General features: G+C 46.0%; 1 protein-coding gene across 1 annotated transcript; it reads right to left on the bottom strand.

The window, feature by feature from the left end:
* Window positions 1–37,612: 37,612 nt before the first annotated feature.
* On the bottom strand, window positions 37,613–87,404 carry LOC141182757 (uncharacterized). Its single transcript, XM_073660861.1, has 7 exons — window positions 87,344–87,404; window positions 51,699–51,848; window positions 51,390–51,569; window positions 51,183–51,306; window positions 51,002–51,099; window positions 50,378–50,468; window positions 37,613–42,683 (listed from the first exon to the last, which is right to left on the bottom strand). Exons 2-7 carry the CDS (start codon window positions 51,768–51,770, stop codon window positions 41,155–41,157), a joined length of 2,094 nt encoding a protein of 697 aa, XP_073516962.1. The 5' UTR covers window positions 51,771–51,848; window positions 87,344–87,404; the 3' UTR covers window positions 37,613–41,154.
* Between the last annotated feature and the right edge of the window lie 56,775 nt (window positions 87,405–144,179).

Genomic DNA, 144,179 nt, shown 5'->3' with positions numbered 1-144,179 from the left:
GGATGGCTATATATGAGGCTACGACCCCACTATCAGTATTTGGTGAGTATTTTTTCTCAGGAATGCGTGATAAATGCAGAATTGGTGACTTGTTTCTATTCTACCTTTTCTCTGATTGTTCCTCATCTGGTTTTGGCTCCCACTCCTGAGTTAAAATACTAGTAGTAGAGAATTCATATAATCCATCAAACTCAATCTGACAGGTGCCCCGTCCCGTCCCCATCAAAGTGTATCAAACTGTCTAACCCCTCCCCTTTTTGCAGAGCTTGACCCCTCCCCTTTGACACTATGAAATTGATAGTGTTATTAGTGTATCAATTAAAATTGATAGGGTCATTATCAAATTATTTAATTTTGATTAAATTAATTGATTTGATAATGTTACTATCAATTTCCGGGGTTTATTATTATTTTTGGGTCTGTGCTGCACAATGAAATTGATAGTGACACTATTAAAATAGATTCGATAGTGTTACTATCAATTAAATGTCCGGGGGCTATTATTATTATTATTATTATTATTATGTTGTTTGAATTTGGTTGAATTTGATTGTGGCATATTATGTATGTCACTATCAAATTCACTATTATTATTACACTGTGTGCAGAATTATTAGGCAAATGAGTATTTTGATCACATGATACTTTTTATACATGTTGTTCTACTCCAAGCTGCATAGGCTTGAGAGCCAACTACCAATTAAGTAAATCTGGTGATGTGCATCTCTGTAATGAGGAGGGGTGTTGACTAATGACATCAACACCCTATATAAGGTGTGCTTAATTATTAGGCAACTTCCTTTCCTTTGGCAAAATGGGTCAGAAGAGAGTTTTGACAGGCTCTGAAAAGTCCAAAATTGTGAGATGTCTTGCAGAGGGATGCAACAGTCTTGAAATTTCCAAACTTTTGAAGCGTGATCACCGAACAATCAAGCGTTTCATGGCAAATAGCCAACAAGGTCGCAAGAAGCGTGTTGGCCAAAAATGGCGCAAAATAACTGCCCATGAATTGAGGAAAATCAAGCGTGAAGCTGCCAAGATGACATTTGCCACCAGTTTTGCCATATTTCAGAGCTGCAACATTACTGGAGTATCAAAAAGCACAAGGTGTGCGATACTCAGGGACATGGCCAAGGTAAGGAAGGCTGAAAAACGACCACCTTTGAACAAAAAACATAAGATAAAACATCAAGAATGGGCCAAGAAATATGTTAAGACTGATTTTTCAAAGGTTTTATGGACTGATGAAATGAGAGTGACTCTTGATGGGCCAGATGGATGGGCCAGAGGCTGGATCAGTAAAGGGCAGAGAGCTCCACTCCGACTCAGACGCCAGCAAGTTGGAGGTGGGGTACTGGTATGGGCTGGTATCATCAAAGATGAACTTGTGGGACCTTTTCTGGTTGAGGATGGAGTGAAGCTCAACTCCCAGACCTACTTTAAGTTTATGGAAGACAACTTCTTCAAGCAGTGGTACAGGAAGAAGTCGGTATCGTTCAAGAAAAACATGATTTTCATGCAGGACAATGCTCCATCACATGCATCCAACTACTCCACAGGGTGGCTGGCCAGTAAAGGTCTAAAAGAAGAAAAAATAATGACATGGCCCCCTTGTTCACCTGATCTGAACCCCATAGAGAACCTGTGGTCCATCATAAAATGTGAGATCTACAGGGAGGGAAAACAGTACACCTCTGGGAACAGTGTCTGGGAGGCTGTGGTGGCTGCTGCACGAAATGTTGATGGAAATCAGATCAAGCAACTGACAGAATCTATGGATGGAAGGCTGTTGAGTGTCCTCATAAAGAAAGGTGGCTATATTGATCACTAATTTTTTTGGTTTTTGTTTTTGCATGTCAGAAATGTTTATTTCTAAATTTGTGCACTGATATTGGTTTACTTGGTGAAAAGAAACAAGTGAGAAGAGATTATATTTGGTTTTTATTCAGTTGCCTAATAATTCTGCACAGTAATAGTTACCTGCACAAACAGATATCCTCCTAAGATAGCCAAATCTAAAAAAAAAACACTCCAACTTCCAAAAATATTAAGCTTGGATATTTATGAGTCTTTTGGGTTGATTGAGAACATAGTTGTTGATCAATAATAAAAATAATCCTCTAAAATACAACTTGCCTAATAATTCTGCACACAGTGTATGTTGTTGTACTGCACAGTGAATATGAAAGGCACTTTATAAGTTTTAATGATTTTATTAAAAAATAGAATGTATCAGACACATCACATTTCAGCCAAATTGCAGAGTGATGTAAAGCATTACAATAACATAAGGTGTTGAATTTAAAAAAATATGTTTTACAAGTGTTCAGAATAATATAAAAAGTATTTCATAATATGTAGTAGCACAGGCATTTTACAAGCGCGACTCAGACCGCTGACCCCTACACATGGAGGATGTCGCAGGGCCAGCATCATTTTCAGCATGGTCAGAGACTGTTTTTAGAGCGATTACCAGCTAGGTGCCCTGGCTACCAGATAAAATGACCACTAACCCAGCAACGCCTCGTCCTGACCAGATAGTGTCCAGTGTTATCATCTGATAGCGTGATGCCGCAGTGTGGTCAGCTCAAAGCAATTCCACATCACATTGTCAGCTAAACACCGCCATACTAGGGTAACACAGAAAAAGTGTATTTTTACTCACTAGAAAATAAACCTAATTTATGTCTGCAATCAAAGAATTCATTATCGCATTAGCAACTATAACGATAATTTTAGCTTTTATCACAAAGGGCCAAACAACGCTGCTTATAAAGGTAGCTTGTTCTATAGGATGAATGTGCAGGACATAGATTATTCTTCAGAAACGGGGTCACTATTTGCCCAATTTGATTTAAATTTGTATTGAAGAAGCTCAATATCTTCTTATAGGTCAGCCCCCGGGCAAAATGATTCAGAAAAGATACACAGAAATGTCCGCACACACTACTAAATGTATCATGCAACTGCCGATTTTGATAGGCATATGTTGCATAGTTCCTATTCAAGAATGTCGCAAAATCACGGGGAAATAAAATATTATTTGGCTCACATCCGTAACTGTCGAAAAATATGGTCTTTTTATCATTGCAAAGCACGATCAATATTCAGTGCCGACTGGGACGACCTAAGGGATCCGTGTTGATAATGAAGGCGGCGGGTCTATTGTTCACTCTCTCAGACAGCAGCAAGTCACACGGCGGCACACCTGCAAATATGCGCTCTGTATAGCGGTCGGCCTTCAGCAGGGCTGTGAGTTCTAGAGTATCCATTATCAGTTAAAATCGTACAAGACCTCTCTTTGATGATTTAATTCCAAGATGGCCGTACTGGTCAAATCTACAGTCATGGCCAAAAGTATTGAAAATGAGACAAATAGTAATTTTTCCAAAGTTTACTGCTTCATTTTTTGTAATGGCAATTTGCATATACTCCTGAATGTCAGAGTGATCAGCTTAACAGCAATTACTGTACTTGCAAAGTCAATATTTGCCAAGAAAATGAACTTTAACCCCCAAAACACATTTCAACATCATTGCAGTCCTGCCTTAAAAGGAGCAGTTAACATTGTTTTAGTGATTGATCCATTAAGACAGGTGTGGGTGTTGATGAGGACAGGGCTGGCGATCAATCAGTCATGATTAAGTAAGAATAACATCACTGGACACTTTAAAAGGAGGCTGGTTCTTGGTATCATTGTTTCTCTTCAGTTAACCATGGTTATCTCTAAAGAAACACGTGCAGCCATCATTGCACTGCACAAAAATGGCCTAACAGGTTAGAGTATCGCAGCTACAAAGATTGCACCTCAGTCAACAATCTATCGCATCATCAAGAACTTCAAGGAGAGAGCTTCCATTGTTGTCAAAAAGGCTCCAGGGCGCCCAAGAAAGACCAGCAAGCGCCAGGACCGTATCTTAAAACTGTTTCAGCTGCGGGATCGGACTACCAGCAGTGCCGAGCTTGCTCAGGAATGGCAGCAGGCTGGTGTGAGTGCTTCTGCACGCACTGTGAGGCGGAGACTCTTTGAGCAAGGGCTGGTTTCAAGGAGGGCAGCAAAGAAGCCACTTCTCTCCAGAAAAAACATCAGGGACCGACTGATATTCTGCAAAAGGTACAGTGAGTGGACTGCTGAGGACTGGGGCAAAGTCATTTTCTCTGATGAAACCCCTTTTCGATTGTTTGGGACATCTGGAAAATAGCTTATTCGGAGAAGAAGAGGTGAGCGCTACCACCAGTCTTGTCTCATGCCAACTGTCAAGCATCCTGAAACCATTCATGTGTGGGGTTGCTTCTCAGCCAAGGGAATCGGCTCACTCACAGTCTTGCCTAAAAACACAGCCATGAATAAAGAATGGTACCAGAATGTCCTCCAAGAGCTACTTCTCCCAACCGTCCAAGAGCAGTTTGGCGCCCAAAAATGCCTTTTCCAGCATGATGGAGCACCTTGCCATAAAGCAAAGGTGATAACTAAATGGCTCATGGAACAAAACATAGAGATTTTGGGTCCATGGCCTGGAAACTCCCCAGATCTTAATCCCATTGAGAACTTGTGGTCAATCATCAAGAGGCGGGTGGACAAACAAAAACCAACAAATTCTGGCAAAATGCAAGCATTGATTATGCAAGAATGGACTGCTATCAGTCAGGATTTGGTCCAAAAGTTGATTGAGAGCATGCCAGGGAGAATTACAGAGGTCTTGAAGAAGAAGGGGCAACACTGCAAATATTGACTTGCTGCATTAACTCATTCTAACTGTCAATATAACCTATTGGTACTCATAATATGATTGCAATTATATTTCTGTATGTGATATAAACATCAGACAAACACTAATAAAAACCAGAGGCCAGCAGATCATGTGAAAATATAATTTTGGTGTCATTCTCAAAACTTTTGGCCATGACTGTACAATCATGCTAACCGTGTGGGGTGTCGGTAGGGCAAAACATACTTCAGCACGCAGGTTACCTGTTTTAATGAAGGAGAAATGACCTCCCAGTTCTTGATCGGGTGATAAATCAAACGCAAACAAGGTGAACCAGTCCATAAATTCTTCACAGTCTATTGACAGTCCGCTATTAGACTTGTACTTACCAGATATGTGCGCAAGTGCCATATACTCCCTGACTGCTAAATTGACATTAAAATAAGGCTGAAAGGGCCTTGCATGGATATGTTGTCCGTCCAGGTATAGCGCGGCGTGGTTCACATTATGATGATGGAACAGCAATGAATTTTTATTACTTGTGCCGCTAAATGCTTCATTATTGACAAAACCTAATATAACGGTTTTAGGTAGCTGCCTGAGGAAGATATTTTCGTGATTTCTTACGCTCGTACCAGCTGGAATACTGTAAACTTTTAAACAAGCCCGATCAAGTGCATATTTGGCAGTGGCCGCTAGTAGTGCCTGGCTGTGGCCTATATGGACAGCCGGTGAGACTTGCACCCTCTTTACATAGAGAGCGGCCTGTAAGATTTGCACCTTGAACGAGTCGGTTTCTGCGGACATGAGACAGAAAGCATCCTTACTTCTCGATAACTTCACCTTAAGGTCAAGCCCGTCCAATATAAGCTTCGGTTTGTTAGAAAAATTAACACTTCCTTTCTCTAGGTAAGGACACGGTGAAGATAGAAGAAAAGCAATCTTGAGTTGTGTGGATAAAACAAAAGCTTATTTAATGTTCATTTAAAAGTGATTACAAAAATGGAAAAAATAGTTCAGAACACACAAAAAGAAGTATCAAGTTCAAAAGAGAAAAGAAATAATTATAAGTTCTTACGTATCCAGTCTTAGAAGCATGAGATGATCCATGGTGGAGATTCTCAAGGTATGAGATATCTCCTCTCCATACAACTGTCTCTGCTTATATACCATCTTGCCCCATAGGCAAACTGTTAGGAGGGCGGTTGCAGACAACTTTATTTAATGGAACACAACCGACCCCGGGGTCCGCGATGCTGCCTAGAGGACTGCTGCCGAACACTTTCCAGGTGGAAAGGCAAACGACAACTTAAATGTAAAACCCTTCCGTGTTACTTCACACAGGAACGGGTAAAGCGGTATGCTCTATCTCCGTTAGCTGCACGGAGGGAGAGCGACTGGCGACACACCTAACAACAATCTTAGCCCTTCGTGTTAAAGCACACGGAAGAGTAAGACGGTTCGCACAATCTCCAAGAACCGCAGGGAGACGTGCGACCGTGGGAAAAGCAGTAGCCCTTTCTTTGATACAGGCGCTACGCTATGGGGATTGGCGCTAAAGCGGTTCACACAATCTCCAAGAACCGCAGGGAGATGTGTGACCAGACTAGGAGCAGTAGCCCTGTCTTCGATACAGGCGCTACGCTATAGGAGACGGCGCTAGCGTGCGGGTGTGATTCCCACCGGGTATTCGAGCACTCAGCTGGCGTGCTACCGGACTGAGCAAACCCCCTCTATATAGCTCACAGGCGGCTCGGGGTGTAAGGCGAACCCCCTGGTTAGAGCCAGTCTGCAAGGAGAAGCTACCTGCCTACTTTTTCTAATCTGCCTATCTAAAGCTATGGCTCTTCGAGGAGCCCAAGAGTAAGCGTGCACACCACATACAGCCAGCTCAAATGATCTGAGCACGTCGCCATCTTTGTGGGCGGGCCTTTTAAAGATTAAGCCCTGCCCACCGACGCGCTATTGGTGACGTTACCCGTGAACCAATCAGGCGGTGCCAGGTCACCGGGTCAGGTGGGTGCCAACCCACCAATCATGATCCGCCAGGTCACGGACATGCTCAGTGCGGCAAATCCTGGACTTAGATTCCACAAGCCCTGTCTCACTCTTCAACCCAGGCTTAACATTGCTAGGCACAACTACCTGGGAGACAAACAGGGCTTGCGGACCAGCTTGGCGTTGGGGCTGATGGTGATGCTGAGCAGCATCAGCCCTGGCTGGACTGAAATGGGAGACCACAGAAAGTCCTGGACCCATTTCGAATCCAGCACCAGACCAACGCCTAACACATACATTGAAGATTATTTTTACAGTTTCATAACCCAATATGGCGACTTGCTAATATATTCGTAGCTTCTCCATATTAAGGCAGACCTAGTAATGGAATATGTATTTTGACTACGTGCACAATTACCTCATGTTGGCATATGTCTAATGACCTTTAAAAGGATCATTAGTTATCTCCAAATAACCCATATTGACAAAGGCCCTATAGGCTTGACGTACAGAACAGGGGTCCCTGCCAAGATCTTCAAAATAACCCCTCAGTCTTTCTCTAAAAATATTTAAAACTAAATATGGTTCGAACCAAAGCTTCAAAGTTTCTTATTATGTATTATTTTTATCATAAGAGATTAATATTTTACAGTCCCCCCTGATTATGATTTAAGAAATATCATAATCAATCCTAAACTCATTCTCTCACCATTCGTATCACATTCATTCTTTATTCTGAAAACCTTGTAACAACTCCTGTATTGAATGTCATCTGAGTTCCCAAAAACTTCTAAATTAAAAAATAAAAATAAAAATTCACTCAAAAAGTACATTTTTTTCTTTTTAGCATTTCTCTTAAAATATCATCCTCCTTTTTCATTTCTGTCATTATCTTTTTTTATATTTTCTTAATTTTACACATTATTAAAATCCGATAAATGATATACAGCAAGATCAAAATAAATATGATTATAATTGGATTTGTTAATACATTTCTTGCTGCCATTTTCACTGAAGACTGTGACCAACTAGTTACTGATCATCCTAGATTCCTCCAACAAGATGAGGCTGACATACTTGTCCATTCATGTTCAATATCATTTAAATGACCTTGTTCATGTCTAAATACAATCTCAGCTTCTTTTAGTTGTTTTGTTAACAAACCTATCATAGAATCATAATCATAGAATGGTAGAGTTGGAGGGGACCTCCTGGGTCATCTGGTCCAACCCCCTGCTCAAAGCAGGATTCACTAAATCATCTCATTCAGATGTCTGTCCAGCCTCACCACCTCTCGTGGCAGCCTGTTCCACTCATTGATCACCCTAACTGTGAAAAAGTTTTTTCTAATATCTAATCTGTGTCTCCTCCCATTCAGTTTCATCCCATTGCTTCTAGTCTTTCCTTGTGCAAATGAAAATAAAGATGATCCTTCTACAATGTGACAGCCCTTGAAATATTTGTAGACAGCTATTAAGTCTCCTCTCAGTCTTCTTTTTTGCAAGCTAAGCATTCCCAAATCCTGCAACCGTCCCTCATAGGACATGGTTTGCAGACCGGTCACCATTCTGGTCGCTCTTCTCTGAACTTGCTCTAGTTTGTCGATGTCTTTTTTAAAATGTGGTTCCCAAAACTGCACACAGTATTCCAAATGAGGTCTGACCAAAGAGGAGTAAAGTCTGATAATGACTTCACGTGATCTAGACTGTATGCTTCTGTTAATACATCCCAGAATTGTATTTGCCTTTTTTGCAGCTGCATCACACTGTTGACTCCTGTTCAGTCTATGATCTATTAGTATACTTAAGTCTTTTTCACATGTACTGTTGCTTAGCTCTATTCCTCCCATTTTGTATATGCTTTTTTCATTTTTATTGCCCAGATGTAGTACTTTGCATTTTTCCCTGTTAAAAACCATTCTGTTAGTTGCTTCCCACTGCTCCAGTTTATTTAGGTCTTTTGACTCCTCTCTCTCTCTTCTCTAGTATTAGCTATCCCTACTAGCTTTGTGTCATCAGCAAATTTAATCAGATTACCCTCAGTTCCTTCATCTAAATCATTGATAAAGATGTTGAGCAATACAGGTCCCAGGACAGAGCCCTGTGGTACCCCACTTGAGACATTTACGACCACTCTTTGAATCCGATCACTAAACCAGTTATGAATCCACCTAACAGTTGCCTTGTCCATTCCATACTTGGTCATTTTTTCAATAAGGATGGCGTGAGATACTTTGTCAAATGCTTTGCTGAAGTCAAGATATACTATTTCTACAGCATTTCCCTGATCCACCCAGTTAGTGATTCTGTCATAGAAGGAAATTAAGTTAGTCTGACATGACTTGTTAGTTACAAACCCATGCTGACTCTGGTTAATCACTTCATTCTTATCCAGGTATTTACATACCTGTTGTTTAATAATTTGTTCAAAGATCTTTCCTGGTATTATAGTTCCCTGGGTCCACATCTTTCCCCTTTTTGAAGATAGGAACAACATTTGCTCTTCTCCAGTCGTCTGGGACTTCTCCTGTTCTCCAAGAATTTTCAAAGATTATGGAGAGTGGTTCTAAAATTTCTTCTACGATCTCCTTCAGTACTCTGGGGTGTAATTCATCTGGACCTGGAGACTTGAACTCATTTATGTTAGCTAAATATTCCCTCACAATCTTTCTGTTTACAGATAACCTGGATTCTTCTATTCCTTTAATAGGACAGTGAAGATCAGTTGATGTTACATTTTCTTTCTGAGAGAAAACAGATGCAAAATATGAATTAAAAAGTTTGACCTTCTCAACATCCTTTCTTACTATTTCACCATTTTCATCCTGTAAAAATCCTATAGCATCTTTGACTTTTCTTTTACTTTTGACATACCCCCAAAATCCCTTTTTATTGCTTTTGACATCTCTTGCAAGCCTTAATTCATTGTCAGCTTTAGCTAACCTGATACGTGCCCTACAGGTTCTGCAGACTGCATTATAATCTTCTTTAGATATGCCTCCCTCTTTCCATTTGATAAACTTTGATAAACATTTCTTTCTTTCTTTTTAGCATGTGTTTAAGTTCTGTGTTCATCCATCCTGGTTTCCTTAAATGCTTCCCATTCTTCCTACTTTTCGGGATTGTTAACGATTGTGCTTTGAGAATCTCATTTTTAAAAATTTCCCATCCTTCCTGGACATTTTTGTCCTTAAGGACATCCAGCCATTGGATCCCTCATATTCTCTTTCTGAGTCGCTTAAAATCTGCCTTTCTGAAATCTAACCTTGAAGTTTGAGTCTTCACATGTCTTCCTCCTCTAGTTATCCAAAATTCTATAATAGCATGATCGCTGCCTCCTAGGGTTCCAGCCACTTTTACCTCCTCAACCATTTCCTCCCTGTTTATAAGGATTAGATCCAAAGTAGCAGGTACCCTTGTTTTCTCCCCTACCTTTTGGAAGATAAATTTGTCAGCAAGAGAGGATAAGAATTTGCTTGACCTGTTAGCTTTACTTGAGAGAGATTCCCAACAAATGTCTGGATAGTTGAAATCTCCCATGACCACTATGTCTTATTTTTTGGAGAACTTGGTCATTTGATACATAAAGAGTTCATCCATATCTTCAGCTTTCCCAGGTGGCCTGTAGTAAATGCCTACAATGGTGTCCTTTCCGTTGTTCTCTCCTTGTATTCTTACCCAAACAGTTTCCACAGAACTCCCAGTCTCTGAAGCTTCAATCTCTGTGCAGATATATGCTTTTCTAACATACAATGCGACACCTCCTCCTCGTTTATCAAGTCTGTTTCTTGCAAATAAGTTGTATCCTTTGAGCCTTGTATTCCAATCATGTGTATCGTCCCATCAAGTTTCAGTGACTCCAATGACATCATATTCCTTTTCCTGCATTAGTAGTTCCAGTTCTCCTTGTTTGTTGCCCATGCTTTGTGCATTTGTATAAAAACATTTGTTTGTGATTGGTTTCTCTTCCTCCCATATTTTTATTATTTAGATTTTTTTGTCTGTGTTCTTTCTTTCCACTTCCAGTAGCAGAGATCTCAATAGTATTTGTCAGCTGTATAGCTTTTTCTGGCCTTTTCTTCCCTACCTACATTGTTCTAGTTTAAAGCTCTCCTGATGAGTGTAGCAAGGCGACTTCCAAATACATGTTTTCCAGTCTTCGTAAGGTGCACCCCATCTCTAGCAAGTAGTCCATCATATAGGTAATTCATTCCGTGATCCAGAAATCCAAATCCTTGTTGATGGCACCATCGACGTAGCCAGTTGTTCACCTGTAGAATCGTATTCCACCTCATTGTTCCATGGCCATCCACTGGGAGGATGGATGAGAAGACCACCTGCGCTCCCAATTCTTTCACTTTCTTGCCTAAATCTTCAAAGTCACTGCAGATGGTTTCCAGGTCCTTTCTTGCGGTGTCATTTGTCCCCACATGTATTAGCAGGAATGGGTAGTGATCTGTAGGTCTGAAAAGTCTTGATATCATGTCAGACACATCTTTAATTTTTGCTCCTGGAAGACAGCACATTTCTCTTCAGGTCATATCTGGTCTGCAGATAGCGGCCTCTGTTCCTTTCATCAGGTAATCCCCCATGGCCACCACTCTCCGTTTTTTCTTCACAACATTTTTCTCTCTCCATCCAGGAGGATTCTGAGGGCTTACAAGGTTATTCATTGTGGGCAAAGTGTTATCTTGCTGTATTTCTTCATGGTTCTCCTGCGTGAGAGCCTGGTACTGGTTCCTGAGCAGTATAGGTGCTGACTGCCTCTTTATCCTCCTGCTTCTCTGGGTCACAGGCTTCCATTCCTCTGTTTCGTCAGGTGCAGTTCGAATTTCTTCTCTTTCTGTATCATGAAGAGATAATTCTGCTCTGTCTAAGAACTCTTCACCTTCCTTAAGGCCCCGTCACACTAAGCGAGATCGCTAGCGTGATCGCTGCTGAGTCACAAGTTTTGTGACGCAACAGTGACTTCAGTAGCGATCTCGCTACGTTTGACACTTAGCAGCGATCAGGCCCCTGCTGTGAGATCGCTGGTCGTGTCGGAATGGTCTGGACCTTTTTTTGATCGTTGAGGTCCCGCTGGGTAGCATGCATCGGTGTGTTTGACACCTTACCAACGACCTTGTTGACGACTCAGACACAGAAACACATAGGCATGCATCGTTATACAGGTCGCTACGGGTCGCCGCATCGTTGCTGCGTCGTTGGGAAGATCTGACTGTTTGACATCTCACCAGAGACCACATAGCGACACAGCAACGATCCCTGACAGGTCGTATCGTTGTCGGGATCGCTGTAGCGTCGCTTAGTGTGACGGGGCCTTTAATGATTTTCAAGGTAGTTAGCCTCTCTTCTAGATTTCGCAACTTTTCCTCCAACAGGGACACAAGCTTGCATTTCTGGCATGTGAAGTTTGGCTTTTCCACTGGCAAATCTATGTCTTTCTTTATCTCATTTGTCCACATATCCCAAGGGAAATTATTTATTTCGGACAAATTGAACTATATTGGAAGGATTTTCAGATTTCTTGTCCCTATTGACGTAATATTAATACTTCCTTCCTTCTTGGAGATATTTTTCACATTTCCCTCAATATAATATAAACCTATTGTCAGATTTTCAGCATGTACACAAGATGAGAAGAATGCAGAAAAAAAATATTTTTCTGACATAACTTGGAAACAAATTTTGTTCGAGCTTATTGGAGTCACCAAGTCATGTATCGTGTGCACATTCTCAACTCTGGCATGATATGAGGTATGATTATGGAAACACGAGTTATAAATGATTTTATCCTGTCCAGGTAGACACATTACCTTAGAAACTAAATGTAAGCATGAAGAAATGTCTAATTGTTCAGTGTTTGTACCATCAAATGCAAAATCTGTGTACTGTAATAGATAATATAGTAATTGTGTATTACTAACAGGAATGCCCAGAACAGTAATTGGAACCATGGTTTCTTCTCTTCCCGATATTGGGATTAGTGTTCCTACACAAATGTTCTGTTCACATCCTAACCACTTATTTACCCACAAATCTGTGTGATTTAACGCAAAATTATATTCTGTAGGCAAATTTCACATTATTCCTAAAGGTGTAATTCTACTTTGCAATGCCTGTGCAATCATTTTCAGATTGGTGGAGTATTCAATCTGAATTTCTAGACATGCTCCGGCCATTGGGATTCCTGCTCACTTTCCATTAGAGCTAAAGTAGCATCTTGTAGATGTGACACTGAAGATCCCAACACAGCAGCAGTGTTCAAAACCATCTTCTCAAGGAGTTGATGAAAACTTTTCAAAACTTTTCAAAACTTTGCCTCCAATATACCCAATATTTTCTAAATCTGATTTAAGTGTATGTATGTCCATAGTGTTAATTAAACTTCCCACTGTTCCTAATCCCCCCAAAATACCTTCTAATATCCCCCTCTTACTTCTAACCTGTGTTGATGTTCTTCTCCCAAACCATTGTTCTATTCCCATTTCCATGTTAATGAGATGTGATTGACATTGGGGATATCTGGACGAGATTTTCCAACTAGACATGTTAAAAGTCCAGACCATAGTCATCAACACTCCATCCCTTAATAGAGGTTTAGATTGGAATTGATTGATTTGGAAAGGAGTAGATGGTTGAAACCTTGTCTGTGTACATACATTATCTACTGCTGACCAAACATTTACATCTTTACATTGTTTGTAATTATTTTTAGTTAAAACACAACACTGGTAAAGTTCAGAATCCTTAGGAGATGGATTATCTAGAGAAATATCAAAATTCTTATCCAACCATCTCACATTCCCGTATTGACTTCTATATATAACATTTGTTGGACCATTTGAAAAACTTCCCAAAAATATTTTGTTTCTGGTCCATGTTAACAAAGACTCGGGAGGTAACGCTAACCTTGTGTTGCATTTCAATTAAAGAGGAGACATATTTTCTTGACTATGTACTGCTTGTGGTGCAACCCTTACTTCTGGAACGATAGTACTTGTTACTGTAAAAACTACAGATACTTGTACTGATTCTCTGGTTATCGGGAAATTCCATGTTTTTACCCAATCTTCATCTCCTTCTGTAATAGAAAGTAATGAAGGATAAAAAATTTTCCCCAAAAGTTGTGTCTTTAACACAATCTCTGTTTCGGATGTTCTAACTGTCCCTTTTGTGATCATATCATTAGTAATATCACCCAACCACACAGTTTTCTCTTCACCTCTTATCTCTATATTCCAGTATAACACATCTGTAGGATTACATTTCCATATGCCTGTCATGCCATGTGATACATAATGTATCTAATAATGTATCTGATCTCCTTGTAATTGTGTAAATTTAGACTTAGGTCCTATGGCAGCATGTAATATTAAGTGTAGTGTATGAAGTGTAGCTCAATTCAGCATTTTACACCATAACACATGCAAATGTTTCCAGTAATATCTACTGAATCGTCCGGTATGTCTTCATCTATTAGATTTTGTATACTTGATCCTCTTGGTTTCCGTGATTGTAAAGTTCCTTTGATATGTCCATTCACTTCACTAGTATTTGTTCCATGATATAAAATATCTTCTGTGTAGATCACAACGGAAATAGTACAAAGTAGCAGAAATGTAGTTCCATCAGATAGTAGCTTTTCCTGGGAAACTTTTTCTTTTCTTGAAGGATTGGTGTTGAATTCCTTCCATTAGTGTTGAGCGAGCACTAAAATGCTCGGGTGCTCGAAGCTCGGGCCGAGCTCACCGTGATACTCGGGTGCTCTAGCCCAATGTTAGTCTATGGGAGACCAGAGCATTTTTGCGGCGACACCCCCGGAAGTCTGTAGAAAGCCTAACAAGTGCCCAAAACGATAGTGACAGTGCTCAAATGACATGGGGACAGCATGGGGATCGCCCCAGGAAGCATTTCTGACCCCCAGGTCACTGCTGTCAACAACGTGGTCAGAGGTATTAAGCCACTTTTACGGGCTCACAATAAAACGTTCAAAAACGAAACTGAAACTGCTTTCCTGTGAAATATTTTAAGGAATTTCCTTTCCAGGGTAAAGACTTGTGTATTAGGTAAAATAAATAAGCAAAAACAAAAATACTCCTCCACACCTTGGGCTATGTTCACAAGTAGCATTTTTCATGCGTTTTTGCACTTTTGTATTGCTTTCAACCGTGACAAATGCATTCACCGGGAAATGTCATTTTAACATTTTACAACCTTATCTGGCCATGTGCTGTGTGACACATGCATACAGTGCTGAAAAGACATGGGAACAGCATGGGGAAGACCCCTGGAAGCATCTCTGACTCCCAGGTCACTGCCTAAAAGTGTGCCCATCAGAAGTCATCCTTGCCGCATCAGAAGATGCCGACTTGCAACTATCCCCGTGCAAGTCTTTGTCTCAGGGCAGTGTTCAATTGTACCTCCCCCATTCCTTGCAATGCAAGCGCAAATATGCAGCCAACCACCCACCCACCCGCAGGCTGCAATACCATAATGCTAGCTTTCACTTAAAATGGGGCCTTTTAGTTTGGAGGAGGCCGAAGCTGGCCACTACCTCATGGCTGCTTCGGCAGCGAGGTATCCATACTCAGTCCCCAGCCGCTCGGCGGCCGGGTGGTATCCACGCTCGGTCCCCAGCCACCAGGGGGCGGCCAGGTGTCCATACTCGGTCCCCAGCCGCCCCGCGGCCGAGTGTCCACACACGGTCCCCAGCCGCCTGGGGGCGGCCGGGTGTCCATAAACGGTCCCCAGCCGCCCCTATTTCTCCTGTCACCTTCCGCCACACTTTTCTTAGCCTGGCCTGCTTTAGGGCAGCATTGGACGAGCCCATCAGAGAACCAGACTCCTCCGGTGGGCCCTGGATTCTCCATCAGGGGAGTTGAGAGTGCCAAGGTGAGGAGCATGATGATGATGATAGAAGTTAGCATCTGCTTTGTTTTCTTGGAATGCGAGCGTAAGTGTGCAGCCTGCCACCCACCCACCCCCAGGCTGCAATGCCATACTGCTAGCTTGCACTTGAAATGGGGCCTTTTAGTTTGGAGGAGGCCGAAGCTGGCTACTACCTCATGGAAACTTCGGCAGCGAGGTATCCATACTCAGTCCCCAGTCGCATGGCGGCCGGGTGTCCACGCTCGGTCCCCAGCCGCCAGAGGGCGGCCGGGTGTCCATACTCGGTCCCCAGCCGCCCCATGGCCGGGTGTCCACACACGGTCCCCAGCTGCCTGGGGGCGGCCGGGTGTCCATAAACGGTCCCCAGCCGCCCCTATTTCTCCTGTCACCTTCCCCTACACTTTTCTTAGCCTGGCCTGCTTTAGGGCAGCATTGGACGAGCCCACCAGAGAACCAGACTCCTCCGGTGGGCCCTGGCTTCTCCATCAGGGGAGTTGAGAGTGCCAAGGTGAGGAGCATGATGATGATGATAGAAGTTAGCATCTGCTTTGTTTTCTTGGAATGCAAGCGCATGTATGTAGTAGCGGCTAGGCCTGAGGTGGTCAGCGTTTTGGCGCATATCCTACCTCCTCCGAGGATTGATGGATGTTTTCCTGCTACTATCCCAGTTCTATGACTCCCGTTAAAACAAAGCTTCAGGTGATAAATGATGGATGAGGTGGTGGCAAAGGAGAAAGAACAGGAGGAACAGGGACCATTCACATCAATATCAGGCCAGTCAACCACGCGTCTTGTAGGATATGTTTCTGTAACAAAAGGTGCGGTTCGGCTACACAGTTATAGGGCATACAGTGAGTGCAATGCCTACCAAAAATTTCGAGGCACTCCAATGCCCCTTGGAAATGACATGGAGGTCAGAGGGCCTTAACTAAACCGTTTTTTCCATTTATAGCAACTGGGTCTCCAGTACACTGTTGGCCTAAGCAGTGAATGGAAGGCTTTCCAAAAATTATGAGGAACTGCAATGCCCCTTGAAACAGACGTGGATTACAGCATACTAAAAACCTTCTACCCATTATTGGGGAGTGGGTCTCCCTTTGTTTTCACCTTTGCATTGAAAAGCAAAAGCTGACTAAAATTAGGAGGAAATGCAATGCCCGTTGGAAGAGTCGTGGAGGTTAGAGATAATTAAAAACAACATTTCAATGCCCCTTGGAAGAGCTGTGGAGTTCAGAGTGGTTTAAGAAGACACTTTTAATGCCCCTTTGAAGAGACATGGAGGTCACAGTAGCTTAACAAGATGGTTTTAATGCCCCTTGGAAAAGTGGTGGAGGTCACAGTAGCTTAACAAGATAGTTTTAATGCCACTTACAAGAGCCATACAGTACAGCATCTTAAAAATATTATTCCCATTATTGGGGAGTGGGTCTCCCACAGTCTTTGCTTATGCCTTCCAAGCAAAAGATGACAAAAATAAGGATGGAGGAACTTTCAATAATGGCAACATGGACCACGGTCACCCTGGTGGTATAGTGGTGGTGGAGGCTGAGGATAAGGAGAAGAACATAAAACAGCCGAAATGAGGAAGCGTATACCCATGTGTGGGTGTGAAGCGGTGCATGTGAATACACCTCCCGAAATAACACAGTGGATTTGACTTTATGATACTCTGCTGTCATTTGGTGGTGATGAGAAGTCTGGCCCAATCTAGCCCTTGTTCATTTTGATAAGGGTCAGCTTGTCAGCATTGTCAGTTGACAGGCGAGTGCGCTTATCAGTTATAATTCGCCCAGCGGCACTTACAACTTTGCTCCGATAACACGGTAGCGGCAGGGCAGGCCACGACCTCCAAGGTGTACAGAGCGAGTTCATTCCAAGTGTCCAGCTTGGTGCCCCAATAATTAAAAGGCACAGAGGAATCACGGAGGACGCTGGTACAGTCGGAAAGGTACTCCCTCACCATCTTTTGAAACTTTCCACTCCTTGTGAGAGTACCCCGCGCCTCAGGGTCTGTACGAAGGGAGGGTCTGAGAAAACTGTCCCAGAACATTGACAGTGTTCCCCTGCCTCTGCTGGATTGGAGTTGCGTCTCTCTCGCATGTTGGGCAACGAACTGTGACCTCTTCCGCTAGCGTGTTCAGATGGGAATTTTTTTAACAGTTCTGCAGCAAGGGCCTTCAGGTACTGCCCCATTTTTGTAGACCTCTCCACCTCAGGAATAAGAGAGTGAAAGTTCTCCTTGTAGCGGGGGTCTAAAAGTGTCACCAACCAGTAATGACTGTCACCCAACATTTTGACAACGCGAGGGTCACGGTTAAGGCAGCGTAACATAAAGTCAGCCATGCGTGCCAAACTGGTAATGGGCAAGACTTCCGTGTCCTCACCAAGATGACGACTGACCATGCTCTCCTCCTCCTCCTCCTCCCCCCTGTCCTCAGGCCACCCACGCTGAACCGACAGTATGACAGTTGTACAGGTACTACCGTCTACAGCACATGATACCAGCTCCTGTTCTTCCTCCTCCTCCTCATTGTCCCCCAATGCACGTTGGGATGAGATGAGGCTGGGCTGTGTGTAATCGACTGCTACGGCTTCTTGATCCATCTCATCATACTCTGACTGCAATGCCTCCTCTTTAATTCTCTGCAGGGAGCGTTGCAAAAGATAGACAAGTGGAATGCTGACGCTAATGATGGCATCATCGCCACTCACCATCTTGGTGGACTCCTCAAAGTTTGTCAAGATGGTACATATGTGAGACATCCAGGTCCACTCCTGAGGTCTTATGTGTGGAGTATGACCTGAATATCGACGGCCTTGTTGCAGCTGGTACTCCACAACTGCTCTCTTCTGCTCACAAATCCTTTGCAACATGTGGAGGGTAGAGTTCCAACGTGTGGGGACATCACACACCAGTCGGTGTGACGGAAGCTGCAAACGCTGCTGCAACACAGCAAGGGCGGCGGAAGCTGTAGCCGACTTGCGAAAATGAGCTGACAGGCGGCGTACTTTCACGAGCAGATCTGGCAACTCGGGGTATGATTTAAGAAACCGCTGAACCACGAGGTTAAGCACATGAGCCAGGCATGGTACGTGTGTGATCTCGCCTCGCCTCAGAACCGCCACCAGCCATGCCTGGCTGTAGGTTCAGCGGTCTCAGCCACAGATCTGCCTGCTCTTTCACAGCTGTCCACAACTCACAAGCAGTGTGAGGTTTCTCACCTAAGCTTATGAGTTTCAGCACAGCCTGTTGCTGCTTGGCAAGTACTGCTGTGGCACCCCAGGGGTCTGGTTACCACAGTAATAGAAATATTACATCTGAGAGCAAGTGGGAGGTTTCCTGGTCAGGAGCCCTTAAGCATGCAACACCTCCTGCCTAGACCTGGGAGGGGAGGAATCTGCCCTATATAAACTGGGTCTGGGGCAGGGTTAGACAGTCAGAGCCTGGAGTGAAGTTCCAGACGCAGGACAAGAGACAGCTAGGAGCTCTGTAGGAGCAGGAACTGAGTGCCAGGGACTGGAAGCAGATATATTGCTCATCCTGGCTGAAGAGACTAATACCGGACAACGGAGTCCGAGGCTGTGGGAACCTCTAAGTCCAGCAGCAGAACCCAGCCGGCAGGGGATTCCAGGTCCTCTGGCCATAGAAGCCCGGAGGCTCAGTCTCAAGGAAGGGACCAGCACCGCCATCGAGGAGCAGAGGCTATCAGAAGGCCCCAAGTCACCAGCCATACGGGTGAGCACCACACGGTATACTCAGGGACGTGGGCTACTTCCACTCGCTTACAGCAAGGTAGCCAGGAAGAGTGCAGATAGACAGGGAGGCCTACAACTCCACCTGGCCAGGGGAACTCCTGCTTGCTCGCAGGCTGACCAAGCCCCTTATGCTAGCCAGTACTCCCGGGAGGGTCTGCCTTAATATCATCAGTAAAGACCCTGAACTGCACTGCAAAGACTCTGAGTCGTTCCTGCTTTCTCACCGCATACAGCACTACTAGTACTGGGACGCCGGCGCACCATCACTCCCATCATCCACATTCCCTGCCCTGAGGCCATACTCTTCCCGTGGGGAGTTATCCCATCTTTAGCTGCGCACACCACACCCGCCTCAGCAGACTGCCTCGCAGCGGCGGTACACCCTGACCGCAATCCACGGGTGGCGTAGTCGGACATTAAACCACAAAAACCCTATAAAGACTGCCACTGCTTTGACCACCCTGAGCCACGGGACCGGGTCGCCGCCACGGAGACTACAACCCCCAGAGACCCGGCTCCGGGTAACCCACACGCGTGCACACACGGCCCAGGGGGTGCGTCACTGCAGTGCTTCCAGCTTGTAACTGATGGGGTGATATCTGAAATGGAGGCTGAACATGAGGAGGAGGAGGAGGAAGATGATGCGCAGGAGCTGTACACTGTGGGGGCAACTCTGACTGACATAGGGCCCACAATCCTCGGTGTGGGGAGGATGTGTTCCGTCCCAAGGTTCGACTGGGTCCCGGCTTCCACTATGTTTATGTAGAACCCGTGGGTTCGGTCGCTACAGAGGTATTGCACCTCAACCAGAGGTGTGATATCCCACTCACGGGTAAGGATGATGTGTGGACCGGGACTCAGTTAGCTGCATGCATCACACACACCCCATTTCCGGTGGACAGCTCAACGGTGCTCCCATTAGTACAGTAATGCAGGCACGACAGATCATGTCCCTGGCTGGAGTGGGGAGGGGGGAGGAAAACCCAGTGATGTAGGAGCAGGAGTGGACGGTTTCTGGGCATAGGTAGGAGCCCATTGGTTGCAAGTCACCTGGGCTCATACACAGAGAGGGAGGTATATAAGGTGGGCACCATCTTGGTTCAAAGTGAAGAAGGTCAGTTCAGTCGGTGGAGTGAGAGAAGAAGTTCAGCCAGAGAGGGCTGACAGGGAGCTGTGGCTCAGTCTGGGCCCAGCTCCACGAGGCAGGCCTAGGGTGAAGGCCGAAGCCAGAAGGAAGGAACAGAAACAGAAAGGAACAGAAAGGAACAGCAAAGAAAGAGAAGTACCCAAAGTGTAGAAGAGCCCAGAGACACGAAGGCAGAAGGAACCCTAAGGACCCAGGAGATTGCGGGTGACGGGTTGGCAGAACAGGGTACCGGATCCCAAGTTGGTGGAGGCGACTAATCCTTAACCAAGGACCGGCGGTCGTGATCATTTACTGGTGCGACCCCTCACTACACCTACTAGGAAGGCACACCACATAGGGTCAGGGAAGTGGACACCCAGTCCTCCCAGGAGAAGACCCGAGGCAGCTGGACAGAAGTAGTGTCACTGGTGGGGCACGGCTGACAAAAGGATAGAAGGGAGTCCTGTGCCACACTCCGGAATTGCCTGGGGGTTGATCGAGCCCCCTGCCTGGTGGACGCAGCACGGCTCAGGCGGTCCTATCTGTGCACAAGTGACCTGGATGAGAACTGTGAGTAAAGAACCTGAACTGCAACACCTTGTCTTTGTGCTTTCTCACCGCATACAGCACTACTAGTACTGGGACTCCCCACGCCACTACCACCATCATCACTCTACATTGCCCTGAGGCTATACTCCTCCCGTGGGGAGTTGTACTACACTCTGCTGCACCCACAACACCAGCCTCAGAGGTCTGCCCTGCAGCGGCGGTTCATCCTGAAAGCAATCCACTGGTGGCGTAGTCGGACATTAAACCATAAAAACCCCATAAATAGACTGCCACTGGTTTGACCACCCTGAGCCACGGGACCGGGTCGCCGCCACGGTGACTACAACCCACAGCATCCCACAAAAGGCCCGGTTCCGGGTTCCCCACGCGGCCCAGGGGGCGCGTCATTTACCCAGTGTGCCGTCAGGGAGATGTACCGTCCCTGGCCACAAGCACTTGTCCCCGTGTCCGTTGTCAGGTGGACTCTCCCAGTAACTGCGTTGTTGAGGGCACGGCAGATGTTTTGGGACACGTGCTTGTGTAGTGCGGGGATGGCACACCGGGCAAAATAGTGTCGACTGGGGACCGAGTACCAAGGGACGGCCACCGCCATACGGTTGCGGAAGGATTCCGTCTCCACCAGCCTAAAAGGCAGCATTTCCAACGCAAGCAGTCACGAAATGTGCGAATTTAGGACTGTGGCCTATGGGGCGTTGGCTGCGAATTTCTGCTTTCGTTCAAAGGTCTGGGATATGGACAATTGAACGCTGTAGTGGGACGTGGACGTTGATGCCGTTTCTTGAGAAACTGCCATAACAAGTGAAGACTGAGAGGAGGGGGCATCTTTGCATGCAGTATGGACAGGGGATTGCCTTGCACACACAACAGGGGATTCTATTGCACGGACCACAGCGGATGAAGCAGTGGTGACACGCGCTGACACTGGTCGTGGACCCTGGGGTTCACCCCACAAAGTCGGGTGCTTTGCTGCCATGTGCCTGATCATGCTGGTGGTGGTCAGGCTGGTAGTTTTGTCACCCCTGCTGATGCTGGCATGGCAGGTGGTACAAATGGCCTTTTTGGGGTTATCAGCAGTCTTTAAAAAAATTCCAGACTCTGGAAGACCTACAGGTTGTACTGCCAACGTCCCTCGTGTTGGTGTTACGGGGAACTGTTGCCTGCCTTCTGTATGCGGCCACCACACTGCTTCTTCCTGCCTGTTGGGGTACTCTGCCTCCCTCACCCTGTGTGCTGCTGGCCTCGCTCTGCATGTCCTCCTGACACATTGGGTCAGTTACTAGATAATCCACCACCTCCTCCTCTTCCACTTGCGCACCACGATCCTCCTCCTCACTTCCTGGCAATTGTGTCTCGTCATCGTCCACCTCTTGTGACAAATTGCCATCGTCGACTTACTGTGGCTGTGGCTGTTCAAATATTTGGGCATCGCTACATGGGATCTCCTCTTCCACCACTTCAAGCGGAGCAGGCGAGGGGCACAAATCTGGAAATGGACCAGTGAACAGCTCTTCATAGTGTCCAAGTGTGGGATCAGTTCCTGTCTGACGACACTCGGCATGGTGGGAGGAAGGAGCATCAGGGTGAGGAGGAGTATGCGGTCGAGACTCACGGCTACTAAGATTTGACCGTGTGGAAGACAGACCGGAGGTGGTGTTGCCCAGGTAACTGGAAGTATTATCTGCTATCCAATTATTAACCTGTTCACACTGATCAGGTCGCAATACTGGTGTTGTTCTGTGCTACCCTAGTAATTCGGTCAAGAACTGGGAGTGAGAAGATGTGGCTGTTGGTTGTGGCACATTTTCACCTTGGCCACAGCCCCGTCCTCTGCACGCACCATCACCAGAACGTCCAGTTCCACGTCCCTTGCCACGTGCCTTGCCCATTGTAAATCAAGTAAAATAGCTTACACTCGCACTATCAATGGAAAAAGGGTAATAAAAAGGAGATTAGAACCGTGGAAGAGGAAAACCACAGTTCTATTTCTCTGGCCTACACCCGACTCTTTTAAACAATCTGAACAATCAGGGAGAAACTATTACTGTTTTTCTTTACGGAAAAAATACCAAAAGCTGGATAATAGAGATTTTTGAACGTGAAACGGCAAAACCACAGTTATAATTTACTTGGGTATACCTGACTCTTTGAAACAGATATATTTGTGTCTGAACAATCAGGGAGACACTATTACAGTTTTTTTTACGGCAAAAAATGCCAAAAGCAGGATAATAGAGATTTTTTACCGTGGAACGGCAAAACCACAGTTATAATTTACTTGGGTATACCAGACTTTTTTAAATAGATATATTTGCGGCTGAACAGTGAGCGACACACTCAAACTGTTTTTTTTTTAGGTAAATATGGCCCAAAAGTGGATAATACAGAGATCTGACCCGTGGAACTGCAAAACCACACTTCTATTTCTCTGGCCTACACCAGACTCTTTTAAACAGATATATTTGAGTCTAAACTGTCACACACTTTTTTTTTTTTTGGGGGGGGGGTCACCAAAAGGTTAATAAGACGGGTATTTGTGCAGTGTGAAGGAGGAAAAAAAAAAAAGAGGATTTAGATGAAAAAAAAAAGGATTTTTCCTGGCCCCCCAGGACCTGGAGCTAAGTCCAGAAATTTCAGAAACAGGAGCGCACAGGACTGTAATGTAGCTTTTGCTGGTATAACCACAGCATCTCCTATACAGCCTGCCTGCCTGATATCTGGGATGGATATTAGTCCTGAGAAGGTCTGTTTGTTTGATTTGGCAGCCTTTACAGACCCTACACTAACTATTTCGCAGTATATATCTCTCCCTAAATCAGCAGCCCTGTCCCTACACTGTCTGATCCCGGCCGTCTGTGTCCAAGATGGCGGCGCCCGGTTTTAAATACTCGAGGTGACGCTGTGCGGCCAGCCAATCAATGTAATGCCCACAACCAACATGGCTCCGGCATTACAGTGACTGGCTGGCAATCCCTGCATGTTCATTGGCTCTGTAAAGAGCTCCAAACATGCAGGGCGGAGACCTGAGCTCCCGCCCGAGTAACCCGGAAATGCTCGGTGCTCGCCGAAAATCCCGAGTAGCGTGTTGCTCGGGCGAGTACCAAGCAGTGTCGAGTATGCTCGCTTAACACTAACTTCCATCAAGGACATGGTATTCCGTATTCCAGCTCTTATTGGAATCCATTTCTTCCTAAAAGAAATGCAGTATCATTATTTTGCAATATACAATTTGCACTGATCAACGTGTACCCACAATTTTTGTTGTCTGCGGATATTTTTAACCATGTTGGATGCTGGTTGCACTAGGATCATAACTTGTCCCATGGTATCGATTATTTCAAAGGGACCCTCCCAGTTACTTTCCCAAAGTCCACTCTTCCTGAAAGATTTAATCATGACTAGAGCCCCTTTTTTGAATTTGGATTCATATGGTGGCTCCATCCTCTGCATTCATGTGGAAGAATGGTTTTCAAGTTTTCCTGCAACAATTGCAACCATTTGGACCTTGCAACAGCATCTTTTTGAGGTGTGGACAAAAATGGTTCATGTGGGAAAATCAATGGCATTTTCCTTCCTGTCATTAGTTCAAAAGGAGTAAACTGAGTTGTGGAGGAAGTTGTTCCTCTAACACTCAACAGTACAAAAGGTACTGCATCCACCCAAGTATTACCTTTGTCCAATAACATTTTGGCAAATCTGGATTTTTTGTCCTATTCATCCTTTCTACAATACCAGCAGACTGTAGATGGTAAGGTACATGAAACTGTTGTTGTACCCCTAGAATAGTACAAACTGCTCGCATGATCTTTCCTGTGAAGTGACTTCCTCGATCAGAGGTAATCATTCTTGGGATCCCCCAAGTACAAAAGACACGATTAACTAATGCTCTAGCTGTAGACAAAGCATCATCTTTCCTGACAGGTAAAATTTCAACCCATTTAGAAAAAACATCTACTACAACCAATGCATACCTGAGACCATTTTTACCTGATGGTAATGGACCAATGTAGTCGATTTGTAATGTAGACCATGGACCATCTGCTGGTGCGGTTCGCAGTAGTGGCGGCTTCTGTCCTTTTGGTCTTGGATTAATTTGGGCACAAATGAGACATGATTGAACAATACTTTGTACAGTCTCTTCCATCTTTTCCCAGTAAAATTTCTCTTTGAGAATGCCTAACAATTTCGGTTGGCCTAAATGACCCAAGCTTTCATGATTATATCTCGTGAACTCATCGTGTAGATGTTTTGGTACAACAGGACGCAAGTCCCTGTTTAAGTCATGACACAAAACCCAATTTTCATGAACAAAGGGAGGTTTTGGAAGCAACAAGAGTTGTATCTTTTTCTTGTTCTTCCGCAAAAGAAGGGATATGCGTGTCTGTTCTTTGAACTGCTGAAACCTCGAGAGGATCAGGTTCAAACATTTATTCTCCTGTCAGGGCTGCCTCTTTGGCTAACATATCTGCGGTTGCATTTCCAACAGATAATTCATCATCAGACTTTTTATGGGCAGGAACTTTGACAATAGCAAAACCATTAGGGGTTTTTGAAGCTATCTCAAAAATTGTTTTCAGTGTGTCACTAGGTACAAGAGTCTTGTTAGAAGAATCTACATAGCCTCGTTTTTACCAAACTGGCAGGTAATCTGTCAATGATCTCACAACATAGGAGCTATCACTGAAGATTACAATGGGACACTGATTGTCAGCCTCATTCAGCTGTAGCACCATTTTTACTGCTTCTAGTTCTGCCCTCTGAGCTGAAAAATTATTCTGTAACTTGTGTTTTACCACCTGTCCTCTTGTGGGATAAAAAATGGCATATCCTGTATAATAGTGCCCATCTGAATAGAATCTGGAACCATCTACAAAGACTGCTTAATCTGTTACCTCTGCCTACCGTCTGAAAAGTGATGGAGTCGGATCCTGAAAGGACTGGAGACAATCATGAGTTTGCCCTTCATATTGCATCAACTGAGGAAGAACATATTTGGCTTTATAATCTACCTCAATTTGATTGGGAGACAATGACAGTAACCAATGGGCAAATCTCTGATGTGACACACCTGGGATATTTTTCTCAATGACAAGTTTTAATGGAGAATGAGGAGTTTGCAGAATGATTTTGTTGAAACCAACAATGTGTTCAGTTGCTCTGACTGCAATGTTGATGCCTACCAAGTGTCTTGCACAAGTTTCAAAACCTCTTTCAACTGGTGAGAGAAGCTTAGAAAAATAGCCAAAAATTCTCCACTCTTCTCCCTGCAATTGTAACAGAACAGCAGACACCGCTGTCTCTGATGTGTGAACTTGCAAAGCAAATGGAGCTGAAGGATCTACTGTGGACAAAGCAGGTGCATTATGTAAATTCATTTTCAATTGTTCAAATGAGGTTTGTTGTTCACCATCCCAAGGACCAAAATAATCATTATTTTCACCTTTCAAAAGATCGTACAAAGGCCTGGCCTTATCAGCAAAATCCTCAATGAAATCCCTAGAATAGTTTACAAGACCCAAAAAATGTCACAATGCCTTGTGTGTGGTTGGGATTGGGAGAGAAGCGATTGCCTCTATTCTTTCCTGCAATGGCGGTCTTTTTTCTGGACTCAACAATACTCCCAGAAACCTGACCTCAGTCTGCATCAATTTGACCTTTTTAGTGTTCAATTTCAACCCTGCGTCATGCAACAGTTCAAACAATTCTGTCAAAAGAGAAGCATGTGACTCCTTATCCTCAGTAGACAACAGAATATCATCCACATACTGCAGTATGCAATCAGGCCTAGAAAATCTGGATAATACCTTTACCAACACCTGATGAAAAACACTAGGTGACAAATGTGCTCCTTGATGTAACCTGCAAAACAGATATTGTTCATCCAAGAAAGTAAATGCAAACTTGTACTGACAGCTCCTTTCAAGAGGTATACTGAAAAAAACATTACTGATGTCTAGTACAGAGAAATATTTTACCTTTGCATTTAGCCTTGCCATCATGTCATGAGTATCGGCAACAATGGGAGCAACATTGGGAGTATGTTTATTAAGCATCCACAAATCCAATATCATTCGATATGTACCATCAGATTTCAATACACACCATAAAGGATTGTTACTTACAGAGTTAGCCTTACGTATGACACCTTGAGCTAACAATTCCTGTATGATCTTAGACATAGAACCAATTGAATCTGGAGGCAATTTATACTGACGCTGTGGAGGAGGATCACGTCCTTCTACATTCACAATTACATCCTTCATTGTACCCACCTCATTCCTGAACTGAGCCCAAAGAGAAGGAAAACATTGTACAATATCAGTCAGTACTTCATCACCACCAGTTTCAGGCCATAAATTATCTGATGACACAACATCATTCATGCAAATGCTTCCAACATGGCTATATTTACTAGGGTCTATGACTATGGGTTTACGTCCATTAGAATCTTTCCAGATCACTTGATTCCCTAGATCAATTACCCATCCTAATCTCTGCATAAAATCTGTGCCAAGTATATTCTCAGAATCACGACAATACCAAATGTCAATTTCTGTTTTGAAAGAACCAGGTATTTCCAACATAACATTGGGAACGAGCTTTGCTTTTGCTTTTCCTTTTCCGCTGAATCCAATAATATTACAACTTGGAGATTCTGGTTTTACCATCAAATCAAGGTTATTAACACTTAATTGCGCCCCTGTATCAATAAGAAACACAGCACTTTGTTCTGCCAAAATCACATTGAGAAATGGTCTTCCACAGTCATCCAATGAGTCACAAATTCCAATGGATGGGGTGTGGGAGCATTCTTTGCTAGTCAGAGAGATGGAGATGAGAGCAGATCAGTGTCTTCTAAAAGCACTGTCCCTGCAATTTGACTCCTTCACTGTCATTTCTCTGATCTGTCTGATTAATGGAGCATACTGTGACTGTGTTTGTGTATTGTCAGTGTGAGGGTATGTGAGAGAATTGAATGGAGGAGCGGAAGGTTTGTTGGATGATTTTGGAATAAGTCAGTTTCCCTTCCAAGCTTACCTGTTCCTGGTGTACCTGCCTCTGATTCTGCTCTCAAAAATGTCCTGCCTTGCCACTTTAAGTGTTCAGGTATACCACAAAAATAACAATGGATATTGTTCCTTTGTGTGATATTTTTACCTCTATGTTCAGTGTAATCTCTGTTCCTAGATGTTAATGTGGGTTTAGGGTTTGGTTGATTTTCTCTGATGTCAGTTGTCTATCTTTTTCCTCATGAACTACAGCTATTTTTGCCTTGACCTGGTTCCGCTTCATGGATTTCCTAATTTTGTCGATAAAAGGTGTTGCCTCCTGCAATGATGTCTGAACACTAGTCAATGTCGCTGAAACAGGATCTAGGTACTTGAATTTTGTTACATACAATTTGATCATCGCTGTTGGTTCCTCATTAGGCCCAACAGGCATCACCATTCTATAGGCCTGTTCAAATTTGACCAAAAAAGCAAACAGGTCATCATGGACACTCGCACTCAATTGTTGCAAAATGTCAAGAGAGGGCATGTCTCCTGTGGTACATAATAGCAATTGTCTAAGTCTGTCTTCTTTTGTACTATGTGTCAGTTCAGTATCATCATTTAATCTGGGTGTAGTCTGTAATGTTTTTGCCATATGTGAGGGTAACCATACTCTGAATGTCTTGTTTTTTTTGTTCATCATTAAGATTGAATTTATTTATTTGTATTAGATTCAAAAATGTCTGCATTATCAAAAGCATCCATCTTCTCATTGTACTTTGGAATGTCTTTTACAATTTTCATTAATTGATCGTGTATTTTAAGATTGATTCGTGCTGCTCTGTCATGTAATTTTTTCCTTTGTAATTCATTTCCCTGTAAACCTTCTACTGAAATATCTGGATCTTGTGTGTCTGGTACAAATGATGTAGAGGTATTATCTTCACTTTTACTATTTAATCTTGTACTTACAGAAACCTTTTTTATGTCTTGGTGTAATTTGGACAATAACTCTGTCCGAGTATCAATTTGATCCAATTGTTCAATATGTTCTGCCAAAATCAAACAATTTGGACAATCAAAGTAATCCCCGTCAGCGTCTTGTGTCTCACTCAGTATGACTGGTCTCTTGTGTGTCCACCTGTTTGTCAGTATGAGTGATGTCCTGTGTGATAATCCATGCTTTCTGTGTGTCAGTTTTTTCAAAAAGCAAATTATTGTACTCACGGACCATATGCATCACATTTTGAAGTTTTCTCTGTAACTTTTTTACAGAAAAAAAACTTTTATCAATACTAAGATTCTCTGCTTCACATTGGCTATACAAACTAGACCATAATTGTGCATCTGTATGACTATGAACAAACTTAAATTGTATGTTACTTTTTTAAGAATAGTCATGAATAAAATCCATTTCTCACCTATGGAATGGCTTTTCCTCTCCTGGATTGATCCAACCGTCAATGGATGGTCCTTTGTGGCTTTTCTGTGTTCCGCAGACCTCCACGTGGTTGTATGCTTTGGAGACACTCCTCAACGTCCTGTAGATTCCGTCTGATCCTTGTGAATGTATGAAATTCCTAAGACTTGTACAAGTAGATTTTTAGCACAAACTCTCTCCACCCCCATTTGTACAAGGAGAAGGATTCCACACAAAAATAGCACAAAAAAAATCAGAACTGGCTGTGGCTCGCCATTAAGGTTAGAAAAATTAAGACTTCCTTATTTTAGGTAAGGACACGGTGAAGATAGAAGAAAAGCAATATTGAGTTGTGCGGATAAAACAAAAGCTATTTAATGTTCATTCAAAAGTGATTACAAAAATGGAAAAATAGTTCATAGCACACAAAAGAAGTATCAGGTTAAAAAGAGAAAGGAAGCAATTATAAGTTCTTACGTATCCAGTCTTAGAATCATGAGATGATCCGTGGTGGAGATTCTCAAGGTGTGAGATATCTACTCTCCATACAACTGTCTCTGCTTATATACCATCTTGCCCCATAGACATACATTGGAGACTATTTTTACAGTTTTATAACCCAATATGGCGACTTGCTGATATATTAGTAGCTTCTCCATATTAAGAAAAACTAGTAATGGAATATGCATTTTGACTACGTGCACAATTACCTCATGTTGACATATTTTAAACATATGGCTAATGATCATTAGTTATCTCCAAATAACCCATATTGACAAGAGCCCTATAGGTTTGACATATAGAACAGGTGTCTCTGCCAAGATCTTCAAAATATCCCCTCAGTCTTTTTCTGAAAATATTTAAACCTAAGCATGATTCGGACCAAAGCTTATGTTTTTTTTTTATCATAAGAGATTAATCGGCTTTCTGTGGCAACTTTGCTTCCATGTGCCCCATGCAGCCTGATTAATTGCAGAGATCATATGGGACGAAACATTTTGTACAGTTTTATTGTAAAGTGACATAAGTTTCTTTTGGCTGAGGGTCTGACTGGTGGTACCCCCACTGTTCCATAGGACAGGCTCTGGAAGAGGTCATGCTACATATTTTACAGAGGGGTAAAAATACTCCTCTTAGCAATTTTGATGAGTATGTTTAGCCAACATGATTTGCAGTAACCCAAATCTATAGTACATGGATAGGTATACATAATACTAAGATCTCACTATTAAGGGAAACTGTATCGTATAAACGAAGCTTACAAATGGTCCTCATTAAATATTTCAAACTGCAACCCATCCTTTTCATGTGTCAGGATGGGTTGCAGACTTAAGAAACAGCTCAAGAAATGCAACAATTGTCAGAGGAGCAGCGCGGGGTAATTGTTGAACAACCATACGTCACTCAGCCACTGGGCAGGGCTGTGACATGAGAACAAATATAACCTCCCCGCTGACTGAGCACAACAGGGTTTTTTTCTCTCCAGACTCAGTTCTACATGCTCAGTCCGTCACCATTCCCTGTTGTAACGCCGTCAGGCAGACAGAGCAGAACGGGTATACAGTTAAGCATAGAGGAGGATGAAGCAGAAGAAAAACCCCTGTTGTGCTCAGTCAGCGGGAGGATTTATTTTTTATCATGTCACAGCCCTGCTCTTTGGCTACCTGAGGTTTGTTTGTTCATGACGCCGCTTCTCAGAAAGTTGAGACACTTCTCAAGCTGTGTTTCTTCATTCTGCAACCCATCCTGACACGTGACTAGGACAAACTGCACTCTGAAATATGTGACAAAGGCCATCTTTATGACATTGCTGGAGAACCCCTGGAGAACAGTTTTATTGTTTTGGCATATTTGAATGCTGTATCACCCCATGCATTAAAAGGAGAACAAAGAACTAGTTTGAAGGCTGCGATTAGTTATCACCTAATCCTTAACCCCGTCATGACATTTGACGTACCTATACATCATGGTCGGATGGGGTTTCCGACTGATGTTGTATAGGTACGACATGGCTATCATGCGTGGCACAGAAGCTGTGACAGCGTGATCGCTGCCAGGGTCTTGGCTACATGATAGCCAAGCCACAATTCTCATAGCCAGGTGCAGTGCCTGCACCTAGTGGTTTAACCCACTAAATGCTGCGATCGATATCAATCGCAATATTTAGTAGGCTAGGAGAGGTAAGGGATTCCCTCTCCTGTCCAATCATTGCCCCCAGAATGTCATCGAGAGGGCCCTATGGTTATCAAATCAACCCGAGGTCGTCATGATGACATCCAGTCTGCCAGCAACAGTGGTCTGCTTAGATGATGCCAGTAGCATGGGTAACTATCCTCCTAAACATGCCTCTCTTGGGCTATAAGCCTACAATTTTAAGTGGGCAGGTAGAAACCAACACTAAATAAAAGCACCCTTGGGCTGATGGGTGGAGTGCAGAGTCAGAAAAGGAGGCAGTCAAAACTCCATGGTAAACTGCAAGAAAACAAAAAACCTGACCAGCACCTCCATATAGTGTGAACAGGTGCACGCTGCAATGACGGCATAACATATAATAAGAAAGCACAGCAGCACACTGTAAGGGCCAAGACACATGCAAACACTGAGAACATAAGAGCTAAACTGCATTATTGCTAAATAAAATGTACTTACAAAAAATTAAGGTTCTTAGGCTTGTAGCCTAAAAGAAGCATGTTTAGGAGGATAGTTACCCATCATGCGGAGGTCACCTTGCAGTGGTTGATGGGCATACATAAATTTGCCAATTTATGTGCTAAGAACCTTCATTTTTTTGTAAGATGCCAGTAGCATGGTGTAAGAGGCTTATGTCAGTGTAACACTGGTGTGATGCATTGCAGTGATGGTGCATACAATTCTGTGACACACCTCTGGTGTCAATATGAGCACTGCACCCATAGATGTCTTCATTGAGAGTGGTTATTTATAAATGGGATCATTTAAGGGGGGTCTATGAAAGAGTTAAGCTAGCACCAGGACTCGTTCATCCAGAGCAGACGTCCTCAGGAGAGATTTGCTGCAGGATCAGCCTAGGGTCAGCGGTGCTAATACCCAGAGTCCATGTATATGCAGTAAGTGAATAGAAGAATGGTAGCACTCACCATAGGTATGTGGGATCTGCAATCTTTATTTGGATAGACATAAAGGAGAACTGGTGCAGGAGGAGTGCGGGGAAGAACGTTACTGGACTACGGCCATTTCACGTTTAATTGCGCTTCTACAGGTCCACTGTACATTATACGGATGTAGACCCGTAGAAGCAAAATCAAGCGTGAAACGTCCGTAGTCCAGTAACGTTCTCCCCCGCACTCCTCCTGCACCACTGTTCCTTTATGTCTTTATCCAAATAAATATTGCAGATCCCGCATACTTATGGTGAGTGCTACCATTCTTCTATTCACTTAAGGGGGATTCTGCTGTTCTGGAACCTCAGGGGCTCTGCCAATGTGACATGGCACCCACAAACCATAACAGAAAAATCTGCACTGTAAAATGGTGTTCCTTCCCTTCTGAGCTACGCACTGTGCCTCAAAAGTAGTTTTTGACCACGTATGGGGTATTGACGTATTCAGGAGAAATTGCATAATAAATTGTATTGTTTGTTTTCTCCAATTACAAACTTAGGGCCAAAGTAACGTTTTGGTGGAAAAAATGATATTTCTTTTGCTCAGCTCAATGTTATACAATTCTGTGAGTCGCCTGAGGGTTAAAAATGCTCACTACTCCCTTAGTTGAATTCCTCTAGAGGTGTAGTTTCCAAAATGGGGTCACCTGAGGGGGTTTCTGCTGTTTTGGCATGTCAGCGGCTCTTCAAATGAGACATGGTGTCCGCTACCTATTCCAGCCAAAATGGCATCCCTTCCCTTCAGAGCCGCGCAATGTGTTAGTTTTCCACCACATAAGGGTTAACAGCTTACTCAGGAGAAATTGCACAACCAATTTTGGAGTCGATTTTCTCCTGTAACTTTTGTGAAAATAAAAAAATTGGGGCTAAAACAACATTTTTGTGGGGAAAATTAGTTTTTTTTATTTTCACGGCTCATGAAGCACCTTGGGGTTCAAGGTGCTCACCACACATTGGAAAAATGAGAAATTGATGATAAACTTTTAACCCTTCTAGCTTCCTAACATAAAAAATTATGTTTCAATAATGGTGCTGATGTAAAGTAGACATGTGCGAAATGTTATTTATTAACTATTTTGTGTCGCAGAACTCTTAAGTTCAATGGCATAAAAATTAAAAATTTGAAAATTGTGAAACTTTCGCCAAATTTGTTATATTTTCACAAATAAAAGCAAAAAATATCGTCCTAAATTGACCACTAACATGAAGAACAATTTGTCAAGAAAACTCAATCTCAGAATCAATGGGATCCGCTGAAGCTCCAGAGTTATTACCTCATAAAGTGCTACTGCTCAGGAAGGTGAAAAAACAGGCTCTGGGGAGAAAGGGTTAATAGGACTTACAGGAGGAACCGGTCCAGAAAGCAGAAGATCCATTGAGTACCTGCCACATACAGTATTCTGTGATAGAACTAGGAGAGGAATAATGGCGGTGAGGACTTCTCTGGGCTTCTGTCCTTCATCCTGCAGTCGTCTGAATGGATCTAATGTGGACGGGAACCAGCTAAGCCGCATTCTGTACACAGCTGTTACCTCACTGTTCACACCACACAGAGACCCCAAAAGAGTCTCAGTGCTGAAGGGGTTAATGCCCCCCCAGCGCCCAGTAAAGGGGGATCTCCAGATACCTCCACCTGCAGAGCCGGTGGAGAAACTTCTCCGCAGTCAGTGACATTTCCGGCATTATTTGCCCCTCACTACTGGCACAATTACCCCGCGCCGCCTTTTCTACAGTTTTGTGTGTGGAATGTAACGTGGGATTTTCTCTGCTTGGAGACAAATAGACGACACATGAGGTGATTATTACCAGTTACCGGACGTCTACTATATGGCGGCATATGATTGTGCTATCCACTTCATACCAGGAGCTAAAATGCAGAAATCTCGTATGTTTAACCCCTTCCAGGGAGGGCGGCCTTGAAAAACTATATTCAGAAGAGTCCAGCTAAGGGCTCATACCCATACGTGAAAAAAAAATTCCGTATTCTGGACCGAAAAACGGAAGAGTTCCATGCGATTTTGATGAGAGGAAAATGCGATTTTTCGCACCTAACATCCGTATGGGTTTTTTTTCTCTGCAACTATTATTCTGCCATCATTTACAGGACCATTTACAGTGTTCTGTGCTACAGAATGATAATGTATCCATAAAAATCGGATGGCATACGGCTGGTCCCATTAACTTGCATTGGCGAGTCTCGTCCGATATACGCAGTATGCTGCGATTTTTTTCTCAGTCCAATTTCAGCTGAGAAAAAAAATCACAGATGAGATGTACCTCATAGATTAACATTGATCAGAGTGCAATCCGATTTATTATCGGATTGCTCTAGTCTGTTTTTCTTGCATAGGGCTCATACTCATCTGCGTGAAAAAACGGATGAGTGCAATCCGATAAAAAATCAAAGCATGCTGCAATTTGCCACATATATCGGACAAGACTCGCCAATGCAAGTCAATGGGCGCGAGAAAAAAAAAACGGATGGCACACGGACCATCCATATGGCATCCAATTTTTACGGCTACATTACCATTCTGTAGCATATAACACTGTAAATGATTATCGAATAATAGTTGCAGAGAAAGCAAAATGCATTGCATACGGATGTCATATGGATGCTAGGTGTGAAAAATCGCATAGTCCTCATGAAAATCGCATGACACTCATCTGATTTTCCGGTCCATATATCAAAACGTTTTTTTCACACATATGGGTATGAGCCCTAAGGGTCATATACGGCCATCCACCTCTCCAGTCACAGAGGGGTGGGTGAAGATCTTAGGCAGCACATTCAGGATGCTCAGGACAGTGCGCAGGAAGGTTTACCTATGAACAAGCTTTATGTACTGCCCTCTTTACGTGTAGATCTTTTTGATGAAGAACATGATTCCGTTTTAACTGGGCACGCGGGTTCGTCTGCCACTAGGAGATCTCTTTCTAGGTCCTTTTGGTGGCAGAATGCTCTTAAGGATATTGGAGAGTATGTTTGGAAATGCAAAGTCTGTTCCAAGGCTAAAGCCTCTCATCAAGCTCAGTGGGTTATTTCTTCCCTAACGATGTTTCGTTGCAGCCCTGGACCCACTTGTCCATGGACTTTGTCAATGATTTGCTTAACTCTGGTGGTATTACTGTCGTGTGGGTGGTGGTGGAACGTTTGAGCAAAAAGGTTCTTTTGGTCCTGCTTCAAAAGTTGCCAACTGCTAGGATCTTAGCAACTTTGTTAATTTCTCATAGATTAAATTTCATGGTGTTCCCAAAAATCTAATTTTTGATTCAGCGGTTCAATTTCTGGCTAGTTTTTGCTCCAGATTGGGTAATAAGCTGCTTTTTTCTCTCAGTCTATCATACCGAGACTAATGGTCAACCAGAAGGATGAACCAGGAAATAGAGCAGTATTAGTGATGTTTTGTCTCCTCTAATCAGGAAGACTGGGTGGAATTTCTGCCCCTTATCGAGTGTGCTCTAAATAACTGTTCCTCAAAGGCTACCGGGACCTTGCCTTTTTTTAGCTGCTGTAGTTTTAATCCAGTGTTTGGGAATATTTCAGGATTACAATCTTCCCTGCCAGAGGAGGAGAGATTTTGTCCCCAACTAATTAAGGTCTTGAGGGAGGACAAAAGGGATTTTTGGTAGCTAGTGACCAGGCCAAAAGTGGTGCTAACTGCAGACGTAGGAATGCTTCTATCTTTAGGGTGGGGGATTTTGTGTGGTTGTCCTCAAAATATCTGCACTTAAAGATCACATCTAAAAAGTTTGCACCTAAATTTGTAGGTACTTATAAAATTATTACAAATTTAAATCCTGTGACAGTTAATTTGCAACTTCTTATTACCTGGAAAATCATAATTCTTTCCATTCTTCTCTTTTCAAAAAATTTGAGGGGACCTCAAGACATAAATGAGGTGGATTTGGAAGGGTGTCGGGAGTATGAGGTAGAGCGAGTTCTTAGTTCCAGGTGGGTCAGGCGCTGTCTGCACTATCTCGTTAAGTGGAAATATTATGGTCCTTAAGGTAGCTCCCAAGTTAATATGGGGGATCTTCCTGCGATCAGATAAACAGATTATTGGGTGGGGCTGGGGAAAACCCAGCAGTCATGGTACACATTGGTACCAATGACAAAGTTAGAGGAAGGTGGAAGGTCACAGGGAATTAGGAGAGAAGTTGAAGTACAGGACCTCTAAGGTAGTGTTTGCAGAAATACAGCCGATTCCACTAGCGTCACTAGAAAGTTAGCGGGAACTTAAGGAGATAAATAAGTGGCAGGATAAAGGGTTTGGGTTCATGGAGAACTGGGCCTACTTCTGTTGGCTACAGGCTCTACGATAGGGACAGGCTGAACCTCAACTGGGGGGGGGTGCAGATGTGCTGCAGTGAAAAATGGTCAGATGGATGGAAGAGCTTTTAAACTGGGATCTGGGGGGAGGGAGGTTTTTTGTGAAAATAAGGGGATAGAGTAGACAGAGAGAGAGACAGTAGGGGTCAATGAGGATTTAGGGGGCTGGGACATTCAAGGAAAGTAAGGAGGCAAGAAGGAGTAATAAATAGTTAATAGTATTAAATGTCTGCTGGCAAATGCAAGAGGTCTTGCAAACAAAATTAATGAATTAGAGACTCTTAATGTCAGCCACAGATTACAATGTGGTGGGCATTACGGAAACCTGGCTGGCAAGTCACGACTGAGTGATAAACAGAGGATTACACTACATTCAAAAGGTTAGGAAAGATAAAAAGGTAGAGGGGTGGGTATTTTCATTAAATCCAACTTAAGACCTGCGCTAAATGACGACATTGGAGGGGAGCTTCGACAATGTAGAGTCAGTATGGGTAAATGTACAAGGAAATGCCAATAATGTAACGCTGTTAATTGGAATTTGCTACAAGCCTTCTAATATAGCTGAACATGTAGAGGATGAAATGCTGCAACAAAAACAAGTCATGGTCAAAGTGTTGGCTCCCTTGAAATTGTTCCAGAAAATGACGTAATTCTCCCAGAAAATTATTGCAATTACACATATTTTGTTATACATGTTTATTTCCTTTATGTGTATGTGAACAACACAAAAAAAAAACAGATAAAAAAAGGCAAAGTGAACATAATTTCACACAAAACCACAAAAAATGGACCGGTCAAAATTGTTGGCACCTTTTCTCAAAATTGTGGGGTGTGGGTAAACAACTTCGTTTCAAGCATGTGAAACTCGTTCATACTCAATTGTGGCAAGTAACAGGTGTGGGCAACATGAAAATCACACCTGAAACCAGATAAAAAGGGAGAAGTTGATTCAATCTTTGCATTGTGTGCAAGCGTGTGCCACACTAAGCATGGAGGACAGAAAGAGAAGAAGAGAACTGTTTGAGGACTTGAGAACCAAAATTGTTCTAATCTTGAAATTCTTGATATTTTTCAAGTCCATCTCCAGAGATCCGGATGTTCCTTTGTCCATGGTGCACAACATAATCAATACATTTACAACCCATGTCACTGTAGCTAATCTCCCTGGATGTGGACAGAAGAAAAACTGACGAAAGGGTAGTCCAGATGGTGAATAAGTAGCCCCACCAAAGTTGCAAAGAAATTCAAGCTGTCTTGCATGCTCAGGGTGCTTCAGTGCCAACGTGAACCAGCCGTCAACATTTGAATTAAATGAAACGCTATGGCAGGAGAATAAGGCGGACCCCACAGCTGACACAGAGGCATACAAAAGCTACACTGCAGTTTGCCAAAATGTACATGAGTAAGCTAAAACCCTTTCTGGGGAAGCGTCTTGTGGACAGAAGAGACCAATATAGAGCTTTTCGGTAAAAGCACATCGTTCTACTGTTTAAACAGAATGAAGCATGCAAAGAAAAGATCACAGTAACTACAGTGGAATATGGTGGAGGTTCAAAGATGTTTTGGAGTGGTTTTACTGCCTCTGGCATTGGGTGCCTTCACTGTGTGCAAGTCATCATGAAATCTGAAGATTACCAAAGGATTTTGTGTGGCAATGTAGTGCCTAGTCTCAGAAAGCTGGGTTTGCGTTCTAGGTCATGGGTTGCCAGCATGGCAATGACCCCAAACATACATCAAGAAGCACCCAGAAATGGATGGAAACAAAGTGCTGGAGAGTTGTGAAGTGACCGCCAATGAGCTTGGATCTAAATCCCATTGAACACCTGTGGAGAAATCTTAAAATTGCTGTTTGGAGAAAAATATTAAAATTTGAGAGTCTTCAGTAGTTGATACCTTTGGCTAACTGAAAAATTTCAAGACTACTCAGGTCTCTTTTCAGACACAGTATAACACAAAATCTGAAGTGTCATATATTTATACACAACAGGGCACAGGAATAATGCAATAGATAAGACAAGTGGCGTGAAGCAGAACTATTAGCATGGGAGAGGGAGAAGCAGTTGTGGCCATGAATATTGGAACAGTTCATTGATAAGGAGTGTGAAAGTTTTATTGTCCTGTGATTGAGGTCTGGTCCATGATTGTGACGCCCAAAACGGTCTGAGGAGCACGTTCCTTAGTTGACATAAATCCATATGACACATTAACTTCTGATCTGTGAGTGTGTCAAAGATTGTCATAAGTTTGTAATTCCACATTTTTCTGTCTCTCTGAGATTTGAAGTTCCCTTTTAATACAAGTAATTTCATGTCCATGATGCTGTGATCAGGGATAAAAAATGTTTGGCCACAGGTAGATCTATTCTTTTTTCTTTTATTGTGTGGCGATGAGAATTCATCCTTGTTCTAAGTTTTTGCCCTGTCTCCCCTATGTACAGACCGCCAGCTGGACATTTGGTACATATAATTAAGTACACTACATTAGAAGTGATGAAGCTGAAAGTACCTGGGATCGTGTGGTTGTCTCCTGATTTGAGTTGGGAATCCTTATCTTGTCAGTGGTCATTATAAATAGACAGGTTTTACATTTTTTTCTGGCTGCAGGGAAAAGTTCCTGTAGCTGTTGGAGAGGACAGGGAGTTTCTGATAATGATGCTTCTTAGATTTGGGGGCTGCCTAAATCACAGAAGTGCTGGGTCTGGAAATATAGATTGTAATCAGCATCTTTTTGTAATAATGGTTGTAATTTCCATGCAGATCCCATTGGCATCTCCAGATTTGGATTGTAGGTGACTACTAGAGACACCAGATTGCTTTCTTGTTTAGTTTTGAAATGTAGGAGATGATTCCTTGATATTCTGGTGGCTCTTGCAATCTGGTTTACAATTGTTCTTGTATGGTAGCTCTCGTTCAAAAAGGCCTTTCTGAGGCCACCAAGGTGTTAATTTCAGTACAGGAGTAGTTGAGTGTTAAGTTGATGGTGAGATGAAATTGATTAAAGTGTTCATGGAACGTCTTAAGCTGTTGCTGAGATTCCGTCCAGATGATTAAATTATCGTCAATGTAACGGTAGTAGGCAAGAGGCCTGATGGGACATGAGGACAAGAAGTCACTATAAAGCTTGGCCACAAAAAGATTTGCGTACTGTGGAGCCATTTTACTTCCCATTGCTGTACCAGTCTCCTGTAGATAAATGTTATCAAATTCAAATAATTGTGGGTGAGGATGAATTTTGTAAGTTTCACCACAAAGGTGAAACAATCCTCCTTGTCTGTTTTCTTTCTACCACTGTTAGGTTTCTGGGAAGTTATACTTATTCCTTTTATTTTTGGTCCTCATTAGCTTGCCTTCTTTGCCCTATATGAATGTGTCTTAGTTTCTCACTCTGGGTTTTCATATCTTCACACTTTTCTTTCCTCTTGTTGACAGTGTGTTGCGGCCTCCCCTCTGATTCCTCAGGAGGTAAGAGAAACTCTTCAACTGCCTATTAGGGAGTTAGGTCTGAGGTGTTATTTTTAGTTAGCTAGGGCCTGTCTGCACAGAGACCAATTGGGTGTAGTTGCTGCATTCTTCCCTGTGTGGGTTCTCTGGTGGCAATCAAGATGCGCTTTCTGGTTAAAAGATTTCCCAAATTTTGAACATGAAAAAGGCTTCTCTGCCCAACTCTCCTGAATCTCTTTTGCTCTTTATGATCCAAACTAGTCTCACAAAATACAAAAGTTCTTTAATAAGCTACCTTATACAGGCTGCTAAGAATATCATTCCTCGTCACTGGAAAAGTACTTCTCCACCTACTCTGGAGGAGTGGTTCTGTGACATAGCTCTTCTAAATAGGATGGAACATTTGATTGCCCGATCCCCCACTGGTTGTGATAGATACTGTGAGTCTTGGAGAGACTGGATTGAATTCCAGGAATCCGATGCCTACCGTCTTACATCAGACTGATGTGACCCACCCTTTTCTCTGGTGCGTTTCTTCTCTGTCCAGATTGTGCTCCGCATTGGTTCACGTCTGGCTGCACTATGTATGGTTTCCATTGGATTTTACAATTGTAATACTGATGGCCTAAAATGTTCCATTCCTTCCTTTTCCTTCCTATAACTTGATGTTTTATTGGACGTTATACTTATATTCTATGATATACTGATGCTGATATTGTCCTGGTTATTGTTTTTTTTTTGTTTTGTTTTTTGTATTTTTGTAATTGAAAATTATTTAACCTTTCAATAAAAATTGAATTTTGAAAAAGGCTTCTCCCCTGTGTGACTTCTCTGATGTTTATTAAGAGTTGCTTTCCGCGTAAAATATTTCCCACATTCTGAACATGAAAAAGGCTTCTCCTCTGTATGAGTTCTCTGGTGAATAACAAGACCATATTTCTGTTTAAAATATTTCCCACATTCTGAACATGAAAAAGGCTTCTCCTCTGTATGAGTTCTCTGGTGTATAACAAGACCGTATTTCTGTTTAAAATGTTTACCACATTCTGAACATGAAAAAGGCTTCTCCCCTGTGTGACTTCTCTGATGTTTATTAAGAGCTGCTTTTCGTGTAAAATATTTCCCACATTCTGAGCATGAAAAAGGCTTCTCCTCTGTATGAGTTATCTGGTGTATAACAAGACCGTATTTCTGTTTAAAATGTTTACCACATTCTGAACATGAAAAAGGCTTCTCCCCTGTGTGACTTCTCTGATGTTTATTAAGAGCTGCTTTTCGTGTAAAATATTTCCCACATTTTGAACATGAAAAAGGCTTCTCCTCTGTATGAGTTATCTGGTGTATAACAAGACTGTATTTCTGTTTAAAATGTTTACCACATTCTGAACATGAAAAAGGCTTCTCCCCTGTATGAGTTCTGTGGTGTTTAACAAGATTGCATTTCTGTTCAAAATGTTTACCACATTCTGAACATGAAAAAGGCTTCACCCCTGTGTGAGTTCTGTGGTGTTTAACAAGACTTGATTTCTGGTTAAAACATTTCCCACATTCTGAACATGAAAAAGGCTTCTCCCCTGTGTGAGTTCTCTGGTGCCTAGAAAAATTTGATTTGTGGTTAAAACATTTCTCACATTCTGAACATGAAAAAGGCTTCTTCCCAGTGTGAATTCTCTGGTGAATAACTAAATCTGATTTCTGGTAAAAACATTTCTCACATTCTGAACAGGAAAAAGGCTTCTCCCCTGTGTGAATTCTCTGGTGACTAACTAAATATGATTTCTGGTAAAAACATTTCTCACATTCTGAACATGAAAATGGCTTCTCCCCTGTGTGAGTTTTCTGGTGCTTAACAACATTGGATTTTTTTGTAAAACATTTCCCACATTCTGAACATGAAAAAGGCTTCTCCCCTGTGTGAGTTCCCTGGTGTTTAACAAGATCTGATTTCTTGTTAAAATATTTCCCACACTTGGAACAATAAAATCTATTCTCGGCTGTGTGAATTTTTTGATGTTTAGGAAAAGATTTTTCGAGAGGAAAACTATTTCCATATTCTAAAAATGTCTTCTTTGCTTTAGGAGCAGTTTGTTTTTTAATGCTTAATTTGTGACTATGATTTTCCTTAGTAGTCAGTAATGAATCAGAAGACAGGACCTGTTTCAAAGGATCAGATGACAAATCTTTGCTGTGAAGGGATGATGGTATATCTGGAGTAATAGCATTCACTTCAATTGTATATTGTGGGATCTCAAGATCTTCTGATTTAAAAATTGAAGATGTCAGCTGTCCCTCTGATCTCCAGGTACAGTTATCTGCTAAGATAAAAATCTATTATTTTTCAATAAAATATCCTTGGGTTTTATTTTTTTAAATTTCTACTTAAACAGTCTATAATAATGGCAAGTTATGTACCGTATTTTTCGGACTATAAGACGCACCGGACCATAAGATGCACCTAGGTTTTAGAGGAGGAAAATAAAAAAATAAAAATTTAAGCAAAAAATGTGGTCATGATGCACTTTTAAGGGGGAGGAGGGTCTTCTGCTGACACTGGTATAGGGGTTATGTCCCCCAATTCTGACAATATCCCCCATCCTGGTATATATGCCGCCCCATTCCTTTTATACGTGGTCCCAATCCCCATCCTGGTATGCCTGGCATCCCTCCATCCTGGTATGCATGGCACCCCTCATCCTTATCCTGGTATGCATGGCACCCCTCATACCTATCCTGATATGCATGGCACCCCTCATCCCTGTCCTAGTATGCATGGTACCCCTCATCCCTGTCCTAGTATGCATGGCACCCCTAATCCCTATCCTGGTATGCATGGCACCCATCATCCCTGTCCTGGTATGCATGGCACCCCTCATCCCTGTCCTGGTATGCATGGCACCCCTCATCCCTGTCCTGGTATGCATGGCACCCATCATCCCTATCCTGGTATGCATGGCACCCCTCATCCCTGTCCTGGTATGCATGGCACCCCTCATCCCTGTCCTGGTATGCATGGCACCCCTAATCCCTGTCCTGGTATGCATGGCACCCCTAATCCCTGTCCTAATATGCATGGCACCCCTAATCCCCATCATGCTGCACATTAAAAAAAAATAAACACTCCTACTCACCTTTCTTCTCTCTCCTCAAGCGCTGCATCCTGTCTGTCTGCACTGATCTCTCCATGTGAGCCGTGCATGATGTCACTGCCATGCGCGGCTCACAAGGAGAGATCAGCTGCCGGAAGTCACTGCTTCCCACGCCGGGACTGTGTGCGCGGGGAGCAGTGACTTCAGTCTCCTTCATAGCCGGCACATAGCGGAGCCGCGCTGCGGCTGCTGGCTATCTCCTGTGCCCGCTCATTAAAGGGCATGAATATTCACCCCCTCCCCATGCCCATGGGCGTGGAGAGAGGTTGAATATTCATGCCCTTTAACAGCGGGCATAGGAGAAAAAAAAAGGAGGAAAAAAGTGCGTCTTATAGTCCGAAAAATACGGTAAATACATTGAATTAATTATTCACCAAGACACTGACATTTCAAAATCGAATAGAAAACCTCATAGGATGAACCAGTAGAGCGTTGTTTTCAACTGTTTGTTCATTCTGCCTCCCAAATATGGAATAAAAAGCCACCAAGTTATGTAGGCAACAATAATACCAATAAAAACTTCTACTCATCTCACAAACAACAAGCCCCACTCAGGTCCATCGTCTGTAAATGAAAAAAATCATAGTTACCGGTAACAGGATTTTACAGAGCCCATGATAGCACCACCTGAGAGATGGTATCCGCCCACCCAGGACAGGAAACCTGCTGAATAAAAAAGGCGGTACCTCTCCTCCACATCAGTTTTGTTTTTGAGCATGAGAGGACCTCCAGACAGTATGTTAGTACACAACTACCACCAATAAAACATTTCATACTATACACCCATATATAGAGAACACCATAAGTGATCAAAAAAGGGGATTTGGGGGGCATATGAGGGTGCTGTCATGGGCTCTGGAAAATCCCATTACCGGTAGGTAACTATGATTTTTTTCCCTTTCTCCTATGATGGCACCACCTGAGAGATTTATATAGAACAGACACCTTAGGGATGGATCACCGCTTGCAACACCTTTCTCCCAAAGGATAGATCAGCAGATGAAGAAAGATCAAGCCGGTAATGGTTATAGAAGGTAGAAGGAGATTACCATGTTGCTGCCTTACATATGTTATCAATGGACACTTCCACCTTCTCAGTCCAGGAGGCTGCACTAGCTCTGTGGAATGGCCCTTCAGTTTCTCTGAAACCGGCACATTACTAGGGAAATATGCTAAGCTAACGGTGTCCCTGATCCATCTAACTATAGTTCCCCTTGTAACTTTAAGTCCCTTTCTTGCTCCCTGGAAGGAGACAAATAAGGCATCACTTCTCCTCCAAGGCCTTGTTACCTCCAAATACTGAACCAAAACCAGTCTAACATCTAGAGTTTGAAGCCTCTGTTCCTCTAAATCTTTTGGGTTAGGATACAATGAGGGGAGAATGATCTCCTGTGTTCTGTGGAATTTGGAGGCCACCTTCGGAAAATAGGCCGGGTCTGGTCTTAACGTAACTCCATCTACAGTGACCTGTGTAAAAGGATGATTTACTGACAGAGCTTGTAAGTCACTAACTCTACGGGCTGATGTTAGCGCTATCAGTATCGCTGTCTTCAGAGTGAGAGTTCTTTCTGTCACACTTCCTTAAGTCTCAAAAAGGAGACTTAGTCAGGGCTTCCAGGAACAGGTTTAGATCCCAGGGAGGCATTCTCGGGGTAGCAATAGGTCTGGATCTATCGCACACCTTTTTAAACCTGATAACCCATCTATCTGCTGCCAAATTATAGTTATATAAAGCTCCAAGCGCTGATACTTGCGCCTAAAGGGTACTGGTAGCCAACCCCATAACTAAGACCCTTTGAAGAAATTCCAGAATAGCTTTAATAGGAATTTTAACCTTAGCTGACTGCGCCGAAATAGATAGGAATTTTGCCGATGTCCTACCATAGATCTTAGTCGTCACAGGCTTCTTGCTTTTGAGCAGAGTAGTGACTAGACCTGGGGAAAACCCTTACTGGATTACTAACAACCTTTCAAACTCCAGGCCATCAAAAGCCCGACCTCTGAGCATGGAAGACTGGGCCTTGCTTGAGGAGATCTGGAGCATCTGGAAGGACCCATGGATCTGACTGGGACATCCTCTTTATCCAGGTGAACCAGGGTCTCTTGGGCCAGAATGGGGCGATTAGTATGACCCTTGCCTGTTCCTCTCGGATCTTCCTCAAAATCGTTGGCATTAACATTAGCGGGGGGAAAGCATAGGCTAGGCCAAAGCTCCAGGGTATTTGTAATGCATCTACTTTCTTTTGGATTTAAGGAGCAGAAGATCCTTATTTTTCTGTTTTGTTTGTTTGCGAAAAGATCTATTTCTGGTTGACCCCAGCGATCCACAATTTGCTGGAATACTGTTGGATTCAGCTCCCATTCGCCCTGCTTCAGTATATTCTGACTCAGAAAATCTGATCTTTAGTTTTCTTTGCCTCTTATATGCAGAGCCGAGAGCATAAATTGATGTTCTGCAAACTGTAGAATCTGCTCTTTCACTAACAGGAGAGGTCGGGATCTCGTGCCCCCGATGATTGACATAGGCGACTGTTGTCCTGTTGTCTGACATGATTCGGATGTGTTGTCCCTGTAGTTGGGAACTGAACTTCATCACTGCACTCTTTACCGCCGACAAATCCTTCATGTTTTGAGGAGAAGCCTTTCTCGCTGTCCGACCAGACTCCTTGTATTACACGATCTCCCAGATGTGCTCCCAGCCATCTGAGCTTGAGTCCGCTGTAATTATGTCCCACACCTGATACGACCAAAGAACTCTCTGTGACAGGTTCTCCCGATCCAGCCACCATGCGATTGAGATGATGGCTGTATTGGAAAGTGTCATCTTCCTGTCCAAGTGTCCCCTGAGTCTAGAGACATAATTCTGTTTTTCTTGTCTTCCGGTAGCAGACAAGTCTATCCCTCTGAGTCCAAGATAAGCCCTAAAAAAGACGGAACCTTCCGAGGCTCCAGGTTTGACTTCTCTAGATTCAGTATCCATTCAAGATTGATCAGGCTGGCTCTGACTCTTGTCAATGCGAGTTTTCAATGCTCTCTTGATCTGCATACTACCAGGAAGTCGTCAAGGTAAGGGACAACTAGAGTATCTTGTTCTCTCAAATGCGCCATTACTTCCAGAATGATCTTCATAAAGATTCTTGGAGCCATGGAGAGGCCGAAGGGCAGAGCTGTGAACTGAAATTGCCTCACACGATTGATGATATACACAGCTACTCTCAGATACTGCTGGTATCCTGTATGGATTGGGACGTGGTAATAGGCGTCCTTCAAGTCGAGGACACTCATATAACAACCCGGGAATAACACCTTTATGGCTGATATTATACAGTACAGACCAAAAGTTTGGACACACCTTCTCATTTAAAGATTTTTGTGTATTTTCATGACTATGAAAATTGTACATTAACACTGAAAACTATGAATTAACACATGTGGAATTATATACTTAACAAAAAAGTGTGAAACAACTGAAAATATGTCTTATATTCTAGGTTCTTCAAAGTAGCCACCTTTTGATTTGATGACTGTTTTGCACACTCTTGGCATTCTCTTGATGAGCTTCAAGAGGTAGTCACCGGAAATGGTCTTCCAACAATCTTGAATTAACACATGTGTTAATTCATAGTTTTGATGCCTTCAGTGTGAATATACAATTTTCATAGTCATGAAAATACAGAAAAATCTTTAAATGAGAAGGTGTGTCCAAACTTTTGGTCTGTACTGTAGATTCCATCTTGAAGGGTCTGTAGATTAGAAAGTTGTTTAGGCCCTTCTAGTTGATTTAGGCCCTTCAAGCCGTCCGGCTTCTTTATCAGAAACAGGGGCGAATAGAATCCTTTGCCCTGCTCGCTTATTAGTCTCTCTCAGAACCTTCTTTTCCACTACGTTTACTATCTCTTGCTCCAGGGCTGTTAGCTCTCTCGGCCTCCTGGGAGACGAAATCCTGAAGGTCTGCAGGAGAATGGATCTGAATTCCAGTCTCAGTCCTGTCTTTATAATCCCTAATATCCAGGCACTGGATGTAATTTTTTCCCAGGTAGGCAGGAAGTGGGACAGTCTTCCTCCTACCTGGGGAGGCCCATCACTTAGGGTTTTTTCTGTTCTCAGAGGAAGGGCCTCCGAACATGAAGCCTCCACTCCTTGTCCTTCTATCTGCCCTGGTCTCTGGAAAATTTACCTATTCTATACTTCCTTTTACGAAAGGAAGTCTTGTACTGAGGCATCAACACACTGGAAAACCCGTGTTTCTTATCTGCGGCTTTATCCAGTAGGTCATCTAGAGCTTTGCCAAAAAGAAACTCCCCTTCACACGGGATTGAACACAGTTTCATCTTAGACTGTACATCACCTGACCAGCTCTTGAGCCACAGAGCTCTGCGAGCTGCGTTGGATAAATTCGCTGATCTGGCGGCCAGCCTTACTGAATCTGCCGACGCGTCCGCGAGGAAGGCAGCCGCCCCCTGCATTAGCGGAAGACTGGCCAGGATTTTTTCCCTTGGAATGTCCCCTTTAATCTTGTCTTCTAGCTGCTGCAACCAGACCATCATTGACCTGGCTGTGCAAGTGGCTGCGACTGCCCGTTTCAATGCTCCCGCTGGTCACTCCCAGGTTTGTTTTAATAAGGTTTCCGCTTTTTTTATCAAGAGGATCCTTGAAAGCTCCTAAATCCTCAAACGGCAGGGCGGATTTTTTTTTTAGAGAATTTTGATACTGTCACGTCAATTTTTAGGGTTTTATCTCACCTGGTTGATTCTTCTTCCTCAAACGGGTATCTTCTCTTTGAAGGTGATGGTAACTGCCCTCTCCTATCAGGTCTTTTCCATTCCCTGTCGATGAACGATCCTCTCTTTGACGGGGAATGTGCGCCTCTTCTTCTGATCCAGACCCCCAAACATAATGTCCTGAACAGTCCTAGAGGTCTTGGTATCGGCTATGCCCATAGTTGTTCTGATGGCTTTAATCAGCTTATCTGTGTTTTGCGCTGGAAAACATGGCCTACCTCCTGTATCGCTATCTGAGGAAGATGATGATGAGGATAACGAGTAGGTAGGAGAGGAAATAGACTTCCCCTTGCCCTGGAATACTACAGATTCCTCTGAGTCTGATGTATGACGTTTCAGCTTCCTACTCTTTTTACGTGTAGCCAACGTCTTTAGGGAGTCCCTAACCTCCGTCTGGATTAAAGATTTTAAATCCATAGCAAAATTAGGTGTTTCCTCTGATATGGTTTCTTGGATACAACTCGAGCAAAGCTTTTTAGTATAAGTGCTGGGAAAATTAACACCGCACAGCTCACACTACTTGTTATTCCTCTTGGCACTACACTTTTGGGGTTTTTCCTAGTACAAAAAATATGGTGAACTTTCATGTAGATCACTCACTACTCTGCCGTTCAGGGTACCGGAGATTGAGGCTGGATAAATTCATATGATTGCTCCTGGCTGGAGGTTGTGGACTCGCGACCTGCCCTGCTCCTCTGGCTGGTCTTGCTGCCGCTTGTCCGACTGCCACTGCTGCGGCCTTGATGATGGAGCTGCTGTTGCTGCTGAGGCTGCTTTGGTGGCTTCTGCTGCTGCTGCTCTGGAGATCGCACCCTACTAAAGCTGGAAGCATATTGCCGGAAGCTGCCAGATACAGCCTTGTTCTCCTCTGGTTCAGTCCTCTGTGCTCAGCTCCCGGCTTGTGTATTTGTTTCTGTTGGGACCCCGACCCGTTTACTGACTACTCTTGTGTCTTCTGATTTTGTATTTTCTCTGCTCTCCTGGTTCTGACCCGGCTACCTGACTATTCTTCTTCCCATCTCACACCATAGAACAGCAGGTAACACCGTGGCCCAAGCCTAGGGGTCTCTGTATAACGCCAGATCCATGTAGAAGGGTTAAAGAATAATGAGCAAAGCAATCCCTGGGATCTGGAAAACAGGGTAGATAGCGCCAAACCTGTTTGTGGTGGCCATCTTTTGAGCTGCCAAGTGACCACGATACATTGTGTCTGCAAACTAATCCACCAAGATCAGCATTCAAACAGCTAAATGCCGCTCCTTCCCTTCTTAACCTGCCTTGTGCCCAGACAATAGTGTACAACCGTATATAGGGTACTGTCAGATTAAAGAGAAGTTGGAAAATAATTTGTATAGTCCATTCATTTCCTATTATCCTTTGAGAAGAATTCCAAAATTATTCCCGCATAAAGTGACACACATCAGATTTGAAAAAATGGGGCCTGATTAGGAACACAAAAGTGGCTGTGGGAAGGGGTTAAATCAGAGTATGTTGAGCACCAATTACTGTAGTCAAAAACTGAATATAGACAAGAACACATCTACTGAAATGATCAAACTCAACAGTCTTCATCAAAAAATGACTAATGGAGTTTGGCCAGAAAGACTGGACCTGGTCTTGTAGGGACCATATGAGCACATTCAGCAGCACAGAAGGGAGAGAAGGTAGATTCATCCAATAAGATATCAAGGTTCTAGGAAGCCAACAGCATCATTACCCTCCGCTTTCTCTTACAGGCCCATCATAATATTTTTCTTTAAGTGATTTTCTAACTTGTCAGCACATTCTACGTACGCTGTCATTTGGCTTTGTAGTTTACAGATCTGGGCAAGTAACGGTCAGCGTCTCCTAATCCCAGGGGGTAGGTGAATTCTCCAGGTTGTAAATTCTATAGAAAAGGTCTTTCACAATTACACAAAGTAATTTGAACATTTTCGCACGGAGGAGAATGTTGTGGTCTAGCAGCAAAATGGTGATCACCCGATTGTGATACGGCCGGACTACACCACCGATAAAGCAGCCACAGCCGGTGACTGAGAAGAATCTGTGACTTCTCTGCCTTTAGTGGTTACTACTCACCTGGGTAGTCATATGTAGGAATCTCCTCTTTACACCACTCATCAACCCTCACATATGTCTCTGTAGTATTAATATGGGTCAGATCTTCACCCTGAAACAAATATTGTAAAAGTCACAGACAGATGGAGAGGTCACATCTATGATCAGCTCTAATCCTGCCATCTCCACCGTTCTCATTACACAAGTATAAAACATATAATACTGGTGGATAAAACAAGACTGAGCACCAGGGCTGTGGAGTCGGTAAGCCAAAACTCCGACTCCTCAATTTCCATGACACCGACTCCAAGACTCCCTCATACATGGTCCATTATTAAAGTGATAAATTTACTGTAGCACAGATTCATCTCAGCTAAAAGTCTAGACCCTTAGATCAGGAATACGACAGACATTTATAGGACATTTCATAACTTTCCCAAATTCTTATGAAAAAATATTCCCCACAAACTGCATTGAACTACTGTACCCAATTTATTATATATTTTAGGAGTCGGTCCATTTGATACCACTCCAAATCCACCAAAATGGGCTCCGACTCCGACACCACAGCCCTGCTGAGCACAAGACCTTCACAGCCGTCTACACATCATAGAGAAGATCTCATGATATCTTCTCTCTATCTACCTGATGATCCTGAGGAACATTGGGATCTTCTTGGTTACAGTCCTGTGGAAGAAGAGGACGGTGACATCTCTCTGGCGTTGTCCTCTTACTGGATAGAACTGGAGAAAACACATACAGGGACTGAATTCATTCTTTACATACAGATAATTATAGGCCGTGTGTATTTAGTCCTGTTTATTACCTGGTGATGTGAGAGGCTGAGGAACCTCCATCATGACATCTTTGTACAGATCTTTGTGTCCCTCTAAATACTCCCACTCCTCCATGGAGAAATAGATAGCGACATCCTGACACCTTATAGGAACCTGACACATACAATGATAATGTCATCCCCCCGATCCCTTCATAGCTTTACTGTATAATGTCCCAGCATTCCCAGCAGTGTCACCTCTCCAGTCAGCAGCTCAATCATCTTGTAGATGAGTTCTAGGATCTTCTGGTCATTGATGTCCTCATGTAGCAAGGGTTGAGGTGGAGGTCCTGTGATTGGGCTCAGGGGTCTTTCCCATCCCTCAGACACAGGGGCCTGACAGCGCCCACTAGAGGTCCTCTTCACTACTGTGTAATCCTGGTTATGGAGAGATACATTAATAAATCTCACTACAGACATTTCCAGAGTCCTCACCTCTCCAGTTCTGTCCATCTGTTATTCCTATAGATAAGAATGATGTAATGTGACGTCATTAGAATCTCTCACCTCTCCAGTAAGCCGGAAGAGGATCTCTAGGGTGAGGTGTAATATTTTCTCTGCCATCTTGACCTTGTCCATATCCAGTTTTGATGGGTAAATCAGGAAAACTCTCTTATATAGAAGATTGTCACTGAGCGGATCGAATATTGTAGAGACCTGAATGAGAAGAAGATAAGTAGATATAACATCATAAAAATCCCTTGTAATAATACAATTACTGGAGATAATTAGAGAAAAATATGAGGAGATTTATAATTTTATACTATTTAGTTTTTTTCTTTATATCTGCTAATAAAACCTATATATTTTAGGCCACAGACAACAAGCAGTTTCTTCCTCGGAGTCTGCAGCTGAATACGTTTCTCATAGACTCATCTTCAATAACGCTAGTTGTCGTCTCATTTACGGACACTACAATCGGCATTAGCAATACTGCAGGAGATATTCATTACACGTGACATGAGAAATAACTACTTCATGATGTGGACGACATTTTCATCTTCTTATACAGCTCCAGAAACATATTTGGCCAGAGTCCATCACTGACTACATCTCCACCTGTCTATATGAATGTTTCCCGTCTTCCCCGGACTGTAATCTTCTATCTCGTTAGATCTTATGTCTGATTCACACACAGAAGTTTGATGCTTTTATGAAACCTTTTTTGTTTACACAAATATTGTGGGCAGAAATTATTAGATATCAAAGTTTCCAGGTAAAGTGATTTATGGGGTTTATTTCTGGCCTTAGGCGTTCCTATATTACAAGAAAAACACCAGAAAAAAAGCAGAAATTAAAATGTTTCAAAAGAAAATTGGCACCAACAATTCTTATAAAAAGAAAAAAACATGCAAAAATCATAAGACACATTTTGTTATTTTCTAACACATTAAACATTTGTTTTAATATAATTAATTCCTTTGAGCACCAGAACATAGATGTACACCGCAGGGATGGCACAGGTGCGGCTGCAACATAAACCCTGGCAGTTTACCAAATTGCTGCTGTCAAAAGCAAACATGGCATCTCAGAAGGTGTGACAGAGTTTGGCTGAATGCCCCTCCTCCCCCAAGTACTCAATAGTATGGGGCTGCCTAGTTACTATGATACTTAAATACCTAATAATGGTGTCTGGGCCTGCAATGTACGAAAGTCTATTAGGCTGGGCCAGAGGCAGCGTCAAATGAGTTACATTTTAAAGCCCCCATACACATTAGACTAAAGTTGCATGGAAGTAATGAATTCGGGGTTGGCTAACTATATAATGACAGATGATGTCAGGGCAGAGAAGGATCTGGCATCCTGAATTTTAGAGGCTAATTGTTTGCTTTTCCTGTAGATACTCCCCTGCTAGAGGAGTCTGGAGGTGACCCTCATACAGACCACAAGAAAGCTGGAATATTTGTGTGTATGGTGGAGTCGGGAGAGATAGTCATCTGCCAAATGACTGTTCAGCCAACACTTATCTCGTGTATGGGGCTGTTACGTACACTACTCAAAAATATAAAGGGAACACTTAAACAACACAATGTAACTCTAAGTCAATCACACTTCTGTGAAATCTATCTGTCCAGTTATGAAGCCACACTGATTGTGAAGCAATTTCTCCTGCTGTTGTGTAAATGGTACAGACAACTGGTAGAAATGAGATTCAATTAGCAAGACACCCCCTATAAAGGAGTGGTTCTGCAGAACATTTCTCTGTTCTCATCCTTTTTGGCTGTTTTGGTCACTTTTGCATTTTATCATTGCTCTCACCCCTAGACGTACATTAGCATGAGGCAGTGTCTACAACCCAAGGAAGTAGCTCATGTAGTGCAGCTCATCCAGGATGGCACATCAATGAGAGCTGTGGCAAGAAGGGTAACTGTGTGTCAGCACAGTGTCCAAAGCATGGAGCATATACTGTACCAGGAGACAGGTCAGTACACCAGGAGATGTGGAGGGGGCCTTAGGAGGGCAACAACCCAGCATCAGGACCGCTACCTCCTCCTTTGTGCAAGGAGGAACAGGAGGAGCATGCCAGAGCCCTGCAAAATGACGTCCAACAGGCCACTAACATTTATTTGTCAGCTCAAACTGTCAGAAACAGATTCCATGAGGGTGGTATGAAGGCTTGAAGTCCACAAGTGGGTGTTGTGCTTATAGTACAACATGGTAAAGGGTCATTGGCATTTGGCAGAGAACACCAAGATTGGCAGATTACACATTGACGGCCTGTGTTCTTCACGGATGAGAGCAGGTTCACACTGCACACATGTGACAGACGTGACAGAGTCTGGAGATGCTGTGGAGAACGTTCTCCAGAATGACCGGTTGGCAGTGGGTCAATAATGGTGTGGGGAGGCATTTCCTTGTAGGGCCGCACAGCTTTCCATGTGCTCGCCAGAGGTAGCCTGACTGCCATTAGTTACCGAGATGAGATCCTCAGACCCCTTGTGAGACCATATGCTGGTGCAGTTGGCCCTGGATTCCTCCTAATGCAGGACAATGCCAGACCTCATGTGGCTGGAGTGTGTCAGCAGTTCCTGCATGATGAAGGCATTGATGCTTTGGAATGGCCTGTCCATTCCCCAGACCTGAATCCAATCGAGCACATCTGAGACATCATGTCTTGTTCCATCCACCAATGCCACATTGCATCACAGACTTTAATTTGGTGGAGTCATATTTCCCGACTCTGAAGACCGTATGCTGCCACTGCACTTGGCAGGCCCAGTCCAGATGGTATGGAGATAAATGAAGGAGACCAAAGTCCAAAAATAAACTTTACTTTACTTAACAAGAACTTGATGACAAGTATATATATCAGATAACAGGCACAACACTTTATGAATGTTTCTCCTGCATTATGCAGAGTCAAGAACTTTTGTTAAAAGCTACAACAGTATAGCAAGCCATTATGGGAAGGTCCATCATCCCTGTAAGGACCATACAGGTTGAGATGTGTCGTTACAGCCCTTGTTCGTCTAAGATAAGGAATCCTTCCTTAATTCCCTTTACTCACAGTGGCATGTAAAGGTTGAAACATCCATGGTCAAAATTACAAAACGGAAAATGGGCCGATGCAAAAGTTTGGACACCCTGATTGGTTAGTACCTAGTAGCACCATCTTTTGCAAGTATCACAGCTTGTAAACGTTTTTTGTAGCCAGACAAGAGTTTTTAAATTCTTGTTTGAGGGATTTTCATCCATTCTTCCTTGGAAAATTCTTCCAGTTCTGTGAGATTCCTGGGTCGTCTTGCATGCACTGCTATTTTGACGTCTAGCCACAGATTTTCAATGATGTTCAGATCAGAGGACTGTGAGGGCCATTGTAAAACCTTCATCTTGTGCCTTTGTGGTTGTCTATTGTGGATTTTGAAGTGTGTTTAGAATCCATTATCCATTTGAAGAAGCCATCCTCTTTTCAACATCAGCTTTTTTTACAGATGGTGTTATTGCATTAAGAATTTGTTGAAACTTCATTGAATCCATTCTTCTCTCTACCCATGAAATAATCCCATGCCATTGGCTGCAACACAACCCTAAAGCATGATTGATCAACCTCCAGGCTTAATGGTTGGCAAGGCATTCTTTTCTTGAAATTCTGTGCTCTTTTTTCTCCACACATACCTTTGATCATTGTGGCCAAAGAGTTTTATTTTAACCTCATCAGTACACAGAACATGTTTCCAAAATGCATCAGGCTTATTTAGATGTTCTTTTGCATACGTCTGACACAGAATTTTATAGTGAGGACTCAGGAGAGGTTTTCTTCTGATGACTCTTTCATGAAGGCCATATTTGAGCAGGTGTCTCTGAACAGTTGAAAAATGTGCAACAACTAAAGAATCTTCTATATCTTTCTGAAGGTCTTTTGCAGGGGGGGTTTCTGATTTGCCTCTCCAGCAATCCTACGAGCAGCTCTCACTGAAATTTAGCTTGGTCTTCCTTGCTGTTGCTGTTAACTGCCATTTCTTAACCACATTTCGAACTGAAGAAAGAGTGTAAAGATAAGTGTCCTAAAATATGTATGCACATATACATACATTATATATATATATATATATATATATATATATATATATATATATATATATATATATATATATATATATATAAAGTACAGACCAAAAGTCTGGACACACCTTCTCATTTAAAGATTTTTCTGTATTTTCATGACTATGAAAATTGTACATTCACACTGAAGGCATCAAAACTATGAATTAACACATGTGGAATTATATACTTAACAAAAAAGTGTGAAACAACTGAAAATATGTCTTATATTCTAGGTTCTTCAAAGTAGCCACCCTTTGCTTTGATGACTGCTTTGCACACTCTTGGCATTCTCTTGATGAGCTTCAAGAGGTAGTCACCGGAAATGGTCTTCCAACAATCTTGAAGGAGTTCCCAGAGATGCTTAGCATTTGTTGGCCCTTTTACCTTCACTCGGCGGTCCAGCTCACCCCAAACCATCTCGATTGGGTTCAGGTCTGGTGACTGTGGAGGCCAGGTCATCTGGCGTAGCACCCCATCACTCCGCCTCTTGGTCAAATAGCCCTTACACAGCCTGGAGGTGTGTTTGGGGTCATTGTCCTGTTGAAAAATAAATGATGGTCCAACTAAACGCAAACCGGATGGAAGAGCAAGCCACTGCAAGATGCTGTGGTAGCCATGCTGGTTCAGTATGCCTTCAATTTTGAATAAATCTCCAACAGTGTCACCAGCAAAGCACCCCCACACCATCACACCCCCTCCTCCATGCCTCACGGTGGGAACCAGGCATGTAGAGTCCATCCATTCACCTTTTCTGCATCGCACAAAGACACGGTGGTTGGAACCAAAGATCTCAAATTTGAACTCATCAGACCAAAGCACAGATTTCCACTGGTCTAATGTCCATTCCTTGTGTTCTTTAGCCCAAACAAGTCTCTTCTGCTTGTTGCCTGTCCTTAGCAGTAGTTTCTTAGCAGCTATTTTACCATGAAGGCCTGCTGCACAAAGTCTCCTCTTAACAGTTGTTGAAGAGGTGTGTCTGCTGCTAGAACTCTGTGTGGCATTGACCTGGTCTCTAATCTGAGCTGCTGTTAACCTGCGATTTCTGAGGCTGGTGACTCGGATAAACTTATCCTCAGAAGCAGAGGTGACTCTTGGTCTTCCTTTCCTGGGGCGGTCCTCATGTGAGCCAGTTTCTTTGTAGCGCTTGATGGTTTTTGCAACTGCACTTGGGGACACTTTCAAAGTTGGCCCAATTTTTCGCACTGACTGACCTTCATTTCTTAAAGTAATGATAGCCACTCGTTTTTTTTTACTTAGCTGCTTTTTTCTTGCCATAATACAAATTCTAACTGTCTATTCAGTAGGACTATCAGCTGTGTATCCACCAGACTTCTGCACAACACAACTGATGGTCCCAACCCCATTTATAAGGCAAGAAATCCCACTTATTAAACCTGACAGTGGACACCTGTGAAGTGAAAACCATTTCCGGTGACTACCTCTTGAAGCTCATCAAGAGAATGCCAAGAATGTGCAAAGCAGTCATGAAAGCAAAAGGTGGCTACTTTGAAGAACCTAGAATATAAGACATATTTTCAGTTGTTTCACACTATTTTGTTAAGTATATAATTCCACATGTGTTAATTCATAGTTTTGATGCCTTCAGTGTGAATGTACAATTTTCATAGTGATGAAAATACAGAAAAATATTTAAATGAGGTGTGTCCAACTTTTGGTCTGTACTGTATGTTTTTTCATACTACCATGTATGCGAATTCATATATATACACAGGTGCATCTCACTAGAATATCATCAAAAAGCCATTTATTTCAGTTCTTCAATAAAAAAAGGAAACTCATATTATATAGAGTCATTACAAACAGGGTGATCTATTTCAATTGTTTAGTTCTGTTAATGTTGATGATTATGGCTTAAAGCCAATGAAAACACAAAAAAGTCATTATCTCAGAAAATTAGAATAATTAACAAAAAAACATCTGCAAAGGCTTCCTAAGCATTTAAAAAGGTCCCTTAGTCTGTTTCAGTAGGCTCCACAATCATGGGGAAAACTTCTGACTTGACAGATGTCCAGAAGGCAGTCATTGACACACCCCACAAGGAGGGTAAGCCACAAAAGGCCATTGCTAAAGAAGCTGGCTGTTCACAGAGTGCTGTATCCAAGCATATTAATAGAAAGTTGAGTGGAAGGAAAAAGTGTGGTAGAAAAAGGTGCACAAGCAACCGGGATAACCGCAACCTTGAAAGGATTGTTGAGAAAAGGCCATTCAAAAATGTGGGGGAGATTCCCAAGGAGTGGATTGCTGCTGGAGTCATTGCTTCAAGAGCCACCACACACAAACATATCCAGGACATGGGCTACAAGTGTCGCATTCCTTGTGTCAAGCCACTCATAACCAATAGACAACGCCAGAAGCGTCTTACCTGGGCCAAGGAGAAAAAGACCTGGACTTTTGCTCAGTGGTCCAAGGTGTTGGAATCAAGGTCCCAGAGTCTGGAGGAAGAATGGAGAGGTCACAATCCAAGCTGCTTGAGGTCTAGTGTGAAGTTTCCACAATCAGTGATGGTTTGGGGAGCCATGTCATCTGCTGGCGAAGGTCCACTGTGTTTTATCAAGACCAAAGTCAGCGCAGCCGTCTACCAGGAAATTTTAGAGCAGTTCAAGCTTCCCTCTACTGACAAGCTTTTTGGAGATCGAAATTTCATTCTCCAGCAGGATTTGGCAACTGTCCACACTGCCAAAAGTACCAATACCTGGTTAACAAACAACAGTATCACTGTGCTTGATTGGCCAGCAAACTCTTCTGACCTTAACCCTATAGAGAATCTGTGGGGTATTGTCAAGAAGAAGACGAGAGACCCCAGACGCAACAATGCAGATGAGCTGAAGGCTGCTATCAAAGCCACCTGGGCTTCCATAACACCTCAGCAATGTCACAGTTGATCGCCTCCATGCCACGAAGCATTGATGCAGTATTGATGCAAAAGGAGCCCCGACCAAGTATTGAGTGCATTTACTGAACATACATTTCAGTAGGCCAACATTTCAGATTTTAAAATAATTTTCAAGCTGGTGTTATAAAGTATTCTAATTTACTGAGATAATGACTTGTGTGTTTTCATTGGCTGTAAGCCATAATCATCAACCTTAACTGAAATAAACTCTTAAAATAGATCACTCTGTTTGTAATGACTCTATATAATATATGAGTTTCACTTTTTTGTATTGAAGAACTGAAATAAATTAACTTTTTGATGATATTCTAATTTAGTGAGAAGTACCTGTATATGCATGTGTATATACACTGCGTGCCGAATTATTAGGCAAGTTGTATTTTAGAGGATTATTTTTATTATTGATCAACAACTATGTTCTCAATCAACCCAAAAGACTCATAAATATCCAAGCTTAATATTTTTGGAAGTTGGAGTGTTTTTTTTTTAGATTTGGCTATCTTAGGAGGATATCTGTTTGTGCAAGTAACTATTACGGTGCAGAATTATTAGGAAACAATAAAAACCAAATATAATCACACCTCACTTGTTTATTTTCACCAGGAAAACCAATATCGGTGCACAAAATTTAGAAATAAACATTTCTGACATGCAAAAACAAAAAAATTAGTGATCAATATAGCCACCTTTCTTTATGATGACACTCAACAGCCTTCCATCCATAGATTCTGTCAGTTGCTTGATCTGTTTTCGATCAACATTGCGTGCAGCAGCCACCACAGCCTCCCAGACACTGTTCCGAGAGGTGTACTGTTTTCCCTCCCTGTAGATCTCACATTTTATGATGGACCACAGGTTCTCTAAGGGGTTCAGATCAGGTGAACAAGGGGGCCATGTCATTATTTTTTCTTCTTTTAGACCTTTACTGGCCAGCCACGCCGTGGAGTGGTTGGATGCATGTGATGGAGCATTGTCCTGCATGAAAATCATGTTTTTCTTGAACGATACCGACTTCTTCCTGTACCACTGCTTGAAGAAGTTGTCTTCCAGAAAATGGCAGTAGGTCTGGGAGTTGAGCTTCACTCCATCCTCAACCCGAAAAGGTCCCACAAGTTAATCTTTGATGATACCAGCCCATACCAGTACCCCACCTCCACCTTGCTGGCATCTGAGTCGGAGTGGAGCTCTTTGCCCTTTACTGATCCAGCCAATGGCCCATCCATCTGGCCCATCAAGAGTCACTCTCATTTCATCAGTCCATAAAACCTTTGAAAGATCAGTCAAGATATTTCTTTGCCCATTCTTGACATTTTATTTTATGTTTCTTGTTCAAAAGTGGTCATTTTTCAGCCTTCCTTACCGTGGCCATGTCCCTGAGTATCGTACACCTTGTGCTTTTTGATACTCCAGTAACGCTGCAGCTCTGAAATATGGCAAAACTGGTGGCAAATGGCATCTTGGCAGCTTCACGCTTGATTTTCCTCAATTCATGGGCAGTTATTTTGCGCCTTTTTTGGCCAACACGCTTCTTGCGACCCTGTTGGCTATTTGCCATGAAACGCTTGATTGTTCGGTGATCACGCTTCAAAAGTTTGGAAATTTCAAGACTGCTGCATCCCTCTGCAAGACATCTCACAATTTTGGACTTTTCAGAGCTTGTCAAATCTCTCTTCTGACCCATTTTGCCAAAGGAAAGGAAGTTGCCTAATAATTAAGCACACCTTATATAGGGTGTTGATGTCATTAGTCAACACCCCTCCTCATTGCAGAGATGCACATCACCAGATTTACTTAATTGGTAGTTGGCTCTCAAGCCTATGCAGCTTGGAGTAGGACAACATGTATAAAAAATATCATGTGATCAAAATACTCATTTGCCTAATAATTCGGCACACAGTGTATTGCCTTATGTGCCTATGTCCCCATGTGTCCCCACACTTATATATGCCCACATGCACATAAATATAATTGTGCCTCCACACATATATAGTTGGCCCCCTTATAATAATTCCCCCACTTTTCAGATATGCCCAGGACAAGAAAAGTCTGGGCATGTCAAAAGAAGATGGACAGATGTCCATCTATTGCCTGTGACTATAGGCTGACATGGTTAATTACCATGTCAGTAGAGAGTCACACTGCTAGGATAAAAGGATCAAAGAGATCCTTGTCCTGGCAATAGCCGCTGCCTGCAGGCGTCCAGACGCCAGCACTGATATAATCATATCAGTGTGGGCGTCCCGCACTTCAAAGCGCCCTGCCGCCGGGTGCGCAAAGGTGCATACAGGGATGCCTGTGCATGCAGTGTCATCATAACGCCATGCTGGCACTCGCGTCCTGCATGCTTGGCAGGAGGACGGCGGAGGTCGTGGCAAAACGGCAGTGCTTGCACGCTCTACTCTTCTACTTCCCTGCCTGCCTCCACCTGACCTGCCGCTGTTCCCCTCCTCTCTAGCTCCACGTGTCATCCTTTGCCCGCAGTCCCTTCATCTCCTCTGCTCTCCAGCCTCAGCCCTGCTCCCGTCCTGCACTGTACTCCGCAGCAGCCCCTTCATCCATGGCCCCCTCCTCCTCTATGACGTAGTGGTCATGGGAGATTTCAACTATCCAGACATTTGTTGGGAATCTCTCTCAAGTAAAACTAACAGGTCAAGCAAATTCTTATCCTCTCTTGCTGACAACTTTATCTTCCAAAAGGTAGGGGAGAAAACAAGGGGATCTGCTACTTTGGATCTAATCCTTATAAACAGGGAGGAAATGGTTGAGGAGGTAAAGGTGGCTGGGACCCTAGGAGGCAGCGATCATGCTATTATAGAATTTTGGATAACTAGAGGAGGAAGACATGTGAAGACTCAAACTTCAAGGTTAGATTTTAGAAAGGCAGATTTTAAGAGACTCAGAAAGAGAATAGGAGGGATCCAATGGCTGGATGTCCTTAAGGACAAAAATGTCCAGGAAGGATGGGAAATTTTTAAAAATGAGATTCTCAAAGCACAATCGTTAACAATCCCGAAAAGTAGGAAGAATGGGAAGCATTTAAGGAAACCAGGATGGATTAACACAGAACTTAAACACATGCTAAAAAGAAAGAAAGAAATGTTCATTAAATGGAAAGAGGGAGGCATATCTAAAGAAGATTATAATGCAGTCTGCAGATCCTGTAGGGCACGTATCAGGTTAGCTAAAGCTGACAATGAATTAAGGCTTGCAAGAGATGTCAAAATCAATAAAAAAGGATTTTGGGGGTATGTCAAAAGTAAAAGAAAAGTCAAAGATGCTATAGGATTTTTACAGGATGAAAATGGAGAAATGGTAAGAGAGAATGTTGAGAAGGCCGAACTTTTTAACTCCTATTTTGCATCTGTTTTCTCTCAGAAAGAAAATGTAACATCAACTGATCTTCACTGTCCTTTTAAAGGAATAGAGGAATCCAAGTTATCTGTAAACAGAAAGATTGTGAGGGAATATTTAGCTAACATAAATGAGTTCAAGTCTCCAGGTCCAGATGAATTACACCCCAGAGTACTGAAGGAGATCGTAGAAGAAATTTTAGAACCACTCTCCATAATCTTTGAAAATTCTTGGAGAACAGGAGAAGTCCCAGAAGACTGGAGAAGAGCAAATGTTGTTCCTATCTTCAAAAAGGGGAAGAATGTGGACCCAGGGAACTATAGGCCGGTGAGTCTGACTTCTATACCAGGAAAGATCTTTGAACAAATTATTAAACAACATGTATGTAAGTACATGGATAAGAATGAAGTGATTAACCAGAGTCAGCATGGGTTTGTAACTAACAAGTCATGTCAGACTAACTTAATTTCCTTCTATGACAGAATCACTGACTGGGTGGATCAGGGAAATGCTGTAGATATACCGTGTTTCCCCGAAAGTAAGACCCCCCCGAAAGTAAGGCAGGGTGGGGGGTTTCGGGGGGTCCGCCAATGTAGGGCACCCCCCGATTGTAAGGCAGGGTAGCGGGGGGGGGCCGGGGAATGTAAGGCTGATTCGTCACAGGCTCCCTAGCCGGCTCGCAGCTGATTGGCCGATCAGCCTGTTCGTCACAGGCTCCCTAGCCGGCTCGCAGCTGATTGGCCGATCAGCCTGTTCGTCACAGGCTCCCTAGCCGGCTCGCAGCTGATTGGCCGATCAGCCTGTTCGTCACAGGCTCCCTAGCCGGCTCGCAGCTGATTGGCCGATCAGCCTGTTTGTCACAGGCTCCCTAGCCGGCTCGCAGCTGATTGACCGATCAGCCTGTTCGTCACAGGCTCCCTAGTCCCTGCTGGCCATCAGCTCGAGTGTGATTGGCCAGTCAGCCGGCTCGCAGCTGATTGGCCGAATCAGCTGCGACGTCACCGCCTGCAGGCTCGCTCCGATTGGTCCAGCTTCCCCGGCATCCGAATCGTCAGCCCGGCACCGCAGAGGAGATCGAAACAGAAGGAAAGTAACGGTAAGTTCCGAAACTCTCTCTGTGTGTGTGTGTGTGTGTGTGTGTATACGATATGTGTACGGTATGTGTATGGGTGCCGTATGGGGCTGTGTGTGTGTGTGTATACGATATGTGTACGGTATGTGTATGGGTGCCGTATGGGGCTGTGTGTGTGTGTGTATACGATATGTGTACGGTATGTGTATGGGTGCCGTATGGGGCTGTGTGTGTGTGTGTGTGTGTGTGGTGGCAGAGTGGGGGGCAGAACCACTGTATGGGGAGGCTGCATACTGTTCAGCCTGTTTTTTTTCCCAATGTAAGGCCTCCCCCGAAAGTAAGGCAGGGTGGGACTTTTGGGGGTAAAATTAATGTAAGACAGGGCCTTACTTTCGGGGAAACACGGTAGTATATCTTGACTTCAGCAAAGCATTTGACAAAGTATCTCACACCATCCTTATTGAAAAAATGACCAAGTATGCAATGGACCAGGCAACTGTTAGGTGGATTCATAACTGGCTTAGTGATCGGACTCAAAGGGTGGTTGTAAATGGCTTCACATCCAGCTGGATGAATGTCTCAAGTGGGGTACCACAGGGCTCCGTCCTGGGAGCTGTATTGTTCAACATCTTTATCAATGATTTAGATGAAGGAATTGAGGGTAAACTGATTAAATTTGCTGATGACACAAAGCTAGGAGGGATAGCTAATACTAGAGAAGAGAGAGAGAGGATTCAAAAAGACCTAAATAAACTGGAGCAGTGGGCAGCAACCAACAGAATGGTTTTTAACAGGGAAAAATGCAAAGTACTACATCTGGGCAATAAAAATGAAAAAAGCATATACAGAATGGGAGGAATAGAGCTAAGCAACAGTACATGTGAAAAAGACTTAGGTATACTAATAGATCATAGACTGAACATGAGTCAACAGTGTGATGCAGCAGCAAAAAAGGCAAATACAATTCTGGGATGTATTAACAGAAGCATACAGTCTAGATCACGTGAAGTCATTATCGGTCTCTACTCCTCTTTGGTCAGACCGCATCTGGAATACTGTGTACAGTTCTGGGCACCACATTTTAAAAAAGACATAGACAAACTGGAGCAAGTTCAGAGAAGAGCGACCAGAATGGTGACTGGTCTGCAAACCATGTCCTATGAGGAACGGTTGCAGGATTTGGGAATGTTAAGCTTGCAAAAAAGAAGACTGAGAGGAGACTTAATAACTGTCTACAAATATGTCAAGGGCTGTCACATTGTAGAAGGATCATCTTTATTCTCATTTGCACAAGGAAAGACTAGAAGCAATGGGATGAAACTAAATGGGAGGAGACACAGATTAGATATTAGAAAAAACTTTTTGACAGTTAGGGTGATTAATGAGTGGAACAGGCTGCCACGAGAGGTGGTGAGTTCCCCTTCAATGGACGTCTTCAAACAGAGGCTGGACAGACATCTGTCTGAGATGATTTAGTGAATCCTGCTTTGAGCAGGGGGTTGGACCAGATGACCCAGGAGGTCCCTTCCAACTCTACCATTCTATGATTCTATGATTCTATGTACTCCGCAGCAGCCCCTTCATCCATGGCCCCCTCCTCCTCTCTGTGTCATCCTCTGCCCGCAGTCCCTTCATCTCCTCTGCTCTCCAGTCTCAGCCCTGCTCCCATCCTGCACTGTACTCCGCAGCAGCCCCTTCATCCATGGCCTCCTCCTCCTCTCTGTGTCATCCTTTGCCTGCAGTCCCTTTATCTCCTCTGCTCTCCAGCCTCAGCCCTGCTCCCGTCCTGCACTGTACTCCGCAGCAGACCCTTCATCCATGGCCCCCTCCTCCTCTCTGTGTCATCCTTTGCCCGCAGTCCCTTCATCTCCTCTGCTCTCCACCCTCAGCCCTGCTCCCGTCATGCACTGTACTCCGCAGCAGACCCTTCATCCATGGCCCCCTCCTCCTCTCTGTGTCATCCTCTGCCTGCAGTCCCTTCATCTCCTCTGCTCTCCAGTCTCAGCCCTGCTCCCATCCTGCACTGTACTCCGCAGCAGCCCCTTCATCCATGTCCCCCTCCTCCTCTCTGTGTCATCCTTTGCCCGCAGTCCCTTCATCTCCTCTGCTCTCCAGCCTCAGCCCTGCTCCCGTCCTGCACTGTACTCCGCAGCAGACCCTTCATCCATGGCCTCCTCCTCCTCTCTGTGTCATCCTTTGCCCGCAGTCCCTTCATCTCCTCTGCTCTCCAGCCTCAGCCCTGCTCCCGTCCTGCACTGTACTCCGCAGCAGCCTCTTCATCCATGGCCCCCTCCTCCTCTCTGTGTCATCTTCTGCCCGCAGTCTCTTCATCTCCTCTGCTCTCCAGCCTCAGCCCTGCTCCCGTCCTGCACTGTACTCCGCAGCAGCCCCTTCATCCATGGCCGCCTCCTCCTCTCTGTGTCATCCTCTGCCTGCAGTCCCTTCATCTCCTCTGCTCTCCAGCCTCAGCCCTGCTCCCGTCCTGCACTGTACTCCGCAGCAGCCCCTTCATCCATGGCCCACTCCTCCTCTCTGTGTCATCCTCTGCCCGCAGTCCCTTCATCTCCTCTGCTCTCCAGCCTCAGCCCTGCTCCCGTCCTGCACTGTACTCCGCAGCAGCCCCTTCATCCATGTCCCCCTCCTCCTCTCTGTGTCATCCTCTGCCCGCAGTCCCTTCATCTCCTCTGCTCTCCAGCCTCAGCCCTGCTCCCGTCCTGCACTGTACTCCGCAGCAGACCCTTCATCCATGGACCCCTCCTCCTCTCTGTGTCATCCTCTGCCCGCAGTCCCTTCATCTCCTCTGCTCTCCAGTCTCAGCCCTGCTCCCGTCCTGCACTGTACTCCGCAGCAGCCCCTTCATCCATGGCCCCCTCCTCCTCTCTGTGTCATCCTCTGCCCGCAGTCCCTTCATCTCCTCTGCTCTCCAGCCTCAGCCCTGCTCCCGTCCTGCACTGTACTCCGCAGCAGACCCTTCATCCATGGCCCCCTCCTCCTCTGTGTCATCCTTTGCCCGCAGTCCCTTCATCTCCTCTGCTCTCCAGTCTCAGCCCTGCTCCTGTCCTGCACTGTACTCCACAGCAGACCCTTCATCCATGGCCCCCTCCTCCTCTGTGTCATCCTTTGCCCGCAGTCCCTTCATCTCCTCTGCTCTCCAGTCTCAGCCCTGCTCCTGTCCTGCACTGTATTCCGCAGCAGACCCTTCATCCATGGCCCCCTCCTCCTCTCTGTGTCATCCTCTGCCCGCAGTCCCTTCATCTCCTCTGCTCTCCAGCCTCAGCTCTGCTCCCGTCCTGCACTGTACTCTGCAGCAGACCCTTCATCCATGGCCCCCTCCTCCTCTCTGTGTCATCCTCTGCCTGCAGTCCCTTCATCTCCTCTGCTCTCCAGTCTCAGCCCTGCTCCCATCCTGCACTGTACTCCGCAGCAGCCCCTTCATCCATGGCCCCCTCCTCCTCTCTGTGTCATCCTCTGCCCGCAGTCCCTTCATCTCCTCTGCTCTCCAGTCTCAGCCCTGCTCCCCTCCTGCACTGTACTCCGCAGCAGCCCCTTCATCCATGGCCCCCTCCTCCTCTCTGTGTCATCCTTTGCCCGCAGTCCCTTCATCTCCTCTGCTCTCCAGTCTCAGCCCTGCTCCCATCCTGCACTGTACTCCGCAGCAGCCCCTTCATCCATGGCCCCCTCCTCCTCTCTGTGTCATCCTCTGCCCGCAGTCCCTTCATCTCCTCTGCTCTCCAGTCTCAGCCCTGCTCCCATCCTGCACTGTACTCCGCAGCAGCCCCTTCATCCATGGCCTCCTCCTCCTCTCTGTGTCATCCTTTGCCTGCAGTCCCTTTATCTCCTCTGCTCTCCAGCCTCAGCCCTGCTCCCGTCCTGCACTGTACTCCGCAGCAGACCCTTCATCCATGGCCCCCTCCTCCTCTCTGTGTCATCCTTTGCCCGCAGTCCCTTCATCTCCTCTGCTCTCCAGCCTCAGCCCTGCTCCCGTCCTGCACTGTACTCTGCAGCAGTCCCTTCATTCATGGCCTCCTCCTCCTCTCTGTGTCATCCTTTGCCCGCAGTCCCTTCATCTCCTCTGCTCTCCAGTCTCAGCCCTGCTCCCATCCTGCACTGTACTCCGCAGCAGCCCCTTCATCCATGGCCCCCTCCTCCTCTCTGTGTCATCCTCTGCCCGCAGTCCCTTCATCTCCTCTGCTCTCCAGCCTCAGCCCTGCTCCCGTCCTGCACTGTACTCCGCAGCAGCCCCTTCATCCATGGCCCCCTCCTCCTCTCTGTGTCATCCTCTGCCCGCAGTCCCTTCATCTCCTCTGCTCTCCAGCCTCAGCCCTGCTCCCGTCCTGCACTGTACTCCGCAGCAGACCCTTCATCCATGGCCCCCTCCTCCTCTCTGTGTCATCCTTTGCCCGCAGTCCCTTCATCTCCTCTGCTCTCCAGCCTCAGCCCTGCTCCTGTCCTGCACTGTACTCCGCAGCAGACCCTTCATCCATGGCCCCCTCCTCCTCTCTGTGTCATCCTCTGCCTGCAGTCCCTTCATCTCCTCTGCTCTCCAGTCTCAGCCCTGCTCCCATCCTGCACTGTACTCCGCAGCAGCCCCTTCATCCATGTCCCCCTCCTCCTCTCTGTGTCATCCTTTGCCCGCAGTCCCTTCATCTCCTCTGCTCTCCAGCCTCAGCCCTGCTCCCGTCCTGCACTGTACTCCGCAGCAGCCCCTTCATCCATGGCCTCCTCCTGCTCTGTGTCATCCTTTGCCCGCAGTCCCTTCATCTCCTCTGCTCTCCAGCCTCAGCCCTGCTCCCATCCTGCACTGTACTCCACAGCAGCCCCTTCATCCATGTCCCCCTCCTCCTCTCTGTGTCATCCTCTGCCCGCAGTCCCTTCATCTCCTCTGCTCTCCAGCCTCAGCCCTGCTCCCGTCCTGCACTGCACTCCACAGCAGACCCTTCATCCATGGCCCCCTCCTCCTCTCTGTGTCATCCTTTGCCCGCAGTCCCTTCATCTCCTCTACTCTCCAGCCTCAGCCCTGCTCCCGTCCTGCACTGTACTCCGCAGCAGCCCCTTCATCCATGGCCCCCTCCTCCTCTCTGTGTCATCTTCTGCCCGCAGTCCCTTCATCTCCTCTGCTCTCCAGCCTCAGCCCTGCTCCCGTCCTGCACTGTACTCCGCAGCAGCCTCTTCATCCATGGCCCCCTCCTCCTCTCTGTGTCATCTTCTGCCCGCAGTCTCTTCATCTCCTCTGCTCTCCAGCCTCAGCCCTGCTCCCGTCCTGCACTGTACTCTGCAGCAGCCCCTTCATCCATGGCCCCCTCCTCCTCTCTGTGTCATCCTTTGCCCGCAGTCCCTTCATCTCCTCTGCTCTCCAGCCTCAGCCCTGCTCCCGCCCTGCACTGTACTCCACAGCAGCCCCTTCATCCATGGCCTCCTCCTCCTCTCTGTGTCATCCTCTGCCCGCAGTCTCTTCATCTCCTCTGCTCTCCAGCCTCAGCCCTGCTCCCGTTCTGCACTGTACTCCGCAGCAGACCCTTCATCCATGGCCTCCTCCTCCTCTCTGTGTCATCCTCTGCCCGCAGTCCCTTCATCTCCTCTGCTCTCCAGCCTCAGCCCTGCTCCCGTCCTGCACTGTACTCCACAGCAGCCCCTTCATTCATGGCCTCCTCCTCCTCTCTGTGTCATCCTTTGCCCGCAGTCCCTTCATCTCCTCTGCTCTCCAGCCTCAGCCCTGCTCCCGTCCTGCACTGTACTCCACAGCAGCCCCTTCATTCATGGCCTCCTCCTCCTCTCTGTGTCATCCTTTGCCCGCAGTCCCTTCATCTCCTCTGCTCTCCAGCCTCAGCCCTGCTCCCGCCCTGCACTGTACTCCGCAGCAGCCCCTTCATCCATGGCCCCCTCCTCCTCTCTGTGTCATCCTCTGCTTGCAGTCCCTTCATCTCCTCTGCTCAGCAGCCTCAGCTCTTCTCCCGTCCTGCACTGTACTCCGCAGCAGCCCCTTCATCCATGGCCCCCTCCTCCTCTCTGTGTCATCCTCTGCCCGCAGTCCCTTCATCTCCTCTGCTCTCCAGCCTCAGCCCTGCTCCCGTCCTGCACTGTACTCCGCAGCAGCCCCTTCATCCATGGCCCCCTCCTCCTCTCTGTGTCATCCTCTGCCCGCAGTCCCTTCATCTCCTCTGCTCTCCAGCGTCAGCCCTGCTCCTGTCCTGCACTGTACTCCGCAGCAGCCCTTCATCCATGGCCCCCTCCTCCTCTCTGTGTCATCCTCTGCTTGCAGTCCCTTCATCTCCTCTGCTCAGCAGCCTCAGCTCTTCTCCCGTCCTGCACTGTACTCCGCAGCAGCCCCTTCATCCATGGCCCCCTCCTCCTCTCTGTGTCATCCTCTGCCCGCAGTCCCTTCATCTCCTCTGCTCTCCAGCCTCAGCCCTGCTCCCGTCCTGCACTGTACTCCGCAGCAGCCCCTTCATCCATGGCCCCCTCCTCCTCTCTGTGTCATCCTCTGCCCGCAGTCCCTTCATCTCCTCTGCTCTCCAGCGTCAGCCCTGCTACCGTCCTGCACTGTACTCCGCAGCAGCCCCTTCATCCATGGCCCCCTCCTCCTCTCTGTCATCCTCTGCCCGCAGTCCCTTCATCTCCTCTGCTCTCCAGCGTCAGCCCTGCTACCGTCCTGCACTGTACTCCGCAGCAGCCCCTTCATCCATGGCCCCCTCCTCCTCTCTGTGTCATCCTCTGCTTGCAGTCCCTTCATCTCCTCTGCTCAGCAGCCTCAGCTCTTCTCCCGTCCTGCACTGTACTCCGCAGCAGCCCCTTCATCCATGGCCCCCTCCTCCTCTCTGTCATCCTCTGCCCGCAGTCCCTTCATCTCCTCTGCTCTCCAGCCTCAGCCCTGCTCCTGTCCTGCACTGTACTCTGCAGCAGCCCCTTCATCCATGGCCCCCTCCTCCTCTCTCCATGTCCTCCCTATGTGCCGCAGCGAGCAGCCTGTCACACTCTGCTGCTCACCTTCTGACCGGATCTTCTGCCTCTCTTCACCCCACACGACCCCAGCGTTCCTTCAGGCTGCAGCACCCACTCTCCTACCATCAAGCAACTGTGGTCACCCTCAAGCTGGATCTTCAGCTTCACAGTACCTGGACTCTGCTAAATATCGCTGCTATTAACCCCTTGTCCTCTGTAGGGATAGTTAGCGATGGGCAGGTGGATTGTTATTAATGTATGTATGTTTTTAGGTAAGTGGGTGGGAAGTATAATTAGGTTATTGTGGGGCTAATTATATATTATTATTTGTACTGTGATAGTGCGGTAATTAGTAGTATAATAACTGAAGACTTGTGTGTAATAAATATCTTTCATTGGTACGCGGTTTCATCTCAGTTAGTCGCTGTTCAGTATAGTTTATAGCATGTGAATCAGTGTACGTAACATGTGAGGTATTAGCCGGATATTGGTTATTGATAGCCAAGGCCGGCATTAATAATTAATATACGGAATAAAGCCCTGTAACAAAGGGAAAATTGAAAAAGCTTTGATATCTTCTTATGGTCTTCTCCTGCTTTGTGGCCTCCACCATTTTCATTTTCAGAGTGCTCGGCAGCTGCTTAGAAGAACCCATGGCTGCGGTTTTTTTGGCACAAGGTTAGAGGAGGCTGGGTTTTTATAAATCTGGGAAATTTGCATCACCTGGCCTTTCCTAACGATGATAGTGAACAAGCCATAACCCTAAGGTATGTGCGCACATTGAGTATTTGCTGCAGAAATGTCGGCAACATTTTTGAATCTCTTGGCAGCAAAAACACAACGGCTAATTAAGGTCAGAAACCTTGGTCAAACTGAGTCTCCACACTACAGTTGTGATGTAGTGACGTGTTTGTGCCTGCAGTGCACGGAGTCTCAGACTCACAGGTGAAGGGTGAATGGTGGATCAGGGAGCTTTCAACTCCTGATTCACTATTCTATTCAATGGTATCACCGTCACGGGAATGTGGATGTCGCTGAAACTGTGATGATGGGGAAGGAGAGGGAGGTCCGAGATACTGTTGTGGATCTATATAAACAGATGTAAGCAATGATGCTGCTGAATAATTGATACAGTCACTACCTTACCCTATCCTGTACCTAAACAAAGCTGATACTGGCTAACCGCAGAGGTTAGCACTCTAAGGAACAACAATGGCACCTCCACTCACTGATGGCTGTCCCTCAGAAGCTCTAGTTAACCCTGATATATATAAAAAATACACTGATACATTAAATAGGATCAGATATGTCTCAAGCTATATATAAATGGAAAGGGTATGGCACTCACCAGAGAATGCTTCAATAATCCACCTCAGTGCATTTCCCCACTAGTTTCATCAGGAGGCTTGATACAGGGATGATAATTCATGATGTTCAGCATAGTGTGTCTAATAGCCAGGTGTCCATGTTTAAATATCCCACTTCATCCAAAACCCCTCCCCAGACTAGGAGATCCATTCCCATTCCTAGAGGTGAATTGTCATAGGATATATAGAATGGAGTATGTCTATAATAATGTATTGTGGCTGCGCTACTTCTCATGCGCTAGAGGTCCGATAATGTCCATCCCCTAGTGTTCATGTCCGGAAGTGACGTGCTTTACACTGAAACGCCAGATAAACTGATTGCCTCCGTGCCACTCGTACCTGGGACTGCATGTTAAGGGGACGGTTGCAACAACTTTATTAAAATGGAAAGCAACCGAACCCGGGGTCCGCGATGCAGCCTAGAAGACTGCAGCCGAACACCTACCGGGTAAGAATGTAAAACAACCAACTAAAGTATAAATCCCTCCAGTGTTACTACACACCGGGACGGGAAAAGGGATTCGCACTATCTCCGTTAACTGCACGATAGATGTGCGACAAATAACGTAGCCGTAGCTCTGTTGACTGCACAGAGGCTACGCAGCAGGCGCTAGGAGGTGTGTGTGACTCACGCCGGAGTGTACGTGCTCCCAGCCGGTGTGTGACCAGCCTGCGGATTAACTCTCCAAGTGGCTAGCAGGCAGTGCCAGGGATACGGACCCCGCAGTCTGCTCGGGGTGTATAGCAACCCCCTTGCCGGAGCCAGAATGCCAAACGGGAACTACCTCCCTAAACACAGCTAAGCCTGCCTAAGCGACCTGTGCTAATCAGCCGAGCGAACTCTGGCATCGGAAGGTCACGGAGAGAGCAGCTAGGGAGCACGTGGAGCCCAAACAGACAAGCGTCCACACAAGAGCACAACCTAAATGGAATGATCAGAGCGCACCATGTTTGTGGTCGGGCTATTTAAAGACTAAGCCCTGCCCACAGTCGTATTATTGGTCGCACTACTGATGACGTCACCCGCGACCAATCAGGCGGTGCCAGGTCACCGGATCACCTGACATCCAACCACCAATCACAGTCCGCCATGTCACGGGCATGCTCAGTGCAGTGCACCCTGGACTTAGGCTGTAGCAGCCATGTTCCCCTCCGCAACCTATTCTTAACACTACTAGGAACAAAGACCCGAGAGACAGCTTGTACATCTCGTGCACTAGCTAGGCGTTGGGACTGATGGTGATGCTGAGCAGCATCTGCCCTGGCTGGACCAGAATGGGAGACCACAGAATCCACTGAGGATTCTGACCCAATTTCAGATCCAGCAAACGCCTGACGTCTAACACTGCGCATGGCCGTAGTTATGCACTCCATGCCAGAGCGCATCTAGGGTCATTGCCAGCGATTGCGCATGCCTGGATGTGTGTATTCTATGCTGGAGAGCATTATGGTCTCCTATGTATGACTGTGCATGAGTTCCATGCTGGAGTGCATAATGAATTTGGATTGCGTTCCAGCAATATAGAAAAGTCCCGTCTCTGAGATCAGCATGATAGGAGACTAAAAACAAGAATAGCTCATCCTCCCATCATGCAATAAGCATGTAGATCTACAATATCACTACATAAAATAGGGATGATGGACCACAGTATATTCCTAAATGGTCAAATTTGATCCCTATTGTATAATTAGAGATACACAAGGAACACCACACTTGTTAGTTACTAAATAGTATATGTGTGTGATATAACTGATAAGAAATAATTCTTATATAAAAGCTCAAATATCTCGATGAAGTACAACAATATGTGAACCCCATTCACAGGGAACGGAGTAGCAATGGGTAGAGTATACAATCCAAAAATGTAATCCGGAATGGGGCTGTATTCATACAAAACAGGCATAGGGAATTTGCTCATTGAGTGGCTAGTGAATAACATCTAAAAATTCACTTTCCTTTTTGAGGATACATCTATTGTGATCACCTCCTCTCACATTAGGTTTAACCATCTCAATGATACATAAGATGTCTCCGGTTTCACATCGATGTACACTGTTCATATGTCTCACTAATGGAGTGTCCCGACCATGGTGTATATCACCCAAATTCCCCCTCCCCCACCCTCCTCCTAGACTCCCTCTTGGTCCTGCATACATAATCTAGGGGGCAAGTGCATGTGGCCATATATATAAGTCCTGACGTTTTACAGTTGGAATAATCCCTCTGAAAAAAGGTTTTACCCGTGGAGGAGCTCGAGAAAGATTTACATGGTCTCATCCAATTACATGTACAACGTTCTCCACATCTAAAGAAACCGCAAACTGTTCTATCTAGCCAAGTCCCCTTCGGTGGAGTTTTTTTTTATAGAAACTATGCACTAAACGGTCCCTAATTAAACGACCCTTTCTGAAAGTTGTTTTGACAGTACATCCCACAGCACCCTCAGGTCCGGGTCGACCACAAGTATATAGCAGTGTTTTCTGAGGATATTAACCACTTAACCCCCGAGGGTGGTTTGCACGTTAATGACCAGGCCAATTTTTACAATTCTGACCACTGTCACTTTATGCGGTAATTACTTTGGAACGCTTCAACGGATCCCCCTGATTCTGAGATTGTTTTTTCGTGACATATTGTACTTCATGATTGTGGAAAAATTTCTTCGATATCACTTGCGTTTATTTGTGAAAAAAACGGAAATTTGGCAAAAATTTTGAAAATTTTGCAATTTTCAAACTTTGAATTTTTATGCCCTTAAATCAGAGAGATATGTCACGCAAAAGAGTTAATAAATAACATTTCCCACATGTCTACTTTACATCAGCACAATTTTGGAACCAAAATTTTTTTTTCTTAGGGAGCTAAAAGGGTTAAAAGTTGACCAGCGATTTCTCATTTTTCCAACAAAATTTACAAAACCATTTATTTTAGGGACCACATCACATTTGAGGTCACTTTGAGAGGTCTTTATGACAGAAAATACCCAAAAGTGACACCATTCTAAAAACTGCACCCCTCAAGGTGCCCAAAACCACATTCAAGAACTTTATTAACCCTTCAGGTGCTTCACAGGAATTTTTGGAATGTGGAAGAAAAAAATGAACATTTAACTTTTTTCACAAAAATGTTACTTTAGACCCAATTTTTTTTATTTTCACAGGGGTAACAAGAAAAAATGGACCCCAAAATTTGTTGTGCAATTTTCCCTGGGCACGCAGATACCCCATATGTGGGGAAAAAACACTGTTTGGACGCTCGGCAGGGCTCGGAAGGGAAGGAGCGCCATTTGACTTTTTGATTGTAAAATTTGCTTGAATAATTAGCGGACGCCATGTTGCGTTTGGAGAGCCCCTGATGTGCCTAAACATTGGAGCTCCCCCACAAGTGACCCCATTTTGGAAACTAGACCCCCAAAGGCACCTATCTAGATGCATAGTGAGCACTTGGAACCCCCAGGTGCTTTACAAATTGATTCGTAAAAATGAAAAAGTGTTTTTTTTTCACTTTTTCATTTTTACGAATCAATTTGTGAAGCACCTGGGGGTTCCAAGTGCTCACTATGCATCTAGATAGGTGCCTTGGGGGGTCTAGTTTCCAAAATGGGGTCACTTGTGGGGGAGCTCCAATGTTTGGGCACACAGGGGCTCTCCAAACGCAACATGGTGTCCGCTAACAATTTGAGCCGATTTTCCATTCAATTTGTTAGCGGACACCATGTCGCGTTTGGAGAGCCCCTGATGTGACTAAACAGTGGAGCTCCCCCCCAAGTGACCCCATTTTGGAAACTATACCCCTCAAGGATTTTGTTAAGGTGTATAGTGAACATTTTGAACCCAGAGGTACGACACAGAATTTGATAACATTAGGTCATCATATTGAATAAGTTGTCATTAGTCTTGAGCGCAAGTGCTCGCTACTTGAGTTTGCATCGGGTACTCAGGTATGCACCATGTACTGTGTGTGCTCGAGTGACATGCTCGAGTCCCTGCCCCGCATGTTTCAATGTTATTAGACACCCAAAAAAAACATGCGGGGATCGCTCGTGCATGGCAGGCAATCCCCACGAAGTTTTTTTGGCCGCGAAGCATATGGGGCGGAGACTCGAGCATGTCACTCAAATACCCACGATACTCAATGCATACCCGAGCACCCGATGCAAACTCAAGTAGCGAGCACTTGAGCTCAACACTAGTCGCCATATCGTCATCTTTTTTTCTTACTTTTGAAAAAAATCCCAACCCCATCACAACCCTAACCCCAAACCCAGCCCTAACCCTAGCCCAACCCTAACCCGAGAGTTTATTTTTTACGCCGTTCTTCATGCGGTATAAGTGATTAGACGACTTTATTCTTCGGGTCCGTGCGATTACAGTGATACCAGAATCATATGGAGTTTTTATGACTGACAGCTGTCACACACTAAAAGACGCATTTTTTGTAAAATCTAGTTTTTGCATCGCCATATTTTGAGAGCTATAATTTTTCCCAGATTTTGGCAGACAGTCATGTGACGGCTTGTTTTTTGAGGGATGAGTTGACGTTGTTATTGGTGCCATTTTCAGGCACGTGACATTTTTTGATCGCTTTCTATTCCGATTTTTGGGAGGCAGAACAAACAAAAACCAACAATTCAGGAATTGTTTTTTTTTTTATTCTGTTCCGCGTGTGGTAAAATTGATAAGGCAGCTTTATTCTTTGGGTCAGTACGTTTACAGCTGTACCACATTTATATCGTTTTTCTATGTTTTGCACTTTTACATAATAAAAGCAATTTTATAGAAAAAAATATTTTTTAGCATAGCTTTATTATAACTTTTATTTTTCGGCTGATGGAGCTGTATGGTGGCTTGTTTTTTGCGGGACGAGATGACGTTTTCAGCGGTACCATTTTTATTTATATTCGTCTTTTTGATTACGTGTTATTCCATTTTTTGTTTGGCGGTATGATGATAAAGCATTGTTTTTTGCTTCATTTTTATTTATTTTTTTTCCCTTGTTCACTGAAGGGGTTAACTAGTGGGAAAGTTTTATAGGTCAGGTTGTTCCGGACGCGGCAATACCAAATATGTGTACTTTTATTGTTTTTTTTATTTTTATAATAACATTTATTGATGGGTACATTCTATTTTTATTTTTGGTGGATTTTTTTTTTATATATTTTTACAATTTTTTTTTAATTTTTTTTTTCACTTTCTGATAGTTTTTATACATTACTTTGTCCCACTCTGGGACTTTCACTTTTTTTATTCTGATCGCCTGCATGGCACAGGAATGCAGCACCATCCCTGTGCTATGCAGGCTGTCAGCGCTGGACAGGGAGAAGATAGTTTGGAGATGCACTGCGCATGTCCAAACAATCTTCCTGTTGTCCGGTGACCCGGATGTTGTCATCGGGTCGTCATGGCAACATCCTGGAAGCCACGGCAGACAGAGCTGGAGGCCGGAAGAGGAGGTGAGTATCTGCGATCACCTCCCCTTGCCACCGCAATGCTGCGATTGACTTCGATCGCAGCATTGCGGGGGTTAATGTGCTGGGAGCGGTGCGGGACCGCTCCCTGCACATAGTACCGGGTGTCAGCTGACACCCAGCGGCGATCGCGCCCGCACAGCCTGTGTGCGCGCGTGATCGCGATGACGTACTAATAGGGGTCTGGCTCTTAAGTCCCAGGGCACAGATGCGTATTAGTACGTCTAATGTTGTTAAGGGGTTAAAGATATGGTCACTCTGATTGTCACAACTTCCTATTAATTGTGTTATCCTAAATTTTTCTTGGTCTCTTGGTTAGGTATGGAGGAGTGTCTGTCTCTCCCAATTTTCTGCAAACAATTGTGTGAAATCCAAAATGTACTGTGGGTACCTTTTTCCTTGAATTTGGTGTTCATGTCTATTGCCTGTATATTAATATCTGTGACATTAGTACAGTGCCTTCTCAACTGTAAAAATTGGCCCTTGGGTATTCCTTTTTTTAGGGGGATGGAGCGGTGGCTATCCCACTTCCATAGACCATTAGTGCTTGTCGGTTTATGGTAGATGAATGTCCCTAGGGTCCCATCCAGTTCTTTCTTGATTAGTACATCCAGGAAAAGCAACTGGTTATAATTAACCTCTGATGTACCTCTAAGGCCATCGCTATTGACATTGAGTTCCTTGACAAATTCAAGAAATTGTTCACTCGTCCCTGACCAGATGATAAAAATGTCGTGAATATATCTATACCATACCCCAATATATGGTTGCCACCACTTATGATCATCCCAGAATATTGTGGTTTTCTCCCACCAGCTCAAAACTAGGTTAGCATATGAGGGGGCACAGGGGCTCCCCATCGCAGTACCCCTGAGCTAGTGAATAACTTCCTGTCAAAAAGAAAGAAGTTATGAACAAGAGTGAATTTTAAAAGATCCTCCATGAAGTCATTATGTCTGCTACACTCTATTGATCTCGATTTCAAGAAATGTCTTACTCCTCTGATACCATCCTCATGCGGTATATTACTGTACAAAGCCTCGATATCTGGTAAGGCCTGCTCCCCTACATGCATGCATACATGCTTGAGGGTTTACATGTAGGGGAGCAGGCAAAGGGAAAACCAATCCCAGAGGAATCATTCCACGTGCAGGACCTCAGGACTTATTCCAACTGCAGGACCTCAGGCGATATTATGGGAACATTATACTGTGTGTGTGGGGGGAAGGTGGTACTATAGGAATATTACTCTGTGTGGGGACATCATACATACTGCATAAAGGGCATAATGGGGGCATTACACTGTGTGGGGGCATCATAGATACTGCATAAGGGCCATAATGGGGGCATTACACTGTGTGGGTGCATCATACATCTACTATATAATTGTCTTATCCCGTCTGTCTGTGTGTCTGTCTGTCTGTCCAGGAAATCCCGCGTCGCTCATTGGTCCGCCAGCGGCCAATCAGCGCCGCGGGATTTCTGAAAAAAGATGGCGGCCATTAGCGGCTCATCTGCGGGACGGAGCTGAGCGGCGATGCAGCCGGGAGATGACCGGCGCGAGGAGCTCATCTCCCGGCCAGCAACAGCAGAAGGAACCCGACCGCTGGACCCATCTGCGGGACGGAGATGCAGCCGGGAGATGAGCGCCGCGAGGCGCTCATCTCCCGGCCGGTAGCAGCAGAAGGACCGCCGGCGCCGCTGACCCGCCGCTGCGGGTCAGGATACTTCTGCTGCGAGCGCCCGCTATGTCCCGGGTTCTTGCAGCGTAAGTAGCCGCACAGGCAGCGCCGCTCCCCGGTCCTCACCAAGACGATTCGATGATTGGTCGCGGTCTTCGGACCCGACCAATCACTGAGTTAAGCACCGCTGTGCAGATTGGTCGCCGACGCTGCCCGTGACCAATCACCGATTTGGGCGCCAAATTTAAATATCGGCCGCAACCAATCAGCACAGCGGTGTTTAAATATGGAGCCAAGATCGGTGATTGGTCGCGGGCAGCGTCGGCGACCAATCAGCACAGGGGTGCTTAACTTTAAATATCGGCCGCGACCAATCACCGATTTGGGCGCCAAATTTAAATATCGGCCGCGACCAATCAGCACAGCGGTGTTTAAATGTGAAGCCAAGATCGGTGATTGGTCGCGGCCGATATTTAAATTTAGCGCCCAAATCGGTGATTGGTCGCGGGCCAAGACAGCGACCAATCACCGATTTGTGCGGCAGATTTAAATAGCGGCCGCGACCAATTGGATGTCAGCGCCGCTCCCCGATCCTCCCTTCACACCCTAGCCGCATGGATGTCAACGCAGCTGCCCGTGCGGATACTTCCGCTCCGAGAACCCAGGGCATGAGCGGGCGCTCGGAGCAGAAGTATCCGGACCCGCAGCGCCGCTCCCCGGTCCTCCCTTCACACTCTAGTCGCTGATGTCCCCACAGTATCCGCATGGTGTTACAAAGGTCCGGACATTTGTGTTAAAAATTGGTGATTGGTCGCGGGCGCTGCCCGCGACCAATCACCGATTTGGGCGCCAAATTTAAATATCGGCCGCGACCAATCACCGATCTTGGCTCCAGATTTAAACACCGCTGTAATGATTGGTCGCAGACGCTATTTAAATGTGCCGCCAAAATCGGTGATTGGTCGCGCACAGCGTCGGCGACCAATCAGCACAGCGGTGTTTAAATGTGGAGCCAAGATCAGCGATTGGTCGCGGCCGATATTTAAATTTAGCGCCCAAATCGGTGATTGGTCGCGGGCAGCGCCTGCGACCAATCAGCGATTTTTAACACAAATGTCCGGACCTTTGTAACACCATGCGGATACTGTGGGGACATCAGCGGCTAGGGCGTGAAGGGAGGACTGGGGAGCGGCGCTGACATCCAATTGGTCGCGGCCGCTATTTAAATCTGCCGCACAAATCGGTGATTGGTCGCTGTCTTGGCCCGCGACCAATCACCGATTTGGGCGCTAAATTTAAATATCGGCCGCGACCAATCACCGATCTTGGCTCCACATTTAAACACCGCTGTGCTGATTGGTCGCGGCCGATATTTAAATTTGGCGCCCAAATCGGTGATTGGTCGCGGGTAGCGCCAGCGACCAATCACCGATTTTTAAAACAAATGTCCGGACCTTTGTAACACCATGAGGATACTGTGGGGACATCAGCGGCTAGGGTGTGAAGAGAGTACCGGGGAGCGGCGCTGCGGGTCGGGATACTTCTGCTCCGAGCGCCCGCTCATGTCCCGGGTTCTCGCAGCGGAAGTACCCGCACAGGCAGCGGCGCTCCCCGGTCCTCACTAATACGATTCCGCTCCCTGCTCCTCACCAATACGATTCGCGGATTGGTCGCGTGCGGAGAGCGCGACCAATCAGGGATCTTGGCGCTAAAGTTAAACACCGCTCTGCTGATTGGTCGCGGCCGCTGCCCGCGACCAATCACCGATTTGGGTGCTACATTTAAATAGCGGCCGCGACCAATCACCGATCTTACCGCCACATTTAAACACTGCTGCTGCGAGCTTGGCGCAAAATTTAAACAACGCTCTGCTGATTGGTCGCGGACACCATCCGCGACCAATTAGCGAGATTGGCGCCAAATTTAAACAACGCTCTGCTGATTGGTCGTGGACTCCAGCTGTGACCAATCAGCGATTTTGGCGCCAAATTTAAACACCGCTCTGCTGATTGATTGCGGTCGCTGGCCGAGATCAATCAGCAGTATTGGTGCAAAATGTAAACAACGCTCTGCTGATTGGTCGCGGACGCCAGACGCGTCCAATCAGCGAGATTGGCCCCAAATTTAAACAACGCTCTGCTGATCGGTCGCGGACTCCAGCTGCGACCAATCAGCGATTTTGGCGCCAAATTTAAACACCGCTCTGCTGATCGATCGCGGTCGCTGGCCGAGATCAATCAGCAGTATTGGTGCCAAATTTAAACCTCACTCTGCTGATCGGTCGCAACCACCGGCCGTGACCAATCTGCGTTTTTTGTGCCAAATTTAAACAACGCTCTGCTGATTGGTCGCGGTCGCCGGCCGCGACCCATCAGCATTATTGGCGCCCAATTTAAACCCCGCTCTGCTGATTGGTCGCGGCCGCCGGCCTCGACCAATCAGCAGAGCGATGCAGAGCGGGGTTTAAATTTGGCCCCAAAATCGCGGATTAGTCGCGGCTGACGGACGCGATCAATCAGCAGAGCGTTGTTTAAATTTTGCGCCAAAATTGCTGATTGGTCGCGGACGGCGGCCTCGACCAATCAGCGATTTTGGCGCCAAATTTAAGCAACGCTCTGCTGATTGGTCGAGGACGCCGGCCGAGATCAATCAGCAGTATTGGCGCAAAATTTAAACACCGCTCTGCTGATTGGTCGCAACCACCGGCCGTGACCAATCAGCCATATTGGTGCCAAATTTAAACACCGCTTCGATGATTGGTCGCGGTGGCCGGCTGCGACCAAGCAGCGAAATTGGCGCCAAATTTAAACACCGCTCTGCTGATTGGTCGCGGTTACCGGTCTCGAATAATCAGCATTATTAGTGCCAAATTTAAACACCGCTGTGCTAATTGGTCTCGGCCGAGACCAATCACCATAATTGGCGCCAAATTTAAATACCGCTCTGCTCATTGGTCACGTTTACTGGCCGCGACCAATCAGCATTATTGGCGCCAAATTTAAATCCCGCTCTCCTGATTAGTCGCGGCCGCCGGCCTCGACCAATCAGCGATATAGGCGCCAAATTTTAACACCGCTTTGTTGATTGGTCACGGTTGCCGGCCTCGACCAATCAGCGATTTTGGCTCAAAATTTAAACACAGCTCTGCTGACTGCGCCCGGTCGGCCGCATACCTATTCTAGAATACCCGATGCATTAGAATCGGGCCACCATCTAGTACTGTATAAGGGGCATAATGGAGGCATCACACTGTGTGAGGGGCATAATGGTGGCATTACACTGTGTGTGGGGGAATCATACATACTGCATAAGGGGCATAATGGGGGCATCACATTGTGAGGGGCATAATGGGGGCATCATACATAATACATAAGAAGCATAATGGGGGCATTACACTGTGTGGGGGGATCATACATCCTACATGAGGGGCATAATGGGGGCATTACACTGTGTGGGAGCATCATACATCCTGCATAAGGGGCATAATGGGGGCATTACACTGTGTGGGGGCATCATACATCCTGTATAAGGGGCATAATGGGGGCATTACACTGTGGGGGCATCATACATCCTGCATAAGGGCAAAAAATTGGATCAAACACCATGATGCATAGTACAATAAACAGGGTACTCCTTAATCGAACATAGAGCCTAGAGAAAATGGAGTAGGACACCCAAACAATCAGAAACAAGGAAAAACTTATTTCAATTTAAAAACACTTTTATTAGATAGAAAAATTAAAAGAGTTTCCTTTTCAATATATATATGTGACACTAATAGAAAGAGGTCATACAGGGTAAGAGAAACACACATAGCAGTTACGGCAACTCGTTTGTGGGTCCCCCGGTAGAATAATGCAAAAAAAACCCGTCAAAGGGTACAAGATAGCATAGTGTGTATGCAATGTATACCATTATAGGGCGTAAGTAAGAGTTCAGAGTCAAAAAACAGGAGAAAAATGGCCACCACTCAGATAAGAGAAATAATGGCCAGGATACAGAGACAATGCATAGTATAGGACTCACCCATGGGGACTAGGGTAACCACGTGGCCGTACTGCAGCCCCGACGCACGTTTCGCGTGGCTTCCTCGGGGGGCTGTGGTTGTGGATGGGGTGGGCACCTTTAAATATACCTCAGGATTTTTTGTCATTTGCTGATACTGTGTCTTTTCACAGCGTGTGGATCTGAACAGATGGATCACAAAATACGTGAGCAGACGTGGCTCACACAACTTAATAAGGTCTTCGGGGAGGAAACCACCGTGGTTTTAAATACGAGGGAGAATGAGGACTTACTTGATGAATTGAGAACCCTGTATAACAAAAAAATCCGCCTTTGGTGGAACAAAGCGTTTCTTGAGCGCTACATCATTAGGGGACTGATCCCCAGGGGTCTACGGATCCAGGTTTTTCCAGCACATAACTTTGATGATGATGCACTAAAGACCCAATGGGAAAAACTGTCCTCGGTATGCTCCAAGGGCTTTATGGAGCTTTTGATCAAATCTAATGAGTCTTCTTTACAAATTATTGAGACAGAGATTGATCGTCTCCAAAATTTGATATCTACTAAATTGACCCCTGAGGGATGGAATAAATTCAATACTGATTTGGATTCTGATTTTGTGAAGTGGGAAAAGGAAATAGTGGCTACCAAAACCAAAAAATATCAGAGGGATCTCTCTGATTTTAATTCCAAACGGGTCTACAAGTGGAGAGGACACAAGGGCCCCAATAGACAAACATGGGAGAATCGGTGGAACTCAGTGTCATCATTATCCTCTATGGATGAAGGGACCTCCACAAGTAATCAATCCAATGTCGGTGGCACTAAATTTGTGAATGACAAACAGCATGGACAATTAAGGGGTAAAACCTACTCAAAACGTAAATTGACACCCCCCCACTCTCTGGAGAAAAAATCAAAACCAAATAAATTAGAGGTAATTAATTTGTCCACACACACTCTTTCTGACTGCCAGATTGAAGTACTCTCTTTGGGATTGACTTTTGTTCCGACTAACGGTTATAATTTCTTCACAGTATTGAAGGACTTACAGCTTTTCCTTAGAAAAGTAATTCTACGTAGATTACACATGAAACCAACGTTTGATATGAATCCTGACACGACCCTGGAGAGAGAGGCTCTATCGGCTCTGGAAGAGCTAGAGGGAGAGGGCAACTCCGTTAACACAGGTACTTTCCCGTGTTCTATTCTGGCCAGATCTACCACATTTCCCCCCTTCTCCCTCTGCCCACAGGTGGAGATATTTAATAAATTGGTTAGTAGGGACCTTAGGGCCCTATCGGGTGGACCCAAACACCACAACCTTACAATCCAACAGAAAGAAGCTTTGAAAGAACTACAATCTTTTAAAGATGTAGTTTTTAAACCTGCGGACAAGGGGGGAAATGTTGTGATCTGGCCGGTTGTGAAGTATGAAAAGGAGGCCTTCAAACTCCTTAGGGACCGTGCGTCCTATGATACTTTACCTAATAATCCCATGATATCCTTCAGTGCCGACCTTCTCGACATTTTGGAGCGGGCATATGAACAGGGCATTATCCCTAAAAAAAGTTTTTGATGGCCTTTGTACCAAACACCCAATAGTTCCCACGTTCTACCTACTCCCTAAGGTTCATAAAAATCTCTTGGACCCACCGGGACGTCCCATTGTCTCTGGCATTGGAGGGCTATGTGACCCTATCTGTAAATTTATTGAGCATTATTTACATCCACTTGTGGAGACGTTGCCCTCCTATGTCAGGGACACTGGAGATGTCCTCGGTAAAATTGATGGTGTATATCTTGATCCGGGTAGTCTGCTGGTGGCTGTTGACGTTGAATCATTATATACCAGCATTGGCCACACAGATGGATTGCGTGCAGTAAGTTTTTTTCTTGAGACTAGCAGTCTGGATGCCTCACTTCGTGCACTGGTCCTCGAACTACTGGAATTCATACTTACCCACAACTTTTTCACATTTAAAGACCGTTTTTTTCTTCAGAAACGTGGCACTGCGATGGGTGCGGCATGTGCGCCATCTTACGCCAACCTCTTTCTCGGTTTTTGGGAGAGGGAGGTTCTCGGCGATGGCGCGTGCGCCGCCTCCCATGCGCAGTGCTGGTATAGATACATAGACGACATTTTTATTATTTGGCAGGGTTCCGAGGCTGAGCTTCACAACTTCATTACTTTTCTTAATATTAATCAAATGAACATCAGACTTACGTATACATGGAACTCTACCCACATAGACTTTTTGGATATCGGTATTACTGTCCAGCAGGATGGCCTACTTCAGACCGACGTGTTTCGTAAGAAAACATCGGTCAATGCACTTTTGCATGCAACATCAGCCCATACACCGGCTACTATTCGGGCCATTCCTGTTGGACAGTATCTTAGAACCAAACGCATTTGTTCTACCGATATGGCGTTTGAGTCTCAGTCTCGGGACCTGCGCCAAAGATTTCAGGAACGGGGCTACAGTGCACGGAGCATTAAGAGAGGCTACAGACGTGATAAGGGGACCCCACGTGATCTCCTCTTGACTAGTGTTGGTAGATCGTATGAAAGAGATCCTCCATTAAGATTTATATCAACGTATAACAGCCACTGGCAGACCATTCGGGGGATCCTTGAGAAGCAATGGTCCATCCTCAAAACGGAACCGGTGCTTGGCAGGATCCTACCTGACAGACCTTTAATGACAGCCAGAAGAGGAAAAAGTTTGAAGGACTCACTAGTCAGGAGCCACTATGTGGTCCCTACGCCAACCCCATTTGGGATAACTAAATCGCGATGGGGTTGTTATCCTTGTGGATCATGCATGGCCTGTCGTAATATCACTAGGGCTAAATCTTTTTCCACCAATCATGGCAGGGAATTTAAAATCACCCATCACATCTCTTGCAGTTCTACACACGTTATTTATATGGCCACTTGTCCATGTAATTTGAACTATGTGGGACTCACGTCTCGTGAATTCCGGGTTCGTGTTAGGGAACACGTTAGGGATGTGGTGGCCGCAAAGGATGTGTTGGATGTGTCAACACTTAAGACTGTCCCGCGGCACTTCAGACTGCGCCATAACTGCGACCCCTCCCTCCTTAAGTTTATTGGTATCGATATGGTACATTTGGGTACTAGGGGAGGCGATTACAAATGCATCTTGGAGCTGTTGGAGTGCCGCTGGATTGCGATTTTGGATACGGTGACCCCTGGCGGTCTCAATGAATACAACAGTTTCTCTTCATTCTTGTGAGTTCTCCTCTCCTTCGTTTTTAAATGTGGATTTTCATTTTAGTATTATATATGTTTCTATTTTTTTATTTATTTTTCTGTTCTCTTTATCATTTCTTCATATTTAGGCACCACCATCTATACCTCCGCACTATTTAGGATGAGTTTCGGACGAATGTGGGATGGGCACCTATAGTGCTTATGAATATTCATCGTTACAAATAATTTTTAGGAGCCAATTTATTGTTACTTATCATGCACCCCGGCTCTTGATGACACGATTCCCGTGAATGGTGACAACTGTGCAACTACTGGACTCTCCACATGCCTTCAATTTGGCAATATATACTACACTATACATTTAAACTTGCCTGTCCCTGTCGTTCTGTGTAAATGTGATAACCACTGCTGCGCTATGTATGGGCAAATATGCTCCCTGTTTTATTCACACTGATGCATACTTATGGTGATATTATTGTGCTGTTTAGGCATGAATGGGACACTCACCGTGTCCATATCTTGTCCCACATCCAACTCGCAACAATGTATGTTTTTTGCCCTTTTCTTTGCCCTCACCCGCCATGGCGGCGGCTGAGCCGCGCATGTGCAGCGCCGCCCTCCCTTGGCCGCGTCCCGTCGGGCTTCCATACGTGGGAGGTGTGGGCGGTGACGTCATTTTAGTATGTCGCTGCCCGCGCTTCCCCGGGAAATTGGCCGGACGTGACGCGGTATGGGGGGATGTTGTCGCTCCACATGCGCTGCACTAATCAGCGCTGCATCCTGAGGTATATTTAAAGGTGCCCACCCCATCCACAACCACAGCCCCCCGAGGAAGCCACGCGAAACGCGCGTCGGGGCTGCAGTACGGCCACGTGGTTACCCTAGTCCCCATGGGTGAGTCCTATACTATGCATTGTCTCTGTATCCTGGCCATTATTTCTCTTATCTGAGTGGTGGCCATTTTTCTCCTGTTTTTTGACTCTGAACTCTTACTTACGCCCTATAATGGTATACATTGCATACACACTATGCTATCTTGTACACTTTGACAGGGTTTTTTTGCATTATTCTCCCAGGGAACCCACAAACGAGTTGCCGTAACTGCTATGTGTGTTTCTCTTACCCTGTATGACCTCTTTCTATTAGTGTCACATATATATATTGAAAAGGAAACTCTTTTAATTTTTCTATCTAATAAAAGTGTTTTTAAATTGAAATAAGTTTTTCCTTGTTTCTGATTGTTTGGGTGTCCTACTCCATTTTCTCTAGGCTCTATCCTGCATAAGGGGCATAATGGGGGCATTACACTGTGTGGGGGCATCATACATCCTGCATAAGGGGCATAATGGGGGCATTACACTGTGGGGGCAGTAAAGGGGTCCTGTACTATGAGAACAATACGTTTCCTCCCTTCCTGTCTCCATAGTTGGGTCGTATGTATCTATTACAGGAAACAGAACAAAAACCTTATGATTCTTATAAAGGGGCAACACAAGACCCCAAAAGAGTCTCCGTGCTGAAGGGGTTAATGCCCCCAGCGCCCAGTAATGGGGGTCTCCACATACCTCCACCTGCAGAGCCGCCACCACATATATGGCTGCTCTGTGCGCACAGGAGCTGTGATGAGGTCACAGGAGGGGAGGAGTCACGGGTCACATGATCAGGGGCCTCAGTGGATGCAGGACTCTGCTGTGCTGGTTGTCATGGTGCTGGATGAGCTGAAGTTTATGTGTGGGGTCAGGAGGGGTTTACAGTGTGGATGTAGCAGAGCCGCGTGTGTACGAGGTGTACGGAGCTGAGCCGTGTGTGTACGAGGTGTACGGAGCAGAGCCGCGTGTGTACGAGGTGTACGGAGCGGAGCCGTGTGTACGAGGTGTACGGAGCGGAGCCGCGTGTGTAAGAGGTGTACGGAGCGGAGCCGCGCGTGTACGAGGTGTACGGAGCGGAGCCGCGCGTGTACGAGGTGTACGGAGCAGAGCCGTGTGTGTACGAGGTGTACGGAGCAGAGCCACATGTGTACGAGGTGTACGGAGCGGAGCCGCGCGTGTACGAGGTATACGGAGCAGAGCCGTGTGTGTACGAGGTGTACGGAGCAGAGCCACACGTGTACGAGGTGTACGGAGCAGAGCCGTGTGTGTACGAGGTGTACGGAGCGGAGCCGCGTGTGTACGAGGTGTACGGAGCAGAGCCGCGTGTGTACGAGGTGTACGGAGCGGAGCCGCACGTGTACGAGGCGTACGGAGCGGAGCCGCTGTGTACGAGGCGTACGGAGCGGAGCCGCGCGTGTACGAGGCGTACGGAGCGGAGCCGCGCGTGTACGAGGCGTACGGAGCGGAGCCGCGCGTGTACGAGGCGTACGGAGCGGAGCCGCGCGTGTACGAGGCGTACGAAGCGGAGCCGCGTGTGTTTACGAGGCGTACGGAGCAGAGCCGCGTGTGTTTACGAGGCGTACGGAGCAGAGCCGCTTGTGTTTACGAGGCGTACGGAGCAGAGCCGTGTGTGTACGAGGTGTACGGAGCGGAGCCGTGTGTGTACGAGGTGTACGGAGCGGCGTACATATGGAGCCGTGTGTGTACGTTGTGTATGGAGTGGAGCCGCGGGTGTACGCTGTATCCAGCTGTATACTCCCTGGTTCGGTCAGAGACACCGCGGCTCTTTATCAGACTGTAGAAGAACTGACACTGGACACTCGGTAAAACTGCGCTCGGACGTCTCTTGTTTCTCGCACAGATATTGATAACATAAGATGGAGTCAGACGAACCCTCCTACAAAACCTGATAACAAAGTCATTACTACAGGACTGGATGAGAAACGGATTTATTCTACAAGAAACGCTGGGGCCACAAATGAGAGAATCCGGGCCTCGTGGCTGGATACTCCGGACCCCCGGCGTGTTAGGACCAGACGGGGTCTTTGTCCCTGGAGCTTCTCTGCTCGGTATAATGAGACTCTGATCTTGTTCTTATAAAGAGGGTTGGAGTAAAATAGAAGCTGCCTGAATATGAGGACTTTGTCTGGTGTCTATGTCCTTGTGTACAGAGCTATGGAGATAGCGCTATTCTCTGTATAATAGATGTGATGTCGCTGGAGCCCTAATATTCCTGTACAGGGGTCTTTGTAGAGATAATCTTACCCCAGCATTATGGATTGGGAGAAGGGAAAAAGGGATTGGGGACATTTTATTGTAATTTCCCTTTAAAAAATGTAATAAAAAAAAATAACTGATTCACTGGTTAACGCAATTTTTCTGGCAAAAGGTTTTAAGACCTATTTTAAGTCAATTTTGGCTGCTGATTACGAATACGAACTCCGTTTTTGGCTATCACATCAGGATTTCGAGATATTTTCAATTTTTGATGAAAATTACTCCTATTGAATGTTTTTTGATAAAAACACGTGATTTTTGGTACTACATTTTGTATATTTTTAATCAAGGAATAACAAAGATTACAAAGTCTATGTACAGCAAATCAAATATACTTACAGAATGAAGCTACAAAATATAAAAACACATATATATGGCACACAGATGAATGGCAAATGGCAGTTATTTGAACTTTCTATCTTGGCTGATCTGTGATGTACAGCTTCTGGGTTGTCTCTCATCAAGCTCCAGCAATAGTCAGCCATCATATGTGAGTCCCACCGGCCTTGATACCGTTCTTCCATTGTTTTAATGTCCTGATGAAAACGCTCACCTTGTTCCTCGCTCACATCCCCAAGCTTCTCTGGAAAAAAGTCCAAATGGCTGTGTAAATAGTGAATCTTGATACTCATTCTACATCCAAGATTTCGCAGACTCATTAGTAGCTCTTCCACAATCTCTTCATAGTTGTCTGCTTTCTTATTCCCTAGAAAATTCTGCACCACATTACAAAATGCGTTCCAAGCTCTTTCTCCTGTCTCATTCATTGATGTGATAAAATTTGGGTCTCTCATAAGTGTTCTTATTTGAGGTCCATCAAATATTCCAGCCTTTTTCTTCTCTTCACTAAGACCAGGAAAACTTGAACGTATATAGTTAAAGCATTCTCCACTGTGATTGAGAGCTTTGACGAACTGCTTCATCAATCCAAGTTTTATGTGCAAGGGAGGAAAGACAATGTTCTTCCTATCCACTAGAGGATCATGGATGACATTCATATCGCCAGATGCCAATCTGTCGCTGAGGCCATTCAGTTTTCACCCAATGCTCTGCTGTAGCTCTACTGTCCCAGTAGCACAGAAAACAAGGGTGTTTTGTGTACCCTCCTTGCAGACCCAAAATAAAGTTAACCACTTTCAAATAAACACAAATTAACCACCCATGAACATTATATTGTAACCTCTCTAGAACAATCCTGATGTTTTTATATTCTTCTTTACGTTTTACAGAATGACCTATTGGTACAGAGCCATACTTATTTCCATTGTGTAACAGAACACATTTTAAACTTCTTTTGGAACTATCAATAAAAAGCCTCCAATCCCTTGAATCATATGCTGGAAGTCCCATAAAGAGAAGTAGCCCTTCAACATCAGTACAATAGACAAGCTGGCCATCTGAATGGAAGGACTTCCGCAGTTCTGCTTCCCTGTTGCGATAAAATGAGACACTTGTACCAGGTTTCAACATTCGATTCTCCTGTAGTCTTGAAGCCAATAGTTCAGCAGACTCTTTTGGTAGATAAAGATCTCTAACCAGATCATTCAATGCAGACTGAGTAAACAGAATTGGTTTGTCACAATCTTCATCACATGGCTGAAAAATATCTGGCCTGTCTTCTTCATCAGTATAACAATGTGAGGAGAGATCTGTGTCAACGTTTTCTGGAAGCGCAGTAAATTTTGGAACAAGTATGTCTTCACTATGGGCAACTGGTCGAATAGCTGAAGACATACTCGGGTATTGCAAATATTGCTTGTTTTTCTTATTGAAACCTTTTACATCGACAAGGCAGAAATAGCAGTCTTCTAAATGATTGCTTGGTTCTCTCCAAACCATAGGAACTCCAAACTGAAGTTTAGCATTCTTTCCTTGAGACCATGATCTCAAGCTCTCAATACAGGTTTTGCACACTTTGTGAGGAGCCCAATGCTTGTCTTGGTCTCCAAGTTTTACTTTGAAGTACGCAAAATACACCCTCTTAACAAAGTCAGTAATGTTGCGTTTCCACAGATGTAACAAAAAATATTTGGATCATTTGAGCACTGTCTTCTGCGAGATGTAGAGGCCATTGTTAGATCAGCAAAACATCCTGCAGAGAAATACAAGATAAAAGTTGTTAGCTACCTGAGTTGTTCATTGAATTTCTGTACCCCCCCCGCCACACACACACACACACACACACACACACACCTGCCCACACATACACACAAACACCTGCCCACACACACACACCTGCCCACACACACACACACACCTGCCCACACACACACACCTGCCCACACACACACACACACCTGCCCACACACACACACACACCTGCCCACACACACACACACCTGCCCACACACACACACACCTGCCCACACACACACACCTGCCCACACAGACACCTGCCCACAAACACACACACACCCATATACACACACTTGCCCACACACACAACTGCCCACACACACACCTGCCCACACACACACACACACCTGCCCACACAGACACCTGCCCACACAGACAACTGCTCACACACACACACACATATACACACACACACATATACACACACACACACCTGCCCACACAGACACCTGCCCACAAACACACACACACCCATATATACACACTTGCCCACACACACACCTGCCCACACACACACACCTGCCCACACACACACCTGACCACACAGACACCTGCCCACACAGACAACTGCTCACACACACACACACACACACATATACACACACACACACACCTGCCCACACAGACACCTGCCCCCACAGACACCTGCCCACAAACACACACACACCTGCCCACACACACACACACACACATATACACACACACATATACACACACACACACCTGCCCACACAGACACCTGTCCCCACAGACACCTGCCCACACAGACAACTGCTCACACACACACACACATATACACACATATACACACACACCTGCCCACAAACACACACACACACCCATATACACACACTTGCCCACACACACACCTGCCCACACACACACATCTGCCCACACACACACACACCTGCCCACACAGACAACTGCTCACACACACACACACACACATATACACACACACACATATACACACACACACACCTGCCCACACAGACACCTGCCCCCACAGACACCTGCCCACAAACACACACACACCTGCCCACACACACAGACACACACACATATACACATACACACACACACACACCTGCCCACACAGACACCTGCCCCCACAGACACCTGCCCACAAACACACACACACCTGCCCACACACACATCTGCCCACACACACACACACTCACCATCCCCCGGCTCAATTCCTCCTGCCTGCTCTCTCTCTTTTCCGGTGCAGCACTGCAGGCCGGGGCGCACTGCGTGACGTCACAGCTAGGAGGCACAGCCGCGCACAGGGCCATGTCTCCTAGCAGTGACGCGGCCGGGCCAGCACAGGGAAGTTAACTGCTGCAGTGCTGGCCCGGCTGATGAAGAAGTAGCGGCGGCCGCTGCTGGGGGAGCGGTCCGGGCCCCCCCCTCCCGCCACTGCTACCGCTATGTGCCGCGGCCGCTCGCACATATAATGAGGGCAATCCGGCATTAGACACCCCGCCTGGAGCCGCGGGCCCCCTGCAGGCTCGGGCCCTGGGCGGTCGCCCGGATTGCCCTCATTATAATCCGCCTATGGATATAGGGCATGGAAAACGGCATCGCAGCTGCAGCGGCTACGCTGATGGTAGAGGGTCCCTCCGCGTCCGACATCTTCCTCCCCCCTAGTTAACCGTGGCCTACCTTCTGGCGATCCTCTTCTGTAGGCCGCGGCTCCGCTCGCGATGCTCTGGGCGAGGACCTTGCGTTGCTCGGTGATGACGTCGGCATCCGCTGGATCTCCTTCCAGGACCTTGCGCAGCGTCTCAGCGTAGGGCGGGGCTTCAGGTCTCGCGCGTTTTTGGACGTCCACGCCCCTCTTCTTCCGGCGCGGCGTCCCGAAGATGGCGCCCGATGGCGGGAAACGGCTCCGATTGGCGGGAAATGGCCCCGAATGGCGGGAAACTTCACTCAGATATGTATAGAGTCTTTTCCAGACACGCAATACCCGATTGTGGCGGGTTGGTCACAATTCTGCCGACTACGCCAAAGCTGACTCGCCCCCTGGGCCGTGGGGTACCCGGGCCTTCTAGTGTACGGTGCTGATGGGGGTAGTAGTGGCAACCCGATCCCATGGCTCAGGGTGGTCAGACCAAATGGTGGCAGTCTATTTATCAGTGTTTTGAATGTCCGACTACGCCACCCGTGGATTGCGGTTGGAGATAACCGCCGCTGCAAGGCAGACCGCTGAGGCTGGTGTTGGTGTGCAGCACAGGGGTAGGATAACTCCCCACGGGAAGAGTGTAGCCTCAGGGCAGTGTAGGTGGATGTTGGGGGTGATAGTGCAGGCCGCAATAGTAAGAGTTCAGAGTCCGGTTCAAACAGTTCAGGGTCTTTATTGTAGATATTATTAATGACCCAACAGTACCGGTTAGGAATGGGCCTGGGTGTCTGAGAGCATTCGGGCGAGCCCCACTGGTCAGGGTGAGTGTGTAGGCCTACCGTTCTCTCTATGCTCTTTCTGACTATCCCCCTTTTCGTGGTGTAATAGCCCACGTCCCTGAGCTGGCCGTTTACTTCTCTCCTGTATGGCTTGCGACTCAGGCCTTGGGTACCTGTTGCCTGCTCCTCGATGTACTGGTCCCTCTGTGTGGAGGAGCCTCCAGGCTTCTTAGGCCAAGGGACCTGAAATCCCTCGCAGGTTGGTTCTCTGCTGCTGGGCTTGTAACCCTGACAGCCTCGGACCCCAATGTCCGGTAGATTGGTTCTCTGCCAGGACCGGCTCTCGTCGCCTCTGTCCCTGGCTTGTAGTTTCTCCTCTGCCTCACGGACTCCTCAGCTGCAGCTGAACTGTCCCTCCTTCTCTGGGACTAGTCTCACTCCTGAGCTAGGTCGTCCAGTTCTCTCTAACCCTGCCCCCAGTTCCAGGTTTTATAGGGGCAGCCAGCTCCCCCTGCTGGCCTGGGACAGGAGGTGCTGTATTCTAATTGTCCCTAACCAGGGGACCTCCCTCCTGCTTTCAGAAACAGATTATTGTTTGTGGCATCCAGGCCTGGGGTGACACACACACACTGCTCTATATTTAGTATGATGCCCCCACTCCTCCATATATATAGCATGATGGTCCCACTGCTCCATATACAGGTGCATCTCACTAAATTAGAATAGCATCAAAAAGTTAATTTATTTCAGTTCTTCAATACAAAAAGCTGTCTTTCAGCTCATCTGCATTGTTGGGTCTGGTGTCTCTCATCTTCCTCTTGACAATACCCCATAGATTCTCTATAATAGATTCTCTATGGGGTTAAGGTCAGGCGAGTTTGCTGTCAATCAAGCACAGTGATACTGTTGTGTGTAAACCAGGTATTGGTACTTTTGGCCGTGTGGACAGGGGCCAAGTCCTGCTGGAGAATGACATTTCCATCTCCAAAAAGCTTGTCGGCAGAGGGAAGCATGAAGTGCTGTAAAATGTCCTGGTAGACGGCTGTGCTGACTTTGGTCTTGATAAAACACAGTGGACCTACACCAGCAGATGACATGGCCCCCCAAACCATCACTGATTGTGGAGCCTTCACACTAGACCTCAAGCAGCTTGGATTGTGGACTCTCCACTCTTCCTCCAGACTCTGGGACCTTGATTTCCAAATGAAAATTGGAACTCTAGGACCTTGTGGAGTGTGTCAATGACTGCCTTCTGGACATCTGTCAAGTCAGCAGTCTTCCTCATGATTGTGGAGCATACTGAAACAGTATTGAAGAACTAGAATAAATTAACTTTTTGAAGATATTCTAATTTAGTGAGATGCACCTGTATATACTATGATGGTCCCACTGCCCCACATACATATAGTATAATGGCCCCACTACTCCATATGTAGTATGATGGACTCACTACTCCAGATATATAGTAGGATGGCTCCACTGCCCGATCATTTAAAAAAATAAAGTTTATTCTCACTTAATCCTGATTCCCTACATCACGGCCTCTGTCTCCTCTTCCATGGCGGGACTGCAGAGCAGAGCGATGCAATGATGTCATCGAGCCACCTGCGTGAGTATGCTGACATCTCGTTAACCGCAGGCCTATGGCGATCTGTGGCATATGAAAGAGATAGTGATAGGGCAGGGAGCTTGTGTCTCACTGCTTTATCATGCGACGCCTCTGCATAAGAGACATTAGGGCTATATTAGCTACGTCACAGAAGACACTGGAGCTGGAGTATATAGAATAGGAGACACTGGGGCTGGCGTATATTCATCACAGGATACATTGGGCCTAGAGCATATAAATCACAGAAGAAGCTGGAGTATATAGAATAGAAGACACTGGGGCTGGAGTTTATAGAATAGGAGACACTGGGGCTGGCGCATATACAGTTCTGCTCAAAAGTTTACATACCCCGGCAGAATTTTTCCTTTCTTGGCCTTGTTTCAGAGAAAATGAATGATAACAAAAACACTTTTTCTCCACTCATGGTTATTGGTTGGGGGAAGCCATTTACTGTCACATTTCTGTGTTTTCTCTTTTTAAATCTTAATGACAACTAGTGATGAGCGAGCATGCTCGCTACTGCTCGGTGCTTGCCCGAGTATCTCACTGCTCGAGATGGTCTGCGCTCACTGAGTATTTCCGGGTTGGTCGGGCGGGAAGTCGGGTCCCCTCCCTGCATGTTTGTCGCTCTTTACAGAGCCAATGAACATGCAGGGATTGCCTGCCATGCACTGTAATGCCATAGCCATGGGGGTTGTGGGCATTACAGTGATTGGCTGGCCGCACAGCGTCATCAGGTCTATATCTGACCTGGCGCCGCCATGCTCATCACAGTCACTCTGGATCAGACAGTGTAGGGAGAGCGGCTGCTGCGTTAGGGAGAGATTTGTTTGTGCATTAGGTAGTGTAGGGAGAAAAACAGCACATTACACATATCCATCCTAACAAACAGTCCTTCTGAGGACTAATCCATCTGCAGAGATATCAGGCAGGCAGTGTATATAGGCAGGCAGTGTATATAGCAGACTGCAGTGCATATAGCACAAGAGGCTCCATTCCAGTTCTGCCTTCTGCTGCTGTTAGATATTTCTATACAAAGGCCCAGGTCTCTGGGGCCAGGAATACTTTTCTTTGGATCTTAATCCTCATTATTTGCTTATAAAGCAATCCAGAGAACACCGTTTTTCTGCGCCATTTGCTTGTTGGCACTGCAGAATACAGCCAGGTCCTTTCCATATTAGAGCGCTAGAAATCCAGCTATTTAAAACTGTGTTTTCTCCGTCACACGGATCACATATACGTTGTCAGAAAATACTGCCATTTCTGGCCTCCATTTTTTCAGTGTGTCAGTGAAGCAATTCACAGCAGTTTGCTGTTCACACTACTTACCTACAGGCCAGGTATTTAAAACTCTGTTTTCTCCATCACACCGATCACATATAACTTCGCTTCAAACTCAGTCATTTGTAGTGACCGTGGAAGATACTATCCTCCATTTAAAATGGGCAAGGCACGTGGCAAGGGACGGGGAACTGGACATGATGGTAATGGTGCATGCAGAGGCCGAGGACAAGGCCGTGGGCAAGCCGAAATTGTGCCACAACAAACACCCACATCTTCTCGCCTGACCTTCCTGTCCCAATTTCTAGGGGACCGCAGCACACCACTATTGAACCCAGATCAGTGTCAAAAGGTTGTTAGTTGGATAGCGGATAATGCTTCCAGTCACTTAGCCACCACCACCACCACCCTGTCTTCCACACGGTCAAGTCTCAGTAGCCATGAGTCTGGACCTCATATTCCTCACCCTGATCCTCCTTCCTCCCACCATGCCAAGTACCCAGAGACAACTGATCCCACACTTGGACAATCTGAAGAGCTGTTCACTTTTCCATTTATAGATTCGGGCCTCTCGCCCGGTCCACTTGAAGCGGGGCAAGAGGAGATCGCGTGTAGCGATGCCCAAATATTTGAGCAGCCACAGTCACATGAAGGCGACGGTGGGAAACTGTCACAAGAGGTGGACGATGCTGAGACACAATTGGCAGAAAGTCAGGAATAGTACCAGGGTGCAGAAGTGGGAGACGAGGTGGTGGATGATATAGTAACTGACCCAACATGGCAGGAGGACATGCAGAGCAAGGACAGCAGCACACAGGGGGAGGGAGGCAGAGCACCCCAACAGGCAGGAAGAAGCAGTGTGGTGGCCGCAGATAGAAGGCAGGCTACCGTTTCCCGTAACACCAACATGAAGGAAGTTGCCACTACAACTGTTAGGTCTTCCCGAGTCTGGTTGTTTTTTAAAGACTCTGCCGATAACTCCAAAAAGGCCATTTGCATCACGAGCCAGACCAGCATCAGCAGGGGTGGCAAAACGACCAGCCTGACCACCACCAGCATGATCAGGCACATGGCAGCAAAGCACTCGACTTTGTGGGCCGAACACCAGGGTCCAAGAACAGTGTCTACAGGTGGCACCATTGCTTCTTCTGCTGTTGTGCATGCAAGCCAATCCCCTGTCCATAGTGCATGAAAAGATGCCTCCTGCCCTGCACCTGTCATTGCACACTCTCAAGTAGCAGCATCAGGAAGCACATCCATGTCCTTGTCCCAGCGCAGCGTTCAGTTGTTCATACTCCAGTCCTTGGAATGCAAGCGCAAATATGCAGCCGACGTTCCACAGGCCACACTACTAAATTATCACAATTCACGACTGCTTGGCTCGAAATGTTGCCTTTTAGGCTTGTGGAGACAGAAGCATTCCGCAACCTGATGGCGGCGGCCGTCCCTCAGTACTATGTCCCCAGCCGCCACTATTTCTCCCAGTGTGCCGTCCCCACATTACACAAGCACGTGTCCCAAAACATTAGCCGTGCCCTCAACAACGCAGTTACCGGTAAAGTCCACCTAACCACGGACACGTGGACAACTGCTTGTGGGCAGGGACGGTACATCTCGCTGATGGCACACTGGGTTAACATAGTGGAAGCCGGGACCCAGTCGGACCTTGGGACGGAACACGTCCTCCCGACGCCAAGGATTGCAGGCCCTAGGTCAATCAGGGTTGCCCCCACGGTCAACAGCTCCTGCACCTCATGCTCCTCAGCCTCCTCCTCAGCCTCCATCTCCGAAATGACCACATCAGTCACAAGCTGGAAGCACTGCAGCACTGCCTCGGCCAAGCGGCAACAGGCTGTGCTGAAGCTAATATGCTTAGGTGAAAAACCACACAATGCTGAAGAGTTATGGACAGCTCTGAAAGAGCAGGCACATCTGTGGCTCAAACCGCTGAACCTACAGCCAGGCATGGTCGTGTGTGACAATGGCCGGAACCTGGTGGCAGCTCTGAGGCGAGGCAAGCTCACACACGTACCATGCCTGGCCCATGTACTTAACCTCGTGGTTCAGCGGTTACTCAAATCCTACCCGGAGCTGCCGGATCTGCTTGTTAAAGTATTCTGCCTGTGTGCCCATTTTAGAAAGTCACCTACAGCTTCCGCCGCCCTTGCAGTGTTTCAGCAGTGTTTGCAGCTTCTGGCTCACAGACTGGTGTGTGATGTCCCCACACGTTGGAACTCTACATTGCAGATGTTGGGAAGGATTTGTGAGCAGAAGAGGGCAGTTGTTGAGTACCAGCATCAAAAAGGCTATCGGTATTCAGTTCAGACTCCACACATAAGACCTCAGTAGTGGACGTGGATGTCAGACATATGTACCATCCTCCAAAACTTTGAGGACTCCACCAAGATGGTGAGCGGCGATGACGCCATAATTAGCCTCACCATCCCACTTCTCTGTCTTCTGAAACGCTCTCTGCTCACAATCAAAGATGATGCATTGCAGGCAGAGCACGATAAGATGGAGCAATTAACCATACAGGGTGATTACACACAGCCAAGCCTCATCTCATCCCAACGTGGATTGGGTGACAATGAGGAAGAGGAGGAGGAGGAAGGACAGGAACTAGTTTCATGACGGTGCTATTTGCACAGCTGTCATACCGTCTGTTCAGCGTGGATGGCCAGAGGACAGAGAAAAGGAGGAGGAGAGCATGGTCAGTCATCCTCTTGGTGAGGACACGGAAGTCTTGCCTGTTAGTAGTCTGGCACGCATGGCTGAGTTTATGTTATGCTGCCTTTCCCATGACCCTCGCATTCTCAAAATTTTAGGTCATTACTGGTTGGTGACACTTCTAGACCCACTCTACAAGGAGAACTTGATATCTCTTATTCCTGAGGCGGACAGGTGTACAAAAATGAGGCAGTACCAGAAGGCCCTTGTTGCGGAACTATTAAAAAAATTCCCATCTGAAAACGCTGGAGGCAGACGGCACACTTCGTTCGACAACCAAGGAGTACAGGTGAGAGAGACACAACTTCAATCCAGCAGAGGCAGGGGAACACTGTCAATGTTCTGGGAGAGTTTTCTCAGACCCTCCCATCGCACAGGCCCTGAGGCGCAGGGTACTCTCACAAGGAGTGCAAAGTTTGGGAAGATGCTGAGGGAGTACCTTGCCGTACCGTACCAATGTCCTCCGTGATTCCTCTGTGCCTTATAAATATTGGGTATCCAAGCTAGATATGTGGAATGAACTGGCTCTCTATGCCTTGGAGGTCCTGGCCTGCCCTGCCGCCAGTGTTTTATCAGAGCGGGTTTTTAGTGCCGCTGGTCTAATTATAACTGATAAGCGCATCCTCCTGTCAACTGAAAATGCTGACAGGCTGACTCTTATAAAAATGAACAAGGGCTGGATTGGGCTAGACTTCTCAACACCACCGAATGATAGCAGCGTAACATAAACTCAAATCCAGTGTCTTTTCTTGGGAGGTGTATTCCCATGCACCTTTTCACACCCACACATGGGTATACGCTTCCTGATTTTGGCTATTTGCTCTTGTTCTCCTCCTTCTCCTCATCCTCCACCACCATATCACCAGGGTGACCGTGGTCCATGATGCAACACCCACATAATTTTTTTAAAGGGTGTTTGACTCGCCCCTGGGCCGTGGGGCACTCGGAGCCGGGCAATAGGGAGACGGTGGGGGTAGTAGTGGTGACCCGGTTCCGTGGCTCAGGGTGGTCAGACCAGTGGTAGTCCTTTAGCAGTCCTAAGTGATGTCCGACTACGCCACCCGTGGATTTCGGTTATTATGAACCGCCGCTGCAAGGCAGACCGCTGGGGCTGATGATGTATGCAGCTGAGGTAGTGTGACTCCCCACGGGAAGAGTGCAGCCCCAGGGCAGTGTAGTGGATGGTGGGAGTGATGGTGCAGAGAGTCCCAGTGCCGTTAGTGCTGGAGGAGCGAAAGAGTACACAGACAACGTACTGCAGTCCAATGTCTTTTACTCACATTTCATGTACTCCGGGTCAATTCTGTCAGCAATGACCGCCCGAGCCGTGCTGCGTCCACCAGGTGAGGGGCTCGGTCAAACCCAGGCAGTTCAGGAGCATGGCACAGGACCCCCTTCAATCCTTTCTCTGGCCTGCCTCACCAGTGACCCACTTTTGTCCAGCTGCCGCGGACTTGTGCGGGTAAACGTGGTTCCTGTTCCCCGCTGTCCTATATGGTGCCTTCCTAGCAGGTTTGATGAGGTGTCGCACCAATAAATGATCACGACCTCCGGTCTTTGGCTGAGGGCTGTTTCTCCTCCACCAACTTGGAATCCGGTACCCTTAATCTGCCTGACCCTTCACCCTGTATTCTCGTGGGTTCTTAGGGTCCCTTCTGCCGTCTTGTTCCTGAGCCCTTCTGTTTCTCTCTTTCTCTTTCTCTTCTGTTCCTTTCTGTTCTTGTTCCTTTCTGTTCTTGTTCCTTTCTGTTCCTGGCCTTCACCCTAGGCCTGCCTCGTGGAGCTGGGCCCAGACTGAGCCACAGCTCCCTGTCAGCCCTCTCTGGCTGAACTCCTTCTCTTACTCCACTCACTGAACTTCTCTTCTTCTCTTCTCTCTGTGCTGGCTGGGCCTCAGAGGCTAGGCCCGCCTACGTAGCAGAGCCCCTTGCAGAGGCCCCCACTCCGTCACTTCTTCTCTCTGACTGAACACTGTTCTAAGATGGTGCCCACCTTTTATACCTCCCTTTAGAACATGAGCCCAGGTGACCAGCAACCAATGGGCTCCTATCTACGCTCAGGAACCAACCCCTATCTGCTCCTACATCACTGGGTATTCCTACCCCCTCCCCACTCCAGCCAGGGACATGGTCTGTCGTGCCTGTGACGCGCCCCTGGGCCTGCTGTGTCGTGCGGCATCGCGCGCACGGGGGCTTACCCGGAGCCGGATCTGTTGAGGGTTGTAGTCTCGTGGCGGTGACCCGGTCCGTGCCCAGGGAGTCAGACTAAAGTGGCAGTCTATGGCAGTAGATGTTAACTTGATCGACTACGCCACCCGTTGAGTGCGGCTTTGAAGCCGCCGCTGCAGAACAGTCCACTGAGGCCAGGTGTATAAGGATGTGCAGCGTGGTGGTATAACCCCCAACGGGAGGGGTATGGCCTCAGGGCAGCAGGGTTAGATGATGGGGGTGATGGTGGTACACGAGCGCAACAAAGACAACTCGGAGTCTTGGTGGTGCAGTTCAGGGTCTTTACTCACGGTTACTTGGTTACTGCTCCAGGCCACCGCTGCAGAGGTGGCCGCCTGTGTCGCGCTGTGCTCACCAGGTGAGGGGCTCGGTTAACTCCCAGGTCTTTCTGGAGTGCTTTGCAGGACCCCCTTTATGTCCCCTGTTTCTGGTCTTCAACCCCACTAGTGACCACGCTTATGTCCAGCTGCCTCGGACCTTCTTGGTGGGCAAACGTTGGCCTGCGTTTCCCAGGTCCTATGTGGTGCCTTTCTAGCGGGTGTGGCGAGGGGCTGCTCCACATGTAATGTCGCAGCCTCCGGTTCTTAGTTGAGGGTAGTTTCTCTCCTCCACTAATTTGGGATCCGGTTCCCATCTTCTTGACCTGACCCCCCTACTCAGGTAGCGGCGGGCGTGTGGTGGCTTCCAGCCAGTCCACACCCCTGGGGTCCCCTCTGTCCTTTCTGGAGCCCAGTCTGCTCCTCTTCCTCCTTCTTCCCTCCTCCAGGCTCAGGCCTCCTGACAGGGCCTGCCTGTGGAGCAGAGCCCATAAAGCAGCTCTGCTCCCTGTCTTCTCCTCTCTCAACTCTCTCCCTTTCCAAGATGGTGCCTCCCTTTATACTCCTGTACAGAGTGCACCCAGGATCTACTTCCCCCACGCACACACTACCGGGTTCCCTTCTCTAGGTGTTCCCTCCCCCCACTCCAGCCAGGGACATGTTCACTCGTGCCTGCATAACTAATGGGAGCACCGTCGAGCTGTCCCCCGGAAATGTGGTGTAGTGCATGTGGGTGTTAGGGTCCTGAGCCACACTCCATCCTTACCTGGAAGTGAGATATCGCACATCTGGGTGAGATGCAATACCTCTGTAGCAACCGAACCCTCGGGGTGCTACATTCCCCCCTGGCAAAACCCAGCACGTCCGCGGGCTGGAACTGAGCAAAAGACAGGGTATACATTAGAACATGCAAATTTTTCATAAACAACAAGTACAACAGGTATCAACATTCAGTTTCCCTTTATGGGAACGGCTCTCTCTTAAACGGTATAAGTGCATATGTACTGTTCTGGAACTCTTTTTCATAGTAACACATTCTAGCATATAAATTTTTCATATAAAACATTTCTAGCAGCAGATCCACGAAGAAGTCTCTTTATAACAGGTCACAGTTTATTCTGCAACCAGGTGTCCATTTTCCTAAAACAGGGAGACGTAACCAGGTAGGGGTCTGTCCTGCCCCGAGTCCTTAACAGTCTTTAGTCCGTCCTGGGTTACGCTCCAACTATGTACACAGGATTCCCGGTAAATCCACCAAGGACTCCTATACATTACTAGAAACACATAATTATTTACAGGATATGGCCGCTCTCAGTCCTCGGCCAGGTAGGGGTGGCTGTTCTCAGTCCCCAGCCAGTTAGAGGGAAAAGGGGTGGCTGTTCTCAGTCCCCAGCCAGATAGGGGATAAGGGAAACAGTTCTCTTTCTGTCCCAACGGGGACCACACTCTTAGTGGAAACAGTCCCACAACAGTCCTTATACCCGGTCGGGTAACTATTCACATCTCCTCTTTTACCGTTTACGATTAACGGTGTGCTCCACACGCTCCTTTCTCTTTCTCAGGTTCAGACCCGTCCGGGCCCTCTTGGTACTCGGGGTCTGAGTGGTACTATTAATGACGCCCGGGGTCAGGGGGTGCGACTTTGGGCCTGGGCGCGGGCTGGTGGTGGCAGTGCCCAGGTCTGGAGCAGGTCTGCGTCTGCAGCGCCCGGGATCGGCGGCTCCACCGGGTGGCCCGGGAGCAGGCTGACGCTGGCAGCGTCCGGGACAGGGAGACTCCTTTTACCTGCTCCCGCGACCGCTCCTGCGTCACGCGTCTTCTCCTGGTGCTGGTCGGGGCCTGCGATGGCTGGGGCACTGCCGATGCTGGGCAGCTTAGTCTGCTGCCGGTCCGCCATCTTGCTGTCCGTTCCTGGTGTCCTCCTCCCCCCTGGTGGACCGTGGCCTACCTGGCGATGATCCTCTTCTGTAGGCCGCGGCTCCGCAGTTGATCATCAGGGTCGAGGACCTTCCGTCGCGCTCCTGTGACGTCGGCGTCTGCTGGGCTCCTTCCAGGACCTTACGCAACGTCCGGACGTGAGGCGGGACTTCAGTTCTCGCGCGCTTTCGGAGTCCACGCCCCTCTTCTTCCCGCGCGGCGTCCTCAAGATGGCGCCCAATGGCGGGAAAACTCCACAGATGGCGGGAAGAAGGCTGAAGATGGCGCCGGATGGCGGGAACCTTCACGGATGGCGGGAAGAAGGCTGAAGATGGCGCCGGATGGCGGGAAAACTTCACGGATGGTAAGTTTTAAAAGTCTCTTTTTCAGGCACGCAGTACCCGGTGGTTGCGGGCACGAAATCCTGCCGACTACGCCAAAAGTTGACGCGCCCCTGGGCCTGCTGTGTCGTGCGGCATCGCGCGCACGGGGGCTTACCCGGAGCCGGATCTGTTGAGGGTTGTAGTCTCGTGGCGGTGACCCGGTCCGTGCCCAGGGAGTCAGACTAAAGTGGCAGTCTATGGCAGTAGATGTTAACTTGATCGACTACGCCACCCGTTGAGTGCGGCTTTGAAGCCGCCGCTGCAGAACAGTCCACTGAGGCCAGGTGTATAAGGATGTGCAGCGTGGTGGTATAACCCCCAACGGGAGGGGTATGGCCTCAGGGCAGCAGGGTTAGATGATGGGGGTGATGGTGGTACACGAGCGCAACAAAGACAACTCGGAGTCTTGGTGGTGCAGTTCAGGGTCTTTACTCACGGTTACTTGGTTACTGCTCCAGGCCACCGCTGCAGAGGTGGCCGCCTGTGTCGCGCTGTGCTCACCAGGTGAGGGGCTCTGTTAACTCCCAGGTCTTTCTGGAGTGCTTTGCAGGACCCCCTTTATGTCCCCTGTTTCTGGTCTTCAACCCCACTAGTGACCACGCTTATGTCCAGCTGCCTCGGACCTTCTTGGTGGGCAAACGTTGGCCTGCGTTTCCCAGGTCCTATGTGGTGCCTTTCTAGCGGATGTGGCGAGGGGCTGCTCCACATGTAATGTCGCAGCCTCCGGTTCTTAGTTGAGGGTAGTTTCTCTCCTCCACTAATTTGGGATCCGGTTCCCATCTTCTTGACCTGACCCCCCTACTCAGGTAGCGGCGGGCGTGTGGTGGCTTCCAGCCAGTCCACACCCCTGGGGTCCCCTCTGTCCTTTCTGGAGCCCAGTCTGCTCCTCTTCCTCCTTCTTCCCTCCTCCAGGCTCAGGCCTCCTGACAGGGCCTGCCTGTGGAGCAGAGCCCATAAAGCAGCTCTGCTCCCTGTCTTCTCCTCTCTCAACTCTCTCCCTTTCCAAGATGGTGCCTCCCTTTATACTCCTGTACAGAGTGCACCCAGGATCTACTTCCCCCACGCACACACTACCGGGTTCCCTTCTCTAGGTGTTCCCTCCCCCCACTCCAGCCAGGGACATGCTCACTCGTGCCTGCATAACTAATGGGAGCACCGTCGAGCTGTCCCCCGGAAATGTGGTGTAGTGCATGTGGGTGTTGGGGTCCTGAGCCACACTCCATCCTTACCTGGAAGTGAGATATCGCACATCTGGGTGACATGCAATATCTCTGTAGCAACCGAACCCTCGGGGTGCTACACCTGCATTTGGGGTGAGTGTGCTGTATGCAGCTAACTGAACCCTGGTCCATACTCCATCCTTACCCGGGAGTGGAATATCACACCTCTGGCAGAGGTGCAATACCCCTGTAGCGGTCGAGCCCTCGGGGCGCTACATTTTTATGATGCCCGTAAAAAAAATTTTTTATACAGTATGTTCATGTATACCCCCCAGGAGTAAATGTTTGTCAGCCCATACACTTAGTGCATGGCATTACAAGTATAGGAGGCCCGCTCCTTTCTAATGGTAAAATTTTTTTATGATGCGCTCCTCCACGTCTCTTCCAAGGGCCATTGAAGTGCCTCCAAATTTTTGGCAGCCCTTGCAGTCACTGCATAGTCCAACACTATGGGAGACTCTCTCCTTTCTAATGGGAATTTGTCATTACTGTGGCCTGGTCTATGTGTCTTTAAATTCTTAGTGGGTTTTTTCCTAAACTTGGTCAGCTGTTGGACTCACTGCATACCCTATAACTGTATAGCAGACCCTCTCCTTTCTAATGGGAACATGTCATATCTTATTACTGTGGCCCTGCTCTGTGTGTCTTTAAATTCTTAGTGGGGATTTTCCTAAAATCTGTCAGCCGTTGGACTCACTGCATACCCTATAACAGTATAGCCGACCCTATCATTTCTAATGGGAATTTGTCGTTACTGTGGCCCTGCTCTATGTGTCTTTAAATTCTTAGTGGGTTTTTTCCTAAAATTGGTCAGCCGTTGGACTCACTGCATACCCTATAACTGTATAGCAGACCCTGTCCTTTCTAATGGGAGCATGTCGTACCTTGTTACTGTGGCCCTGCTCTGTGTGTCTTTAAATTCTTATTGGGGTTTTTCATTAAAATTTGTCAGCCGTTGGATTCACTGCATACCCTATAACTGTATAGTAGACCCTCTACTTTCTAATGGGAACATGTCGTACCTTGTTACTGTGGCCCTGCTCTGTGTGTCCTTAAATTCTTAGTGGCGTTTTTCCTAACATTTGTCAGCCGTTGGATTCACTGCATACCCTATAACTGTATAGCAGACCCTCTCCTTTCTAATGGGAACATGTCGTACCTTGTTACTGTGGCCATGCTCTTTGTGTCTTTAAATTGTTAGTGTTTTTTTAAAAAAAATTTGGCCACCCTTGCAGTCACATCATGGGCATAAACACTATAGAAGACCCGCTCCTTTATAATGGGAACATTTTTTTTTACTGAGACCCTCCTCTATGTCTCTTCAAAGGGGTATTAGGTTGCGTCCAAATTTTTGACAACCCTTGCAGTCACTGGATGCGCAATAACAGTATAGGAGACCCACTTGTTAATAATGGGAACAACAAAGCATAGCCCTCTGATGGCTCTCTAACAATAGCTAGGGCCGAATGCTAGCCTTTTAAGAATAGTAAGGGCCGTCTGATGTCTCTATAAAAATAGGCTTTATGACTTTCAGAGTCCCTCCATCATAAATAAAACAGGATGTGTCTGATGACACCACATTGCCAGATGAGGTTGTAAAATGTTAAAATGACATTTCCCGGTGAATGCATGTCATAAAAAATAACATAAAAAAAATAACAATAGGATCTTTCTTTAGTATAAAAAACAGCATCACCAATTTAACCTCAATGTAATCACATTGTTCAGCTCATGCACCTCCTCCTCCATCTCCGAAATGACCACATCAGTCACAAGCTGACAGCACTGCAGCACTGCCTTGGCCAAACAGCAACAGGCTGTGCTGAAGATAACATGCTTAATGCTTAATTGACAAACCGCCCAGCGCTGCATAGTTGTTGAAAGCTGTAACACAGCAGCTTGATCTGTGGCTCTCACCGCTGAACATACAGCCAGGCATGGTCGTGTGTTACAATGGGCGGAACCTGGTGACGGAGAAATGACAACCGGGATAGATACGGTTTCCCTCTATGCCAGTCCTTTCACAGAGCTAAAGAATATGGCTGTGGTGAAATACAACTCCCACTGAGAAGCTGTTTCAGATTGAAAAACATTGTGCCCACCAGAGGATTTGTTTCTGAGGGCTAACCTTTCTCACCCGCTCAAGAGCCCCATAGCAGCTGCAAAGTTAGCGCTATCATGAACTCTCCTGAGGTAGAAGCCAAGGCACACCAGAGAATTCTCTGGTGGGACTGTCCAACCCTGCCGAGAAGCAGTCCTGGCTAAGAAAAGTGTGTGGGAAGATTCCAGGACACTCTATTTTTACTGAGGAGGAAACACACGCAAACATGGGGAGAACATACAAATTTCTTGCAGATGTTGTCCTTGCTGGGATTTGAACCCAGGATCCCAGCGCTGCAAGACTTCAGTGCTAAGCACTGATCCAATGTGCTGCCGTTCACCCTCTAATATCTAACAGGCTGGAGAAACTTGAACCTACTGCCACTCTATCATCAGCTCCTTTGTGAGAAAATGTATTTGGGCAGCCACTCAGTCTACCAAATAAAATTCCAGAGAAGGAAATTGAGGATGGCTTCGCTACTGGTACTGGGGGCAGTGCTAATACCATGGTGTTGTACCATAGTTTGCTGGAAATATTCCAGGCTGGTAGGAGGCAAGAAAATTCCCACAGAAAAGCACCAGCAGTAATGTTCAGGCCACATTTCAAGTGCAAGCAGCTTTAGAGGACTTCCTGGGAGAAATGACACGCAGGGTAGATACGGTTTCCCTCTATGCCAGTCCTTTCACTGAGCTAAATACAACTCTTATCAAAAAAAGTTGTGGACTGGCTCCATACCGTCCCTGGCCACATTCACCTGTCCACGTGTTTGTGGTTAGGCAGTCCTTCTTAGTAAGTGCACTGGGTAGGGCATGGGTAATGTTGTGGGACCCGTGCTTGTGGAAGGCGGAGGCGATACCGGGAAAAATACTGGTGGCTGGGGACCGAGTATGGACACCCGGCCGCCGCCTGCATGAGGTTGTGAAAAGCTTCCACCTCCACAAGCTTAAAAGGCCATATTTCAAGTGCAAAGAGCTGCCCAGAAATCTGTCAGTTTAGTGTTGCGGCCTGTGGGTGGGTGGGTGGCTGGCTGCATACTTGCAATTGCATTCCAAGTAACAGAAAACTAAGCAGATGATGGCCTCTATCATCATCATGGCCTCACCTCGGCACTATGAACTCTCCTGAAGGAGAAGCCAGGGCCCGCCGGAGGAGTCTCCGGTTCTCTGGTGGGCCCGTCCAACCCTGCCAAAAAGCAGCCATGGCTAAGAAAAGTGTGGGGGAAGGTTCCCGGACACTCTATGGCTGCTTTTTTAATGCGGATCGGCCATGCTTATGCATGTTCTTTCTCAAAACGCATTACGGATCAGGCCATTGTCCAACTCTGTATTCAAGAAATTAAATGCGCAAAGAAAGATGTGTGTGTGTCAAAGCACCATTGACAAGTGCGAGTTGATGTTGGATGGGCTGCCATTGCTTCTGCAACAAGCTCAATTACAGGATTTTCTGGGCGAAATGACACGCAGAGTAGATACGGTTTCCCTCTATGCCAGTCCTTTCACCGAGCTAAATACAACTCTTAGCAAAAAAAGTTGTGGACTGGCTCCATACCGTCCCTGGCCACATTCACCTGTCCACGTGTTTGTGGTTAGGCGGTCCTTCCCAGTAAGTGCACTGGGGAGGGCACGGGTAATGTTATGGGACCCGTGCTTGTGGAAGGCGGAGGCGATACCGGGAAATATAATGGCGGCTGTGGACCGAATATGGACACCCGGCCGCCGCCGGCATGAGGTTATGAAAAGCTTCCGCCTCCACGAGCCTAAAAGGCCACATTTCAAGTGCATGCAGCTGTCAAAAATTTGGCAGTATAGTATTGCATCCTGTGGGTGGGTGGCTGCCGGCATTTTTGTGCTTGCATTCCAAGGAATGAGGTAGGGACAACTGAACACTGCAGTGGGACAAGGACGTGGACGGTGATTGTTGCAAGTCTGCAACTACAGGTGCATGGCGGGAGGCATCTTCGCATGTGCCAAGGATCACTTATGATGGGCACACATTTAGGCAGTGACCTGGGAGTCAGAGATGTTTCCAGAGGTCTTCCCCTTGCTGTTCCCATGTCTTTTCAGCACTGCATGCATGTGTCTGATGATGTGTCACACACCACATGGCCAGATAAGGTTGTAAAATGTTAAAATGACATTTCCTGGTGAATGCATTTGTCTTGGTTGAAAGCAATGCAAAAGTGCAAAAACATGTCAAAAATGCTATGTTTGGACATAGCCCAAGGTGTGTAGGAGTATTTTTGTTTTTGTTTATTTATTTTGCCTTATATACAAGTCATTACCCTGGAAAGGATGTTCCTTACGCCGTAAAAGTGGTGTAATACTCTGACGACGTTGTTGACAGCAGTGATCTGGGAGTCAGAGATGCTTCCAGGGGTCTTCCCCATGCTGTTCCCATGTCATTTGAGCACAGTTCCCATCGATTTGGGCAATTATTAGGCCCTCTGCAGACCGCCGTGGGGAACCACCTGAAAAATGCTCAAGTTTCCCCTAGACTTATATTGGGCTCATTGCTCGGGTTGAGCACCCGAGTATTTCAATTTGCTCGACACGAGCAACGAGTACTCGAGCATTTTAGTGCTCGCTCATCACTAATGACAACCAAAAACATCCAAATAATCCTGATCAAAAAGTTCACATACCCTGGTGATTTTGGCCTGATAACATGCACAGAATTTGACACAAATGGGTTTGAATGGCTACTAAGGCTATGTGCCCACGTTGCATTTATGAAGCAGAAAATTTCTGCTGCATAAATGCAAGTCCTCTCCCGGAAAAACGCATGCGGAATTCCGCACGCGTTTATCGCGCATTTTTCGCGCGTTTATCACGCGTTTTCCACATGCGGAATTGCCTTGCGTTTTTTATGCATTGGACAAAGGCAATTCCGCTTGCGGAAACGCAAAATTAAATGACATGCTGCGGATTTTTGAACGCGGCATAAACGCTGCGGAAAAATCCGCAGCATGTGCATAGAACTTGCGGAATCCCATTGGGGAACATGGGGTGCGGATATACATGCGTTTTTCAAGCGTTTACGCTGCGGAAATTCCGCAGCATATACGCTTGAAAAATGCTACGTGGGCACACAGCCTAAAGGTAACATCCTCACCTATGACCTGTTTGCTTGTAATCAGTGTGTGTGCATAAAGCTGAGTGAGTTTCTGGGATCCAGCCACTGACATTTCTGGATTTTGAGATGGGGAAAGCAAAAGAATTATCAACGGATCTACGGGAAAAGGTAGTTAAACTGTATAACACAGGCAAGGGATACAAAAAGAGTATAACACAGGAAAGGGATACAAAAAGATATCCCAGGAATTGATAATGCCAGTCTGCAGTGTTCAAACTGTGATTAACAAATGGAAAATCAGATGCTCTGTAAAAACCAAACCACAGTCAGGTAGACCAACAAAAATTTCAGTCACAACTGCCAAGAAAATTGTTCGGGATGCAAAGAAAAACCAACAAATAACATCAGCTGAGAACACACTTAGGGGTGTACTCACTTTTGTTGCCAGCGGTTTAGACATTAATGGCTGTGTGTTGAGTTATTTTGCAGGCACACCAAATTTACAGTTAAACAAGCTGTACACTGACTACTGTACATTGTATCAAAGTGTCGCATCTTCAGTGTTGTCCCATCAAAAATATATATATGTATTCCGGCCCATTTTTGGAGTTTTGTGTGAAATTATGTCCAATTTGCCTTTTTTTTCTCAGTTTTTTTGTGTTGTTCCAATTTCTGAAACAATTTCAAGGGTGCCAGCACTTTCCGCCATGACTGTATATGCAGGTAGAGTCCTTAACCCCTTTACAACCCAAAGTGGTTTGCACGTTAATGAGAAGGCCAATTTTTACAATTCTGACCACTGTCACTTTATGAGGTAATTACTCTGGAACGCTTCAACGGATCCCCCTGGTTCTGAGAATATTTTTTCATGACATATTGTACTTTATGATTGTGGTAAAATTTCTTCGATATCACTTGTGTTTATTTGTGAAAAAAACAGATATTTGGCGAAAATTTTGAAAATTTAGCAATTTTCTAAATTTGAATTTTTATGCCCTTAAATCGGAGAGATATGTCACACAAAAAAAGTTAATAAATAACATTTCCCATATGTCTACTTTACATCAGCACAATTTTAGAACCCAAATTTATTTTTATTAGGGAGCTATAAGGGTTAAAATTGACCAGCGATTTCTCATTTTTCCAACAAAATTTACAAAACCATTTTATTAGGGACCGCATCACATTTGAAGTCACTTTGAGGGGTCTTTATGACTGAAAATACCCAAAAGTGACACCATTCTTAAAACTGCACCCCTCAGTGAATCGGGTCATCATGGCAACATCCGGGAAGCCGCGGCACACATTGCTGGACGCCGGCAGGAGAGGTGACTATCCCGATCACCTCCCCTTGCCCCCGCAATGCTGTGAACGACTTCGATCGCAGCATTGCGGGGGTTAATGTGCGGGACCTCTCCCAGCACATAGCACCGGGTGTCAGCTGTGACAATCAGTTGACACCCGGCGGCGATCATGCCCGCACAGCCTGTGTGCGCGATCGCAAAGATGTACTAATACGTATCAGGCTCTTAAGTCCCAGGGCGCAGATACGTATCAGTACGTCTTGGGCTTTAAAGAAGTTAAAATTATGTGAAAATGGGAAAAGTCACAAAACTTTGCAACTTTTCAAGAGCTTTATGCCAGTTTTCTGGCAAAAACACTGGTGAATCGGGTTCATAATCTCTAATCCTTTCAGCTCCCTTTAATTAGACTACTTTCAACAAACTAATTATAAGTATTGGGTCTGTTTTTTTTTAATGCTTTTAAAATAATTGTAAATATTTTCAATCCCCTTTTGTTATAAGGATTTCCCAAAAATTAGCTAATCATAGGTTGTCCTGCATTCGTGACAGTGATTGACTGCGCGGTCACTTGGAAGTTTACATTGGCATCACTACAGGGCAGATAAAGAAGGACTGTCAGGGACCCCCAGAGTGTGGTAAAATGCGCCAACTAATTCATAATTCATTTAATTCTCACACAATATACTAAGTTAGTGGAAGTCTACAAAAAAGCAACAAAACTTGGTGCTAAAAAAATTGAGCATAACTTTTTGAAAAATGAACCAGGTTATGCCAAATCTTACATATTTTGTGACTTTGTGATCAGTTATCAACACAAATATTTTACTCAAATTACCAGATCGATGGATAAGCATTGGGACTTTTCCCTAAATCTCTCCAAAACATCACCGCTTATAGAAGACCACCCTCATATCCAGATCAGATTTTCTGTGAGAGATGCCCAGATTCACAATATAGTATGCATACTGGCCATCTATGAGAAGTCCACCCCAATGGAAGTCCAGTTATTAAAGAGGATTTTACTGTTTATATAAGGGGCAGACAATGACAGTGAAGGGCCCTTAATCAGGACTTCTGATCTGGGCCCCCCACCCTCCATCAGGCACCACCTACATATACATTTCCATGTATATTTATATTAGGCACACATATAAAATTTGCACATGCTAATACTCTATACACATTTTAACGTATGCATATACATAGTGCACACAAACATAAAATACGGACATACACATAAGATGCACATACACAGTATAGAGTCCCGGTAGTCCTCATAGTTTTAAGCATGGACCCTGGCAAATTGTAGACGGACTTTTATTGTTCATGGGCTTTAAGGGAGAGAGGCTTCCTTTGTGGAGGACACTCATGAATGCCATTCATTTGCAGTGTACACCGTGTCGTGTCATGGAAAACACTCACCCTAGTTTGGCTTTCTACTTCTTCAGCTAATAGCAATGAATTTGCCTGTCGATTTTCTTCTCATCATCAGATGCTTTTGTTTAGATGTTAACTTCCATCTGACTGATAAGAAAAGCTTTGCTGATCTTCTTGTAGACTTCACATTTTTTGTAAAGAAATTATTTTCTTTCTCAGAAATGTCTTGTGACATTTCTCTTCTATGTGGTGCCACTTACCCTTCTCATCAGAGGACGCTTTTGTTTAGGTGTTAACTTCCATAGTCGGCCTGGACGTCTCTGTAAGATGGTTGCAGTTCCATCTTTGTTATAGTTTTGCATCACTTTTGCTACAGTATTCTGACTGATAAGTAAAGTTTTGCTGATCTTCTTGTAGACTTCACATTTATTGCAAAGAAATTATTTTCTTTCTTAGGTTTTGTGACATTTCCCTTCTATGTGGTGCCATTGCTGATAGCATGAAATGGGAAGGAGTTTTCTTTATTAAGTAACTTCCTTTTACAGACACCTGTCTGCTGGACATCTGTTTAATGAATAATTACACTTACCTGTGGTTCAGTTCTTGTTAATTAGAATTTTGTTGTCTAAACTTAGCTTTTCTCTTAAGACTGTTACTGGGATGTTCTCATTTTTGAAACATGATCTTGAATGAGTTTGTTAAGAAAATTACTTTTTTGGGGTCTGCAAAATACCAAATCTTGTTTGCATTCAATGGCTCAAATTTGCGAGAGTATTTTGTAGTATGGTATCCCATATAAAATGATGATTCTGAAAGGAAACTACAGGTTTGCTGACAAATCTATTTGGGTGTACTGATTTATGCTAAACACTGTATATATATATATATATATATATATATATATATATAAACCTTATAAGTTTGGTATCACAGTAATCGTACTACTGACTCTGAATCATTTTGTCAGTTTGTTTTTACAACACAATACACACTGTAAAATGAAGGAACCCAAACCTGGCATTTTTTCTCATTTTTCAACACATTATATGATAAAATGAATGGTGTTGTTCAAAACTACAACACTAAGCGTCAGCACACTGTGATTTGCTGATCTGTAAGATGCGTTCTTTGTGCTGTGAAAATACACAGCTGTGATATCTCACCAAATATTCATAGTGGGAACTTAAAATTATGTTTTTCTGCCATGATTAAGGATGGTTTGGATGTATGAAACATGTTGACCTTTTATTTCTATCTTTGTGGAATTAAGGCTGCATGAACCAGTCACCAACCATTATCTGTATATGTACAAATATTAAGTGCTATTGAGTGCTGTAGGAAAAACTTAGAATAGTGAGGTGATTTGATAGTCCTGCCACAAATAATCTGTTTCTACTGCACACTTAAAATCTCTGATAGTGGGAATGAACATGATTGCCTGCAGTAGTGCACTCCTGAGAGCTGGTGCAGCAGAGAAAATGTCTTGGACATGAGAGTGGGAGGTCCTGATTATGGAGGATGTTAATCTTAGCTCATTGGAGTGTAGATATGGTAGAGATGCAGGACTGTGCAGCAGTGTGGAGAGGTTTGTGGGTGAGTGTAATGACTGGTACAGGGTGGAGGCACCAGTGTAACTGCTGGACAGAAATATGAGACTGACTGCTGCATTAAGGATAATGAGAAATACATTTAGTGAGAAGAAGAGCAATTAGTGAGTTACAAGTATTTGTGAATTCAAGACAAAAAGGAATCAGAGCAACAGTAACAGATTTTACTTTTTTTTAATTAATAATGGGATGAATAAAATCGTGAACATTATCAATAGACTAAATCAAAGTCAGGAAGATAGCCGGGGTCAGATACCAGGTGATCAGTAAATGACAAGTCAGACGAGCAGTATGAATACCGCGGAGCCCGATGACAGAGGCGTTACTGAAACTTGTCCAGGTTGACCAGTCAGAAGGCCACAGGTAGATGGTGAAAGTCCTTCTATACAGCTCCAGCAGTGATGGTGGATCTGCTGGACTTCAGGGCGCTGGATGTTTAGGTGTCCCGTCTTTTAGATGGTTTTAGGGCAACAGTGACAGCATGCAAATGCGCGAGCAGCCCTGGATAATCCACGCCGGCAGGATGATAAGATCCGGCTTAAGATGGAACCTATGACAAGAGAAATAAATATAATGTAAGTGATGGGACTCCATATTACATGATAATGCTGTGCAGTCACTGTGGCCGGACGGCAGAGGAATATTATCATACAGAGGTCAGGGGTCATTGTCAGCAATCATACATGTGACAATCCCATCACTGATAGATGACATCTACTCCACATGAATTATTCTCACTGACATCACACAACATGGAGATGATTCTCACACTTACCTCGTCTCTTTTTCCCATTTTTTCCATTTTCTGAGATTTGTTGCTCCATACTCAGATTTATTGCCGATTTTCTTTCTTCATGAGATGGAAATTCTGATGAAAAATTAAAAAAAAAAATCAGTAACAATATATTCTTATAGGATCTGCTTTGTCATAATATGGATAACATAAGAGACCTATAGTATTGTATAAAAACTATGGGGAATATTTGAGCCTTGAAGTCAACATTCACATTGCTGGTGCTGTAGACATGTACATACCTGGCAATGGGTACGAGGGTGGCAAGATGGTAACAGCATCGTCTGTATTACATACAGGAACAGATACTTTCTGCCTGTTTGAAGAAGAAAAACATGTAAATCTCAAGTAAACTCCGTATAAAAGGGGTTGTCTCACTAGAAGAACACCGACTATAAGGCCTAGTAGGACATATGACTGTCATAGTGGGGAAGGTCTTCTGCTCAAGACTACCTTTTATAGAGAGCTGAGAGGAAAACAACTACCAAGAATGGCCGGCATTTCATACTACATCTCTCCTACAGTGAGGGCAGCACTAAAAGTGCATGACCGGCCACAATTATGGGCTGTTATCTCCAACAATTCCGAAAGCTGAAAGCACAATGACCCATAACCATGGAGCGGTGGATGCTGCATTTGATATTATGGTATTTATGTCCTATATGTGGTGTTGCGCACATATATCAGCCTGGAGCTCCCAGTAATGACCCCATAATCTACTCACATTTCTGAGATGTTTGTGTTGGATTCTGGTGTACACTCTGGAGGGGCCTTGGGATCCTCGTTGTTCACCATCCCGTTAGTGGTGGTAGAGTGCTAAATGTGGATAACAATAAGTTATTAAATATACATACTTTTTAATTTTATAGATACTTTTTTTGTAAATATTTTGGATTTATCGATCACATACTTACTTTAGAAAGCCTCTCAGAAGATGATGATGCAAATATTCGGAAGATAAAGTTCTCATCGTCCTCACTTGTGCCCTCTTTATCCTCTGAGACCAGATGGTTGTTTTCATCAGAGTGATCTACAAGACATAGGTAATGAAGGATTGTTAGAGGGTGTCAGTATAACACAGTCGCTATATCTCACTAGGTTACTAGATGATACAACGTAATATACAGAATACATGAAAAAAAACTCCTGTACAAAATTAGGGAAATAGGGATACAGTACGAACCCATGGTCAACATAGCTGAGATCCATGAAACATGGATAACATAGTAGACCAGAAAAACCATGTGGAAATATTTGAGCCTTGAAGTCAACATTCACATTGTTGGTGCTGTAGACATGTACATACCTGGCAATGGGGACGAGGGTGGCAAGATGGTAACAGCATAGTCTGTATTACATACAGGAACAGATTCTTTCTGCCTGTTTGAAGAAGAAAAACATGTAAATCGTAAGTAAACACAGTATAAAATGGGTTGTCTCACTATAAGAACACTGACTATAAGGCCTAATAGGACATATGACTGTCATAGTGGGGAAGGTTTTCTGCTCAAAACTACCTTCCATGGATCAGAACACAACTACCAAGAATGGCTGGCAAGTAATACTACAGCTCTCCTACAGAGTAGGCAGTGCTAAAAATGCATGACCTGCCACAATTATGGGCTGTTATCTTCTGCATTTTCTGAAGCCAAAAGTACAATGACCGTTAACCATGAAGCGGTGAATGCTGCATTTGATATTCTGATATTTATGTCCTATATTTGGTGTTGTGTACATAGATCAGCCTGGAACTCCCAGTAATGAAGTAATGACCCTTTATAATCTACTCACATTTCTGAGATGTTTGTGTTGGTTTCTGATGTATACTCTGGAGGGGCATTGGGATCCTCATTGTTCACCATCCTGGTAGCGATGATACAGAGCTAAATACGGATAAAAATAAGATATAAAATATTTTTTTTATGCACTTTTAGAGTTTTTTTAATTTTTTTTTACATATTTTGGATTTATTAATCACATACTTACTTTACAAAGCTTTTCAGAAGATGACGTAAAATTTTGGAAGTCAAGGCTCTCATTGTTCTCACTTGTGCCTTCCTCATCCTTTGAGACCAGATGTTTGTTTATATCAGAATGATCTACAAGAAATAGGTAATGAAGTTTAATTAGAGGTTGTCAGTATAACACAGTCACTATTTATCACTAATATTAATGGGAACAGATGATCACATATTAGGGAAGATGAGACAAACAGTCGCTTAGTCTAGATGACGTCTCCTTCTACTTACTGATAAATAAGCTGGTGTCTGCGTCTGAAACAAGCTGAGGAACATACTCCAGCTCCTGGCTCAGAATGTTGTCAAAGTCCAAGTCACTCAGGAATGGATGAACCTTGATCTCAAATGCTCCTCCTAGAAAAAGAAAAACAAAAGTGATGCGGACATAGTCAGGGATGGCTCCATATCTGAACAGTTTATCGTAATCTGAACTAATGACAAAACTGAGCCGACATGAAGGAAATAAACTGAAAGTCTTAGTGTGGAGAACTAGAAATACAGTAGATGAGCTGATAGAGAAATGCTGATCTTCATGGACATGAGCGATATGTCCTTGGTCTAATAAGGGAATATTAATACTAGTATATCTGTTACCTGTCCCAAGTCTACGCACAGGATTTCTTCTGAGCAGCCCAGTGATGAGATTCTGAGCATCCAGGGGTGGAGCGCGATCACAATTCCAAATTAGTTCTCCTGTTACATAGAAAATTACAGAAAATAAAACCTCTTTACTGGACTGTAACATAAAGCAAAGGAAATAACTAAACAAATGTAACCAATCAACGCAATGATCGGATTATTCTACTCACCAAAGACAACCCTTTTATAAAGCTCAGTGAGGGAATCAGCATCAAATGGTACATATCCCAGCAGGAATTTATACAGGATGATCCCCAATGACCACCAGTCAACAGGTCTTCCATAGCCTTCTTTCAGGATGATCTCTGGGGCTATGTAACATGGGGTGCCACAGAACTGGAAACCAACAGAAGATAGAGATGAGAATCGATGAAACAATTATTATGACAAGATATCATCGTTAAAACACAATGCAGAAGATAAAATATTAGTGGAAAAGTTCTCTAGAAAGGAAGAACGTAGAGAAGAGACAATAGTGTGATGAGATTTGCAAATAACAAGCTAAGTTCTTGTAGGTGATGCTGACCTCATGGTCCTGGAACTCTCTGGAGATGTCCACTGCTAATTCCTTGTAGGTGTTGGTTTTCGGTATCATTAGACCAACTTTAGAAATCCCAAAATCGGTAACTTTAATATGTCCAGTAGATGTAATCAGGAGGCTGCAAAAGAGAAGATGGTTTTAGCCTCACAGACTGAATGATAATAAATGACAACTTTCCCCACTTTATTATACTACGGGGGCACTTACTTATCCGGCTTCAGGTCTCTGTGCACCACACCGTAACTATGCAGGTATTCCACGGCAAGTACCGCCTCTGCAAAGTACAAGCGGGCCATGGGGACAGAGAAAGGACCCCTGGTGCTTAGAAGGGTCCCACAGTCTCCACCTATAGAAGAAAGGAAATATGACCGGTGAGGGGTTTATACAGAAGATAACCATGATATACCACGAGCAGATAACCATGATGTATAATGAGCAGTGAGCGGAAACATCCTGGGGAGATCACACAGATAGTGGCGTACATAGAAATCACAAGACCCTATATCAAAAGTTGTAATTGCCCCCCACCCTAAAAAGTAAAAAAGAAATATATTTATATCCCTGTTGAAGCAGCTTGGTGTTCTCACCAGCAATACAACTTTTATGGCCATTTTAGAGTATGATGCTCCCAAAAATGCCCACACCCACACTCAATGAGTATGGTATCCCCACAGTGAATCCTCCTAAGGAGGCCACCACTTAGAAGGAGGCCAGTCACAACCCCCTACTCGGTGTGATGGCACCCACAGCAACCCTCCCACTCACGATAATGGTTCCCACAGTCCCTCACACAATATAATGGTCCGCATAACTCCCCACTCAGTATGATGTCCCCACACAGAATGGGGGCCTCCATATAGAGTGAGGACCCCCACAGCACCCCACTTAATATGATGACCTCCACTCAGCATTCACAGTCCCCCCATATCTAGTCATACGGCCCCCTTTCAGTATTTTGGCCCCTACTAGCCACCTACTCAGTATTTTTGCCCCCACCAGCCCCTTGAAGAAGCAAATACCGCTGAAATTGTGATGACAGGTGGAGGGATGCTGCCCACTGCCGAGCGTCGACAGACCCCCTCCGACTGATGAGCCCCATAGCGCCCCTGCACCAAGATCAATGAATTTACGAGCATCTTGGTAATAGATAACCTATAGTAAATGCTCTGTGGGGAAGTAACCAACAATGTCCTAATGATATGAGCAGTGATAAGATGAAAGCAGACATGGGCTGAATATAATACAATAGATGTGTCTTACCTCCTACATACTCCATGACCATACACAGGTGAGATCTAGTTGGAAAGGAGCAGAGCATGGAGACCACAAAGGGACAATCAGCAAATGTTAAGATGTCCCTCTCCAGAAAGGCCCATTCCAATCTCTGTGCAGTATTTAGGTTCCGCTTAGCCATTTTCTTCATAGCAAAGGTCTGGTGTGAGTCTTTATGATGCACTAAGTAGACGGCCCTGGAGAGAAGGAGAATCCATCGGTTATAATAAATCCTTATTAATAATCCATCTATAGAAATCATTATATGTTTAATACTGGTATCCAAGGGGTAACATTTCTCCTTGCGGAGAGTGACATGTTAAGCTTGTCAAGGTGAGGAGACTTTTAAGCCTCAATGATCCTCTGGGAAATATGCAAATTGTCTCTTCAGAGAGGAAGAGAACTAGAACTCTAGTGCCACCTATAGGAAGTAGTAATCCTAAAAGTCAATATCGACCCTTTAACGAGCCTTATCACATGACATGGAATAATAGCCATAACCAAAATCTCAATTTTCGGACACTATGTTTTGGGGTACAAGCACTCATCAGTGCAAAGTGTGAGATATGGTTTGGCTGGGTGAGAGGCATCTGACCGGGATCGAAGCGGTAACGTTTCTCCTTGCGGAAAAAGCCATGATAAACATGTCAAGGTGAGGAGACTTTTAAGCTGCAATGCTCTTCTGGGAAATATGCAAATTGTCTCTTTTCAGAGAGGAAGAGAACTAGCACCCTAGTGCCACCTATAGGAAGTAGCAATCCTATTTCCCAGAGGAGCATTGCGGCTTAAAAGTCTCCTCATGTCCGCAAGGAGAAACGTCAACCCTTTGGATACCGGTCAGACACCTCTCACCCCGTCAAACCATATCTCACACTTTGCACTGAAGAGGGGCAGTACCCCAGAACACAGTTCCTGCAAATTGAGATTTTGGTTTTGGCTATTATCCTAAGTCATGTGACAAGGCTTGTTAAAGGGTCGATATTAACTTTTAGGATTGCTACTTCCTATAGGTGGAGTTCTAGTTTGCTTCCTCTCTGAAGAGACAATTTGCATATGTTTAATACTAGAAGTCTGGCCGCCACTATAAATCCACATCTAGAAATACATAAAATAGCACTACATAGATCACCTATGGGAGGTCTCCACAATGCCACTTCTGCCGGAGCCATCACCCAGGTCACATTATAGATACGAGAATCTATCGAAATTCTCTTTGGGCAGATTCGCTATAACTGACCAAATACAATTTAGTGCAAATAAAATTGGTCCAAAATGAATGTGCTCCAGGGCTCTCTTCTGCTGCTGAGGCCAGTGATTGGGCCCACATGGTCATGGTGGAGGGTGTAGATGTCATTGACGTCAATATGGTGTCACCCTTCATGTGACCATGTGTAGCCAACTTCTCTGATCAGCTTCATAATGGAGCCCCCCCATCAAAACAAAGATCAGAGTGAAGAGCAGAAAAGCTCAGGTGGAGGAGGCAGCATAAGAACAGATGAAGGTCTAGCACAGGCGAATGTAATAATATTATATTACTATATATTATATTATATGTAATTATATTATTTAAATCGCTTTCCTTACAGTTTGATTTGCTACAGATCATATAATTTCCCTATGATAACACTGAATGGCAGAGTGCAGGGGCAGAAGCATTGTCATAGGGAACCCTGAGAAATGTGGATTATGGCAACAGAAATCTCACCCAAAATTTCCACTGCTGATGAGTTTGGAAGTTTCATAGTCGCTCATATGCGGCTTTCTCGCCGGAACCAATGAATCCATCACGCTCTATAAAAGAATAAGAAATAATACTGATTTATTGAAGATGCAGGAAAAAAGTTACAGATGCAAAAACTTCTCCCCCCATATTATGTCCCAGATGATTTACACTGATATGATGTTGGGAGGATACAAACCGGACGCTGGGCAGACCTGGCGCTAGCACCCAGCATACCCAGGCAAGTGCCGGGGCCCTGAGTAGGCGAGGGGCCCACTTGCTGTCGGGCACCCTGGCGCGCTATGGGACCGGTGAGCAGAGGAGAGCGGTGCCAGCGCCAGCTAGTGGACCTTGCTCCCCCCCCCCCAATGCTTGCCAAGGGCCACGGCCAGCACAATACTTACCTCTCCACAGCTGGTGAGCAGTGAGGTGAGCATTTGATTTTTTTTTTTATGTATGGAGGTATGGGGCATTATATGGGGGGGGGAAGTGACATCCTGCATGGGGCATTATATGGGGGGGAGGTAGGGACATCCTGCGTGGGGTATTATAAGGGGGGGGGAAGTGACATCCTGCATGGGGTATTATATGGGGGGGAGTGACATCCTGCATGGGGCATTATATGGGGTGAGAGGTGACATCCTACATGAGGCATTATATGGGGGGGACATCCTGCATGGGGCATTATATAGGGGGGTGACATCCTGCATGGGGTATTATATGAGGGGGAGAAGTGACATCCTGCATGGGTCATTATATGGGGGGGAAGTGACATACAGCATAGGGCTTTATATGGGGTGAGAGGTGACATTCTGCATGGGGCATTATATGGGGGGTGACATCCTGCATGGGGCATTATATGGGGGGGGTGACATCCTGCATGGGGTATTATATGGGGGGAGAAGTGACATCCTGCATGGGGCATTATATGGGGTGAGAGGTGACATCCTGCATGGGGCAATATATGGGGTGAGAGGTGACATCCTACATGGGGCAGTATGTGTTGGGGGGACATCCTGCATGGGGCATTATATGGGGGGGTGACATCCTGCATGGGGCATTATATGGGGGGTGACATCCTGCATGGGCCATTATGTGGGGTGGGACATCCTGCATGGAGCATTATGTGGGGGGGGACATCCTGCATGGGGAATTATATGGGGGGTGACATCCTGCATGGGGCATTATGTGGGGGGCATATCCTGCATGGGGCATTATGTGGGGGGACATCCTGCATAGGGCATTATGTGGGGTGGGACATCCTGCATGGTGCATTATGTGGAGGGGACATCCTGCATGGGCCATTATGTGGGGGGGCACAGCCTGCATGGGGCATTATGTGGGGGGCACAGCCTGCATGGGGCATTATGTGGGAGGGGGACATCCTGCATGGGGCATTATGTGGGGGGGGGGCACAGCCTGCATGGGGCATTATGTGGGGGGTCAAAGCCTACATGGGGCATTATGTGGGGGTCACAGCCTGCATGGAGCATTATGTGGGGGGTCAAAGCCTGCATGGGGCATTATGTGGGGGGCACAGCCTGCATGGGGCATTATGTGTGGGGTCACAGCCTGCATGAGGCATTATATGGGGGCACAGCCTGCGTGGAGCATTTTATGGGGTCCATTATTCTATATGGAGCAATATATGGAGCTCATAATACGGTATAGAGGACTATGTGGTGCCATTATAATGTGTGGAGGACATTACTGTCCGGTCTGCACTGTGAGCTGTGAGGATTCGCCGCTTTCTGAGTTATTGTGGAATTTACAATAGATATCACTCATGTGATGTAAGAAGTGAAATCTTCGGGCTTATACTATATATATATATATATATATATATATATTTATTTATCTGCGGTATCTGTGCATCATGAATCGTGGTATGTGTTAAAGGGGCCACTGAGACTCTTTCGCCCAGGGCCCACGAAATCCTGGAGCCGCCCTGCAACGGTCATCATACATTACTATAACATTCTGGATAATGTGGGAGATCACACAGAGGAGGACTTACAGGTAATCTGTCACCAGGTGTTTGCTATGTATTCTGAAAGCACCATGATGTAGGGGCAGAGACCCTGATTCTAGTGATGTGTTACTTACTAGGCTGTGTGTGGCTGTTTCAATAAAATCAGTAGATTATCACTAGAAGACTATCTGTCTAGCCAGGTAGTCCTATTGCTCTGTACCCCTGCCTCCACCACTGATTAGCAGCTTTCTGCCTATGCACAGTGTACACAGAAAGCTGCCAATCAATGGTGTGGGCGGGGTTATACAAGACTCAGCATTCAGAGCTCTGCAGCAGAAAAAAATAGTGATTTTATCACAACTGCTCCACCGAGTAAAGTAATCAACACATGGAATCAGGGTCTCTCTCCCTGCATCATGCTTCTCTCAGACCAAATAGCATAAACCTGGTGACAGATTCCCTGTAATTCAAATGCAATTAACACCATAGGGTCATCTACACTTAGAATAGAGACGTCCCATGGTTGTATGGGGGATAATACTGGACGAGTCATTCACACCCCATGATCTGATGACACACACGCATCCCCCTCTATGATACTTACGGATTCTTGGATCTCCGGGATCTCACTAATTCCATTGTTAGGATTCGACAGCTCAGTTGTTTCTAAAATAATGATGAAGAAATGAAATGTATTAGAGGATATTATTCCTACATAGATAATACAGCAATATAACGGAGAAATGACAAGATGTCTGTAAATGGGATTAATACTCGTTATATGGGGATTCTAAATATGAGAATATACGGGGAATCCATAGATAAATGTAATGTAAATGATGGAGGAACCCCTTCATAAATAACAAAAGACTGACCATCACTTCCGAAAAGAAAATGGGTGTGAACAGGTGCATACTAAGAGTAGCCATCCAAATACATAACTAACAAAGTTGCACTCTGTAACGCTATAGCATGTAAACATGAAATAAATGAAATTTGAATTGCATTGCTGCTGTAGAAAATAGGATAAAAGGAAGATACTTAGCGCATAATTTGGCCAATTCATGCATGGCCAGCAGCCAGGGCAAGGCGACCTTCTTTTTCTGGGTGCATGCCCAGTAGCCATGGCAAGGTGACCTTTTTTTTTGCTGGGTGCATGCCCAGCAGTCATGGCAAGACGACCTTCTTTTGCTGGGTTCATGCCCAGCAGTCACGACAAGGCGACCTTCTTTTGCTGGGTGCATGCCCAGCAGTCATGACAAGGCGACCTTCTTTTGCTGGGTGCATGCCTAGCAGTCACGGCAAGGCGACCTTTCTTGCTGGGAACCTATCTCCACCCATCAGCCCGGGGTGGTTTTAATTACAACAGGATCCTACCTACCCATATAAATGTAGGCTTCAGCCTAGGAGAGGATTCACATTAGGAGAGGATTCCAACAAAAAGATCGCCTTGTCATTGGCTGCTGGGCATTCATGAATTGGCCAAATTATGTGCTCAGTATCTTAGTTTTTTCCCATTTTCTAGAGCAGCAATGCAATTTAAATTTAATTTATTTCATGTTACTTGCTATAGCACTGCAGAATGGACCCTCCATCACATGAATGAGGAAGCCCCCACCCACGCTGCACATATGAGTGATGGTAAGAGAGCTGAAACATAGGAGAGATTTGCAAATTAGCCTGGAAGTGCACTGGGGGCGTGTCACTGCACTTGGATTTCTTCTTTCACGCCCCCAGCGCACTTCCATTCTGATTTGTATATGGTGTCTACTTTACATTTCTCCTGACTGGCACATTGGATTTCTACAAACAATTATTATTAGGGGACAATGGCCTATACCGTCACACCACTACTTCTATATGTAACAATGTGCTGCCAGGTTCCCATTACACAGAGTAGAGAGTAAATCTAACATTATCCTCCGTCCTCTGTAATATCTGGACATTCCTTGTAGAAGGTCGGGTGATCGCTCACCTGTAATCAGATCGCTGTTCAGCTCCGGCTGACTCCTATTAGGGTCAGGGATTTTCGGGGTCACATTTTGCCCATATTTGGCGTCGCCTCCTGTTGTTTCCTGATAGATATAATATATATAATTAATATGTGGAAGATTTCACTAAATCACCAAATACATAAATCATGAAGGACTAAACCAACATTTACAGATGCACCAATTGTAACGATACAAATCCCGCGCCATCTTCAGACCTTTTCTCAGAAAGTCTCCTCAGATACGGTGGATTAAGATACGTCTATTAATATTGATCCTTACCGGGCGTTCCAATGAGCGTTCTAGTATAGACAGGACTTTTTCGGCCAGTTCTTTAAAGACAGCCAAATCTTCAGTCTGAGATCTTTCTTCAGCCTATAAAGAAGGAAAAATGGAAAGGAGAATTTTGAGATGAGAGCGGTCAGAATGGAGGCGGAAATTGTATGTGACATCAGTTCTCTGTCTGCAGATACAATGACTACATACTGTATTTGGGGACTCGTTGTGTTTTACCGTATTTTTTGGACTATAAGATGCCTTTTTTTCCAAAATTTTTGACCTCCCTTCTAACACTCTCGCACCCCTCGAATCTATCCTAAACTCTGCTGTCTGACTAATCCACCTGTCCCCCCGCTATTCCCTGGCTTCTCCCCTCGCTCCGCCAATCCCTTCACTGGCTACACATTACCCAGAGACTCCAGTTCAAGACCCTAACCTTGGCATGCAAAGCCACCCACAACCTGTCTCTCCATATATCTGTGACCTAGTCTCACGGTACATACCTGCACGCAACCTCCGATCCTCACAAGATCTTCTTCTCTACTCCCCTCTTATCTCCTCTTCCCACAATCGCATACAAGATTTCTCCCGTGCATCCCCCCTACTCTGGAACTCTCCACCCCAGCATATCAGACAGATTATTAATAATAATAATTGTCTGAATGTAGCTTACCAGGGGGGTGGCTGTGGTGGAGTGAGGTCACAGGAGGTAGGGTCACTGCTGTAGGAAGCCGGCAGTAGAAGTGGGGCGCTGCTGCGGGCCCCGAGCTGGGAGGAGCGGGGTATCCAGGAGGTGCGAGGCTGCGGGCCCTGGGCTTCAAGGAAATGTTAGCGGTGATTTAGGAGGGGAGTCCCCGCTCTGCTCATTGATTTTCTGGCGGTGGGCTTCAGGCAAATGGCCGCTGGAGGCAGTGCATGTGAAGATTTAGATCTCGGCTCAATGACGAGCTGAGATCTCAATTTGCGTATTGGCCATCTCCAGCAGCCTACTTCTTGAAGCCCACTGCAGAGAAATCAATAAGCAGAGCAGGGCCTCCCCTCCTGAATTACCGCTAACATTTCCTTGAAGCCCAGGGCCCGCAGCCTCGCACCTTCTGGACACCCCGCTCCTCCCAGCTTGGGGCCCGCAGCAGCGCCCCACTCCTACTGCCAACTTCCTGCAGCAGCGACTCTGCCTCCTGTGACTTTGCTCCACTGCCACCTCCCCCCTCAGTAAACAACCGAAAATTCAGACTATAAGACAGACCCCCATTTTATTATAATAAATGTTTTTCCTATTTTCCTCCCAAAAATTTTTGGTGCGTCTTATGGTCTGCAAAATATGATATATTAGAAGAAAAAACTTCTATCCCTCCATTATTATCTATCAATATTGAGATGTTCTGTGCAGAGTGTCCGCCACTTACCTGGTGTAGTAATGTCCTGATGTTCTGAAGTAAATCGGTCAGATAGTCTGACGTTAGACGACGTTGTCGGTGTTTGGTCAGGCAATCCTTTACTAGCTCCATCACCAGCCGGTGAGTGAAGCTGAGGACTCCATCGGGTGGTAGAAGCACACTGTTAGGACGATTGATCATAAGGATCAACAATAGTGCTTTTACCTGAGGAATGTCCAAAACAATTCCAGCCATAGTGAAAAACTGCAAGTGCTATCAGTCACTATAGAGCCAAGAAAGGCACGAGTGAGCCTATGTGCATTGTATATATAGCGACTGTGAGCAGTGATGTCACCATCACCTGTGATGTCATCACGGAATCTTGTGATAGAATCTTCACGGAGCAGCTCTGCGCAAATAGAATGCGGCCTGGTAATATATAAAGTGAAAACACCATACAATTAACTACCCATGTTATCATGGCCGTTCTATTTTATATCCAATTAGAACACAACCAGGATAAAGGTGTGTTCACAAGTTGGATTTTGGCAGCATTTTTTTTCTACCCCAAAAATCAAAGGTGGCAGGAAAAACGCTGCTTAAAATTCAGGTGTTTTTACTTGTGTTTTTTTTTCCATTCATTTGAATGGGTGAAAAATGCTGCAAAACCTCTGAAAGACTTGACAAGCTGCAGATTTAAAAAAAATGCAAAAAAACAGCATGTGAATGAGATTTCAGAAATGTCATTCACTAAGATGGTACTGTAAAACACAGCATTTTTGCTGCAGAAGAAAAAACAGTGAATACACCCTAAAGATATCCTCAGTCATATTATGGGAAATATTGTATATTTCGCATTTATTATCTCACGTGTTTTTCTTCACCATAGATCTTTTAAGGCTGTGTGCCCACTATGCGTTTTTTAGGCGTTTCTGCAGCGTAACTTCCGCCGCGGAAACACTTAAAAAACGCTTGGTGATAGGTCTGCAATGGTCCCCAATGATAATCCGCATGTGCTGCGCACATGCTGCGGAGATTTCCGCTGCAGATTATCATTGCGGAAAATTCCGCAGCACGTCCTTTAATTCTTCAGAGTCGCTGCGATTTAGCCGCCATTGACTTGCATTGGAACGCATAACATCCGCATGACTACACATACACATGTGGATATTATGCGACTCAATGCGTGGATGGTACCCGGGTCTGGAGATGAAGAGACTCTCCTCCAGACCCGGGTACTATAGTACCTGTAGTTAAAATAGAATTAAAATAAAAAATAAACATATACTTACCTTCTGATGGCCCCTGTCTGCTCCCGGCGGTGCTGCTGGCTCTTCGGCTGCTCGCGGTGGTAAAAGGACCTTCGATGATGCCATTTAGTCATGTGACAGGTCACGCGACCGCTGACATCGGCGGTCGCGTGACCTGTCACATGACTAAATGACGTCATGGAAGGTCCTTTTACAGCATCGTGATCCGCCGAAGACACCGGACGCACCGGAGAAGGAGATCGAGGACCATCGGAAGATGAGTATAATGTTTTTTTTTTTATTTTTCACCATTATTATTCTTTTTTTTTATTATTGATGCTGCATTTGCAGCATTGTAACTTGGTCACACTATGTAAATCCATGCCGGTTGCATGGAATTATATAGTGTGACCAAGTTGTCAAGCACTTTTCCAAGTGATGCTAAAATCACTTGGCAAAGCGCTTGACAACCCAGGGAGATGCAGAAACGTTTAGGAAAAATCCGCAGCATTTCTGCATCATGGTCATATATCCTAACTCATTGGCAAACTGTTATACAAGGCTATATTCACACTAGACGTTTTTTTAGCGGGCTTTTTTATGCAAATTTTCAGCTGCGTTTTACAGTACCAACAAAGTCTATGAGATTTCCGAAATCTCATGCACAAAGCTTGCTTATTTGTCCTCAGTATTTTGTGCTTTCCATGGCTTTTTGCAATAGAGTATGTCACTTGTTTCAGTGTTTTTCACCCATTAAAAAAAAGGGTGGTGGAAAAAAATGCTGAAAAAAGCCTAGTGTGAACATTTTGCTGCGTTTTTAGTGAAAAAAGCAAGTATGTGACGCAAATTTATTCCTGTGATTTTCCCAACTTTAAACCATCTTGTCTTGGTCACCTGAGATAGCAGCTTGGATTATTACAGTTTAATTAAATTAGTGATGCCTACAAAGTAAACATTGGTTGAGCTAGGTGTGAGATTGAACAACACGTGTGGCCCAGGGAGGTGTGAAAATGAACAATGCCTGAGTAACTCAATGGCAAACCATAATGTGAAAGTAAATAGTGTCCTACAAATTCAATGCACTGCCAGGGTCTTAGATAAACCATTCCAGACCAATTCACCCCCCACCCCCCCCTGTTACATTTGTAATGTGTACTTTTTCATGAACATATGTCTTGCAATGGTGACCTGTTTTCATGTGTCTATGGTGGAAGCAAAGCTGAACTTTGGGATCCTGAAAAACGCACCAAAAATGCACCAAGAACCACTGCAAAAAAACACACAAAAACCTGCGTTTTTGACGCTACTTCTTTCCTGCCAAGAGATTATGTTTTGCTGCAGAAAAAAAACACCTAGTGTGAATATAGCCTAAGACTTACTCTGCCAGCATTAATAGTCAATATTCTGTATATAAATAGGACTCCAATCCAGGTATTCAGTTTATCATAAACATACCTGAGTTAATCTGCCAAATACACATAGTATGCTTTCTCATAGGTGAAATATAAATCCTGTTAAAGGTCCAAGTTGCAGCAGTTAAGTAGAACAAAACAGACCTCTTCATTCTTTGCAGGTGGAAAAACTTTCGAAATTGTCAGTGTATCAAGTACTTATACTCCTGACTGTATATAGTATAATTGCCGCACTGCTACATACAGGTGCTTCTCAGAAACTTAGAATATCATCAAAAAGTGAATTTATTTCAGTTCTTCAATCCAAAAAGTGAAACTCATATATTATACAGAGTCATTACAAACAGAGTGATCTGTTTTAAGTGTTTATTTCTGCTAATGTTGATGATTATGGCTTACAGCCAATGAAAACACAAAAGTCACTATCTCAGTAAATTAGAATTAACAAGAAACACCTGCAAAGGCTTCCTAAGCATTTAAAAAGGTCCCTTAGTCTGTTTTAGTAGGCTCCACAATCATGGGCAAGACTGCTGACTTGACAGATGTCCAGAAGGCAGTCATTGACACACTCCTCAAGGAGGGTAAGCCACAAAAGGTCATTGCTAAAGAAGCAGCTGTTCACAGAGTGCTGTATCCGAGCATATTAATGGACGTGGAAGGAAAAAGTGTGGTAGAAAAAGGTGCACAAGCAACCGGGATAACCGCAGCCTTGAAAGGATTGCTAAGAAAAGGCCATTCAAAAATTTGGGGGAGATTCACAAGGAGTGGACTGCTGCTGGAGTCACTGCTTCAAGAGCCACCACACACAGACGTATCCAGGACATGGGCTACAAGTGTCGCATTGCTTGTGTCAAGCCCCTCATGACCAATAGACAACGCCAGAAGCGTCTTACCTGGGCCAAAGAGAAAAAGACCTGGACTGATGCTCAGTGGCCCAAGGTGTTGTGTTCAGATGAAAAGTAAATTTTGCATTTCATTTGGAAATCAAGGTCCCAGAGTCTGGAGGGAGAGTGGAGAGGCCACAATCCAAGCTGCTGGAGGTCTAGTGTGAAGTATCCACAATCAGTGATGGTTTGGGGAGCCATGTCATCTGCTGGTGGAGGTCCACTGTGTTTTATCAAGACCAAAGTCATCGCAGCCATCTACCAGGACATTTTACAGCACTTCATGCTTCACTCTGCCCAAAAGCTTTATGGAGATGGAAATGTCATTCTCCAGCAGGACTTGGCCCCTGTCCATACTGCCAAAAGTACCAATACCTGGTTTACACACAACAGTATCACTGTGCTTGATTGGCAGCAAACTCGCCTGACCTTAACCCCATAGAGAATCTATTATAGAGAATCTATGGGGTATTGTCAAGAGGAAGATGAGACCCCAGACCCCACAATACAGATGAGCTGAAGGCTGCTATCAAAGCCACCTGGGCTTCCATAACACCTCAGCAGTGCCACAGGCTGATCGCCTCCATGCCACATTGCCGCATTAATGCAGTAATTGATGCACAAGGAGCCCGAACAAGTATTGAGGGCTTTTACTAAACATACATTTCAGTAGGCCAACTTTTCGGATTTTAAAAACATTTTTCAAGCTGTTGTTATGAAGTATTCTAATTTACTGAGATAATGACTTTTGTGTTTTCATTGGCTGTAAGCCATAATCATCAACATTAACAGAAATAAACACGTGAAATAGATCCCTCTGTGTGTAATAACTCTATATAATAGATCCCTCTGTGTGTAATGACTCTATATAATAGATCCCTCTGTGTGTAATGACTCTATATAATAGATCCCTCTGTGTGTAATGACTCTATATAATAGATCCCTCTGTGTGTAATGACTCTATATAATAGATCCCTCTGTGTTTAATGACTATCTAATAGTTCCCTCTGTGTGTAATGACTCTATATAATAGATCCCTCTGTGTAATGACTCTATATAATAGATCCCTCTGTGTGTAATGACTCTATATAATAGATCCCTCTGTGTAATGACTCTATATAATAGATCCCTCTGTGTGTAATGACTCTATATAATAGATCCCTCTGTGTGTAATGACTCTATATAATAGATCCCTCTGTGTGTTATGACTCTATATAATAGATCCCTCTGTGTGTAATGACTCTATATAATAGATCCCTCTGTGTGTAATGACTCTATATAATAGATCCCTCTGTGTGTAATTACTCTATATAATAGATCCCTCTGTGTAATGACTCTATATAATAGATCACTCTGTGTGTAATGACTCTATATAATATAGGAGTTTCACTTTTTGCATTGAAGAACTGAAATAAACTAACTTTTGATGATATTCTAATTTTGTGAGAAGCACCTGTATATAGTATGAAGCCCCACTGCCCCATATGTGTATGTATAATTTGATGCACATGACTCGCCCCCTGGGCCGTGGGGTACACGGAACCGGCCCTTCTAGTGTACGGTGCTGATGGGGGTAGTAGTGGCAACCCGATCCCGTGGCTCAGGGTGGTCAGACCAAATGGTGGCAGTCTATTTATCAGTGTTTTGAATGTCCGACTACGCCACCCGTGGATTGCGGTCAGGGATAACCGCCGCTGCGAGGCAGACTACTGAGGCTGGTGTTGGTGTGCAGCACAGGTGTAGGATAACTCCCCACAGGAAGAGTGTAGCCTCAGGGCAGTGTAGGTGGATGTTGGGGGTGATAGTGCAGGCCACAATAGTAAGAGTTCAGAGTCCGCTTCAAACAGTTCAGGGTCTTTATTGTAGATATTATTAATGACCCAACAGTACCGGTTAGGAATGGGCCTGGGTGTCTGAGAGCATTCGGGCGAGCCCCACTGGTCAGGGTGAGTGTGTAGGCCTACCGTTCTCTCTATGCTCTTTCTGACTATCCCCCTTTTTGTGGTGTAATAGCCCACGTCCCTGAGCTGGCCGTGTACTTCTCGCCTGTATGGCATGCGACTAGGGCCTTGGGTACCTGTTGCTTGCTCCTCGCTGTACAGGTCCCTCTGTGTGGCGGAGCCTCCAGGCTTCTTAGGCCAAGGGACCTGAAATCCCTCGCAGGTTGGTTCTCTGCTGCTGGGCTTGTAACCCTGACAGCCCCGGACCCCAATGCCCGGTAGATTGGTTCTCTTCCAGGACTGGCTCTCGTCGCCTCTGTCCCTGGCTTGCAGTTTCTCCTCTGCCTCACGGACTCCTCAGCTACAGCTGAACTGTCCCTCCTTCTCTGGGACTAGTCTCACTCCTGAGCTAGGTCTTCCAGTTCTCTCTAACCCTGCCCCCAGTTCCAGCTTTTATAGGGGCAGCCAGCTCCCCCTGCTGGCCTGGGACAGGAGGTGCTGTATGCTAATAGTCCCTAACCAGGGGACCTCCCTCCTGCTCTCAGACACAGATTATTGTTTGTGGCATCCAGGCCTGGGGTGACACATTCTCCCCTAGTAAAATTTAGTACTCCGGACTAAACAGGAAACACAAATACAGGGTATAAATGACAACATTACATATATACAAGTATATTTTGTCCTTGAGGTCACGGCGCTTCCATGACCGGGTATCCATTTCACCCAACAAGGTGAAGTTTTCCACGGTGTGGGGACCTGTTTCCATAAACCCCAATTTCCTGGCCTTGGGCGTGGCGACAAGGCTGAGCTCTCTACTTTGGGCCACAAGGAGGCCACACCGGACAGAATTTTCTTCCGTGGCCATCTTCGAAAGAGGGCACCAAGTGCAACTATCTACAAGATAGTTCCAGTTATTCAGCGTCCATAACCTGTTAGTCCATGAACTAGAAAGACTGGAAAAACATAATTAGCAACCAGGCAACAAACATAAAACATTTACAATATACAGCATTTAGATCTTCAAGCGAGCTGGTATTTGCCCCCTAGTGCTCCGGGTTGACCTGCGTAACCCACTGTCTGGTGGTGCTCTAACCTGACTTTCCCCACTAGCATTCAGGGTACAGCTACTAGCTGGGTTTACAGGCAGTGCAGGCAGCTATCTGCGGGTCCTTTGGCTTACCGCAGGTATGGCAGGCTCACTGTGAGCAGAGGGTTGACTCTCCTGGGCTGCTTGTATGGGTTCTTCTGCCTCTAGGGCTGCTTGGTCTTCTGATTCCTCCTGCTCTCCTGTAGGTTCCTGCTGGGTTGGTTGAAGGAAGTGTAGGACAGGTACCACTATTGCATCATTTATCCGAGTCCAGGACCGGGGGAACTCTCCAAGAACTGTGCTGATCATTTCTTTCTTGTCTTCTGTGGGTTCAAGGTCATCTTGATCTTCTCCTGCACTCTGTAGTTGCTCGGGGCACCTTTTTAGGTGGTGTCTGGAGACGGTGCTAGTGGTTTCTCCTCCATCCTTGGTAATTACACATACCTTCGGGTTGTTGTGGTTGGACTGCAGTACTGTGTACGGGTCGCTCTCCCACTGGTCATCTAGCTTGTGAAGCCTTCTCTTCCGCTTCAGGACCTGCTCACCAGGTTCCAGGGGACCAGCAGGGGCGTGTTGGTTGAAGAGCCTCTCTTGCTTTTCTCTCGCTTGAGCCAGACTCCTCTCCACACTCTCCTGTACCTTCTTGTACTGTAGCCGCCGTTCCGTATCCCAGTCCGCGTCTGGGGAGGTGTCCTCGGGGGTCAGGACTCCCATCTCCAGGTCTATCGGCAGCTTACCTGGTCTTGCCCGCATCAGGTAAGCCGGGGTGCAATTTGTAGCATTCACCGGGATATGGTTGTATAAGTCTATCAGGTCTGGCAGCTTCTCCGGCCACAGGCTGCGTTCTTCCAGGGGCAACGTTTTGAGGAGATCAATGACGATATTATTCATTTTCTCACACAGCCCGTTGGTTTGTGGGTGGTAAGACGTTGTCCGAATCTTCTTACAGCCGTAGAGGTTGCAGAACTCCTGGAAGATTTCAGCCTCAAACGCTGGACCTTGATCTGTCAAGACCTGTTCCGGATACCCGTGTGGACGGCAGAAGTGTTGTTGGAAGGCTCTGGCCGCTGTTTGGGCTGTCAAGTCTTTAACAGGAACCACCACCAGGAACCGGGAATAGTGGTCCACTATTGTCAGGGCATAGACATAGCCCGACCGGCTTGGAGCCAGTTTCACATGGTCCAGAGCTACTAGCTCAAGAGGCTGCCTGGTGACGATGGGCATCAAGGGCGTCTTCTGGCTGGTACCGTCCTTCCTTCTGAGGTTACATGGGCCGCAGTCCCTGCACCACTTCTCTATGGCCCCTCTCATTCCGACCCAGTAGAACCGCTCTCTCAGTAGGAACTCCAGTTTCTTCCACCCGAAGTGTCCCGCTCTGTCATGGTAGGCCTCCAGGACCATTGCTGCATCTCGTCTCGGGGCCACTACCTGCCAGGTCAGCTCGTGCGTCCGGTGGTTGACAAGCCTTCTGCACAGCTTACCTTCGTAGAGGAATAGCCTGCTTTTCTCCTTCCATAACTGCTTGGCTTCCTCTGGAGCGTCCGAGCCAGGGCTAGCGTCTGCCTGGGTCAAGAGGTCTTTCACCAGGCGAATTGCAGGGTCACTATCTTGCGTTTCAGCCCAGCTGTGGTGAGGTAAGGGATTGAACATGACAGTGGTCAAGTCTTTGTCTCTTACACGGTGGGAGTACTGAGTGGTCCCGTACCGGTGGAATGCAGGGAGCTCTATTTCCTCCAACTCGTCTGGATCTTCTCCCTCATCGGGCAAGTGGGGCATTCTCGATAGGGCATCTGCATTGGCATTGGCTCGGCCTGCCCGGTACTTGATGGTGAAGTCATAGTTTGCTAGCCGGGCCATCCACCGCTGCTCTAGGGCACCAAGTCTCGCATTGTCCAGATGTGTCTACGGATTGTTGTCCGTGTACACAGTGAACTTCACAGAGGCCAGGTAATGCTTGAAACGTTCTGTTACGGCCCACACCACTGCCAAGGACTCCAGCTTAAAGGAGCTGTAATTCTCCGGGTTTCTCTCGGTGGGCCTCAGCTTCCGGCTGGCGTACGCGATCACCCTTTCTCTGCCCTGTTGGTTCTGTGACAGTACGGCTCCCAGCCCCACATTACTGGCGTCTGTGTGGAGGATAAAAGGCTGGCCATAATCAGGGTAGGCCAGGATCTCATCCCCCGTGAGGGCCATCTTCAGCTGGCGGAAGGACTCCTCTTCCGGCTTGTCCCACTTGAAGGGTGGCTTTTGGCTTCTGGTCTTAGATTGTCCTATAAGGAGGTCCTGCATAGGGGCTGCCATCTTGGTGAACCTGGGGATGAACCTTTGGTAGTAGCCTACCAACCCGAGGAACTGCCTCACTTCTTTTATGTTAGAGGGGCTTGGCCAGTTCTTTATTGCCGTGATTTTGTCAGGGTCGGGGGCTACTCCTTCTGCACTCACCACGTGTCCCAGGTACTGTACCTTCGGCTTTAACAGATGGCACTTGGAGGGTTTCACTTTCATGCCAAAGCCTGCCAGGGCATCGAACACCTCGGCCAGGTGCTTTAGATGGTCCTCGTAAGTCTTCGAATAGACAATCACATCGTCCAGGTAAAGTAGGACCGTCTCAAAGTTTCGGTGCCCTAGACAGCATTCCATCAGCCTCTGGAAGGTCCCGGGTGCGTTGCAGAGCCCGAACGGCATATAGTTGAATTCACTTAATCCCATCAGGGTGGTGAAGGCGGTCTTCTCCTTATCAGCCTCTGCCACAGGAACCTGCCAGTACCCACTAGTAAGGTCCAAAGTAGAGAAGAAATTAGCTGATTTTAGTGCGGCCAAAGACTCCTCTATTCTAGGCAACGGGTATGCATCTTTATGGGTGATACGATTGACTTCTCTATAGTCCACGCACATTCTCATAGTACCGTCTTTCTTTTTTACCAGAACCAAGGGGGCTGCCCAGGGGCTACAACTGTCTCTAATGACCCCGGCTTCCTTCATTTCTCTCAGAATGCCCTTTGCGTTCTGATAGTGTGCGGGGTGGTACAGGTCTGTATCTTTCTTTTATTGGTGGGTGGCTCCCCGTGGGGATGTGGTGTTCTACTCCTTTCACTCTGCCGAAGTCTAGCGGGTGCTTACTAAAGATTCTCTCGTACTCTTGAACCACCCGGTAGACTCCTTGTTTTTGGTGCAAGGGAGTGGAGTCAGCACCCACGTGGAGTTTCTGGCACCAGTCCTCCTTGGGTTTCTGGGAACCATTACCCTCCGCCTGGGGAGATGGAGGCAAGGGTTCCATGGCCCTGACAGCATTGTGTTCAACAGTATACAATTTGGCTAGTGTAGCGTACCGGGGCAAGTGTACTTCCCTTTCCCCAATGTTTAAGATCCGGACGGGCACCCTTCCATGGCGGACATAGACCACCCCCCGGGCTGTCAAAATGGTGGGCCTGCTGTCTGAGTACACGGGTTCTACCATGGCTTGGTAGTCTCTCCCTCTTAACCCGATTGCAGTCCGACACCAGATCATTTCACTTTTGGGGGGCATAGCAATGGGGAACAGGTCGCTCATCCTCACGCTACCGATCTCACCACCAGACAGTTCTACCTGTTGCCATCTCATCAGGGCTCTTATCTCCTTCTGGAGGACCCTCTGTTGGCTGGAGCTCGCATTCATCGCCACCTGCTGCAAAATTACAATTACTTCTGAAAGACAATTTTCAATCACATTAGTACCCAAGGTTATTTTAGGGTGACTTTCTCGACGGTCAATGTCCACAATGATCACTCCCTGTGCCGGCAGTTCAACTTTACCAATCTTAATGGTCATCTCTCTGAACCCCACCTGCGGCACGGGTTGACCATTGCTGGCGATGATGCTCAAGTCATCGTCTGGATAACGAGTTATATCAGTGTCACTCCAGTACTGCTTGAAAAGTACATAGGGGATGGTAGTCACTTGGGACCCAGTGTCCAGCAGTGCACTCATGCGGATACCGTCCAGCACTACGGGTAAAACCGGGCGTCCCCCTACGTACTTATCACGCCAATTAGATGGGCCTGATGACCTTATGCCTGGGGGTTGGCCCTTTGCCCCAGGTCGGACCCATTTAAAGTACAGTACCTGGCTACGTGTCCTGGCTGGCTGCAACGGCGGCAAATCGGCTGTCCATCCTCAGTGTAATGATCGGCGGGCCTCCCTCTGAATGACGGGATCCTCCTCCGTCGACGCCATGGGACATCCTCCGGACTGGAAGCCAGCTTGAATGGTCCTGACGGGTCCATCTGTAACGACTGTACGGTCCTGGTCAATGCAGAAACACTCTTTGTTAGTTCTTGGACCTGATGGTGCAGGTTTGCAGGCGGGGATGGATTTAGGGCCTGCGCATCGGCCCCCACAAGGTCTGCGGGATAGGGCGCCGCACCCTGGTGGTAAGGGATGGCAGGGCGCCGGGAAGCTACAGCGCCACCCGGTGCAGGTTCTCGGAGCTCCTGGATGGCCCTATCTTTGAACTGTGCAAAAGTCAAATCGGGGTTCTGTAGGGCCATGAGGCGCAGCTGGGTTCTGTGGGCGCTGGACAGCAGACCTTCTATGAACTGGTCAGTCAATAGTTTATCTGTATCCTGCACGCTGCCAGGGTCAGCTTGCTTAATTGCCCCCAAGGCTTCCTGTAAATTTAGGGCATAATCTCGGATGCTATCTTGAGCTCGCTGCTTACATCCATAGAACCGCATTTTGATTTCTGCTGAGGTACGGGTATCAAAGGTGTCCCGTAGACGGGTCAGAACCCCCCTTACAGTCCTTTTCTCCTCAGCTGTCCAAGACTTTACCTCCCGCTGGGCCGCACCAGTTAACTGCCCTATCAGTATGCTTACTCTCTGTTCTTCTGTCAGGGGATAAACTTTGAACAGTCTATACAGCCTTTCTTTAAAGTCGCCCAAGGTATGCGACTCGCCGGCATACTGGGGCAGCCAGGCCGCTCCGGGGATATAGGCAGGGGTGGATTAAGAGTAGCAAGGGCCCCGGGCAGTTTAGAAGGCGCGGGCCCCCTCCACACACCTGATTTATCACGTGACATGTCACATGATCCCCTGTGATAGATCATGTGATAGTTCACGGGAAATTAATTTGGCATAATATTAATTGTGCTGCCTCATCTGAGAGCAGCACAATATTGGGGCAGATACCCTGATTCCAGCGATGTGTCACTTTTTCAGCTGCTTGTTGTCATTTTGAGAAAATCACCGTTTTATCTGCTGCAGATCTAGCAGCTCTCTGAATGCTGCGCTCTGTATAGCCCCACCCACACCACTGATTGGCAGCTTTCTGCCCATGCTCAGTGTACACAGAAATCTACTGATCAGTGATGGGGGTGGGGTCCTGCAGAACTTACTAGTCATCTAGTGATAATTACCTTCTGACAAATCAATTATTTTATCAAAACAACACTAAGCAGCCCAGTAAGTGACACATTACTGGAATCAGTGCCTCTAACCCTACATTATGCTGCTCTCAGATTAGGTGGCAAAAACCTGATGACAGATTCCCTTTAAAGGAGCTGTAAAGACAAAAAAGTTTGTATTAAAAAAAATACAAGCCATTTGTTAAATTAACTTTTTTTCATTGTTAATTCACATTAGACTGTATCTTCAACACTTTTGTCAGCAGGTCTTATTACAGACTCTGAATAGGGCAGCTCTCTCCCTCTCCCTCAGCAGAAAGTCACAGCATGGTTAAAAAACGGGATCTTTTATGATTTTCTCATAATAAATAAAAAAGGACATGCAAGTCCTCCAAACTATTTTCCGTTTCTCTATAGGGGAGGTCCTAAATCTTTCTTGTTCTTTAGTTGATCACATGTCAAAAATGCAAAGCATTTACTATGAACTCGCCTAAAAAAATATACACTTGGAGAGTAATATCATCATTTGCATGTAAATATTCCTTGACTCTAAGGGCTCGCTCACACTGTCGTATAACACGGCCGAATGCTATGTGATGTTTTATCGGATAGGACTCGGCCCTATGTTATACTATGGGACAGTGCGATTATTGGCATGAGAAAATAATCTCATTTGATATTCGGACCATGTGCACCCATACAAGTCTATGGGTGCACGTAAAACATTGGACTGCACTCGGATGTCATCCAAGTGCAGTCCGATGAACACTCACAGAGACTATGGAGAAGATGGAGAAATTAAGTTCTCCATCTTCTCTATATCTGTGCTGCGAGAGAATCGGATCACACTCAGTTGAAGCTCTGACAGAGTTTGAGCCCAGTGTCATTAGCATAATTGGCCCTATTCTCTTGCATGAGAGAATATATGGCTTAGTGAATGGACCCTAAAACTGAATAGTAGTGACGGACAGGCACCTCACAAGCGGGATCCATGTAGCTCTCAGATGTCATGTAGGTAGGGCTTCATTCCATGGGGTAGGGCTTAATTTCAAGGTATATAAAAAAAATGGACTTCAAATAAAAATTAAATGAACACAAAAAGCAGTAATTGAATTATTTTTTTCGTATTTATGTTTGCAGCCCCTTTAAAAACCCTTTGAGGACCAAGGCACATATATGTCCCATAGTTTTAAACTGGAAAAAAATTTGATTGAATAAAATTTAAGGTCCTCAAAGGTTTAAGTAGGTCATAAATTCATATGAATACTTGCTCATACAATTGCACATGCCAAAAGATGAAGAAGAACAGAATCAAAAATATGACATTAAGTGGAGCACTTACAGGTATTCAAGGTGAAAGAGACCAGCAAAGGCATCGTCTCGAATGACAGTAAATGAGTTAGAATTCAGCAAGCTGAAAATGAAGATAGCAGGTTAGAAGCGACCCAGACTTTATGGTGCTCAGAATTAGTCAAGCAGAATTTATTGACTGCTCTTGCAAAGCACTGAGACTCCCGCGGTGTATAGATGGCGCCGTGCGGCCTCCCGCTGTGTATAGATGGCGCCGTGCGGCCTCCCGCTGTGTATAGATGGCACCGTATAGATGGTTACGTGCGGCCTCCTGCCGAGTATACGTGTATAGATGGCTACGTGCGGCCTCCTGCTGAGTATAGATGCCACACGGCGCTCCCCCAGAGACAGCAGGAGGCCGCACAGTGCCTTCTATACTCAGCGGGAGACCGCATGTAGCCATCTATACACAGCAGGAGGCCGCACGGCGACATCTATACTCAGCGGGGGGCCGTGTGTGTATGTATAGTGTGTGTGTGTGTGTATAATTTGTGTGTGTGTATTTTTTTTTAAGTTAAAAACAAGTAAAATGCTTGTGGCATCAATATCAAGACTCCAGATATAAGGGCCTATTCACACTGAATTTTGCAATGCATTCATCTCCTCTTTCCAGGCTTCTATCTAAATCCCTGAAAAATGGCATTCAGATGTGCCTTGACATAGCCATTGATTTGAACAAAGGCAAACCGAGGCTAAAGTCTGAATCTTTAGGCTCCATTTTCTCTGCTTTCAGATGTCTCATTTCAGACAGCACAATCCTGAATTTCAGGGATTCAGTTGTAAGCCTTGTGTAAAGACCTGAATGCAGCGCTGAATGTAGTGTGAATAGGTCCTTACATCCTACACCACCTCAGGGGATTGTTGTTATGGAGTATTGCCCCTGGGTGGCCGCAGTTATGACCACCACCAGGGCTCGCGGTCACCCACCCTAACTTTGGTATTCTGGGGAGCTGGTATAATGAATATCTGAGAAGAGCCCTAGAGAAGCAAGAACATTGGACAACCAAGAGGTGGTGGCCTCAAGTCAGGTGTAGTGTTCAACAGGGCAAGACTTTCTAACCTGCCCACACACACACACACACACACACACATGTACACATACACACACCTGCCCACACAGACACACACAAACACACACCTGCCCACACAGACACACACACACACACACCTGCCCCCCCCCCACACACACACACCTGCCCACACACATACACACCTGCCCTCACACACACACACCTGCCCACACACACACACACCTGCCCACACACAAACACACCTGCCCCCACACACACACACCTGCCCACACACACACACGTACACACCTGCCCACACACACACACAAACACCTGCCCACCCACACACACACCTGCCCACACACACACACCTGCCCACACACACACACATCTGCCCACACACACACACACACACACACGTGCCCACACAGACACCTGCCCACAAACACACACACACACCCATATACACACACCTGCCCACACACACACCTGCCCACACACACACACCTGCCCACACACACACACACCTGCCCACACAGACACCTGCCCACACAGACACACACACATATACACACACACATATACACACACACACCTGCCCACACAGACACCTGCCCCCACAGACACCTGCCCACAAACGCACACACACCTGCCCACACACACACACACACACACATATACACACACACATATACACACACACACACCTGCCCACACAGACACCTGCCCCCACAGACACCTGCCCACAAACACACACACACCTGCCCACACACACATCTGCCCACACACACACACACTCACCATCCCCCGGCTCAATTCCTCCTGCCTGCTCTCTCTCTTTTCCGGTGCAGCACTGCAGGCCGGGCGCGCACTGCGTGACGTCAGAGCTAGGAAACACAGCCGCGCACAGGGCCATGTCTCCTAGCAGTGACGCGGCCGGGCCAGCACAGGGAAGTTAACTGCTGCAGTGCTGGCCCGGCCGATGAAGAAGTAGCGGCGGCCGCTGCTGGGGGAGCGGTCCGGGCCTACCTTCTTGCGATCCTCTTCTGTAGGCCGCGGCTCCGCTCGCGATGCTCTGGGCGAGGACCTTGCGTTGCTCGGTGATGACGTCGGTATCCGCTGGATCTCCTTCCAGGACCTTGCGCAGCGTCTCAGCGTAGGGCGGGGCTTCAGGTCACGCGCGTTTTTGGACGTCCACGCCCCTCTTCTTCCCGCGTGGCGTCCCGAAGATGGCACCCGATGGCGGGAAACGGCTCCGATTGGCGGGAAATGGCCCCGAATGGCGGGAAACTTCACTCAGATATGTATAGAGTCTTTTCCAGGCACGCAATAGCCGTTTGTGGAGGGTTGGTCACAATTCAGCCGACTACGCCAAAGCTGACTCGCCCCCCTGGGCCGTGGGGTACACGGAACCGGGCCTTCTAGTGTACGGTGCTGATGGGGGTAGTAGTGGCAACCCAATCCCGTGGCTAAGGGTGGTCAGACCAAATGGTGGCAGTCTATTTATCAGTGTTTTGAATGTCCGACTACGCCACCCGTGGATTGCGGTTGGAGATAACCGCCGCTGCAAGACAGACCGCTGAGGCTGGTGTTGGTGTGCAGCACAGGGGTAGGATAACTCCCCACGGGAAGAGTGTAGCCTCAGGGCAGTGTAGGTGGATGTTGGGGGTGATAGTGCAGGCCGCAATAGTAAGAGTTCAGAGTCCGCTTCAAACAGTTCAGGGTCTTTATTGTAGATATTATTAATGACCCAACAGTACCGGTTAGGAATGGGCCTGGGTGTCTGAGAGCATTCGGGCGAGCCCCACTGGTCAAGGTGAGTGTGTAGGCCTACCGTTCTCTCTATGCTCTTTCTGACTATCCCCCTTTTCGTGGTGTAATAGCCCACGTCCCTGAGCTGGCCGTGTACTTCTCTCCTGTATGGCTTGTGACTCAGGCCTTGGGTACCTGTTGCTTGCTCCTCGATGTACTAGTCCCTCTGTGTGGCGGAGCCTCCAGGCTTCTTAGGCCAAGGGACCTGAAATCCCTCGCAGGTTGGTTCTCTGCTGCTGGGCTTGTAACTCTGACAGCCTCGGACCCCAATGCCTGGTAGATTGGTTCTCTTCCAGGACTGGCTCTCGTCGCCTCTGTCCCTGGCTTGCAGTTTCTCCTCTGCCTCACGGACTCCTCAGCTACAGCTGAACTGTCCCTCCTTCTCTGGGACTAGTCTCACTCCTGAGCTAGGTCTTCCAGTTCTCTCTAACCCTGCCCCCAGTTCCAGCTTTTATAGGGGCAGCCAGCTCCCCCTGCTGGCCTGGGACAGGAGGTGCTGTATGCTAATTGTTCCTAACCAGGGAACCTCCCTCCTGCTTTCAGAAACAGATTATTGTTTGTGGCATCCAGGCCTGGGGTGACACACACACACTGCTCTATATTTAGTATGATGCCCCCACTCCTCCATATATATAGCATGATGGTCCCACTGCTCCATATACAGATGCATCTCACTAAATTAGAATATCATCAAAAAGTTAATTTATTTCAGTTCTTCAATACAAAAAGCTGTCTTTCAGCTCATCTGCATTGTTGGGTCTGGTGTCTCTCATCTTCCTCTTGACAATACCCCATAGATTCTCTATAATAGATTCTCTATGGGGTTAAGGTCAGGCGAGTTTG

Source organism: Phyllobates terribilis, unplaced genomic scaffold (genome assembly GCF_046119375.1).
Source record: "Phyllobates terribilis strain yellow unplaced genomic scaffold, ASM4611937v1 Scaffold_36__1_contigs__length_13169755, whole genome shotgun sequence".
In the NCBI taxonomy this organism is placed as follows: Eukaryota; Metazoa; Chordata; class Amphibia; order Anura; family Dendrobatidae; genus Phyllobates; species Phyllobates terribilis.
Note: the sequence above shows the minus strand (reverse complement) of the source record. Positions and strands in the feature narration are given on the sequence as shown.

Coding starts and splice junctions, on each gene's coding strand:
- LOC141182757 (XM_073660861.1), bottom strand. CDS start 51,770: ATGGACAAGGTCAAGATGGCAGAGAAAATATTACACCTCACCCTAGAG. Junction 51,570..51,698: donor TCTTCCGGCTTACTGGAGAG/GTGAGAGATTCT, acceptor CTCCATAACCAG/GATTACACAGTAGTGAAGAG. Junction 50,469..51,001: donor ATGTTCCTCAGGATCATCAG/GTAGATAGAGAG, acceptor TATTTGTTTCAG/GGTGAAGATCTGACCCATAT.